The sequence below is a fragment of the Poecile atricapillus genome, chromosome 4 (assembly GCF_030490865.1).
Source record: "Poecile atricapillus isolate bPoeAtr1 chromosome 4, bPoeAtr1.hap1, whole genome shotgun sequence".
Taxonomy (NCBI): domain Eukaryota; kingdom Metazoa; phylum Chordata; class Aves; order Passeriformes; family Paridae; genus Poecile; species Poecile atricapillus.
The window spans coordinates 41,453,056-41,597,234 of NC_081252.1; the positions used below are offsets into that span (position 1 = coordinate 41,453,056).

Genomic DNA, 144,179 nt, shown 5'->3' on the forward strand with positions numbered 1-144,179 from the left:
ATATCTGTCTAATCAGCTTGTACTATAATTGAATATAATTTTAGAATAATCTTGACTCTGGAATACTGTATTGGAACTTGGCAGCTGTCTATGGCTATTGTGACAATTGAATTGTGCTGCTCAATCCCCATTAGGGTGTTAACCAACTTTATCCATAAATAAATTGAGAAATTACAGGTAATGATAAATGCACACTGCTGTCTCTATAGATCTGTAAAACTCCTATAGAGTTTGAAAGTCTATTGTCAAATTATTTTTCTGGGAATTAGAGGGTGGGATGTTTAGTGCTTCAAAAATAAATAAATAAGAAAGGAAATGGGTGTGGTGTTCCTCTGTCAATTGCAAGCCCAGGTTGGTAAACTGAGACTTATCTTCACTTGGATGTTTTCTATGGATTGACTGGATGGGTACAGTTATGGGGAAGTGCTAAATACTTCATGCCTGACTGGAAATTTTCTCCTTGATCTTGCAAGGTGTAATGTACCTTCTAATTAAATAAATGTATATCAGTGGTAATAACATTTTGGACATTCTCTCATTGAATTCTGCATTTAACAATAGAAAGAAGTGACCTTCTGGTCACCTTTTCCCAGCACAGCCACGAGCAGATGTTTACACTTTCAGAAAAGTACACAAATCAAGAAACTCAAGGGTTAAATGGTGCTAAGTGATGCTTTCCATTACTGATGCTTATTACAGCACTGAAGACCCTACTCTACCCTACTCTAGCCTGGAATTCCAATGTTGTTGATATCTCCATGTGGAATGGAGAGATTCTGTTTCGCTTGTTTGGGAGTCTGGTGCTGAAACTCATTTGAAGAAGAGATAAAGCAAATGATGGCTCAGTAGATAAATAGGCAAGGCTGACAAGGAGAAGCTTTGTGGTTAGGCATGGATCAGAAGCTGGGGTATAGTCTAAGCTAAAAATCCAGGAAAATTGTCATTAAGAAAAGAAAAACTATATATAAATTATAAATTTTTATTTTTTTTTAGCATAAAAAGAAAAATCTTTTAAACAAAAACTTTTTCAAATATTGTCTTATGTTTTCATCATGTTACTTCCTTTTGAGTTGCAGAAAAAAGCATTTTTTTGTTACAGCTGAAATATCAGATGCACTTAAGAATGCAAATCTGAGCTTGCATAATAGCTAGCCTGCAATTCATCAAGAAATTGAACTTTGTGGAAAATATCCATTGAATAAAAAGTGATCTGCAAGACTTTCAGAAGTATTCTTCCTACATTTTCAGCAGTAGGAGTATGAATCAAAGATGTATTTCCACTTTTTAAATTTTTTTTTTTCTGATAATTTTTTTAAATGACAGTATGTCTGAGTCTACTTGACAGATAAGCATGCAGGTATCATCTGAAGTAAAAGCAGTGGTAGTTTATCAGGGTAAAAGGAAACAGCAAAAAAATTCCTTGATTGTTGAATGTTCTAGATCCTCTTTGTAAAAATGTGTGTTGCCAAATATTAATCGGCTTTCATCCCTCTTATGTGGCATATGAAAAATCATGAAAAATAGCTAGACCCATTCTTTCCATCAAGTATAGGTATTTTCTTGAGATGAAAATTAAGCAGCAAATGCCCTTAAATAAGTCCAGTCAATTACTGATAAATACCAGATATTGCTTAACAACTAGACTCTGATGGCAGAAATAATTAAATATTTAGAACAGGATTAAATCCATTTAAATTTACAATGGGATTTAATTTGTAGTGGTCATTTTCCTGTCTCCTAATGGCATCTGACAGAAGAACTAGACTCTCTAGTATGTAGAACTGTCTAAAAAGGGTTGTTCTTTAACATTTTATTGGGAGAATTTTAAGCAAATGGTGTGACTGTTTTAAAGAAGGGGAATAAAATACAAAATGAAAATGTTTCTTGTCATTTATTCTTGAGATAAAACGTAGGTTTTTTCATTTTGAAATGTACATTTCCAAATTAGGAGTCAACTAACATTAAAAATAAAGGAAGAAAGGGGAGGGAAACTAAATTAAAACAAAAAATTGCATTGATGTGTTACATTTCAGATTAAGCTAAATATTTCAGGTAGATTAGAATACATTTTTCCTCCTGATCCCACTTCTCCCAGTCAGCATTTTTAGAGCTGGAAGGCACTTCCTTGCTTATGTCAATCTTACTAGCAAGAAACAGCTCTCAATGTGATTTTCACAACAGTTTTGGTACAGAATGGAAGACTGCAATGTAGTTCCATTCCTTCTTCTTTGAGACATTGCAGAAGATGTTGTATAGGCAGTTACTTTTTGCCTTTCAAAAGCCATAACCTCTGAAATACTCAGAACAACAGATGTAATTTGGGGGTTTTTGTTTACATTTTATCTGTTTTTTAAAATGTTTTCAATTACTACAGCAGATCTATGGGTGGATATGGGCTGATATTTCTTTAGCTTGTCATTAGTATTTCTATAGTTTGTTTAGTTGTATTTCTGCTTCAGCTGGAAGTGTTGCCCTCCTTTACGTTTGGCTGATTACAAGCCATGGACTACGGCCATCTGATTTAGTTGCAACACAGATGAGTGTAGCAAGACAGAATATTTTGAGCAAATGTCAAAATCTATAGCTTCTCCCTCAGCTGAGAGTCTTTCCTGCAAGTTGGTCAAACTATTTTACAGTAGTTTAACATTCTCAGAGCCATATTTTCTTCCTATTCCATATAAAGCTTCTCTTTTTTTTCTTTTTTTTTTTTTTTTTTAAGTTCTATGGTGTTTTTTTGACTCCTAATTAATAGGTGGCTGAAAGAGAGATGCCTTAGGTCAGCTCTCTGAAAACATTTTGTGGGCAAGCAACCACTAGAAAAAGACTGAACTTCTTGATATATTTGTTCTAAAGAATAAATCATTTGGTGAATAGCCTCCCTTAGGGAATTCACCTAAGGTCTTGGGAATAAAGCTGTGTTCCTCATATTTATGAGGCTGGTGTTTCATAAGAATCCTCTCGGTTTTGATTCATTATTGTATTGCTGTTTTGATTTAATATTTTGGTTTGGGGTTTTTGCTGCTTCTTTATTTAGTTTTTAATAAGCTTGATTTGAGTGTTTTTCTTGTAATACTTGCTCACAGTAGTACTTTCGAATTTTTTCATATTCTTATTTTCTATGAAACTGTGATAATTCCCTAGGGAAACTTTTCATAGCAGTTCACAGGTCCAGAAAGTCAAGTACACCTACCACGGATACATTTTCAGGCTTTATTTACAAATCAGTATTTAGTTTGTTTTACACAAAGTGACCACAATGTCAGGTCAAAACATGTTTCTGCAGGTACTTAGCACATCTTCACAGATGATCCATCTTTCAGCAATGCAGCTACATAGTTTAAAAAAAGAGGGCTTCAAGTTAAAAATAGGTTGTATTGTAAAGACAATTACATCTTCAGTTGCCAGCATATGTTTATACTGGGTGGGCTACTGGCAATGAACTCTTTTATTAAGTGTGTTTTTCCTGTAAGTTCCCTGTAGAATGTTCCATTTTAGTTGACACTGTACCTCAGCTGTCTCTAAGGCAACCAGGCTTAGAGAGAAAAAGTCATAAGACACACATATGGATATATTAGAAAAAGAGACATCTGTATGGAATTTAAATACTACCCACAGACTTTTCATTCCTGTACTATGGCCTGATTCTCCTTATTTATTCGTGGGGTCCATTCTTGTAGATCTGACCTGGATGAATATGTTAGTCATAAGAGTGAAGGCTTCATCAAATGATTCAATAGAAAGGTATGCAAGAGATGGAAGATGAAATGGAGCAGGCATTTTAAATATTCTATACTGGGTAACTTAAAGCTCTCAGAATTTGGCTGAGATCACTGTGAGGTGACAGCGAGACAGAGCAAGTACTAACTGGAGAAAATGTCATAGTGTTAAATCAGGAAAATCTGAAAGTTCAAAGGCATCAGCAAAAACCTGGTGCTAAGACGGAAAAGGTGTTGGGTGAACAAGTAGTGCATTATAATTTTAAGGCCTCTTTTAGCGGTGGTAAATTTATTATGAGTAAATAATTTTGTGTTATGATTTCATTCAGAATTTAACTTTTTTGCTTGTAGTTACAGTTTGCTGACTTTGCTTTATCACATCCATGCAAAGTAAGGGCAATTGTAGTAGGCATTTACATCAGGGAGCTTCCCCAGAATTTTCTGCTAGAAGAGAAAATGAGGAGGAAGAGCTTCAAGTTTTTATCTATACTAGTGTTTGGAGTTTTATTTTATTCATGTTGCCTTCAAAGAAAAACTATTTTCTGAATTGTTGGGTGCTGGTGAATTGGAGGATGGTAAATTTACAGACTAGGTGAGGTTGTCTTGATGCTTTCCTGCAGAAATCTGTGCCATCAGGAAAATGTGTTAATAAACAACTCTAACAATTTCACATACTGAATTTCCTATGGGAACTGGGAAAGATCTGTTAATAATTATAGCAATTATTAGGGAAATCATTGAATAATGACTGGACAAACAAAGGAGTTTTTGGCAATGAGTGCTGCTGCAATGTAATAATTGCATTTCAGAGCAATTGACTCTATCCTCTTTCTCTTCAAGAAGGTTACATTCCTGATTCTCCTATCTCTAACAAACTGAATAACAGTTTAAGAGAAGAAATTAGATTTTTAATTCAAATATTTTATAGTATACAAGGAAAGATGGTCTCTCTTGAAACTTTATTTGTTCTCCTAGGAAAGTTTAGAGGAAATTTAAAGACTACACACATGTTCTGCTGGAAAAAGGCTCACAGAAAGGGGTTTTTAAATTACATTTCATGGTTAATTTATCTTTAATGAACACAATTGGAAAAAAAAAACCAAAAACGGGGTCTTAGTTGTTCTTAAAATATGCCACTATATTACACTACTGTCAAATATTGCCAAGTTTCTGAATTGTCAAATGGTCTTTGTACTCATGGCTCCATGGAAAAAAATTGATTTCATGCCATATGATGATATATAAATAGGAAGACCTGTTTCCTTGGAGGATATAATTTACTTTTAACTTGAGAGAATATTTTATCATCACAAATTATTCTAAATGTTATCTTGCACTTCACGTCTGTTTCTTTGTTTTTGTCTTCTGTCTTTTTTTGATTAATATGTTCTCCAGGAGGTATTGTCTGCATGCATCTCATTTATGTGTGATAAAAATTGTGGCTAGATTTAATTTTTGATTGTATAATCGTTTTCAGTCTTTACTTCTATTTCCTTTGATTGCTTTTCTTTATTTAGTGCTTTGCCACAAGTCAAATATTAGTGTAACTCAAAAAAATATAAAAGGTATAGTATATGATTAGACTATGGTCTTCTTCCACCCTTTTATATCACTGCATTGTCTCCAGACATGTTAATTTAAATAACTATTTCCAAATGGGTATGACTATTCTTTTTATTGCTCCATTCTTCCTACACCTCAACAAGTCCTACCTCATGTATTCAGTAAAACATATTTTCTTATTATTTATGAATTGTTGCCTATCAGCTTCTAAACAACTGGCCTTCTTCACCTACTTAGTACCTCAGACAATTCCTTTTTTCCAAATTCTAAATTGAAGTAAAACTTGGATATCAATGCAAATAAAATAAAAATTATATATTAAAATATTTAGGATAATTTCTATCTTCCAAGCCATTTTTCCTAAATATCATTATATTTGAAATATTGCTGTTCAGAAAACTTGTATTTGTCAGACTTTAAAATTAGAAAACACATTAGCTCTAAAATTTTTTGGAGACTCAAAGATTCAGTACTGACAGGTTCTTGAAGTGAATTGATCTCTTAACATTTATACATCTATTTTTAAACAAACCTAGGCAGTTTAGTTATCTTTTAATGAGAGCAAGACACTGCTTTTTAATTTGTCCTGTGATCATTTAAATGAATCACGGTAGCACAAAAAAACCATGCCAATAATATTGTCAGCACAGCATGCTGTATAGAGTTTCCAGTCATCCATACCCAGAAAAAAGAAAAAAGAAAAAAGCCTGTAGAAATAATACTGTTACTGGCACTTGCCATGACAAATCCAAACTAGTATTTCTAAGTCACACTAATAATGTATAAGGTAAAATTTATGGTTAAGATATTTTGCTCCCAAGTCACAGATGTGGTCAGGCATATATTCAAGATACAAAAATTAGTATTTCTGCTGTAAGAATGGTGCTATTAGTAAAGACAGTTGGTTTGGGATACAACTGACCAAATATTGACAACCATAATACAAATATCATAGTGAGAATTAGTCATCTAGGTTCAGTAATAGGCAGAAGAGAGAAATAAGCATTCTATGGCACAAGTAATCTCATTCTAAAATGAATAAGACAAAACACATCCCTTCAGTGCTCTCCACTGTCTGTGAGGGGACACAGAGGTAGCTCAGGTAAAGCCAAGCTGTCATGTCACTGTCTACAGAGCTGGGAGACATCTCCCGTCAGCTCCCACATGCACTGTGTGCAATTGAAGCCAGATGTGACTATACACTACTCCTCATGTGCAATACATGCTTCTAGTTTGTTGCTAAGAATAAAATTTAATTAGATTTTGGTTTTGTATTTTATAATATCTCTTTGACCTGTTGGACTTCTAGCCCAATAAAAAACCTCAAGAGCAACTCTTTATGAACTTGTTAGAATCCTTCCATAAATTTGAATTACAAGTGCTATTATAATTCTCATTTTGTGTTCCTGCTAGGTTATGAAGTTCAGGATCATTCTGGTTAGCCAATATAAATTTTGGAAATGTATAGTTGTTTTGCATTAAAGCATCTAACTGTGTGGTGGAACAGTGTTGCTCCAGAAATTTATGACCAGTGATGAAAAATAAGTAATTTAGGTAAAGCTGATTATGATGAATGCAATTACAGTCAGGCTTGCAATTTTCCCCTTATATATTTGGGCTGTCTTTAGTCCTTATTTATTTAAGGTTTATTAAATGACATATATTTATTTTTGAGAAAGTTGAAGATCTTCAGCTTTGTGATGAAATAAATTCCATTGAACAGAGGTGACTGCATTTCTTATTCCTTCATAAGCCATTCTTGGGAGCAATTTACTCAGAGGCATTGAAAATGAGTGCACAAGGGATGCAGTGAACAAAAACAAGACCTCAGAGCTTCCCATGAAATGGGAAGAAATGTCCCAAGAAATGTCTTCCTTGCTAGGTCACACAATCAGGCTGTCACTTGTGCATTAAATATTTGCATCTTTTCAGATATGCATTTACCCGAGAGGGGAAGGAGACTGGTCCCTTTATAGCCCACTCACAGCTTATCAGTTGTGGGGATATGTTGTTTCCTGGAAAGGTGCTCTTATCAGAAGATGATTGCACAAAGATAGGTAGTTCCTACCGTTTGCAACTGGTTTTGTCCTTCTTCAAGCCAAACCCTCTAATCTAGAGACCTGACTACCTTTGTCTTCATTGTTCATTGTTTGAACAATGTCCTGCAGCAGCAAAGCTCTGCATAATGACTCTTTCTTCTTGCAGCCTCTTCTTCAGCAGCAGTCAATTGTGTTCAGCCATAAATTCAGTGTGTGAGAGAGTAGTGCAATGTCTCATGCAGGAATATGCCTACTTCATTTCAGCTATAGATTAGTCTAGACCACTTCATATTTGCATGTTAGATTTTACTGTGTCTTTTCAACTTCCAAATTTTTAAATATGTTTAAATAGTACATAAACAAATATGGAATGATTGAAAAGGATGAGGTTTTCCACTTCTTCTGATCATTCTCATGAAAAGCAGACAAGAACCTCCCCATCAATTTCATTTGAAATTGACCTCACAAATATGTGAAAATTCAGAGGCTCAGTCACTGTGTCTGTTCTTCCTTTTTAATTCTAGCACTGTTTTTCCATCTTGATAAGGATGTAAATAAATAACCTGCTTTCCCTATCCAGACCTTTCACCATTCTGCCTTCTATATGCACAGCAAACAGAGAAAAAGACTATGAGAGGTAATTTCTCACTATCAAGTACAATTATCAAATTGTGTCCAGGGTTAACTAGGAATATTCTGTTCTGCAGGGTAGAAAAAAACCCAACAAGTCATTGCTTGCTGCAGGGTTTATTCCATAGTGTCTCACAAGGCTCAGGAACACTAGAGAGGATGTCCTTGCTCTTGTTGAGAAGGCTGAAAACCCGGAGAGCCCAAGTTTGGCTGTTCATGAGGTACTCAGTCCTATTGCTGGACCACCTTTATTTCTGCAGACGGACTCCTCCTTCCTTGCCTGAAGAACTGTGTTCATTTCCTTAAAAGTAGGGTTAGAGGAAAAGAAGGTCTCATAGATCCTTTCATTAGGAAATGAAGTAAGAACTTTCTTGGCATCTGGAGTGGGAATTGGTTTGATATTATGTAACACTTCCTCTGGTGATGTTTTGATAGAGTCAAAATCCATTAATTGAATGAAACTCTGACTGCAATTTTATAGAACAAATTGCAAGAATTATGAAAAAAAAATGATAATGACTTGATTTCAATTCCAAAAGCAAACATAAATCAAAACAAAAAAGGCACCCCTTAGGTGCATTTCCAGAGCACACTAGGTGGTGCTGTAATTCCAACAGCAATTGCTGAGTGTGCTCTATTCCTTCTGCTTTCCTCTAAAGGTATAACTTGCTGCAGTGAGCTTTTTATAGAGTTCTAATAATTTTGAGATGATAAATGTTTGCAGTACTTTTAAGATGCTCTAACTGATCTTTTATTTGGTAGGAACAACATTGAAACCTCTATTTTTCATATTTTGATTTTTGGTATGGTGAAATGAAGTCCAAAGATTTTTGATCCTTGTACTTAGGACTGAGGTTACAGACATGGGTTTTCCTTCCACTGGATATTTTTGTGAAAATTCTGGATGTCATGCTCAAAAAGCTCTACTGGAGACTGTTATAATCTGTGCCTGCAGTTATAATTGGTGCCACCACTTTACCATCATCTGTAGAAGTGAATCACACTGCACATGGTCTGTCAGAAGCGCAGGAGAACACGTTGGATTTAGATTGCCACTACTATACACTTTACAGTTATGTAGCCTTGTGGCCCCTTATATTGGAGTTGCTGTTGCTCAAAAAATGCCACTGGTCTTTGTATTAAGCTGACAGCAGAGCTTCAGGTTTATCTGGCTCTGCCTGGACCTAGTCTTGATCTTCCTGGAAGTTTGTTTTAGCTTGTTTAGCTGCTACAGCAATTGCCTGATGAGAAGATGACCATGAATGGCTCGTTCTGTCTTTTGCTTAGCTTTGTGCAATTTTGTGGTATTGCTCTTCTTGTTACATAAAGTGCCTAATAATAGGCAATAATATCATAAAGCTATTCTATATAGAATATACTATGTTTGACCCTGGAATAAAATGTAGGGTAGAGGGGACAGGGAATGACAGTAAAGTCTTTTAAATTACACTAGAGGCCTCATTGCTATAAACCACTCCATGTGGTCAGTCACTGGTCACCACAGAAATGCTGCCTTGGGACTGGTCAAAACCAGTGCTAGGGATTGCAAGGAGAACAGGGGAGATGCATCCAATATTTTAAAATATGCTGTGTAAGGGGAAATTGGTTGTACTGTGGAATTGTAAACCAGTGGTACGAGCAATGTGTAGATCATGTTAGAAAGTGCATTAAAATAGTGCTGTAGAGACCTTAGAGGGGAGGAAGAAAACCAACATCGCACTTCTCCTTGAGAAGACAAGAAAGCAGTCATCAACTTACACTCTTAACCAAAGGAAGGGTGTGATAACACCAAAAATAGTGTCAACAGCAGTAACTGGGTGGACTAAATTTTAACTACAACTCTCCTATAACAATATTTTTTCTTTGATTATTCTCTTTTCTTTTTTTTCCTCCCCATAATAAGGAGTTCTGGGCTAAAAATAATTCCTTGATTAGACTGTTATGATTTGAGATTTACAAAAATGAGTTTTTAACCCTTAAGGTTTTTTGTTTGTTTGTTTTTTTCCCATGCAAACTGTCCAAGTTGTAGCTCAACATCCTGATGGGCAGCTTAGATTGTGATCTGGAAGCAACATGTCCAGCATTTTGGCAGCACTGTGTTTTACTTCCCCCTCTTGGAGATCATTGCATGAGCCAGGCAAAGAAAGTAAAGAAAATAATTTTAGGCGGCAGGATGAGTGGTTGAGACTTCATACCTGCTACGTATGTTTACAGATGGTTAGTAACTCTTCCACAGCACTTCCTCACCCTCCTGTACTCCAAGCGTGTGTATTTAAGCAAATACTAGTAAGGTATTATTGGCATAGCTAATGTGACTAATTTCATCGTTAGTAAGAAGAATGGAAATTGAATACAATTTTCAAAGTAAAAAAAAAGTCACTACAGAGCTGGATGAAATTACCTTGGAAATATTACCCATACTTCTTTTGATACATATGGCTTTAAAAAATTATATGCATTCACAGCGGTCCTATTAACATATCAGTAACAGCTGGAAATACTCTCCAGCCTTGATGTGAATTAGGAATCATGTGGGAAGATGTGAGAGCATTCCAGTTCAACATTTAGATTAACAATTTTAGACAGTTTGAACCCATACCCCAGGAACAAATCAAAAGACATATATAATTTTTAGTTCTACACAAGTCATACATTACTTTACTGTATCAGAATTTGTTCAGGTTATTTAAATAGAGCCCTTCTCTTGTCAAGTGCCCTGTATTAAACTGTAGTTACATGTTGACATTCATTAAGAAGGAAAGATTTCATCAGATGTTTCCTATCACATCAGAAGGTCTTTGCTTTGGGTAGACAAATATTGCAGAAAATATCTTGGCTTAATTAAATCTAAAAATAGTGAGGATTTAGGAGAATACTTTTTAAAATACTTTGCATGCTGTCAGCACTGATTATTTTTGACTTTTCTAAATTGTTTAAGACACAAAAATTCCAACTTCCATGTTAGGAAACTTTTTCTTCCTTCTTTTGCCTTTTGGTTTTCTGTCCGAAAATTTCTTTTTTATCCAGTGTTTTACCTATTAACCTTATTTATTGTGGGGCATTTCAATTCACATTTCTAATGGCACTTTCAGCTTGTAAATTATTTAATTTCAGGAGAAAAAATTAGTTTTTTATGTTTGAAATGCAAAATTATACGCAGTTAATTTAAAATAAATATCTACTTTCAAAATTGGACTAAAAATGGAGCAATGTATTCCATTTTATTATTGTTTTCCATTCTAATCAGAAAGTAATCATGCAGCAGCATCTCTTCTATTATCTCAAATGCCACATTAAAAAAAAAATAAAATTTCCAGACAAGCATTCTTTTTCTGAAAAAAATTGAATCAGTTGGCTTACTTTAACTAATTCTGAAAGACAAATAGAAGCCTCGAGGCTATTAAATTCATACCGATTCATGAAAATTAACCTGAAGCTTGGGTATGGGTGATGTTTCCTGAGTAAAATGCTGTGGTGTAAGGTTAGGGAGACCCATGAGTAGATTAAAGCCTCAACTCAGTAGACACATGAACATCTAACCATGACACCCCTAGCCATAAGAATCTAAGTATACTGAGTTTTATGATTTTTTAAAGGTTTCAGCAATGTGTAAAGGCCTATTATTTTCTCCTTCTACAGAAGAAAGGAGAAGATATATGTGTGTATATATATATATATATATATATATATATATGTATATATATTTATAAAATTCTCTATTAATGAATCAATAGAAAGCAAATGTTTTTCCCAGCATGCTCTTTCCTACCTGCAAAGCTGCTTCTGCTTGAAACTAAAACCTTTATGGCAGTATCTCTGAAACAAAATGTTTACTTTCAATATACCACAAAAACCTAACATCATTCTTTTTGCATCAGCCTAAAATCTGGTTCCTTAAAGTATTGTGGTGCTCCATGAGAGCTGAGATCATGTATCTCTTGCTTCCACTGTTTGTCTGCCAGGTTCCTCCTCTAGGCTATGTGACCTCTGTGGCTCACTAAGTAGTACCCAGTAATTATCAAACTTTATTTTTTTTTTAAATCATATTTTCAGGCTAATTTCAGTAGATGAGGAGAATTAGTTAGCTTGTAACAAGTAGAATGAGATGGATTATTACATCATGAAATATAGCATGCCAAGGTAAGGAAATGCCATTTTCCCATAGGAAGTTAAAACAATGAACACCTATTTTGAGATGAGAAAGATGCTATCAGCTTATGTAGACAAAAGCTCATCATATCTCATAATTTTATGATTTCACAATAAATATCATTAAAGATAAGTAGATAGTGTTTTTACTGGTACTCTTCTAACAGCTTAATGAAGCAACGTTTAAAAACCTCGGCAAGCACTTTGGAAAAGTTCATATTGCATCCTTCCTTGTTCCATAACTGTTCCTGCAAATTTTTGCCAAAACCTTTTTAGCTTTAGTTTCACATCCTCTATGTTGTTTTCACTCCTTTGACAAAAGGTTTATTCTCTTGGTTTAAAAAGTAAAACACGTCCATAGTTATGCTCCTTTTAAATACAGACAAGACAAGAGTTCAGCCATTATAGGGTTTTTCTCTTACATTTTGTCTTTAATGCAAAGGCTGGACACAGACTGTCATATGCAGAGATCACTTCAGGTCAAAGGGTCCATCAGACTTCATTCTCTTCTGTGCATTTCCCTTTGCTATCTCTCATGATACTGATATCCTGCTAGAAAAAAAAATCTATGCTAATACACTAAGGTTTGGGAATATCTAATGTTTAGAGCAAATTTCTGAAATTCTTTGTGTGAAAGATGATGATATTAAGTCATTGCCAACCTTCAGTAAAAACCACCATGTGTGCTTTTGTTTATTTCCTTTAGCATACATCAAAGAAACCTAAGGGTGCAAGGAAGCAAAACCAGAGAAATTTGGTGCAGCCTATTTTTCACCTCCTCTGTCTGCCTCCAGGATTATATAAGAAAAAAACAAAGATGACTTTTGTGATTCTAAGACACTAAATGTTTTGAAAATAGTCAGGTAAGGAGAAATTTGGATTAGTTATGTTCTTCTAATGCTGCCTTTTAAAGCAAATAAAAACATTAGAATATTATTATTTATAACTCATAACTTAGCAAAAACTTAACCTTAAAAAATCAGGGGTCTTGCAACCATCAGCTGTACGAAGCTTAAGAAAGACAAGTGCCAAATTCTGCACCTGGGATGGGGCAACCCTGGATGAACCTACAGACTGGGAAATGAGCAATGTGATGTGCAAAGGGCCCGGGGGGGCCTGGTTGATGGCAAGTTGAAGATGAGCCAGCAGTGCCCTGGCAGCCAGGAGAGCCAACCCTGTCCTGGGGGCATCAGGCACAGCATGGCAGCTGGGCAACGGAGGGGATTGTTCCACTCTGCTCTGCGCTGGGGCAGCCCCACCTTGAATATTGTGTGCAATTTTGGGTGCCTCAATACAAAAAATACATCAAGCTATTAGAGAGCATTCAAAGACAGCCTACAAAGACAGTGGAGGCCCTGAGGGGGGGAAGCTACAAAAGAAGCAGCTGAGGTCACTGGGCCTGTTCAGCCTGGAGGAGACTGAGGGGAGACCTCATTGCAGTCTGCAACTTTCTTGTGAGGGGAAGAGGAGGGGCAAGCACTGATGTCTTCTCTGTGGTAACCAGTGACAGGACCTGAAGGAGTGGCCTGAAGCTGCATAGGTTGGATATCAGGGAAAGGTTCTTCACCCAGAGGGTGTTTGGGCACTGGAACAGGCTCCCCAGGGAAGTGGTCACAGCACAAACCTGAGAAAGTTGAAGAAGAGTTTGAACAATGGTGTCAGGCACATGGTTTGACTCTTGGGAATGTCCTGTTTGGAGCCAGGAGCTGGGGCTTCAATGACCTTTGTGGGTCCCTTCCAACTCAACTTATTCTGTGATTCTGTAACAAAGAAGTTATTAGCTTGACAAGTAGCAATCCAGATATGCAAACAATATTATTTCCATTTGAGAATAATTTCTAATTACCTAATCTGATCAGGGATTTTTGTCAAGTTGCCTGGTGACATTACCTCTTTTCAATTTAAACCTATTATAAGATAACAGTAAGACTGCAAAAAAAAGCAGACAACTCTGAGAACAAATCTGCAGCTTTATAGAAATCTGCCAAATTTAGGGCTGGGAAACTGTGTTCAGAATCAATGACATAACAAAATTCCTAACATATTTTGAATGCTAATTGCAGATATCAAGGTGCCCTAAATACATTAGTCAGGCTTATCCTCTAGCTTATAGGTATTTGAAAGTATTAGTTTCCTCCTTTTAAGTCCTTACTTTATTGAAGTTACTTAGACATTTGGGTTAGTAATGCAGGATTGTGGTAATTTTTTATATATATTGTTAAAAGTTTTTTAATTTGTTTACCAGTTCTCAAGTTTTGAAAAACTAGAACCACTTGGAACTCTTAAAAAAAGATAAGAATTTGGGTGATTATTTAAACTCAGGATTGGGCTAGGTTATATGCACTATCAAAAATAGTCATCATTACTACAAAATAACAATGGATAATCAGGCTATGTAATCTTTATTACTCTTACATCTGTTGAGACTAAAAATGAACATTCAAAAGCCCCTAATGTAGAAGCCCTACAAGGCCACTTTTCATTTATATCACTGAGACGGAGAACAGGCCATAGAGAATTTATTTCTGCAGAAAACATACAATGTACAGGAAATATGCAAATATATTCATTCTGTTTACAATTTTCATTTGCCTTTCAACCTAGAAGAGCTTGGAAGTTTTAAAACTTTCACAAAACAGTTTGTAAGAGCAACTTAGATCTGAGTTGTGGTCAATTTGCCAGATCTTCATTGTTGTGACACTTTGAGTGTTTTACAGTAATTTAGTTTATTTTAAGGTGCCATAAAAGAGACAGGATGAAAAGACTGAAGCTGTTAAACCAAATTTTATTTCTGTGAGAATGATGGTTATGCATTCACTTCATAAAGAAAACTAAGAAGCATCACTAAAACTAAGAAGAGAATTTATTTGAATAAAGCATGCAATATTGCTTTGAATAAATACAAATTTTAAATATTTCAAGCTCTGAAGATCAGGAAATAACTCACATGATCAGTTTAATTCCTTCTCAAAATAGGTAAATTGGTGGGTAAGCATAAAGTAGAAAGAAGCAAACAAGGGTGCAATAAATACTTGTATATATGTCTGTTGTACTGGGCTGAAACCTGTAAACTCAAGGTGAACTAAAACTTTTCTGCTTATTCATGAAGATTAAGAATGGACCTTGCATAAACTTGCCTGCCATATTTTAGGAGATCTATTGATTTTCTCTTTGATTTATTTCCTAACAGTATCACCAAAGCAGAACAGGCTGTGGCCCACTTTTTGAAGAGCTTTCTGGTTTGTACACTCGAACTGCAGTGATAATAGCTGTGACTATTAGCTGGTTTGAAATGTAACCCTGTTAAACATCAACCAAAGCCTTCCACAGAAGGCTGCTGTCTTCTGCTGGTGCGTGACTTAGCTGTTTACAGAAAACTGACTGGATGTTTCTGGCTGTTTACAAAGTGGCTCTGAAGGTTTACTTAGCAGTGGTCTGCTTTCGACAGAGCTGTGTGCACTATTTCCTACTGCATTCGTTTTTTGGGTTTTTTTCTTTATTTTGGACTTCCATGAAAAGGGGAAAGAGTTTAACTTTATTTAGGACTCTGCTTCACTTGGTTTTAGAGCTTAGTTTGGAAGAAAGCATGTGCCTTTCTAGAGGAATTATCTTCTGGGCATTTACAAAGGTTTCAGATTTGTTGCCACCTGCCTGAATTTTGGATCCCAAAGATGGACTGAATGTTCCAGGTTTACTTTTTATATTTTACTACTTGCATTTAGTGGGATCTAGTACTGTTAGAAAGTCCTCAATAAACAAGGTGACACCAGCACACACTTTTTAATCACTTTCACCCCACAATCCATAAGAATCAATTGTAGCCATTTGTCTTTTTTTTAGATTGTTCTGAAACATAATCCTACACATCTAATGATACATTTTACTTCTTAAAAACAGTTCTTCACTTGACTGTATTTTTTTTTCTCTTAAGTTTATTCATCAGTTCACAACTCTGTAGCATGATACAAGAGCTGACTTCTCCTGATATGTCATCTCACACATTCCTCCAGCAAAATTGTCTCTCCCAGTGATAAATTTGGGATAAATAAGTCTTCTCCTTTCACAGATTTGACCATAAAAAACCAAAACAAAGTCTGTATTTTCTCCTGCAGGAGAAAGGGCTTAGATTGTGAGGAAAAATACCTCCTTCTGTAAAAAAATCTGCTCAATGACTGCATTGCACTGTAGGAAATACCTAATTCTTATTTCCTCAATAATATGATATTTTTTTTCCTTGTTGTCATTGAACTGAAAGTTAGTCTTTCTATTAATGATAAAGTGAAAAACAAAGTACACATGCATTACTTATTTGTTATTCCATCTCTGATGGAATCTGCTGAGGAAACTAGGCTCTTTGAGGTGGAGAGGACAGGCTGGAGGCCATAAGAAATTTATTTAAAAGAACCTAGCTTGTTGTATTAGATCAGAACTGTAAAATAAAGGTAGATAATTTTATATGTTGTGAGAAAAGTCTTTGAGATTATTCCAGTACTTTAATGTTCTGTACTAAAATTTTAAAATTTCTGAAGGTGTAAAGAGGTTTGGAGCATGTCTGTTCTTGGATAGCTATTTTGAGATACAATTAACTGTGTGACAAAATGTGATAAATCCATAATCTCATTTAAAATTTTTGGTCTTTATTATCCTTTTATTATTACCTTGGATCTGAGCAATGAAAGCAAATTACTTTTACAAGATACAATATAATTATCATAGAATGTCATGAGTTAAAAATGACCCATAAGGATCATAGCCAGTCTTTCAGTGTGTTTGCTGTTACAGGCTGTGTATCTGTGGTGATTCTTCAAATTTCCATAGCCTCTTCTTCCTACAGGACACAGAATATAAATATAAATTATAAAATATAAAGGAGGACAAAAATAAAGAATAATGGCAGACATACACGATTTTAGCTTTTTTTTTCAGAATTGTGGTAGATTGCCTCAGATTTACCACTTGTAATCACTCGGAATCATGAGTATTGTATCAAAAATATGCGGTCAGGAGGAGAAAAAAATGTTAATAATAAAATCAATGTTTGTATTTCCCATCATTATGAGAGGAAATAGATTACTGCTGCAATGCCAATTTATTAAATAGTATTTCTGAATAATCTAACTTAAAACTGGTAATACTTGATATTAATTAATGTCTTGAATAACAGAATAAAAAGAATATGTAGCATATTTTCAGATAACAATGACCTAGAAAGAAGCCATAAAGCATAGAGGGAGATAGATTATAATGTTTTTTTAAAAACCCATGAAAGCACTTCAGAAACATGTGACAGAAGGAAAAGGTTTGTAAAAGCATTGAAGATGAAATACATTTACTTAATTAGAAACTATGGTAAAATAATCCAAATTTGCCAAGATACTAGTCTAGCTCAGTGCAAATATTGAAGAGATGAAGTATTTGTTGTGGAAAATACATATGCATGGACCTGAGAAAGAAATTATCTGAACTCATTAAAATGTTGCTGTCCCTTGGAAAACAGGTGTTCTTCAGTGCTGGCTTATGATTTGTACCCATGTAGCATAGCACTCCATAAAACCTGTTTCAAAGTCATACAAGTGTTGAAATCCCAGTCCTGAGAGTTACGTCTTTGAATAGTTTGGAAGTTAAATGTCACTGAAAATGGAAAATAACGCTGAAATTTAAGCACATATAAAAATCATGCTGTCAGCCCAGTCCATGAAGAACAATGGACAGTTGACATAGCTTTCAAAAGACAATGGAAGGAAATGCCTTTAAGGGAACTGTTCAAGAAAAGCTTTTTAAAATAGCCTTAAAGTCTTTTTTGACTCTGCTTTCAGTTCTGCCATAAGTTGACAATATCTCAGGACATGACTGTAATGGTGGTGTTGAGGAGCTTTGTGTATGAATGTTGAATAAGGCTATGGTGTAACTTTAGAGTGCAAAGGAGCATGAGCTATTTCTTCATGAAGTCATAGACATGAAGGGGGAAATTCTAGTCCATCTTCCTATGGGTCCCAATAGGTGAAATAAAATCAAATATTGCGCCTTCAGTCTTGGTTTCAAAGGAAGTCAGCTATGGGATAAGGAATTTACCTAGAGAAAGCAACACATATAGGAGGCATCTACTCCTGTTAACCCCATACAGCTGTTGGCACCGGTCTGTGTCACCTGCAGATAACTTCTTCACGCTGCTGTCTGATGACACTATCTTGATGTCATCACAATGTATCAGTATGTAACCGAAAACATAACTTAGCTCATAGGCAGGCATAATGATAATTTATGTAAATTTTGAAAAGTATCTTCAATTAAACAAACAAACAAAAAAAGCAGCTTTTATCAGAACTCAATAGCATTTCTCATCAGACTGTGTGCAATCAGTATTGCCACCTACAACCTTTTGACCATAATTTTTGTAACTTCTTCCTCTCTACTTGGAAGCTTTAAATACAACTGTACTTACTATCTTACTCAGTAGAATTTGTACAAGCAAAGATTTGGGAGATTTATTGTATTTAATTTCTCCTCTATGACTAGGTTTTTTGAGTCTTTCTTTGTTTCTCAAAGAACAGATTGCTGCAAGCCAAAGAAGGGAACTTGATGTATTTCTTACAGTTTAGAAAGCATACGAAGTTTCACGTACTGCAAATAAATATGTGTGGTTGGTTGACCCTGGCTGGATGCCAGGTGCCCACCAAAGCCACCTTATCTCTCCCTTTCTCAACTGGACAGGAGAGAGAAAACACAACAAAAATCTTGTGGGTTAAGGGCTGGCAGAGATCTTTCAGCAGGTACCCTCATGAACAAAACAGACTTGGTTTGGGGAAATTAGCTGAATTTGTTACCAATCAAATCAGAATGGGATAATGAGAAATAAAACTTGTAGCACTGGTCATAAGTAGGATTGTTAATTTCTGTGAAACCAGCCTGTTGGTTTGGTTCACATGTGAATATCAGGATTTTGAATAGCTCCATGAGATGAAAATGGGAGAAGAAGTAAGATCTCTGACAGCATATGAAGTGCGTTTAGATTCTGACCTTTAAAACTCACTTCTAAACTTGCTTTTGGATAATAATTGAAAAGAATCCTTTACCTGCAAGAAATGAATGCAGTGTAGAGCTTAGCTTGTGATAGTAGTTCAGGTGCTTAATTTCATTAGCCATATTTTAAACCACTTTCTCTACTTGCTGCTTTATCTGAAAGGACGGTGGATCCTCTGGAAGGATGAACATCTTCTGTTCCTCCTTTGAAATGCATATCACAAATCTCCTTGGCTAAATATACTGCTTCTTTTCTTGCAGTGGCAGCATCCTTTGATGCAATTCTTCCTGCTCTTCCCATTTTACTCACCTTCAAAACAAAACGTCTACTAGTGTGCTTTTATATTCTTTTGGGGGTTTTTCCAACATCTCTCACACAGTATGTATGAGATATATGAAAAGCTAAGACAATATACATTCTGGAGAAGCAGCAGCATAAACATGGCTCCTATTTCCATTAAAAATATATTTTTATTCACTTTAATTATAAATTGAATTTTAAGGGTAACAGATTTTCTCAAAAGAGATTTGCTTAAATACTTACATTAATGACTTGATTCTGTAATTGTCTTCAGAAGTTTAATTAAACAAATGCTTATCCTTAGTTTAAGAACTGTCATAATACGTACTTTTAAAGGTCAGGGCTTAGGTAGTTTCCTTCTTAATGCTGTGGGGAGGGAAAAAGAGGAACAAAGATCACTGCCTGGGTACTTTGCCTTGCTTTGAATGGAAAGAAAAACCCAAACAAACCATAAAGTCTTAACAATCATTTTGCTTTCATCACGTTTTAAAAGGCTTGCGCAAAGCCTTTCTCCTTTGCAAAGCCAAGCAGGATTTGTCCCTTTATGATGATTGCCTTAGAAAATTTAAAATGCAGGGAAACGAGTTTAGCAGCTGTCAAAATTAGTGCAACTCTTGGGACTAATAAAAAGAAAAACTGTAATGTTGACACATCAAATAACATCCTCGGGATGTGGGACAACACCTAATGTGCGTTTTGTCTGACCTACAAGATGTGTGAGTGACAGCCCTTGTGCACAGTCATTAACTTCAAGAGGGACATTATGCTCAGGTCTCAAATTGTATATAGCACTTAAAGGAGAATAAACATTATACTGTAAATATGAGGGAGCAAAACAAACCCTGAATTTGTGGAGAGCTGCATTGCAATGCTGATGTGTGCTTAAATGTCCCTTATAGCATGTGTGCATGTGTTATTTCTTCAGTGTCTAGATGTGGATATGTCTAATTATGCTCATCTTTATAAAATATTTATTTGCTCTAGATACATATCTATTCAATGTATAGTGAAAAACTGTAAGAATTACTAAGCGTGTGTTTTAAAAAAAATACTTCCAGATGCTAAAACAGACAAAAATATCAGTAGAAAATATAAGTATGAAAAAAGCAAAATGACATTTTAAGAGAAATTTATTTCCAGTATACTGATTTAATTACCTTGAACTAAATTGGTCAAGGACTCAAATGCAGAAAATGAATGCAAATCAAAATGTAAAACACCCCAATCCCATGACCCTTCAAAGAAAGGTTTCCAGGCTTATCTGGATGAATCCTGACCTGAGAAAGAACTTCTTCACTCCTGCCCTAAAGACAGCATGAAAGAGAGCTTTATCTTGTAGGTCAGAGAAAGTAGGAAGAGGTTAGAATTGCCAGAAGTCAAGCTGAAGCGACCTTTGCAAGGAAATTAAAACAAATAAACAAAAAGATTCTTTAGATAAAAAAGAGAACAAGATCTGTTTGCACGAGGTAACCTGTATTGCCCCCAAATAAGGGTAGTATTTTGAATCACTTTTAAATAATGATGCTAAAAATCTGCACAATGACAGCTAATGATTATGGACATGTGGCAATGGAAACCACCCCCCTAATGATGGCACAATAAACTCAGTATGTAACATATGCTACATGGATTATGGGTGGGAATTGGATAGGTGCTCTCAAGAGTTTTGCCATTTCAGTCTGGTAGCAGCTGTTTAGGAAAATGGGATGAAAAGTAAAGGGGAAAAAAAAATTAGAATACAGTATAATTTGTGGTTTTCAACTATGTATCTTCCTAAAGTAATATAAGCTTAGATACCTGATCACATTACCAGAAATAGAAGTTATTTTTTTAATATCCCTAACTCAGTTCAAACATAAGTCATATCCCTTCTGTTCCAGCTGTGGAGTTTGTGTTTTGTATTAAACACTCTAAACATGTTGTGGAGCAATACAGTGTTTTATGGCTTGTTTTGTGATGAGAGTTAAAATTTTCATTCCATAGACTCAAAAACTTCTTTTTGCTGGGTCGATTTGATTTCAGGAAGGAAATCTTGTACACACTGCTGCTTAAACTCCTCTGTTTTCTTCCAACCAAAAGACATGTTCTGTATATATTCACAGTCTCTTCTCTGGGGGTGCTTTTGTCGCAGGTAACAACCAATAGCACAAGAGGAAATGACTTCATATTGTGCCAGGGGAGGTTTAGGTACTGAATATTAGGAAAACTTTACTGAAAAGATGGTCAAGCATTGGAACAGGATGCTCAGGGAAGGGGGAGAATCCCTGTCCTTGGAAATGTTCACAACCCTGTGCATTTGGTGCGGGGGATGTGATGTAGTAGTGGACGTGGCAATGCTGTGTTAATGGTTGGACTCAATGACCCCAGAATTGTGTTCCAACCTAAATGATTCTGTATACAAATATACAAACAGCTAGCTTTGCCTTTGCTGCTGTGGCCCAACATTTCCTGAATGTCCTTCTTGGACAGCTCATGGATACAATATAATAGTAAATGGCTTCTTGCTCGCAAGAACCAATCAATGATGCCTGGGAGGGATTTAAAGGCTGTGTTATAACTCATTATGTACACTGGTTATTAGCAGAAGTTACTGCTCTGACTTTAGTAAGAAACTAGTTTTATCCAAAGAGCTTGGAGAAAATCTGCTTTCCAAAGGCAGAATTTAAGACACTGTGGAAAAGAGCCAACAGCTCTAAAAGCTCTAAACTACTACTGCCTTTTCACAAGCAACTGGAGACAAATTTTATTAGACTTTTTTTTTTTTTTTTAAGAGGTATTAGCTACTGCTTTCAGAGAAAGGAGAGGATAGACAACATGACAGCAAAAGCTTTCATGACTTTTTCACCAAGGGCTAGGGTGCTTGCAAATTTTTATTTTATTTGTGACAGCTATTATCTGCCCGTCAGCATGCAAGTGCCACACAAGGGAGAGAAAGAGATCACCTCCTGTATGTGATTAGCAGCCAGCTTGTTCCCTAGACTTAAAATTCTTGCCATGGTGGAGAAATATAGTTCATCCTCCTAGAATAACTTTACAGTTTATACATGTTTTGGTGGGATTGAACCTCCTCCTTGCTAGTGATATATGTCCAAAACCTTTGAACTCCTATGTGTCCTACTGTATACCCTGCCACAGCATTTTAGCACTAGGAAAAGATATTCTGCCTTATCTAAATCTCTGTGCTCTGCTGCTTAAGACATCCCTTTTTTCCCAGATTCTGCAAGAGCCATTTCAGAAGACTGATTGTGGGTGGCAGTGGATGCAGGAGGAGTGTGCCTGGTATGCCATTGCAAGTGTGACTCTGCAAACCTGAAGTGGAGAGAAAAAATTACTCTCATGACTTGTTTAGGGCTGCTTGCTGCATGTCCTTCCTATTCCCTTTTATAGAGGAAGCTGAGCATAGATTAGAAGTAGTTCAACACAGCTCTGTCTAGACAAACATTAAACACTGATTCATGGGGCAGGTGAAGCAGTGAAGAGCTGTTGGTAGTCTTCAAGGAGGATCTGCAAAGATTTGAAAATTTGTAAAGCTGGTTTACAGTGTCCTGAATTCTAGCCATTTTCTACACACGCACAGTAGTTGCATATTGGGTGAAAAGAGCATTATTTTTTCTCTCTGAAGTGAAACATTCCAGAATTATCCCCAATTTTATTAAACAACATGTTTATTAAACAACATTCACTGTATAACCTAAAGCTTGGCATACTCAGAGCCAGTGTTAGTAGAGTGCTGCAGGTGGTCTGTGGAGGGATGTGTGCTGTAAGTATGATGAACCTTTACCTTTGAGAATATTTTACCACAGTCTTTGTCACTTTTATTCATCTACTGATTTATCTGGAAAATACAACTTGCAGGTTTTTAACTGTGGTGTTTAATTTCTGAGATATCTTTATAATTTTCAGCTTCTGAGAACTTATGTTCCAGACTGTCTTCTATTAAGCAGAAACTAGGGCTTAAATGCAAGTTTGACTTGGAGGCAAAGCCTGTTGGTGTGGTAGTTTTGGTCTCTACTGTGATCACACTTGGATTAATAATTTTTGTGGTCTTCTTGTAAATAAGAATTAGCCTCTTATTTTTCTTTTTTTTTTTCTGGTGAATATCTGTTTGCCATTGACAGATTCTTGAAAGGTGGTTAGCTTAAAAGGCTATTTTTGCTCTAAGAATGTTTTAATTTGGGTAATTTGGATTATATCTCTGGAGAAAAACAAACAAACAAAAAAAAAAAACAGAAAAAAAAGTATTTTAGTTCCAGACACAATCTTCATTTCAGAAGAGAAATTGTCTGAAACTTTTGCAAAAGAAAATAATTACTGATATGTGGAACATTTTCTGCGTAAATACACTCCTTGCATGTTTAAGGAAATGAAATTTCATTAATGTTTGGCATATTATATGCATAATCCCATAGAGTTCAAAGTCTTGTTTTACACTTCAGCATAGGGAATCAGGATTTCCCAACACAATGTGGTCAGAAAAAATGAATTAGCACTGACGCAGAGCTCATGACCTCCTTGGCGCCAAGGGGCTACATTTAGCCAGTTTCCTGCAAGGATATAGTTCAAGGAAAGTTTCTCACTGATGCCTAATGTAATTTATATGATCACATTTACCTTTTTGTTTTAACTTTTCCAGGAGTGACTTTAAAAAAAAAATCAATTTTTTAATAGTTACTCGAATACGTTCCCTTGTTGAAAATAAGATTTAATTTCACTGCCTTTGTATATGCCCTGTTTGATGGTTAAGTCCAACGTTTTGTTATTTCAACAGACTTCAAACATGTCATAAATAAATTTCCACTGGGTTGGCACTTCCTTTTTGCTTCCTGATGTAGGGATTGATTGTTCTTTGCAAGTCTCTCGGGATTTTATGAGCTTTCTCAGAATGACTGACTTGACCACAAATTCAACCATCATAATTTTCAGAAACTGTTCACACAGAAAAGCCAATAGAGGCAATTTTTAGAACAATAGCAAGTGCTGCATATTGTATGAGATCAAATGCCTTCTCAGGTGTAACAAGAGGCACAGACAATGATGGAATATATTCAAAATGTTCTTAGTGGGATTAGAGGCAGTAGCAGAGAAGGTTACTAATATGAAATTTGTATGAGATAATATTCCTAAAATAAGCATTTCTCACAAGGGGTGTCTTTGAATATGTATAAAAATACTGACATGGTTAAATAGACTACTTGGCATTTGGGAAATTTATCAAGTACTGTGGAGATGAAACAATATTAAAACTATGTACTGAACCCACTTAGGATAAGAACATAGTAAAACTTTAATAATATCTAAATTAGTTAAGTAATATAATGGAATAATTAAGTATGTCAGACAGAAACAATAAAAAAATTAATGTAATAAAAATAATTAATTGAGAAAATAAAAGTTCAATGTTCAATCCAAATGCTTAGGGAGAGAGATGTCCAGTGGCATCTAAAATATCCAAGTGATTCCTGGTCTTCTCTAGGCCTTGCACTTATACCTGACAGCCTTGAAGTGTCAGCTATGCTTGGTGTCTGAAACAAGACTCTTGCTGTGTTTAGCCTCAGAAATCACCTTTTAATATTCTACTAACTAATCAATAGTATTAGTGTACTCTGGTCAGTAGTTAATAAAACAGCATGAATAAGATCACTTCTTCTGGATAGCTCAACAAAATTGTTAAACATCTGAGATTTAATACCACCCTTCTTTCTTAAGCACTTTTGGCCACAGCTGAGTATAATTTCTCTTCTGTGCCAAAGTCTTCTGTGTGAAATGTTAGGGAAGATGTCTGTGTCCAAGGAATCATAGAATCATTTAGGTTGGAAAAAACCTCTAAAATCATCAAATCCAAACTAAACTCTGCCAAGTTCATCACTAAGCCATGTCCTTGAGCGCCACATCTACGTGTCTTAAATATCTCCAGCAATGGTGACTTAACCATTTCCCTGTGTCAGCCTGTTCCAGTGCTTGAAAACTCTTTTGGTGAAGAAATTTTTCATACTATCCAATCTAAACCTCCTCTGGTGCAATTCGAGGCCATTTCCCCTCAGCCTATTGTTTGTTACTTGGGAGCTCTATTCCCACCTCATTGAAACCCCCTTTCAGGCAGTTGTAGAGAGCCAGATCATCTCCCCTGAGACTCCTTTTCTTCAGGTGAAACATCCCCAGCTCCTTCAGCTGCTCCTCATAAAACTTGTTCTCCAGACCCTTCACCAGCTTTGTTGCCGTTCTCTGGACTCGCTCCAGCCCCTCAATGTCTCACTTGTACTGAGAAGCCCAGATCTGTTTCTGTGATGGCAACAGACGCACAATGACTTCCAGCTCCTCTTGGTTGCTGTCCATGTGGCGTGCACTGGTACAGATGTACTTCAGTTAGACTATGAATCCCATCATCTTTTATGAGTTTTTGGATATCTGATTTAGATTTCCTCTTGACTTTTGAAATGCTTTAACCAATTAGAAGGTTTCTCTGGAGCCAGCTGGGCACATATCTGGGTTGGACTGCTATTGCCCTATTAAGATCTTATAGGCAGCTTTCTTAGGAAATTAATTTTGCCAATACTTTGAGGCTGAAAATGAGATTGTTCAGTTATTTCCTATTCCAAATATTGGGTAAAACTGGATTAAATATTTGAAGACAGTAATTGCTGAAAAATACATTTTGTAATGCTGAATGACACATAATTAGCATTCCTAAACTTACTACTTGAAATATTTCTGGAAAGCATTCTAAGTGACGCAGAGCTAAGTGTTAAATATGCATTTAATTTATGTCCAAAAAATGCTGCTGGCACAGTCATCCACCTAGGAACAAGTGGTTACTTGACTACTGAGAAAACGTGATACTAATGAATGGAGTATAACATCACATAATTTTCCTATGCTCTTACCATAGAAAAAATGTGGAGGGCTTTGATCCAAAGTAATCATTTTTCCTGTTTTCATCCACAAGTTGTACAGTTTCACCATGCTGTGTGGAAAGGCAGCTGGAATTATATACCCACTGTAAGCAACTACTATACAACTTTGTATTCAGGAAGCAAATGAGCTCAAAAATATTTGTGCATGTGCTTAAAAGAACCAAAACTACTTACTAATTTGTCAGTGTATCTATGCCCTATGTAACCATGAGAAACATGCCATTTTAATCAGAATTTATGCCCAGTGGCATAACTCCCTGTTTTCATTCATATTTAGTGTGCAGCTAGCATGTAAAATGGAATTTGAAAGACAAAACTGCATTCAGAAGAGCACTTTTTATTATCCACCTTCCCAAATCTAGAAATTTGCTACATAGACTAGAATTGAGAGTTTGATCTCCATTTCTCAATAACTAATTCAAAGTGGGAGAAGCTGTATGTAGAATACTGGGAAGACTGATATTTTCACTATCACATCAGAGAACGTGAGTCTCATTAGAGGAGATGCCGAATGTCCTGCAGTGTAAATATCTGAAGTTTAAAATCACTGTGCTCGATTTTGGGTCTGAGCTGCTTTACTAGGAGAGAAACTATGTAATGCCACATTCAGTCCTTTCTTATGACAGCCTGCTATCACTATAGGCAGAAAAAATATCCAAGAGGCTGGATGCTCCAGCACTGGTTGTGGTGTGATCCAGGGGCAAACAGCATCTGGCCTCGATTTTGGAAGTGGGGAGATGAATAGGGAATCAACTAACAACTACAGAAACAATACTGGGAGAGAAATCCCTATAGAGTGATTGCATAAGAAATGAAGTAGTGAAGCTAAAAGGTGACAGAAACTCAGCAAGAGTTGATGTACCATTTTACATAAAATTAATTTCAGGTTCTACTACTAAAATATAATTTCTTACAAAAAGCTAAATATATGTTCTCTTACTCATTGGATAATAATAGGTAAAACCTCCCTTTTTGTCTAAGTCAGTCATAATATTTACTGAGGAGATCATGTATCATGGGACACACTTGAATAAGTCTGAAAACTGCTGCAGTATCTGAGGTTATCTGCTCTAAGACCTAGCAGAAGGATAATTTCTTCACTCAGGTTAAAATTCTCATCTCTACTTGTAAGAAAATTATGGTAGTTGGAAAGAGATTTTTTTATTCTTGGCAATCTTATTTTTGTATGTATCTGTAATGGTATTTTATCTAGCAAAATAGGAAGGAGTTCAAAACAACAGTTTTACCTCAGATTTCCCTTCAAAATCAAATCTCTGATTTTTATTTTTTTATTCTAGTTACCTCTATATATACTTCATATTCATTTATTTATTTATGCATATATTCATCTCTGTGGAGACATATAAGCTTTATTGGTTATCTAAATATATCTGTAGGAATTTAGAAAATGCTGGTAATATTTATAAAAAACAGCTATATTCTATATTTTGAAGAGAATATTAAATTTTTATTATTTTTTTTAAACAATAAATAAGAATGTAGTTATTCTCTTGATTTGTCATTAAAAAAAGGACATAACTGTGAGAGGTTAGCAATAGCTAGGCTATAGTTCAAGCATATTTTTGCTTGACTTGGATGTGGATATATAAATTCTGTCTGGGAAGCACTTCCCAATTGAGGCATGTTAGAATTCAAGACCTATTTCTCCACACAAATTGACTGAAATAATTAATTCCAATAGAAAGCAATGGGAAGAAAAGAAATAGCTTTACTGAGCTACAATTCTGGCACCCTTGAGGGAATGGGAAAAGATGGTTTTACTACAGATCCAGGACTGTTATTCATTATTTTCTCTGTGTCTCTCGTCCTGTCTTTCAAAGACAACAACTCCCCTTTTCTGGACCACAGATTTTTTTGGACGCTTCTTAGCAGGATGTGTACAGATGTGGGGTTATGAGATTCCATACAGAAGATTGCATGAACCCAGCTGAGCCAGAAGGGAGATTGTTACTCTGCTCTTGAGAAGATACTGGTGTTTCTCACAGAAACAGTAGCTGCAGAAAAACCTTAGAAATGGATCAGAAAATTTGGCTAGTGGCTATATTGTAAACATTATAGGCGATCAGAATATATATAAACTGTATATTATATATGAATTAGATACTATATAGTGAGATAGCCTATCTCACTAGTGCTGGATACCAGATTTTAGTACCTTTTCAGTATTTTTAATTCTCATCAAAGTTTGCAGTGAAATAGAGGATATGCCTTGTTTGCATCTTGTCATGGGAATTAGTCTGCTGTTTATGGACTGTTTAGAAAACAGCCTAATTCTGGTCTGAAATGGCTTATGCAAGAGAAAGCTATTTCTATTTTGTTTATTTTTTAATTAAACATATTTTTTCATCTGTTGAAAATGTAGGAAATATATGAATAGTACTGGAATTATCTTTTTATGGAGTTATATGAAAACCTTGCAGTGACCTCTGTTTTATTTGTAGTTAAGTATCTCTAAAGAGTATATTTAACATTTTTTTCTGTATTGTGGCATGCGAGGGAGACTAGATCTGTTAGAAATGCATACTGTTTGGTGTAATCTGGAAGTAAAACAGAATGTATCAGAATTCTAACTAAAGAAAGAAATTAGCTTTCATAACATTATTTTTCAGTGCATTAAAGGCATATTGTATTGATACTTTTCTCATCTCAGCAGATGGAATGATCCAGTTGAGCAACTTTCTCTGCTTATAGTTTTCTACTTGGCAGATGACAGGTTAGGTCAATGATTGTTTTATTTGGTGTAAAGACAAAAGAAAATGTAGACAATGCAAATAATAAGGATAAATTAATGTTATCAAAGGGGAAAAACAAACATTCAATGCTTTAGAGGTAGAACAGATCATCTCTCATCCATTCCTGAATGTTGTTTTTGTCTTTGAAAGGCTATTACTTTTGTTTTTTCATTTCCGCTAAGATAAATTTGGACATGTGCGCATTAAGCATCAATTTACACATTTGGGTCTCGAACACAGGCAAGAAGAACATTACCTAATTGCTTCAGTGACATCTAAATGCTTCAATTTTTACTGCAGGAAAATGTAATGTTAAAAGTTTTCTAATTTAGTAGACAGCTTCATCAGAAACAATGCAAATAAGATGTAAAATAGTTTCATGGTTGATGCAAAGATCTCTATCTCACATAAATTCAGATTAAGTATTTTGAAAAACTGAAAAATTTTTGAATTTACTAAGAGAATTGCTGGATTTGTAAATCCAGTCTTTTCCTTGGAGTCTTGCATTTTCTTTCATATTCAAAGTGTGTGATGGGAAGTAAAAAGATGTATTTTCCACCTTTTTTTCTCACATCTGTAAAACAATTTAAACATTCATCACCTGCAATCATCCCACCAGACTGTCATGTGTCAATGACTTCATATTGCTGCTAAGCACTGTGAATATACAAGTGTATTTCATTCTTTCATACCCAGCACTACATTAAAATATGCTCTTGGTATGCATGAGTATCCATAAATCCTTACAGAAGTTATTTGAAGAAAGCATCTTTTGTACCTTGAGTGGAAGATGCAGAGCTCACCGCGTGAATAGGCCAAAATGCCCAGAACATGGCAGCTGCAGCCCTGAGCTCTGCAGCACTCACAAGGAGGTTGTCACAGTCAGCCACAGGGGAATTTGTGTTCCTCTACTCACATCAAATTGGAACTTGCCCTGACTTTAGCCCCAAGCTGTTGCCATGAGATTACTGATAGTCTTGGGGATGAATGTTTGACATATATTCATATATATTCATGTATATAAATCATGTATTATTCTTTGATTTTCCTGAATGGTTTGAAGGAAAAAAAAAAATCAAGCTTTTATTACTAACATAAGTGGAGTTGCTACTGTCTTATTTAACTCTTTAATAGATTTTAAACCATTGAAGTTTAAGTAAAGAGGCTTTTTATTCAAAATGGTTTCCTTCTTTGAATTCTTTTAGTGGTTGTACCTTACTGCACATGAAGATGACAGCTTAGGAAATGGAAATGTATTGCTTTCATCAAGGTATATATAAAGTATTAAATAATCATTAAATGTGCATTGTAAACCAAGAAATTGTCCAAAATAATCAAGGGCACACCTGGTAAGGCAGCTGAAAATTTAAGTAAAAACAAGTTCTAACTGTGTCAATTTACCCTACAAATTAATGAAATCACAGCAGAAATATGAAAAGATGTGGAGTTTCTTTGCACATTGGAGAACCATTGCATCTCACTCAAAGAGAGCAAAGCATGTCATATCCTACAGAAGAGAAGCATGACAAAAGTGAGAAATTAGTCACATGAACTAGATGAAATGGATTTATTCCCATACTTGTAAGAGTTCCAGATCTGCTGGCTTAAAGCAGGTGGTAACATCCAGAACAGTTCAGTCCCTTCTGTAACATCTGGTGTTCTGTTACAAGAACATGATGGCCAAATAAATAGTTCTGGAATCCTGTTCAAGTCAACCACATAGTTTAGAATATTATGCTCTCCATTTCTGACTTGAATCTTACTTACTTATTTCATACGAAGTATAATAAGTTAAACAGAACTAAGTGAGCCTTTCACATGAGTTTTGGGCATACAGCTGTTAGAACTTTATGAATATCTACTGAATTTTACTTCACAGATTAAATAGAGAAGTCATCAGTTCACATTGCCTTGATAGAGTTTAGGTCTATATCCTGCATTCTAGGCATTTGCCAAAGTGAAGTTTCAGGGAGGGAAAATTACCTCAGAAATTGCCTTGTATGAATGGGAGCTAATAAAGAGGAATTATTTTGGTCTGAGTTTAGAATTTAGGTATTGCTCACAGTGATTATATCACATCTGTGAATAATCACAGTGATTATATCACAGTGATTATTCACATCAGCTGTGAATCTAATTCATTGTGTATTTTTCCTTTGTGTATCCTTTTATCTTACTCTTTACAGATTCTTCAGTGAGAAGGAAATTTTAGGCACTGACTGGTGAGTATGCTTAAGGCTTAGCTATGTTTTGGTGTGGCATTTCACTGTGTTGCAAACTCTCATGGCAGGAACAACCACAAGTTGGTTTAAGCTGTTTGTTTCACAACTTCCCAAACCTCAGATGAATGGTTTTGCTGTCAGTGGAAGTTGTTTCAAATGTTCTTAATCTTAATTAGCGCTTCATAAACAGTGAGATTTTCAGTTTTCTCTCTTATTTTCTCAGTCCTTTTTCCATGAGACATGCTTTGAGCTTCACAATGTTTCTGTCACTCTCTGTGAGAGCTAACAAGAAATACCAGTAGATATCTGCTGCTTCATTCTGCATGAAAACAGGAACAAAGCTTATGGGTGATGTCATCTCAAGCTAGGGAGTGGGAACAGCTGTAGTTATTAATCCATGAAACCTGGTGTTTTCAGGTAAAACACTCCTGAGTAAATGTAGCTCCTCCCTTCTTCAGTAATCAATGATGTTAGAACAACCTGTAAAGAAACAAGAGTGCTTGATGACATTTACCAGGTCTTGCTGCTCTGAAGACAGTCTTACAGTGATGCCATTGAAATGAGTAATACCATTCAGATGAGAAGGAGGAATTGGTGATGTCAGCAACAAGCCTCTTCCTGCAGGTGTATGGTACCGACTTGCCTTTAGCTAGACTCTTGATATTCTTCTCAATGGCCAAGATTATTATTTATTTATCTATTTAGTAATTAATTTATTTTTACTTTTTTGAGTATTGATCTTTCTTCCTGGGAGTTTGAGGATCCCCCTAATACAGATGATCTTCATTCCAAGCTGGCCCTAGAAGCTGCCTGATGGGTAAGTCATGGAAGAAGCCAGAATCTGTCAGCACTGGTGGCTGCAGCTGCATTCCCAATTCGAAACCACTCAGAGAGAGAATGCTGGTTTAGGAATCCATATGCACAGTTCTGCAGGACCCTGACTGGAGATAGAGTGAATAACTGAACTGAGACAGTAGCCTGAGATAGGTGAAGTTTTGTTCACCCACTGGTTGTTTATCATTGCTAGAGTTACTAAAATAAAAATAGTTATTTTAGTAACTGCTTTTCAAAGTTACAGTTAAGTTACAGATATTTCTTACATATTTCAAGGAACAATGACATGATAAAAGGAAATGTTAACTCGTAGATCTTTGAAACAAAAACTTATAATTATGAAAGCTGGATGTTTTTTAAGTTAATGCAGTAATGTGCTGAATGAACAGATAAACTTCTACCACTTGGACTCTCTAAAGCGTAACCTACTATTATTAATCTTTCAAAAGAGTACTGATCTTTTATATATAATATATACATATTTTACTTGGAGCAATATCAAGATACCTCATTGCTGCACAGCCTGTTCTGTCAAATAAGTATGAGTCCGCTGTCACACAGCCTTCTAGTTTCCTGACAGATTATACCAATATGTATTTGAAAACTTGTATTTTTGGAAATTACATTTGATAAAAGATTAATCTCTACATAATGCATATATTTGTATTTTGTTCATAGTTTGGAAGTTAAGTTAGCTCTACCTCTAGTGGGTGTAACTTACTTGATTTAACATCAGAAGTATATTTTAGTGTTTGTTTTTTTAACAATTACCTGAATTTTGCTTGAGTTTATTTTAAACTAAGCCTCCAGGCAGTGTGTCTGCTGATATGATTAGGTTTTTTTTGGGTTTTCGTTGTTGTTGGTTATGTTTTGTTTTTGTTGTTGTTGTTGTTTTTCTGAAAGTGTTACAAGTCCAAGGTATTTTTGTGCTTCAGTTAGAAGTTATTTGCTGTACTTTAAAGTAAGTCTCTCTTAAATGGTTTACAAAAACTGATTGGATAACCTGAAACCAATAGTATCTACCCTGATAGTAACCCATGGACTGTATTGACCCAAAAGTGTTCTGCATCCAAATTACTGGACAGGGTTCAGGCTAGTGAAAAGTACATCCATAAGATGTAAGATTTGAGCTTACAAATAGTATTTATCCTTAGAAATGGCATTATCCTTCTGGGAAAAATTCCATAACCCCATTTCATCTGTGTTCACTTCTCCCTGTTACATCACTCACAGTGCTGTAAAGCAGGTGGTGGGTGCATCTGTCCTAAGGGACAGCACAGACCTCAGGGTTTTTGTGGTATATGAGAAGTCTCCTTACCTGCCCTTGAACCCAAGATTTTATTCCCCTCACAGCATGAATGAGATGTGAACATTAAATCAATAACAAGGCTGAATTTAGTTTCAAATGCTGGGCTGGACATGGAGGACTGGGTGAGTGCACTGTTAGACTGCAGGGGTAGCATGCAGAATCCAGCAGAACTAAAGCTCAATTTTTTTATACTGGGAGAGTGATATTATAAATTGTGGTTTTTTATTTGTTTTGTTTGGGTTTTTTTGTTTATAAATTGTCCTTTCTGTTTCAAGTGGTACCTGCTAGGGTGATCAATGCATATGTTGTCATTTTTTGCTGTTTTGCTTTGGAGACCTTTCAACTGTAATTATTTTGATTTTTATTATTTGCTTTGACAGATTGGATTTGCAAACTTGGAATGTGTTTCAGACTTCTTTTTAACACTTGCTTTCACATATGTGTAGTGAAGAGTAACTCTAGGTTTCTAAAACGAGATTAATCCCACTGTTGGCATGATTATTTGAGGGAGAGAGAAGAAAGCGGTGTTAATGATAATAGAGAAGAAAGCAATGCTATTTTTAATGAGAGATTGAATATTAAAGAGAAATAGAAGGGCTAGAGTTAACAGTGATATGTGAAAAAGGCTGATGGGGAAATACAGATATTCTTAGGGGGAGACTGAGATATGGTCCAGAAATCTAAGGGATGTAATTTGAGAAAGACAGCAAAGGGGAAGAGTTCAGTGACCACATAGGGCTGATTATAAATGTAGAAAAGGGATAAAGAGTTTGTTGAAACGTAGTTGAAAAGTCAGTGACTGTCATGAATGGATACAATAGCCTTACCCAGGAAAAATACCTGAATCTACAGGATGGTATTTTCATGATTGGGTTCTGCTGAGAAGAAAATGAAATAAATGGAAATAAACAATTATTAGAGGTTGTGTAGGTTTTTGCCAGAAGTAGAAATGCTTATACAAAAGAGCAAAGGACTGTGTTTTAAGATTTTTATTATTTTTTCTGGAATGTGCTACTTGTAATTCAGAACATTCTCAAGCTGAAATAAGGTCCCCTGATTCACAGATCCAGACTACAGAAAAAATTATAATTATTAATGATAAATTACTGAAATTTTAGAACTTGTAAATGTAAAATTGGTGACCTCCTAATGCTTCTACTGTCCACATTCCATTACAACATTTGGACAAGAAAGTATAGATGAAATAAATCCAGACATGTGTTCTATAAAAACATTTTCATCTCTCCAGAGTTTTTGAGACCTCTAGTGTATTGTGGAGTCTTACACTTGTATTTATGTGGCCTAATTTCATTAGTTCTTACTAACCATTAGTATTAATTAAATTTAAAAAAAATTAAATACCTGGTCCATTTTATCTTATTATTTCATCATTCAGTTAGAAGGTTGTCCTGTGTTCTTTCCCATAGTTTTATCTGAAATGCAAGAGGAAAAGAGAAAGAGAACAAAAAGAAGCTATTAAATAAATTATCAACCATTATTTTTATTTGTTCGCGGAAGCAAAAAACCTATAAAGAATGCCTAAATTTTCTAAGTTAAAACATTCTGAAAATTCAGAATTGGCCACTTTTAAACTTTTCTACCTGACAGCAACCATTTGTACCTCCAAATGATGCAAAATTAAATATAATATATCACTATTTTTTTAGAACATATCCTTAAATTAAATATCAAAATAAATAATATTTAAAAGAACACATTCTATTCTTCAGACTAATTTGTTGACGAGCTTAGTGACTGCATAAATTATTCCATTCCTGTCTTTTGGCATAGATGTGGATAGCTGGTTATGCTTAAAAAAAATGGGATATGCTAAAATTCAAGGGCAGGTGGAATTGTAGCTGAGATCTAAAGACTGAAAATGAGAATACTGAAAGCAATTCCATCACTAAGCCTTTCAAGATTATACAGTACATGTGCAAGATTTCATGCTGGTCTTTCAAATAGAGCTGAGAGACCTGATTTACTATCAACTTGTTCAGCATGAATTAAACAAACATGTCAGCTGACTAACAGCACTCTCACTGTAAATAGCATGTCCTTCTGGTAGTGCAGGTAAAGAGGGCTTACCCTGCTTAATTTATGGTCTCCCTAGAGTTCAGTATTGAAAGACTACAGAAACTGCTGTAAATTCCTGATGAAATGCAAGCGTAAGTCTGTTTACTATTAAATGTGATTTACCGCACCCTCCCTCTCCCAGCCACCTTGTAATTTTTGTACAAGGTAAAGGGATTTTAGATAAATAACAATAAAAGCTTTTTATTTGGAGTTAGTGCAGAATAACTTGCATATAGAATTATCATCTATCTTTTCAAATCTCCTTGTAAGTATAAGCTGTTTTTATATATTTTTAAGACTATCAATGTTTGAAGTGAAGATGAAAATTTCAATGAGATCATAATCATGTATCACTTCAAAACTGAAAATGATGTAGACCTATAAGCTACTTTATGTAATAAATACAAGGAAGATCTGTTCTACAGATTATTTAATGACAGTATGGAGATAAATGGATAATATTTATCACAGGGAATCTGCAGAGTCTATCCAATAGTAATAATAGTAATTCTGATGTTTGTATTACACATAATGCATTTTTATAACACTATGCTCATGGAAAGTAGAACTGGAGATTCTGATTATCAGAAAAATGCTTCCAACTGCTTGTATGTATTATTCTGTGCATCTGCATAATTTTGAGAATGGTTAACTATTCACTTTGCTCAGATGTAAACCTGATTTTATGGTAACTTTTACAATTTGGGAATTTGCTCTCTATAAATCTTTTTTTACTTAGACTGGCATAATTTACACCCAAAAGTCTCAATACTTGGAAATATAAGAACCAGAAAAAACATGCATTCAAGAAAGTAATTCTTTCATTGGTGTTTGTGATAAACTTGAAGCTTCTGGTTCATTGATCTCATTTTTGAACTTCCTGTCTTCCCTTCCCTACTCAGATGGGTTTTACCATTTTGGAGTATGGTATGCTCACTCAGTAAAAATGCAAGTACCTGCTTAGCCACAATGGGTTTATTAGCTGTTTTCATGAAGCCTTTAAAAAATGTAGACGATTGTTGGTCAGTTTAGTAGAGTTTGCTTTTTTTAATTTGCATGGCATTTTAACATGCACTCTTTAAAATCTATGTGGAATTACTTGATGAAATGTAGATTTTGTTCTGCCTTCACTTGTGCCCTTCTTTATAACCACAAGTACATTTTTGATCTGTTAGATACCTGCTTACTTAGGCTCTGTTCCTGGTACCAGATTTTGTTTGTCTTTCTCTTCACTGCCTCTCTTCTGTATTGGGCTGGGATAGAAATTTAAAATCTTCACCTACAGTGCTGGTTTTTTCCCCTCAAGTCTTTATAAAAGTGTAGTGGTTTTAGGTTTGCCAATTGGAGTCACAGCAGTAATTTAATTTATTTAATTATTTTTTAAGGTATTTTAGGCTTCCTTCAAGCAGGTAACCTAAAGAAGTGGATGCTTGGGTTTTTTTGAATACTGAATTAAGTTTGATCGTTAACCTCCAGCTATCATGTCAACATTGCCAATTTAGACACTGATGATTTGCGTGACTAATCCTACTGATGGGAAGTGTGAGTTGTTATAACAGCTAAATTTGTACATCAGTGTTAAATTGTCATCCACATTTCTACCTGCGTTTGATTGCTGAAGCAATATAGCAATAAAGACATTGTTCAGTATTTGCATGCCTAAACTTCACCCAATTATCCTATTTGGATAATGAATAGCTGGCCTCTTAGGAAGAGTACTGAGCATAGCAGGCAGACAGGGGAAAGTATGAAGTCTCAAAGTATCTCTCATCCTCTGCCTCAACCCACGATGGGGACTGAGTAACTAACAGGAACTTCCACTCAGTTTTAAGAGCTATGAAATACAAAGAATCTACAAAAGCAACCCCTCCTGGCCAACGCTCTAGGATGTAATACTACTTCATTAATAACTCTTTTAAGAACAGCTGCTTAGATCTAGCACAATTTTTTTTACAGATCTGACCATTCCTGTCACATAACTCCTGCTTCGCAGCTTTGCTTGATCCACTCTGCACCCAAAAAAGTTTCTGTAAGTAAAGAACTTCCTTCCAACTTCTATTTTAATTCTGAATAGATTGGCCTTCCCATGCAAGTTAAAAATCTTACCTTGTTTTAAAATTGTAGATGTCTGATTTCACATTTTCTGAAAGAGACTTTTTTAATATAGAGACTGTGTCAATCCACAGCAGACTGGTATCACTCCTTTCATGTCCCCATTGGAGTATATTTTTTCCCCTTCAAAATATATTTGCATCTGTTTACACTGATCAAGAGATATGATTGACTACATAAGGGTTAAGCTCATCAAAGCATTCTGAAAGATTTAGCTGTAAAATTTATAATGTAGCCTGTAACACTAAATAAAAAGCCATGTTGATATTTCCACTTTCATGCCAATAACCTTGAACAGACATAATTCTATACTCTTTCTTGGGAATGGAACCAAGATATAAAATAGGAGATGAATATATTGGAATGTGAGTAGTTGCTGCTGTGCTTTAAACATAGTCCTTATACTTAGGCAATGTACAGAATCTCCAATGTTCTCCTTTTATTAATTGTACTTTCTTTGCTACTTTCATTCTAGAGACAGAAATACCACTGGCTCACAAAACCCTGAGTATAACTCTGCTCCAAATGGCAAGCCCAACAGGTACAAGAAAATGTCTGCAGCCTTCCTTCATAAAAGTGCTTTTTCCTTATTGCTTCTTCCCCTGTTAAGAATCCAGAAAACAGAACTGAATCTGATTTCCTTTTTTGGCTGATGATTAAACATTCTCACCATTATATAATATGATTTCCATTTTATTTTAAACATACTTTGCATGATATAAAAATATTGATCACAGTGAGCTTTAACAATTGTTACTGCTATAAACAGAAATGCTGCACGATGGTTTTAGTGGAAATAAATTATATAGTCATTATCTCTTAAAAAAAAAAAAAAATCACAAGAAGGAGAACCTAGGCTGTTTGGTCATTGACAGAAAATAAGTCCTTATTGAGTTCTTTACAAAACGTGAACCCCAGTTGTCTTCTACATTTGCTTTCCACATCTTGAGAAAAGCACGAGTCTGTCTCTGAAAGCCCCACAGGGTCTCTGGTGAACATTTAATTCCAAATATTAGCAAAGTTTCTGCTGTTCTTTTGATCTAATGGAAAAATGTACACCAACGTGGCAAGTAGTGCTCTCTTCGCTAGTTCATAAGTGGTCTTTTCCAATATGTGGGTACACAGCGGCACACTTCTTCACTAAAGTAAAATCCAGCCTCGCAGCGTTTCGTCCGCACTGTACACGGAGGTCTGTAACAACTAAAGAAAAGGGGAAAAAAACAGGCATTAATATAACATGATCATTTATATTTAACTTGAGCAGAAATCTGTGTGCCTTCACATTGCCATTTCTCAATGGAATATTTAATTCCTACAAATTGGAATTTTAGCTTTTTATGTTCTTGCAACAATTTTTGTTGAACAATTCTTCACAAAAGACAATGAAACAATAACTAATGATACTGAAGAGAAATTATTCTATTGCAACAGATACATACCGATCTTTTTTATCACACTGATGGTTGCAGTCGCATTCTAATCTTGAGTAGTATTTTTTAAAGTTTTAGTTTGAAAATAGGATATATTTCTGTACTCAAATTGGTTTTTTATAACCTACTGCATGCTGCAAATTGGAGGTGGCAATCCAGAATCAGGTGATAACCATCCTCCTGCCTAGGACTGTTTCTCATCTTACTGATTACTTCAATAGGTTTGTCTACATATGTTACACTGTGGCTCTGATCTGGAAAACGAGAACACTCTTCCTTTCAGGTTGCAAATTCCCACAGCCAGCCTCTGAGCCAGTGGGAATACATCTACATTCATATTGCATCTGTGTGCATTCTGAAGAAAAAGCCTATTTATCACATTTCTGATAAATCTTAGTGGAAAAACAACAGAATTAGTGTCTACCTGATCAAAATAAGTTTAACAGGAATACAGCATTGAACCACAAATCACATCTCCCTTTGCAGCAGCAGAAGTTTTCCTGACCAATTCCTTGACTGAAAAATAGAACTTATATGAAGATAATATCTCTGGTTGTCCCTGAACCCTTCCTTTTCCTATTTATTTTTTCTATTAAAACAAGAACTTGACCCAAAATAACCTTACAATAACAATGCTAAATACTTTCTGGTGTATAATGGAGACAAAGTACAAGTCTGTGATTTTTTCAGACACTGGCAATGAGTCAAAAGATAAAAGTATATGTCTTGAATTTCAGCATAGTTATATTTAAAACTTGTACTTAAATAATGTGTGCCTGTTTGTGAAACATCAATATTATGATGTATTATGATAACTCTTACTTACATCTACAGAGCAGGCTAAATTGTGCAACATCACTCTCCTCTTCCCTGGGTAATTCTTGTTTCAGGTCTGTGGCTACTCTTACTGTTGTTCCAAGTAAGTTAGTATGTTGTGTGCTTGTTTTGGATAGTAATTTACTGCCCTGAAATAATTTATTTATGATATGAGGTGTGCACTACAGTTAGATTAATTCACACTGTCTAGTTCGACAAATGAATCTGGCAATGAGGAAAACAATAAGGAATGAGGAAGACTGCAAATGGGACATTTATTAACTAGTCACATCATGCTCAGTGTTTTCAATGTCATTTCTCATAGATTAGTTCACCACTGTGGTCTCTGTAACTAAGGGAATAACATTATTTTGTGTCACTTAACAGATATTTGAAATCAGTGTAGCAGCTCATGGGAATCTCTCAAAGCCCTACTGACCTATTCCCCAAAAAGTTTGGAAATAGTGCTAAAAGGCAACAAAAAGGTTTGTGAAAGGATCTAATATTGTGAGTGAATAGGCAACCAGCAGTAGATCTGTTCTGGGGAAAATGTACTCCACAGAGATGCAATGGATGAAACACTCAACTCACCTTTTTGCTGTCTCTGCCATGAAAAGTTCAGACCATTTCATGTACTGAATGACAGTAAAATGAAATAAGATAAGAAGAAAAAGAGGCAAAGCCAAACTCTTCCACACACCTATGACTGTACACAATGAAAAGCAGCCATGCAAAGATTAAGCAGGAGCAGTTCACTTTGTATAGGATCATGCCTCCTTGTGAACTTCAACTTGCAGCTGGGAGTGCTATACAGCACCTCTCCCATGTGAGTTTGTGTCTAGTAGCAGTCAAGGTCAGGTTACTTCAGTCTTATCCTTATTTGGGACATTTCAACAGAGCAAGAAAGTCCCTCTCCTCCTCTAAAGTGCTTAGCAGATGAAGTTCCTAGTTAGCTGGCCCAGCCAAAACTGACCAAAATAAATTTTGGAGGTGGTAGCACAGGGTGAATAGCAGCAAGTCATTGTAACTACAAAAATGTAGTTTCCTTAGGAAACTGCTGAACAATAGACCAGGTCTTTCAAGAGACTGGGTCTGAATGGTGTTTACGGAGTGGTTTCATGTGACAGAGGTCTGTTTCAATGAGGATAATCTGAGCATGCTGGAGCTAAGATAGATCTTGAGTCACTATTCGTAGTGCTGAGCAAAGCAGCAGCAACTTTCTCTTTATGGTCAATAATTGTGATTTTTTGCTGTGCGGAATGCCCAGATTGTCACTGTGGGCAGTCTAACAACTCCACAAAGGAAACACTACTTCGTGGGCTGATAAACAGCATAATCACCTTAAAAAGCAGTATGCTGAGAGCCTTTTTCCCCTTCCCATCCTGTGCTTTGTAGATGATTTTGTATTCCTTTCATCTAAAGCAGGGTGTAACACTAGAGGCAGAGGCATTTTAGGTACAGTGCATAAAAATATGAGTGCTTCAAAACAAGAAGCTACAAGCACAACTTTTAGGACAGGGAGCCATCTAGGACATAAGTACAGGATTATGCTCATGTCTAGGGCTCACACATCTAGCACAATGCTAAACAGAGTGGTACTTCTATTTATTTATAATAAATTTGTATAATTAATATAATTCATATTTTTTATTATATTAATTAAATAGTATAATTGATGCTGTTTTAAATGAGCAAGGGATCTTTCAGAGATAAAAAGGATGTTGCAGGATTTTTATTCTTTTTAGAGACAGTTTGCTCTGGACAGAGCCAAAATGTGAGATAGTTATGCTAACTCTTTTCTCCTCTATTTTCCTCTATTTTCCTTGACATCTACAGGACTATTGATTCTAGAGGTATAGGGTAACAACATATACAAGCCTTTCCTTCTGCACTCAAAGAGAAAAGAAAAACATCTTAGAAAAAGAGTAAAAGCATCCTGTACCATACTGTCCTTGGAAGTGAGAAAGTGATTCAAACTCTTTATCATATTCAACCACAACACAACAGAGAAAGGCTGAACTTAATTTCCTACCTCAAATACTAAGTCTTTAAATCAACAGAGATACTGAAATCAACATCAGATATTTAATATGACATTTCTTAGCTTCTTAAGTGCCTGATTTCTCCAGTTCTGAATGTTTTTTAAATGTTCCAATTTGCTATTTTCCATTTGCAGTGCCTGAATTGTTATTTGTCATCCATATAATAGAAATACTTTCCCTATATTAGAAATAAGTGATCTTTCTTCTCCAAATGGCATTTTGTGTAGGAAATGTAAAAAAAAAAAAAAAAAAAAAATTAACTAAGAAATTTGTTCAAGGAATTTACAAGAGAACTTTACAGGAAAACTTTCATCACGTAATATACAAAGCAAAAATAATACTGTTTGATTCTCATAAACCAAAGTTATTCACATTTTATAAACTGCTAATGGGTGTAGCAGTCATGGAAGGAAAAGGTCTTGGGTTATATAAAGAAATTGCAGAATTTTCTTCCTGACTAAATTTTATTTTAAATGGTGAATGAAGGCAGTCTGTTTTATAGTCATATATGTCTCCTTTTCACAAAAATCACCCAGAGTTAGCCGATTCCAAAATCTAGGAGGTGGAAACGAAAGATGTTATCTCCGGAACTAAGCACTGAAATCTGATTAGGAATATTTGAGTTATCTGAATATTTGAGGTACTTGAATTGCAATATTCAGTTCTTGGAAAAAAACGGAGTGTGATTTTAAATACAATCAGATATAGCAAGCTTGAACTTAAGAGTTCAATTTCATCAGGAAACAAAAAGGAAAAGGAAGAAAAGTTCCAGGAAGCAGTCATAAGAGTACTAGAAACTAAACATGCTTTAGAATGCTTATTATGCCTAGCAGCTTTCTCTTAGAGATTATAGAAATCATAGAAGATGAAACTGAACTGACCTCAGGCTTATTGTTTACTTGACTACCAAGCAAATCAACAAAACAGCTGATGTCACAACCCAAAATTTTAGGCCTTGAACACGATGAAGGAAATAAAAACTGAGGTTTTACCTGCATGTCTGGTGATGGAACCTTTTTCCTTTCAAGAAGCATTTATTGGGAGATTCTATACATTCACAGACGCATTTTGCAGGATTTAGCGGCTGATGTCTAGGACAGGTCTTTTTACATACACACTGGCATTTTTCTTCATCAAATTCCTTGTTGGGCCCGCAGGAAGCAGGGATAAGTTTGTTTTTGCACATGCACTGACACGATGATCTGTCTAACTCTTTGTGAGGTCCACAGCTCGAGGGCCGTACGCCTCCTTTGCAGACACATTGACAGGTTTCTTCATCCAGCTCCTTGTTTGGTCCACAAATATGGAATCCCTCAGATGTGTCTAGAAAAGCAGCAGAGAAGATGCATTAGTACCAGAATTTTGTGTCTACTCTGTCACCTATTTTTATGTGAAGAAATGAGCAAATCCACACCTTTTATGGTGTTTCAAAAACAAGCATATGTCAAAGGACAGGCAACAACTGGTAGTTCCATTGATACAGAAAAAATATACAAATAATTACTATAACTTCTTGTTTTTAGGATGACATTTGATGGTTTAATGGAAAGTGCTTACCAGAATCTCCAAGGTGAGAAGAGAAGCCAAAATCATGCTGTGACAAACATCTGCAAATTTGATTATTCCAAATATGATTTTTCGGACAGGTCTTGTTTGCCACATGACACCTGTCAAATTAAAAATGCTGTTTATTTACTACCATAAGAACTCAAGGAGAAAAAGAAATATCTATTTTAGCTGTTGATTGCTTTAGCTTCTCTCCACTGCAAATATCTTCCTAAGTGTCAGCTCATTCATAATTTTATTTTTATTCCTGTCAAATCTGTTACTAAAGGTTCTCCCCACTATAGAGATTTTCAACCATTTGTTGAAGAAACATTCTCACATTTCAAGTATTAGCTAGAAGCTGATATTTGTACTTTGCTGATGTTGTTTGGAAACAGACCTAACCCTAGAACATAAGCCTAAGATAGAAGAGAATAAAAATTCTTCACATGCCAGATACTGCGTAGTAACAGGCATCATTTTCCATGTCGTTTTTTGTAGTACAGAAATATTTTCAAATTTAAGATGTCAAAAGACAGCAGATAATAGTTTCTGAATTAATGCTGTAGGCAAAACTTTAGAAAATAAAATCAGTTTATCAGAATCCACTTAATGTCTTTATGTGAAAATTATGTGCCATTAGCTGAGATTTTCTCATCAGTTACTCATTCTGGCCAGCCTTCTCAAACATAAAGATTTGTCTTCAGCAGTGATGCCTCTTCACTTTAAAAAGAAAGCCAATAACCAAATTAACACTTCAGTCCTCTTTTCCTGTTTCAGTTTGCAGCCAAGGTAGTGGTACCAGAGAAAGCAAAAAAATCCAAACAGCAGCTGCTGCCTTTTAAAAAAATAATGAGTGAACTGAGTTATCTGGTGAATCAGAGATGGAATATTTATGTGTATTATCTCATCTTCCTTGCTTGCAATTTCTTTATCACCACAGCTGACATTACATCTTTGAACAAGTCAAGCCTAACTTCATCCATCCGGGCTGTGTCATTTATTCATCATTTCTGTAGTATTTCTATAATCTTCCTAATCTTTCAAGACAATACCTATATTATATATTTGATGCACTTTTCATTCCCCCGAGCACCATTACTCACGCGTTCAAAAGTGCAGGTGCTGGGACATTCCTCCACAATCATCATTCAAGTAGACCACTCCCCTTCAACACACTAAATTCTCCACTTGTAAAGACTGCTGTGGTTTAATATCACCCTGCTTCACATCACATTTTATCAAACTGGTGTTTCTTGATTTCATTACAGTAATGATCTCACTCTCACTGCCTCACTTGGCACACATTTCCTTCAGCCTGCCTTCCAATTCCGCCGGAGAAATAGTATGGATAATTTACAGACATATTGAATTCTGCTTTAAAAACCAACTAAATCAAACCAAGCAGTAACAAAAAAACAAACCAGCCTGCCTGTTTTGTTGCACAGAGCCATGGATTCTAAACTAAAATCCAGAAAGTTACTGTATAGAAGACCTACATATATTATATATTTTTCTTATAATCTGTTTATTAAGTAATTAAACAAATTATTAATGGATTTATTTCCAAGCCACTGTTTCTGATTCATATTTTCATGAAAAAATTAAATAAATTAAACCAAAATAAAATGTAATCTATGTTTAGGACAGTATCAGAAAACATCCAGACTTAAACTGAATGAAACCACTGAGGAAAATGCTTAACACCTCTGAGAAATTTGTTCTACTCATTCACCTTATTAAAAATGTTAATTCATTCCAGTTTGGCTTCTAGTTATTGATTCTTCCTCAAAGCAACTGTTAGTCTATTATGTATTTTTGACCTCCTAAATATTTATACATCATAAAATCATCACTCAGACCTCTAAATTAAGGAAGGAGATCTTCAAGTCTTTAAATAATTAAAAAAAAAAAAACAAACTCAAAATCTTAAAATATTTCTCATGCCAGATTGTTCTGCGACATTTTTCATTCAAAATCACACACACAAAAAAATTCATGTGCTACTTCTGTGGAATGCCAATTAACCCTTTATTTTCCCCTTCCATTCTATTTTACATGCATCTCTGGCATATGAAGATGTCAAAAGACATTTTTAAGTTAAATATTCCCTAAAAAACAAGTATTAAAAAAAAAGCATTTAAAATATGAAAATACAGATTGAAAGAGAAATGTTGTCTCCTAATTATTTACAAAGATATTTTTAGCTTTTCTTTAAAAAGAAATTGATTTTTCTGATATTTTCTTTAAGTCTCAATTGGATTGTAGCTCTTTCATCAAGTAAATCCCACACGCACTATTCTTCAGTTTTAAATCATCTTGCTCCAGTTTATCTACTGGGTAAAAAAGGTGATGTTAATTCAGTAAAATTCTCTTTGTGTAAAGTAATAGCAGCTCCCTTGCAGAATGCATTCTGCTACTGCTATGCATAGCTTGCTTATCCTAGCTGTGACAACTCCATGGCAGTATTTTAAATCTGAATTATACAGTCCTGCTCCTAATGTGAAAGGAAAGAGAAGCCTCATACTCACTGAGTTTGTGCTGTTGGCAAGGAACGTCTGATGATGGAGTGGACTTGTCTGTAAACATCCAGCTTGGACATGCACCGGCAGGACGTGTGATTGGCAAAACTGACGGTGACGGGCTTGGGGCCGTGCGACAGAGGCACTGTGATCTCAAACAGCTACAAAAGGCAAAGCAAAACACTCCTTATACAGATCCAGCTAAAACTAATGTAAGGACATACAAAAAACCTATCACAAATTAAAGTTCAGATATTTTTGTTGTCTTCCAGCATTCAATTGTACTGCTAAATAATTACTATGTGCAAAATGAATACAACAGCTATGGTATGACAACTAACATTTTTAGTGTTAAACCCTGTTACGTGCCAGTTTGCTTACTACAACATTTAATATGCAAGAGGAAAATGTTCAAAGTACTCGTTTTTCTATAGGTGTTGACTTCAAATTGGTGGCATTTTAAAAAAATACAAAATGAAACATTTGGAAGGTGCTTTGAAAAGCTGAAGAATAATATAAGACAGTGAGTTACCACCTAATACATCAGTTGCACAATTACAAAAGCTTATGTGAAACAGCAGTATGGTGGACTTTGATCAAACCAGCTCTGGATGAATAACATTTGAGCTAGAGCACACTGCATTTTTCAAATTTTTATTATTTGTAACTGTGCAAGTTATATGCCTATCCTGATGGAATATATCTTGAACTATTCTTTTTTTTTTTTCCCAAAGTATTAAGAAATACCCACTATTGATAAAATAATCTGTATGTGAATTAACAAAACCTTAATTTTAGAGGGAATTATAGCTCAACTTGTGAAAGAGGACAACTTCAGTGATACCTTGTTGTAAAATTGAGAAGTGATAACAGGAAAACAGAGAGACTAATTTCAATTTTCAGTTCAGGACATCTACTATATCAAATTAAGTAGGTTTTGCTGTAAAACTCAAGTCTCAATGATCTCTTGAAAAGCTACAACAGAAACACTAGGTCAAAGTCTTAAAGGCTGTTTTTTGATAGTGTTTAAGAAAGGCAACAGTCCACTGTTTTCTTTTAGGTGTTCAGCCACTCTTCTAAATACATTTAAGAATATTTCTGCATCCTGTGGGGACTTTAATACTTTTAAAAACGGTCATTCATTTTTATTCCTGTTCCAGACAGTAAGATTGTATAAAAATACTAATTTTTAGGTGAGATGTGTTTGCAGTGCTCTTTAAAAATCTGTAACCTTAGAGTATGTCATATAGGCAGCATGCAAATGTAATCAGAACTGGTAATTTTAAACGCTTCAAAATATAAAATACAGCATTATGGGATGTGTTTACCTGCTTAGAAAGCTGACTCTTAGAAGATATGTATGAATTGATGGACAGAAAAAAAGATTATGAACTTAATTACAATAATGCACATTAAGGAGAATCTTGTTTTTTCTGCTCTTTCATGACAGTTATGAACTTGCTTTTCTGAAGCTGAAATAAAAACCTGCTACAGAGAGAACTGCTAAATCTTAGAAAATGAAATACGCGTGAGTCTGAAAGGACCTAACTGCAGCTGGAAAGCAAGTGCATGTTCTTCCTGTATTCTTGCAGTAGATCAATTTGGCATGGTGCAAAGCATAGCAGACTCCAGACCACTGGGGATGGCAGCATAGGACAGCTGCTACATTTCTAAAGCACCTAAAAGAGGTAGGTCCCTGCCCAACTCTCCTATTCAGCTTCAGGAGATCGCTGATAGAAATTTCACACAAACAGCTGAGATGTATCAATCATGGTAATGGAAATAATGGTGAACGTGAATTTATCTTAATTGACATTTATCCTTCCATTAAAGCTGTGAACGGTATCAGTTTGGAGATGAACATTGCTAACAACTATTCCCATCAACACTTCAGTGGTGCAGTGAGAAAAAGGTCTAGTTAAACAATATAAAGGTAGACTAGCCTTCCTTGACCTCCTCAAATTACCTTCAGCTTGTTCAAATAAATTCTCTTAATAGTAATGTATTTTATATAACACAAGAGTTGCTACTGTTTATTCAGTGAAATTATTTAAGTGAATAAACTCTCAACATGCATAAGTTATGTTTGAATCTTCATCTAAGTAAAACATTTCAGGCTATGTAAAACCTGACCATAAACAATACTTTATGCTTTTGATAACATGTACAATTTAATTTTTGCTCTCCTTCCTCATCCACCAGAACAATAAGCTCAACATCTGCTGTCACTACAGGGCATGTCTGGCAACATTTAACAGTCAAATATCAATACCTAGAAAGGATATTTCTATGAAAAATGCCTCATAACATCTACGTATGAGGCTGGTTTTCAATTCTTTCTCTGGCACCATTGTTTGCTGTGGCTACTATTGCTGGCATCCACATGGCCCAAATGGTAATTCTTCTTGGAGACCAAATAGCTTATATTTCTGTTTGATCCCTCATTCTCTAAAAGATTGGATTTACTGCATTCTTAGAAGCCCAAATCTTCTCTTCCTTTCCAACTTTAAATTATAATAAAAACCAGATTAGCTCACTCTAAAGGGAAAAGCTATTTCCTTTAGGTACCAATGCCTAAAGACAGATATTCAGTACCAAAGATTACAACGAATGAGCTTCAGTCCCCAGAGGAACATAAGATCTGATAGCAGTAGGGATTAGAGAAGTCTTCAAAAAGTGGAGAGTTTCTATTGCTCAGAAAAAAGTTAGTAGTTATAATAAATAAAACAGCAATTTAGGAGTATTTCTCCAGTCAGAGGCAAATAAAAAAAGAAAAAAATAGACTCAACTTGTCCATGCTATCCTTTATCTTTTTGCCACCAACACTGTATTATCATGAAACCAGTGGAAAGCAACAACAGAAGCAATAAGTGATTGTATAACTAAAGAGTAATAAATATTACAAAAAAAACCCAACCAATCAAAAAAACCAAAAAAAAAACCACACCCACATAATCAAAAAACTCTGTCCTCCTCCAGAGAAGCTGCTAACTGTAAACATAAATCACTAATACATTGTTAATCTCAGATTACAGCACATAATAACAGAAGCTCTGTGTAACTGAAGAACAATTGAGAGCCATAAATAATTAACACACTTAATAAGAATTCAACACCTGCCATTCAGCCAGTCTAAGGCTGTTTTATCACAGAGAGCCAGATGGCAGGTCTTCCAGTCTTTCACATCATTTCTGGGGTTTATCTTCCAAGTGCTAGTCCAGAACCTAGAACTTAATATGATTTTGAATTTAGGAAAAAAAAAACTTAGAAAAAAAGAAAAAAATCCAATAGATGATGGAAATCTCTGAATGTGTTGACAAAAAGTGTTATCAGAACTCCTGAAAAAACCAATTTTCCAAGTATTCCTTCTCACTGATCCTTAGAATCACAGAATGGTTTGGTAAGGACCTTAGAGATCAACTAATTAGAGCCCTTCTGTCATGGGCAGAGACACCTTTCATTGGACCTGGTTACTAAAAGCCCCGAAATTTTGATCCATGGCCTTGAAGGCTTCTTCTTTACACTGGATTTCATAGCATACTTACCAGAAAAACTGAGGCTTTTTATACAAAGTATTTCTTTGCTTCAGTGGCTAAATTAATTTATTCAGCACTGTCATCGCATGTGCCAATAACCATTGTATCAGTGCACATAAAATTATTATGCTCACTGCCTTCTGAAATATATCAAAACTGGTATTATGTGGGAATGCCATCATTCTAGACACTTTTCAAATACAGGATTTATGTATGTTTTTTTCCCAAAAATTTACATTAATTACCCCGTATTCTTCTTATGGCTTGTGGTTTATTTTGGCAAGTTTCTCTTAAATTGATTGAGTCTAAGCTTCCATCACTTGTGATTTTTGCACTTTCCAAAGTGTCAGTAAGGCCAGCCAAATATAACCAGTGTAACACAGTACAATGTGTCCAGAGAGTTTTTTAAACTAAGGACATAAGACTGATTTCAAAACTAAACATCTCCATATTGAAAAGAATAAAAATAAACTATTTGAGAAATGGCACGTTATCATTATTTTACTGTTGAACTTTCTTATAAAACTATTTCAAGGTTTATGTGGGATATAACAATAGGTACTTAATACAATAAATCCATATTTATTTAATGTGCTTGGGTTCCTTATTCTATCTTTTTTATTTTAATCCCTTTTTTTCCCAGAAATATTAACAAAAAACATTTGGAACTTATATATCTCCCACTATTAAAAGTATGTACTATATCACTGCAATTAACAGAAAAGTGCATGGGAAAAAGTAGAAATGGTAATGTTGAAAACAGCGGAATATTCTTGTGGTGTATCTCTGAATTGTGAAAAAGATCACCACATACATCCCAAACTGGGCAAAAAATTTCAAGCTATTAACTTGTTTCCTGTGAGAAAATCTCCTCTAAATCTAATTTTGATCTGCTTGGATAGATGTTTTCCCTTGAGGGACTATAACTGTAACCGTGAAACAAGATGATTTAGGACCTTTATACAAAGTGATCATAAAGAAGCCAAAAAAATGTCCCTCCTGACAGCCAAGAAGGAGAATGGGATGAAACAGCTCTTTGACATCTGCTCTCTGCTTCCCTTCAACCTATTAGCAAGTGCCTATAACTGGGCATAAAAAAGTGCTGCTGAGGGACAGGCTGTAGCTGCACCAGGTAGCTCCACAATCTTTGTTAGCACTTTGAATTATTTGTGCCCTGGAAAGAGAGAACAGCTGTTTGATAACAAATTAGAGAAAAAACCCAAACAACCATACCACATTTCCCACATATCCTCACTAGAAAAGCCATCACTTACAAACTGGGCTACTGCAGTCAGGAGAGGATCTACTGCAGTTTGCAAATTAGCCTAGAGAGTCTTCAAATACTGTCATAGATCTTGTACTGTATCTTAAGAAGTAGTCTCTTATCTCAATTCTGGTTGTATAAACACCCCATAGTAACTACAAAAAAAGGTTTGGGGAAAAATTGTATTAAAAACAAAGCAGAATACTTTTGTACTTTTCTCCCAATAAAGTAGATAGAAAGGAGGAATGCGGTCTGAACTAGAAAACAATTGACCCTGCTCTGGACCACCACTGTGTTCCACAATCAGGGAACATCTGACCTGGTCCATTCTCCTGGAAATCAATTATTTTCCCTCTATAAAAATAATTTCTGTGCTTAGTTCTTTTATTTTTAATTAATTTTGATGAAAGCTGATATAATCTTGCTTTATATTTTAATGTCTGGAACCAATGTTAGAGCTTGCCCTCACAGTAAGAACTCCAGCTGAAAAATTAATTTCCCATTAAGCACTTTTTCTGCAGGGCGAACAGTATGAAGTTATCTTACGGAGTTTATGCACAAAAAAAAAAGCTAAAAATTGTTGAATTATGAGAAAACTCTTTGTTATCATTTTTCAGGAAGTAAGAGAAACTGTGGTGAAAATAGATGTGTACGGTACCTTAATTCCACAGAAGGCCTTGAATCCAATATTTTTTCCTTCCTAACTCTCATGTGATATGGAGTAAACTGTGGTCACATAATTTTAAAAAATCTGAGATGGTGACAGATATAGCTATAGGTCTGTACCTTTAATAAGAGCTTTTTAAAACTGCATTCTGTCAAGGATCAGATAAAACTGGAAATCAGATGCAAGACAAAAAACTCATAGATACAATTGCTTCCTTTTACAGAATAAGAAAACAAAGCATTGTTATTGCCTATTCTTTCTAATAAGACCTTTAAGATTTTCCTTTTCAGAGTCTCTCAAATCTTTAACTACTCCTGTCATATCATCACCAATAACATCAAAAATTTCAAAAGGAAACTCATTGTTAAACTTGTTCTACTTGGTAAAAAGTTACTTCACTTGATAGATGTGAACAGTAAAATGAAGAGAAAGACACAATTTAGCCTAAACTGACATAGTGCTCAAAAACTAGGAAATCTGTGTTATGTAGAACAGCTCTCTCTGTGATGAGAATTATTTTCTTTGGCAAACTAAACTTTACAGATATGTGGAAAAAAAAAATAGTCCCATTTCTTGGGTTTTAAAATGAAAAATATATTTGCACCTTTCAAGCAAGTGGAATTGAGACAATGGTTTCTCCTAATGAGAAAAACAGTAAGGCTCGAACAAAGTCAAAGTAGTAGTTGTCCTTATTTAAGCTATCTGAGTTACATTACTCCTGTGCTGCATGGTTGTCTCTCAGTAGGCTAAATTTAGGATAGAAAATTCTTCAAAGGATGTACCATTTCAGATAGACAGATTTGGTGAGAATAATGGCAGAAAATGCACTCTACAAAATTAGTGGGTTTTGCTGTTTTCTTTACATTCCCTTTTCTTAATTCACCCTGAAAAAGACTCAGAGCATACCATACCACTAAGTTTTATGGTAAGGGAGTGACATTTCTAAGGGCTTCAGTTTTATAACTGGCTATACAGTTTTTGGTCTTCATTATAAATACATACTGCATCTTCAGCTGCATGAATCCTCTTGAAAAAGAAACCAAGATTTACACTAAAAAGTGAAAAAGCCCACAGCCAACAAAAACCCTACCAGCTACTATAATAACAGGAAAATACCCTAGGAAATGGTTTTAAGTATGACTATTTTTACATGATTTTTGAGGGAAATATTGAAAGATAATTGTGATAATTCCTGTATCTACTTAGAATAATGTAGTATGTGCTGCTTTAAAGTCAGCTCACAGTCTCAGTGCATGATCTCTGCACATTCCTACCTGATCACTAACCCTGAACTTAAGAACACAACCTGCACATACACCTGGAAGAAGATGCATTGCAACAAAACAAATAGGTGCATAATGCTAATATATCTTAATATGGTATAACACCCTTCCTAAAAGGCTTTATTTGAAAAATGTATCCTGTCTGCACATGTCCTGTAGCAGTCTATGCTAATAAAATTACAGGCTAGCTCTCCACTGAGCGCATGCCCCATTACAGCCATAAGGCAGAAGAAAAAAAAAGAGAGAGAGAGAATTAAGTCTGATGGATAATCTCAAAATTAAGAATGGAAGAATAGGACATCATAATTTATTTTGTCCCCTGAAAAATTAAAATATTTTGGGGAAAAGAACATAAAACACATTTTTTCCAGGCAGTAGTGTCTTCAGCTGTTTTTCCTGTATATTTTGGAATCAACTATTTCCTTTGTCATAGTAGAAATGAGAAGGTTTAAAATATGCATGGCCATAAATGCATTTGCAAGGAGTACATGAACGGTAATAAAAGAGTGAGAACTTACTGTCTTGCTGATGTAATTTGTGCTGATATTCATACACTGAAGTCCTTCACTATTGCAGCAACCTCCACATCTGTAGGTGGATACACATGGGGGTTTAAAGAAGGTGTTTGTAGTTGCTCCAAACTCTTTTCCCACATCCACACACACTTCACGTGGCATGCACTGAGTTTTTCTCCATTCAGTATCAATACCTGCCAAGTTACAGGGAATTTCATATGTTATAAAGTAACTGTTTAAAGTCAAAACTATCCTGCAGTAAATTAGGATTCCTTTTTAAACTTCAAAACCAGAATATGAATTTCTAGAGTCACACCCTTTAGTCAGTGAAACACACATCTCTCTATGTTACCTTCTAGCTGATTTTTCTTCTTCACAGGGACATGATATATCATCATGGAGCAGATGAAAAGTCATAGTGGAGCTAAAAGGGAACCTAACAGGCAGGGGAGACCTCAAAGCACAGAATCATAGCCTGGCTTGTGTTGGGAAGGACCTTTAAAGTTCACATAGTCCAACCCCCTTGTAAGGAGCAAGGACATCTTCAAGCAGATCAGGTTACTCAGCGCCCCATCCAAACCTGAATGACCTTGAACGCTTCAAGGGATGCAGCATCTTCCACCTCACTGGGAAACCTGCCACAGTAAATCACCAGCCTTACCATAAAGTTTCTCCCCTTTATCAAGTATGAATCTACTTTCTTTAGTTTAAAATTATTACCCTTGTCCTAAAACAACAGGACCTGCTAAAACATCTCTCCTCATCTTTCTTACAGACCTTCTTTAGGTTCTGGAAGGCTGCTATAAGAAGTCCTGGGACTCTTCTCCAGGCTGAGCAGGGCCAGCTCTCTCCGCCCATCTTCACAGGAGTGCTCTGGCCCTCAGAACATCCTCACAGCTCTCTTCTGGACCTGCTCCAACAATTCCACATCCTTCTGGTGTTGGGGACCCCTGAACTGGACACTGTACTGCAGATGGGGTCTCACTAGAGCAAAGGGAGGGACACAGTCACCTCCCTCAAACTGTTGGCCAGAAGCTGAAGCTCCACATGTCCTTTCTTCACCTGGGGCAAGCCTCATCTTCAGTAAAGTCTGAACTTTAGTACTACACACTTCTGCAAAGTAATTTTAACCAGCCCCACACAGCACTTCACTTGGATATAATACATTAGAATGTTAAATTTTATATACTTAATGTATACACTTTAAATTAATTTAAATACATGTTTACTTTGTTAACTAGAAGGGTATAATTTAAAGCAAAAGCTTACTCTTTAGCAATTATGTGCAGCATGTGATTTAATCTGATGGATGATTTTTGTGCCCAGATTATCCACACAAATTTGGGCAAAAACTCATGTTATACAGCATTTTACTAAATATAATCTTACATTAAACAGCCCTGAGACTTGCAGCTGTACGTGTCCCTTTATTCCTTTTTTGGCACTAGATTTTGGTAAACTATTCAACAAAAATGGAAATTTTGCCTTATGTGTATTTTAGACTCTCCATTAAGGTATATGACTTTCAGTATTATGTAAAAAAAATACACCTGCTATAAATCCTGCACTTCTCTGCCTACAAGCACTTGCTTAAACTGCAAGTTAATATATTTTCATCCATGCTGAAACACTGAAAGGTATTCAAACATTGGTTTGAAAACTGTTTTGCTTGCTTTAGCACAACATCATTACAACTATCCTCTGTGACATGAAAACGTTACAGGTGGATTATTTGGCGCTCCACAGCCATAATCCATAAGAGAAGAAAGCATTACCAGCCGTGATGCAATTGCAGAAAATGAGAAGAAATAGTTCAATGAATCCAACTATTAGAATCCTCTTTGCTTTCTACAAAATTGTTACAGCCTCTACAAAGCAGGATTCCTTATACTTTAAGACAAGCACTTCACTTTCTCTACTGAGCTGAGAAAGAACTTTCTTACAATGGACATACCTAAAATATGCCTGTAGAGTGATTTGTTTCATTATGAAAGGCTGACTATCAAAGATTTTATATTATAGACAACACATCCTCTCAAACTGCTGAGCTGGTTTACTGACACTGCTTAGCTTTTAAAATATTTTTGACACAACTGAAAAACCTTCAGATTTTCATTTATGGTGTGCTGGAACACAGATTGTGTCCTGTACTTACTTTTCAGGATCTCTGCATTATAGTGTGCTGCAGCAAATTTAATGGAATCATCTGATCTCGTGTCAAAGCTGGAGTGGTCCCTGTTGTGTTGCCAACCTCCTCTCCTCAACTGACATTTGAACATTTTCCAGTATTCTGGGTAAAGTACTGTCATGAGTTCATCCACACTGGACACGGACCGCAACTGCTCTTCCAGGTCTTTGCTTCCATGAGCCTGTCAAAGTAACATGCAAGATTAATTACTTTCTCTAGTACACAAGGTTTGCTGGAAACTAGCCTGAAAAACAACTCATACGTTGTAAAATAAAGGGATCCTCATTATAAAAACTGCATCTGTCAGTCATTGCCAACATTACTATATTGACAAATAATAAAATGTTTTGCTTCCTCCACCACTTCTTTATCACCCTTGTAGTTAAAAATATCGGTGTAAGAAAAGAGCTATAGAATTAAGCCTATACAAACACAGTTTGAAGATTATAAACCATGCATTTTTATCCTGGAAAGATAAGTTTTTGTGATAAAATTTTGAATGCTTAAAACCCAAAATATTTAAATAATATGCATGTTATTTAATACCATATACTCCTAAAGTAACACCCATTTTTTCCTATTTTCCCTTAGTCCCAGAAAATCAAAACACCCAGAAATGCAAAACCAGTTTAAAAAAACCCAACCAAACAAAACACCAAACCAAGAAACTAATTCATGTTATTTAGTACATTTCTAGGGAAAATCTTAATAAGCAAATTCTATTATAAAACATTAATCCTTAAATCAGGAGGAAACGAGGACTTTGGTACCTTGAAGTAACTAAACCTCACACTCCCTTTCTGTTTCAGGAGTAGACTTAAATTCTGTAATCTTGCTTTCTTATTCTCTCGCCTTTACACAAACTCTTTGCAAGTACAATTTTCTAAAGGACTGAGATTTACATTCCAGTTTATCACTTATCAGGAAGATTCTTGTTTCTCTTAGATGAAACATACTGCATCAAAAGCCTGGTGTTTATCCCCTGCCCACCCTTCTCATTGATGAATTGCTGAATTCCCAAAGGGAAGGGCAGAATGGAGAAGGAAAAACATTGAAGAACCTTTAGCCACCTTCTCAGCCTAGATGACCCTTAGATGGCAGCATGAGACACAAAATATAGAGGCAAATGCATCAACTGGCTGGAAACTCTCTAAAGTGTACTACAAAACTGTTGCTCTACTCAAAAAACAACTGGGCTGTAAGAGTGTAAAACATGTCTCAATGCAGAAATACAAAACTATATGAACTGAAATTTACAGTTTCTTATCCAACTCTGCTACTAACAAAAAATAAACTCTCAGTTCAATGATTTTAAACATTACTAGAGTAAAACAGGTAGTTTAGAACTATGCCACCTGAATCAAAACTGCTCCATGTCTCACAAACAACTATGAGGGTATAAAATGGCATGTATGGTTGCATCTACTCCCTTATCTGGTGTCAAATACAGCAGAAACACCTCAGGATAGGGCAAATTCACAGAATTCATTTCTGTAAATACAATCATATACAGAACTACAGGGGGAACTGAAGGGGATGAGGCATGGGAATAGGTCACCCAGAGAAGCTGTGGATGTCTGATCCCTGGAATTGTTTAAGGGCAGGCTGGATATAGCTCTGAGCAGCCTGGTGTAATGAAAGACGTACGTCTACATGGCAGGGGACCTGGAGCTAGATGATCCTTAAGGTCCCTTCCAAATCAGGCTATTCAGTGATTCTATTATTCTAATACCAATTTAAAATCCATTTTATTTGACAAGGCGTTATGAAGTTAAAAAAATGTTGACACTGAAGCCTTGCTAACCACAGTGTCCTTGCAGATGACTTCGTCCTGGGAGGTTTCACCAACCAAGCTATTGTCTCAGAAATGTGCCCATGCAGATCTTCATCTCATTCCTTGCCACCATAGGAAGGGCTATCCCAGACCCAAGCCATGCATCAAGCAGTTTCCAAGAGCTTTGCCTTCAAATTTAATGCTAACACAGAATTTCACTCCTCATCACTTCTGCTCTCCTTGCAGGATGCCACTCAGGGTCTCAATCATTGGGTCACAGACAAAAATCCCAGCTTAACAAAAATTAATTTGGCTACTCACTGCTTGCACTTCTTGAGAGTTGAGAGTACAGGGTTTGAGCAGCCTCACTCCTGCCAAACTGTTTCCTGAGGGTGCTGCAGCGCTTGGCCCTTGAGTAATGGGAAGCAATTTGCTGCACCAGCACAATGCCAGCATTGCGGAAGCACGTCTGCCATGTGATGGGAACGTGCATGGCACAGCGTGTTTATCCTGTCACAAGGCTGGAAGCCAGTCTATTATATAAAAGGCACAGGAATAAAACCTGTGCCATCCAGTGCCATCAGCCATCCAGTAGCTGATCCTAGGAAGTCCTAGCAAGCAGATCATTGGGTAACATGGAAGGAGAATTCAACCAAAGCTTTGCCAACTTTGATGAATCCTTGAAAGCCTGTGCAGCCCACAGTAGACAAAACATGGGCTATTGCTGTTGCAGATATTCAAAATACAGGCTTAGAGCATCAGGAAAATAAGTAATGAAACTCAATATTATTTTGTTGGTAAAAAATCAGGCATGAAGTAGGAAAGTGAAATTGTTGAAAACAACGCATGCTGATTAATTCCTCTTTGGTCATGCAATCAAATCATGTCTTTTCAACTGGACACAAAAAATTTTATACATATATTAAATATGTATGAACAAAATTCAAAATATGAAGAAATTAATGGCTTAAATTAAGCATTGTATCAAATGTAATAAAGTATTGTTTTACCCTAGATATTCCATGGGCTATAGCACCATGTGCCTACAATCTGAGACAAGGCAGCCTTCATTGTGTGTGTAGATTAAGGAAGGAGAGGCTTGAGAGCAGCAGTGTAGAAAAGGACCTGCGGGTCCTGGTTGATGGCAAGTTGAACATGAGTCAGCAGTGCCCTGGCTGCAGGGGGATCACCCATGTCCTGGGGTACATCAGGCACAGCATCACCAGCTGGGAAAGAGAGGGGATTGTCCCTCTCTGCTCTGAGGGGCGGCCTCACCTTGAGTGCTGGGGGCAGTTTTGGGTGCCCCAATTAAAAAGAAAAAAAGAATCAAGCTATTAAAGAGCATCCAAAGGAGGACCACAAGGTTGGTGAAGGGTCTGAAGTGACTGAGAACACTTGGTGAGGGGAGACCTCATTGTGGTCTCCAACATCCTCATGAGGAGATGCAGCAGGGCAGACATTGATCTTATAACAAGATCAGACCAGTTCCTCAAATCCTGTCACTGAAGCTGAGTTGGGGGAGGTTTAATTTGGATCCCAGTAAAAGGTTCTTCACTCAGAGGGTGGTTGGGCACTGGAACAGGCTCCCCAGGGCAGTGGTCACAGCACCAAGCCTGCCTGAGTTCAAGGAGTGTTTGGACAATGCTCTCAGGACATTGTGTGACTCTCAAGGCGGTTCTGCGCAGAGCCAGGAGTTCGACTTGACTGATCATGATGGATCCCTTCCAACTCAGCTTATTCTATGATTCTCTGAGTACTCAATATAAACAAAAGGAAAACAATTTCTGGAGCAGATATATAAAGTTACTTTAAAGAAAAAAAATCATCATTATTGCATCTGAAGTATTTTCTGATTAGCTTAATAAAGCCATTTGGTTGTAAAGATGGCTTCAATTCAAATTTACACCATGGAAAAAATTTGATCACTAGAGGACTTTTGTTCTCTCCCCTCTTCCAATTCACAAAGAAAAGGAGAAGGAAATTAATATATCTGTACTTAATACACTACACCTAGGGTCCAGACTTAGGGAACAAAAAAAAATAGAAAATATATGTTGACTTTTCAATATGCTTATAGTATTACCTTGAGATACAGATCAACAATTTCTTCCTGTTCATCTATATATTTTCTAACTGCAGCAAATGACTGTCATCTGTGAAAAAAACTGTTTATAGGAACATTTATTTAAGGAACTTGTGATTTAATTTTGTAGAATAGCCAGATGTCTTGTTGACACAAACATCAAATGAAATCTTAAGTTTTGGATGATTATAAGAGTGTGTCCTGCATACAGGATAAGCATCAGATCATTAAGAATTGTCAGAAAGAGTTTCCTATTTTTTAAGAGAAGAATGTATCTGCTTCTGTAAATATAATAGTAGTCTGGCAACATTTTTGCTGTTGTGCAAATTTTTGTAATTTCACAAAAATAGACTGTCTTGGTCCATATCTTTTATTCTTTGCTCTTTCTTAAGTATGCATTGGCTTGTAGTTTAGGACACTGGATTTCCAATGCAAAACAATTTTGAGATTTAAGCACATATTTAAAAATATATGAGAACACAAAGAAAGTAACATCGACAAAAATGCACGAGAGATCAGAGGGGTTCTCATTTTTCATTCTTCTTTTGCAAGTGCAGATTAGTGAAGTTCAGAAAAAAATATGGCTTGTAGCTGCAATTACTGTCACCAAGCTAGTTATTCCCAAATGTTAAGTTCAAAGGGAGGAAGGAAAAAAAAAAAGGTAATAGAACATTAGCACAGGTTGTAATAAGAGCAATTCCATGATTTTTAGGACTGAAGAAAGTCTTTTGATAAATTTAAACAGACTGTTGATTTTCATATAATTACAGAGCGCTCTTGATGAAATTGTGGACCAACTGCTTAATGTTTTACTGGTAATGCATCCTGGGATCTACGTTTAACATTTAGAAAGAAGCAGGAAATAGTGCCAAGAGTGATCTCACAGGAAGGAGTTTTCTCTCTCCCATGGCTTTCTATATTCTTGGCATTTTCAAGTCAATTAAGGGACTGAGGTTTGAACTTTTTTGTAATCATCACCACTCCCTTCATAAGTGTTTATCTACATCCTCTGGGTGACCATTCTACTATTTTTTGGTCATTTTTATCTATTATCAATGTTGTCCTGCATGAACACCTGAAAATGCTAGAAGGTATATTCTAGAGAAAGACACTGATTAAACCTTTGACTAACCAAACTGTACAAGATGATAGGTGATATTATGCAAAATGAAAACCTAAAAATACAAGTATGAATGGAGAATACAATAAAGATGTAATTGTCCATTTCATTAATTTCATATTTTTCATGAGGAACAGGGAAAATGTCAAATACATATAAATAAAGGTGTAAAGCTTGATGACAAGTGCTCTCTTGCTATTATTTATTTAACCTCAGAATATTTTGTTCTATCAAAGTATGTTTTCCACAATGTGGCTTTCCATTACATGGTATGTTCAGTTTTTCATAAAATTATGGCTTGCAAGGGAAAGGGCATGATACCACATAGGCTTTATATCCATTAACAAAGTATAATAGATTTTCCATGCATTACATTACTTATCTTTCATATGTCCCTAGTGTTTGCCTCTATTATTAATAACAAAGGTCAGAACACTTAATATTTGGCAGCAGGCTTGACAGATAATTGATGGTGCAATATGCTATAATGGTACCTTATGTATCTGTTCTGACTACAGTTGTCAGCTCATTTTCAAGGATTTTGTGGACAATTCTTAATAGGAAAATGCTATCTATAAACCCCTCCATTTTAAGATGCTTATATCATGTATTTATTCATTGACTGAAATGGATTAAAATCATGTATTTAAATCTGAATGCTGAAATTACTTGCAAGCAAATGGAAATATTGCATGAGAAAAGTATTTATAAACACTTCACTTGCATAATAATTTATTGCAATTTTCATGTATTTCAATGCTAGTTTTTTTAGAAGTTGATGCCAGTAAAAAGAAAAGAAAATATTCTAATTAAAAATTGTAGCTACAGTTAAGAATTAAATTCATCTTTTATGCACACTTCTATGACCTTACTAGAAAAGCCCTGATTTCAATCTCCCATGCAGTTGTTTGTCACCAGCAAACTTAGATGACTGTAGTTGCAAACTTTTAAGTTACCATTCAATACAGTAACAAAACAGTGCCTTACAGAAGCCAAAGAGTAACAGTGAACATAAATTTTATTTCACATCACTCCAAATAAGTAGAAAGACCACTGCAGTTGATATGAACTAAATCAAAACATCATGACAACAGAAGAGAGATTAGAATCAGTCTCTTCTCCAAAGAGTTTACAAAGCACATCAGACAAACTTAAAAAGTAAGAATCAAAGTACAAAATAAATAAATAAAATAGTCTGAACTGTATTATGCTTTAAGTGACTTCTATTCACTATGGCATTTCAAATACTAAGAATAACATCAGGGAAAGAAAACAAATGGGAGGAGTGGGGGGAGAGAATGTACAAAGCAGATAGGCAAGGAAAAATAAATGAGTTTGGGAAGAAATTCAAAAGAGATTTTGCTAAGAAAGAAAAAGACATTGGCTATAAGGATGAACTTAGGACTACAGAAGTTTCACTTCTATACTATAAATCATGTCTTTTTTTCTCTTGTTTTGACCATTTTTTGAAAGGAAGATGCATAAACTGCTAGAAAATCATCCTAGACTTATACTACTTAACTCCTCCTGTTTATAAGTATTTAAGGTGAGGTAGTAGGCAATGTAAAATTTCCATGTTAAGGGAAATTCAATTTCATGCATGTCAGCATTTTTAGGGAATATTTTATTTAGATATTCTTAGAAAATGCTGCAATATATATCGAAGTTTATAGATTTGCACAAAGGTACTTACATTAAGTCCTTCAGTCAAACATTTAGCTGCTGCTGAGGTTCTGAAAAATGCTTCTTGGCTGGTACTTACTCTTCAAGTACCTGCATTCCTCAGTAGTTCTCAACCCTCACTAAAAAAATGCCAGGACTTTCATATATTCAATGGGAATTACTTATGAAAGTACCCTTTTTTTAATCTGAGTTTGAGTTCCCTGGGAAGAGGAGAGAAAAGAAAAACCTAGTTGCTTTCTAGAGCATCTCTGTAGGCTGTTGTCTGATTGCTTTAGAAACTCATTTTGGACAGCCAGTTCTCACAGGTTTCTACAAACTTGGGCAATTAATACCATTCCTAACTAACAGAGAGTAGTTTTCAGAACAGGATTTGTGGCACCTTAGCTAGACTCTTTTTTGGAAGCAATTTCGCAACTAGATTATAGTATCAGAAAAGGTTTTGTTCTCACACACTTCAGCCGGATCTTTAAAATCTGCGTTTTCCAAAGCAGCAGTCTTCAGTGTTCCTAAATCTCTGCAGACTATTTCTAGGAGGATAGCAAATTGTAATTGAAAAACAAAATACAAAAATCAAACCCATTATCAATAGACTTAATTCACTATTCAGGAGCTTTCACTAGATAAGCCTACAAAAAGGTCAAAGGCTGCAGATATGTGGGATAACCATTTGCTGTCTAAGTGAAGCTGCATCTGGATTGTTTAATTGATTCAAGGGCTTGTACTGAAGCTTCCAGCTAGAATTACAGATAGATTTGGAATCAATAAGGATTTGGATTATTGCTGCTGAAAGGCTTACATCTGATTAAATCTTGGAGACATCAGGCAGTGCAATCTGTACAAGATGAGATTTGTCTGTTTTCTTGGTCATCGGCTGCTCCACCGGCCAATGGTGACAAACGTGTGGATCGCCATGCATGACCAGATGCACGACTAGAAGAAAGAGGAAGCCCTTTGTAAGTAAAAAACACTTGTAAAGTGAAAATAAAGGACAGCACTGTGATGATTGCTGGGATATGAAGGTGATTAACAGACACGGAACCCTGCCAGAAAGGAGACAGCTAACACAATGAGAATGCCAGTGCCCTCTGCAGCACAGCCATTGCAGCCAGCAAGGCTCTGGTGCTGACTGTGTGTGCTCTGTCTACAAGACTTCTGGGATGCTGTCACATGGCAGTTCTGAACGGCAGTAGAATTTGACACATTATAAAACAATATGTTCATTTTGAATGCTTTTAAGCAACTTTTAACTAACATTGACAAAAACAAAGCACACAAGTCTGTAAAGAAAAACTTGTACTACTACTAGAAATCCTCCTTATTATAAGATCTTTCTCAGAGAAAGATAAAATGCCAGTTAAAATAAAATGCCAGAAACCTCTTGTTTTCCTTTCAGCAGCCACGTGTATCCCATCAAAATATATACAAAAGAATAAACTATCATGCCTTTCAAAGAAGGTTGCTTATTCTCAGTCTTTGCTTAGCTTCCACTGGCATTGCTTTTATTAACAACTACCATTAGCTTTGTCAAAAAATATCAAATATAGCATCCTTTTTTGAAGAAAATTATTATCATGGTAGCACTGCAATGAGCTGCCATCATTGAGCAAGTCTAACGCCAGCAGTGAGAATTAAAAACTTCCTCAGTATCAAGTTCCTAAGTGGGGAGGTAAGGGGCAGCACCTTCATTTTAATTTCAATGCCAGAACAATGAGACACTGCTTGAGCACAGTACCTGTGCTACATGAATTCATCCCAGATCTTAATTAGTCAGTGAGTAGGAGTTCTGGCTACGTATCAAGGGACTGGCTTCAAGAAAACAGTAGGTAGTTTTTACATCATGTTTTCTATTCTACAGATCAATCATTCATAAAAGAAGGTTTCACTAAGGGCAAGAATAACAAATTGCATATCTATAAGAATTTTTCTGAGTTATGCTGAACACATAGGTCCTCACTGTGATGAGACTAGTTTTTAAATCAACACCTTTATTATTCTTGAGTTTTTGAAAATGTAGTCACTTATAGGAGGGAAAAATTGCATGAACACATCATGTCTTATCATTGTTGAATAATTTCTCTCACTATTAAGTAACTTACCTTTTTACTAAGTTTTTAAAATCACTATTTGAAACACTGAGCAAATATAATTAATCCATGGTCTAAATTTTAGCAACAGGTCACAGAAATTTCTTGAATTAGTTATACTTTCAAAATGGTTCATAAAACAAATCATTTCATAAGCCATGAAACTAGATCATTGAATTTCAAAGACAAACTTGAACTTTATTCCTAAACAAATGTCTTAATCTAAAAGGACGTGATTTGTTTTGTTAAACAAATCTTGCACAGTTTACAGATCTGTACAAAATTATTAATTACAAGACCACCTACTTTGTCACTATTTAAAAATATATTCCAGCCATAAACACAACACACTACTTAAAATTCAACAAAAAGCTAAAGAAAAATGAGTAAGTTATAACACAGTAATTCTATTTTTTAAAAAGAAATCTTAGTTTTAAATTACTGCAAACAGGTTTTGTATATATGAAAGAGGAAAGACAAAGTGCCTCAGAAACCTGTGCATTTTATTATGTTTTAAGGTTTCTAAGTATATGCCATTAAAATTAAGTTATTATTGGTTTACGCTATTGAGCATCATGTTTTTTCAGTTAATTTGACACAAGTCTATTTAATAAACCAAAGTAACACACCAGATTAACATATCAGACAGGTTTGGAAACTAAGGTATTAAATTGTGAGATTTCATTAATAAAAAAAGTACCAGAAGAAGATTTTATTTTTGTTATCAAGCTATTACTTAAATATTTTATGTAAAGGATCTTTGCTAATCCAGGCAAAAGGAAGAGTTCATCTGAATTTTTTAGCCTGAGTAGGTATACAATTCAGAGGACCTGCTACCCACAACCCACTTGTGCCTAACCTGGCAATTTGTGTGGGAAATTTGTTCTACTCTGAATTCTGCATGAAACATACTTTGGACCACAATGTTACAGATAAGTTATGCAGAGACAAACCCATTTATTTAGGCATTCAGCCTGTAATACTTCTTTTCCCTGACTGGCTAACTTCATTCCAAACTACAGTATAAAAGTCAGTAGTTCTGTGGAGCTGTCACATCTGTTCTGAACGATGGGGAGGAAAAAATTTATAAAAAAACAAAACCAAAGGTCTTTGATCACAAAAAGAGAAAGCACACTTGTGTATCACTAAAGGAGAAAGCTTATTGCACCATGTAAAACCTGACAGGTATTAAGAGATTTGCCAGCAAGGCATGAGAGATAGAGTAAGGCAAATGAAACCTTGAGAATGGCAAATCCAAGAACTAAATTGAGACTTGGTGACAATTCCCTTTCATGCAACTAAATCAGGAGAATGTATGTTGCCCATTATTTTTGGCTTAAATTATTCTGAATAGCGTATTGTACAGCAATGTTACTTAAAAAGGATCAGGGAACATCAGCAGTATTAAAACAGATCCTAATTTACACTGACAGGACATAGAGTAATCCAATGCTGAACACAGTGTGCTATCAGAAGAGTTTTTGAATGAGGCTTGATTGCCGAATGAAGTTATTGCAAGTATGCCCTGGTCTATCAACTTCCATTGAATGGCAGGAAGACATGTATTCCCTGATGGACGATACAACACTGCATCTTGAAATCCATGATAATTGACATTAGTTGAAATAAGTTGAAACTTATCCTCTACCACCTTGCTGAGCTGCCTCCATTCTTATCCAGGCCCAAAAACTATGAAAAATAAAACAGACTTATATGGATTATATATATTAAAATGAGGCATACAGAGAGCAGGAGAAAGGGGCTCTGGTTATTCCAAGTCTGTACAAAGACATAACAAAAATATTTAAAATTAAGCTAAGCATAGGCATAAACCTTAATGTTATATTGAAATATTTACTCAAGTTAAGCTTTTTATCTACTAGTAGAAGCAAACAAATTTTTTAATTTAAAAAATGGATTTGTATCATTGCATTTTGTAGCCACTTGGTCACAGAGTCTTGAACAGAAGATCTTTGGGTAAAGAAACCAGTCAGATTTGTGACATGAAAACAGGAATGGGAGAAGACATAAGAGAGTAAAAGTGGGTTAGTACTATGACTGTGCAACACCAAGAGATTTTATTCTTCAGCAGTAAAGGTACACATCTTGAGATGACAGATTCTGATACAAAAATTGGGAAAAAAAATCCAACTAAAGGCCCACAACATTGTGAAAAAATAGATCCTATCATTTTCATCAACTTCAAAATCAAAGGTTCTAGAGGTTTTCTTGGATTTTAGCAGGAGAAAGTGTCAAAGCAGGGGAATTTATGAAGATAGAAATTTAAAATTCTTCAGCACTACTGGAAATCCTTCAGGAAGTACTTTTCCAAGCATATGAAACTACTTCCTAAAGACAATCTGAAGAGATTATGTATAATGGTTTTCATATAAAACCATCGTGGAATTATGTGCACACAAAAATAACACAGTAGAAGGATTCCTTTGATTTTTTTTTCTCTAGTAGCTTATTGCACGTACCACAAAGTGCACACATGTATTTACACGATTGCAGTCCTGGACACTGGAATTTTGGACACACACTTAGTAATACCAAGAGCCCATTGTAGTCACTGAGGTCACCATTTACAGGACCAGACCATGAAACAACTTCTGTTTGTTCTTGCGTGTTTCTAACATTTCTTTTACTGAGAACTGCAATTTCCTCAATGCTTGAACAGCAGCTCTTTTTAAACAAAGTAGATTCAGACACAAGGAACACATGTCTCATTAGAGTAACTGGCAGTGAGAATGACATTTCTGGTATGCTGAATTAAAGTTTGCTTCAAAAGAAAGTGTTTTGTTTATTTTCAAATTTATTTGAACTAGTATCGCAAAAGAAGGAAAAACGTAAATGGATGAATTTTAAGGACATTTTGTTTCATACTGAAATAGTTCTAAAACAATTTGGAGAGCAATTATTAATTTAGCTTTATAAACATGTATGGAAGATGCTATTAGATATTTTTATTAATTTAACTAGAGGCTATTTCTGACACTTCACACAATAATCTCCCATGGTCTCTTACATTTAAGAGAAGTCAAATAGCTGCCACTCTCAATTATAAGTGGCGAAACTTGAGCAGTATCTATTAAATTCCTGTTTTTCCTGAGAAGTAAAGGACAAAGAACACAGAATTTGCTGTTTCAAAAGGCTAAGATTATAGAAGTGTTGCTTAATACGTCTCTTTACAGTTATTTGCATTTGTCATTTGGATCCATTAGAACTTAAAGTATGGCATAATTGTATTTCTGTTTTGAGCTGTCATTAAAATTGACTGTGCCTTTAAACAAATGTGCCCAGATGCTCTGGGTACAGCTAATCACAGGCACAAAGGCCCACTCAAGGTCAGGCTGCAACTTTGTCTCTAATTGCCTGGTTATACATTCCTTGTTCACGCAAATCTTCTACCGACTTCAATGGGATTTTTGTTTAGTGAGGATTACAGGATTCAGCCTCCTAGCTTAACTACTGCATCTATACATCACTTTGTGTAATGTGCTTCAGTCCCTACGGTTACTATATCTGTAGTTTCACTAGCCCTAAATATCATGTTGAACTTTCTAAGACTTTTACCATTCCAAAGCCCTAAAATGCAGTTTCTGGTTTTCATCCTCTCTTTTTTTGGCTCTTCCATGGTCAACACTATTGGACTTTAAAAAATAGTTACCTGGAAACCCATCTTTGTCTTGCTGCTGGTATAATTTTCGTTTCAAACATTCTAATTTGCTTTCTAAACCTTTACTGACCTAATTACTATATCAGCCATTCTGTTAAAACCCAAAGACAGTTTCCTACTCCAAAGTCTCTTAAATTCTTGGTTACATTTCGGGTCCTTATCAAAGCAATCTGGCGATTTTTACATGATCTTACCAATGCCCATAATAACTTTTGTTGACTTCTCTAAACATTTTTGCTTGCCACGGCATGTTTGTATGATTAATTCTCAATTCTACTTTTTTTAACATGTTTACATCAGGTTGCCTGCAGTCTTCCTAGCTTACCCCACACAACATATGTTCATGAAACATTTTTTCATCACTATGCAAACATTACAATCTAGACAAAGTGAATGCCATAATTTTTTATCAGACTAGCTGTACAACTGAAAGACAAGGGTGTTTCTGTGTTGTCAGTTCAGCCCTGTTGGTCTCTTCCTCATCCAAACTGAACACATGAGGAAACCCAGACACAGTTGACAAGACAGTTCACTCAAGTGCCTGATACTAATAGCACAAAACAAAACACCATGAGCTTGTCTCCAGCACATCCCAGCTACTCTAGCAAGAAAAAACCCTTTTGTCACCTCCCAGGATATGCAACCTGTAGTATGACACTACACAAAAACCTTTCCAAGGGGCTGAAGCACATACCTTGACAATTCAAAATCCAAACTATACTCAAAGACCCCAACCAAACCAAGTTTCTCTGAACTGACAGACCCTCCAAATTGACAAAAACAGTAATTATGCCTCAGAGACATTAAACAGGAGCTGAGGGTACTGAAAAAATGCTCTGACAAGTGCATGTGCTCATCCTGCTCTCAGCAGCATTTGACATTAGGTAGACCAATGAGGCTCGAGGGATTGAGTTTGCTCTCCATTACAACCCACAAAGCCCACCTAAATGGAGCCTTTCCTTCCTTAAGAGACGCCATGAACATGAGATACATTTGGTGCAACCTTTGTCAAAATCTTGTTTAACTCCTAACACCTCCCAAAGTAAAGCCTGGCTTTAATTGGACTCCCTGACTTCCTCATGCAAGTCCTATCACAAGGAAACCAAGCAGCTTCAGGGAGCTACAGTTTTGTCTAATCAACTTTATCAATACATGATAAATCTCTGTTGCATTTGTGTATTAATCAGATACATTTTTTGGAAATGGGCTTTTCTCCATAGTCCCTCCCCATGCAAGATCTTTGTGGAAATGTAGCTACCTCAAGTTCTCTGACCCCTGTATTCTAAATGGTCTGCTGAATTAAAGAAAAAAACATTAATGCTGCAAGACTTTTTACATCACAAACTTAACCTCCATCACTGCAAACATTTCAAGCAAAATACAAAAACAACATAATCAAAGATGTCCAGGTAGAAAGCCAAGCACTTACTGGTCTTACCATAGGAAACCATTACATGACTGTCTCACACCTTCTGAACTCCCTCAGACTTGTAATCCTACCTTGGGTCATCCTATCTACACTCATGTTATCAGTGATATCATCTCCATCTTTGTAGGACAATACTTTTAATAGAGATATAGAAAAATAAAATATTATGTTAGAGAAATCCATGCCTCCTTAATATGTTGTCAAGAAAAAGGTAATTTTTTTCTATTGATTAGAAAGATGCATTAGTGAGCACTCAATATTATTATTATGTTAAGCATTTAGATTTTTAAATCTATAGATTTAGTTTCTATGCAGGCCCACAGTCTTTAGCTCAGACGGGTCTTTGGGTAACTTCAAATGTTTCTGTTAGCCTCAATTATAAATATTAGTTTCTGACTTGTGAGCAGTATGTCAACTGTAAGCCACAGACTGAGAAACTGAGTTCACCAACTGATTTTTGTCTTACAAGAGGCCAACACTCCAACATGCTTTTAATAGCATTTTACTGTAATTTGAATGAAATTTCTTGAGCAGCAGACAAAAAATGAAGAATTGCTTACATGAGGATCAGAAGCATAAAGCAACACACTGGGTAAAGCTTAAACACACTGAGCATTCATTTAGTTAAAAAGTCTCTAGTGAGTTGCAAGCAGCAGCAAATGTATAATTGCTGCTCAAGGTTTGCAGTTTCTGTGACATCACTATGTGAGTGATAAGAGTACTATTTAATGGGGTCCACTTTCAAGGTTACCTTATGTTCCAACAGAGTTTGAAACAGTCACTGCCAAATGACATACAAACTGGTATTTTTCATGCTTGAAAGGCACATGCTAGTCAGAAGATTTTATCAGCTATTTACTTTAAATGCAAAAGAGCACTTAACTCCCACTGACAAAAAGGGATGCAAACTCCTTAAGTTTGGGACACTGCTACAGTCAGCAGGTGCTAGACTCATATACTCAGAAACAGTGGTTAACTTCTGGGGCTCAAGCACCACCTTGACCACTCTTTTCACCCTGGCACATACAGTCACAGTAAAGAGCACAGCTAATTGCTAGATGAGGTACAGATCAGTACAGATCAGCTTGTGGGCTTTGCAGAAGAACTTCTTAGTTTTCTTCAGTATCATGGGACAAAGTGCCACAATATCTAATATATAATAAGGGATACACAATATAGTATAATTATTATACAATATAATATACAATAAGGGAGGCTGGATAACCCAGCAGAGTGATGCAGTTCAAAGTCTAGACTGCTGTAACTTAAATGAAAGAGGTGTTACCTCACTAGCCTCACTGTAAGCAACACGAAGCACACATGTGGAGAATATGAATTAGAACTGGACAATTCAAATTTTAGAAGGTAACAAAGTGCATGGTACCCAACCAGTAAATGCATGCAATAGTGCATGTTTTTAAACTGAACTCCAAATAATGTCTTTTCTGTGAACTGAAATTCTTGTGTGTCTTATCTTGACCTTCTTTCAGTGAAGCCTGCACTAAGTCAAGGTGCTTTGCAGCCTGCACTCAGAACAGAAAATAATTCTCTGACATGTCCAGATACATTCTCTTTCTCAGCCTTTTTCAGATTTTCAACAAATAGTCAGCATTTAAGGATGGATCCCTGTTCTCTGCAACCACATGAGGCTGGCATGCTGAGCTCAATGCTAACATTTCCTTAAAGCATTCCTTAATGAGTCGCCTAAGACTTCTCACCACCATCTTTAAGACTAAATGACACACGCATTAAAGTCTCTCAGCTCCAACTGCCAAAGCTATTTGTGCTTACTGATTCTGCCCACAGGTAGACTTCAGTCCTGTCAGACTCAGCACCCTTCCTAGGGTAAGGCAAAGTGATCTTTCTTAGGGCTTAACACATTTGAAGGTAGTTTTGAAGAGCATATGGACATTACTTATATGAACAACAACATTTCATGACACTCTCCCTGTACAAAATTAGTAGAAAAATCACACAGTAATCACATTAGTAGAAAATCACACAGAAACTGCAGGAAACACATGGAAAAGGAAGCAATAAGTCTTCAGCTCCTAGAGCTCTGCCCAGTGCCAGTACACACTAAAGCCCCATATGAATACATTGAGACAGCCATGTTACGCAAACATCACTAGCGGGCAGAATTATACTTGTTTAGCAGTACCTCCAAATTTAAAGCCACAAAACTTTAACTTTGAACTCTTTCTGGGAAAAACAAACAGGACTGACTGTTTGATTTAACTGACTATACCAATATTCCTGACAAAAGGCCTGGATCTGCTAATAAAGGTAGAAGTTACACTTGGTATCATATCCTGAATCAGAAGGTATAGTATATCAAAAATATGTTGATTTGTCATTATATGTGAAGTGATGGCCTCTAGATTTATACTTAACCTGGTTTTCAGAAAGCATGAACTATTCTAGATAGAAACAGATGTCAGAAAATGCATTGTCAGACAGAAAATATGGCACATTATTCTAAAAAAAACCCATTATTTTTTTCTGAAGAAAAATTAAAAAGACAAAGAAAATTTAAAAATGCAAAGGTATAAATGGCCTAAATGAATATATAGTTATATATGTGTTCTTTCATTACTTCAGATTTATCACAGGTATACTAATGACTCCCATTTTAATGATTTCAGTATATTACTGGGTCACATGGTAGTATTTTTGGTAATTAAGGGAAGAATTAAAAACTTGGAAATATAATTCCCACTTAAAAATCTCCTAAGTGAAGATTTATGAGCCTGTTTCGGAGGGGAAAATGTGTGTGGGTTTGGTTTTCTTTGTTTTTCCAGAGGGGGTATCTTTTTTTCTCTTGTTTTGTTTGCTTGCCTATGGCCAACTAGTACTGGTTACTTTCTAATCCTCATAGAGTAACAGATCGGAAAGGTCCCCAACAGCCATCTAGTCCAACATCACAAATTTTCCAAGGACAAAAAAATTCAGTCTCTCTACAAAACTAGTTCTATTGCTTAATCATCCCCATAGAAAATATATTTTCCCCCTAATATCCTTTGGAAGCCTCTCCTATTTCAACATATGATCATTGCCTCTTGTTCTAAGCCTGTGCACCTCAGTGAAAAGCCTGGTTCCATATCTGAAGTAACCTCTAAGTGGAAGACCACTATTTGGTCCAGTTCTCTCAGATCCTTCTCATTGGGCAGATGTTTCAGCCCATCTTGGTGGCCCACTTCTAGGCTCAGTCAAGTTTATTAATATCTTTCCTGTTTTGTTGTTTTTTTTCTTTTTCCTGAAAACCAAGCACAGTATTCCCCGTGTGGTTTGACGGTCAAACAGAGGGAACCACTTTGCTCAATTTACTGGCCATACTCCTTTTGGGGGAGCCCAGGACACTGTCAGTCTGCATGGCTGGCAGGCCATAATACCGGCTGATGTTCAGCTTAACCATCCACCAGGAACCCTAAGTCCTTTCCCACAGAACTGCTTTCAACCACTGAGCCTCAGCCTCCATCACTGCAAGGAGCTCTTCCATCCCAGGTTAAAGATTTGCATTTGTCTTTACTGAATCTCATCAGATTCCAGTCAGTCCATTTTTCCAGTGTACCCGAGTCCTTCTCAATGACAAACCTGTCAGCTTCACTGCCTCCACACCTCCAGTTTGTTGCTATACAAAAACCTTATGGGGGTGTGCTCTGGCTCACCATCATGTACCCTCTTCCCCTGTAACTTTCAAAGATACAAAATGGTGGTTAAAGCACAGTAACACCAAGGTTGTGGGTTTGATCCCTGTATGGGTCATTCACTTATGAATTGGACTCAACAATCCTTGTGGGTCCATTCAAACTCAGAATAACATGTGGATCTGTGACTGTGGTAAAACAGGACAAATCCCAGGAGAGGACTGTCATCCACAAACCTAGTAATTTCATCAGAGACTCTGATCAGATTAGTCAAGCATGATTTACCCTTAGCATTCACAGTCTGACTCCAAAAATACCTCATTTACCAGTTCTCTAATTAAACCTAAAGTTGGTTCTTTTCATGGGAAGGATGATACCTTGTAACTCAAATTCCTCACATGAGCTTCAGTAATTCCTGGTTGCTACAAGCCAAGGCTGTCTTTGATTATTGCCTTCTTGGCCAGCTCTTTATTTGTGAGGACTCTCACTCAGATATATTGCACCCTCATTAGCATCCTTTTGACAGTCTCCAGAAACATCCTGGGCTGCCTTTCTGCACTGCCCCTCCAGCAGGCAGGAGGGAGACTAAAGTCCATCCCAAGAACAAGGGTCTCGGAACTGCTTAAATATGACATTTTCTTACTCTCGTACTAAGCAAGTGATCCCTACGCTCACCATTATGTCACCCATACCTGCCCCTCCTCTGATCCTAATCAAGAAACCCACCCACTCAAACTGCTTCTACTTGCAAAGGAAAACCCCCACTCCTTTCTTCCCTGCCAGTCTTCCTAGATCCATCCATCACAGCTGTTCCAACAATGCCTTTATTGATAGGTCTGCATGCAGAGGTCTGTCTCTTCCTGATTGATTCCTAGGCTGTGTGCATCTCTCTGCAGGCAATTCTTCCCTGACAGTCTATAAACCAGAAGATTTATGTTTTGCTTTGGAGTTGTTCTTCCTCAGATTTGACCATCTGCTGATAGTACTTTTCTGTCTGTCATCCAAATTTTGATTGTTTTCTTCCAAAAAATTCTTTTCCTTCTCTAAAATCTGTGTCCAACCCTCTCAACTCCAGTAACAAAACATTAATTAAAAAGTGTATACAGACAATCTCACGAAGTTTGTCTGTCAGCTATCACACTTTCAAATTAGCACTGCTATTTTGGGAGAAGCTGTACTGCTGTAAATTAACATTTTGAAAAACTTGTAGAAGTCTATGCAATAACATGTCCAATCAGTATCACGTTTGTAGGCAATGGGAAGAAATGTTTTATCCTAGCCAAACAAGGATAAAATCTCAGCTATCTAACACTTTGGGTTAAAAAGCCAGAACTGAATACTAAAAATATTATCTGGAATTGAGCAAACAGCCACATAAGTACAGCTATCCTGCACTGGTACTCCATCCACTTCTGTTAAAAGTTACCCTAGGAATATCTACAGCTTGCAGTTCTGAGACTGCCTAACTCCATCTCACTTGGCACAGGATACACACTGGATCAGAATACAGGCACCCTAGCTGGGAGGTGCAGCTGACTCTCTTGATAGACAAGAGGCCTTGACAGAAAACATTTCCTAAGACAAAAAAATCAGCAGGGCTTCTGCTGAGGATATTGACCAGCAAGACACTGAAACATTAATCAACAGTGAGGATCACCGGCCTTGCATCTTGACCTACAATTCCACTTCCTTGGATAAGCCTGCAGAAGAGCTTTAGAGAACATATAAGAAGTGTATGCAGCTTCTCTTCCAGCAAGTCACTGACTGAGGGTAACAATATTTGTTTAGCAAATGGAGGTCACATAAAAAAAACAAGATGTTATTGAACTACAGTTAGTTCAAAAAACCTCTAAGAGGAGGAATAGAGACACAATACAATGTGCTGAAAAAAAAAGTGTTAATGTTAACTACTGAATGAAAACTCTATCAAACAACTCCCATTGATAGGTTATTGCTATAATATTGTAAAAAAATGTAGAACACTTGCAGTTCATCCCAAACCAAATACTCACAATTCAACTTTCCAGCTGATAACCTTCTTTCACCCAGACTTAATTCTGAGCCCATATTTTTTTAATTAAACCAAGGAGATAATCCCAAAGTGAAAATAAAGTGACATCTGTAGGACTGGAGTACAGATTAGCCTTTATTTTAAATTTATTTTTGAAAAAAGCTTTATATTACTAGGTGACTATTCCTATATTTATACAGACTCTTAAGCAACACCATGGAACTGTTAAGTATAACTTCCTATACATTGCTTGGTTAGAGAAACTTTTTTTAGATGCTAGATCATAGAGCAGAAAATGGCACAGAAAAACCAAAGATGCAGGACAAAAAGAGGTTGTGTTCATCACCATTCCACGAAGGCTTTTTTTCAAAATGCAGAAAAAAGAAGGTTGTATAAATTATAAAATTACTAGACTAAAATCAATTTTTTTCTATAGCTAAATTCTGCTCATTTTTAAATCTGTAATGAAAAGGCAGTCCAATCCCTTTGCTAGAAGTGCCTGCAAATCAAAAAGCATAATTGAAGGAGTCATTCTGTCTTTCTGGCTGTTGTGACCAGAGCTACACTGATTTTAGTGGAGTTGAGACTATTAACAGCAGCTGAAGATCTGGTCTTCCAATTTAAATTCTGTCTTGACTTTGAGTAATTCTGTTGAGGTCACTAGAACAGGGTTACTCGGGACATAAATTTGCCCCAAGGGCTTTTGTTGCCTGAGATATATTTATATTACATTAATGTATAAACAGAAAATGCCTAGCAAGTTCCAGTAAAGCAATTAATGTAATTAGTTTGGAACTTGCGCTTAAGACTCTCAAGGGTTACTGAGGGTCAAATTAGGGGAACATATTTCTGAAAAGCACAGGTCCTAAAATAACAAAGCTTCAGCTTACATCTCTAAGTGGTAGCACCTCTGTATTTTGACTTCTAATAATCTTTTTTGAGAGTAAACAGATGCGAATGACAGAATAAAATACATCCAAAATATGTATATTTAAAAACAAAACATATACATATTATACATACATATTTAAAAGCAAATGACAATTTTGTGTGTTTCCAGAAATAAAAATGCTTTAGTTAATTTCTATTTAAACTTCAGAACATTATACAGACACAAATAACTACAAAAGTAATAATTTTTTTCATATATTCTAAAGCAGAAAAACTCAGGTGCAAACCAAAAGTAAGTATTGGCTTCTTTTTACAATCTGTAACCTTCCTTATCTGGAATTTAAGGTTCAGTAAAACTCACACACACTAGTTAGCAGGATTGGGCCTAAACATTAAGCATCAGTGGACCACAGCAAGCTGTTTAAGGAAACTGATGCCACTTGTCATACACAAACTGAGCAGCAGTGTCTTTTACAAGCAGCAGCATGATTTCAATTAAAAAGGCAAAAGTTATGTAATTTGAAGGCTGAGAACCACTGTAAGACACTCATTATCTATAAGAATGTCAGCAAGACTGTTTTTTTTTTTTTATTAACTAAACCTGTCTGAGAACCCTAAACAGCCACTAAAATATAATTAAAATAAACTATCAAAGGTCACCATGGACCATTTGTTCATTCGGACAACACAGGCAGATACCAGCCGTTGATAACTCTCATTTATTGAATTTATTAACAAGCTGCAGGAATGTGCTTGTTGCATTACATGACTATGCATATTGAACAATTGTTTTATTTCAGCTTTACTTTCTTCCATTTTACATAGTTACACTATGCAAACACAACATTTTATTTTTAGGTCCTGTTATACCACACATGCCATTTCTCAACATGTCAGTTAGTTACAGAAAACTGAAAAGAAAGACTATGAAAATGCAGTTTCCTTAAGGGCTAGAGACCAGATAAATCATGAGTTTATGACAACTACTTGCAGCATGTAGTTCACTAGATTTATCTGACAGTACATCAAAACTCTGATTTTTTTCATGCCAAATATGTAAATCTGTTATTTAACAGTTGCTAACAAAGAATGAACTTTCAAAGTGGAGATAAAAAGGAACAGAATAGTTAAGTCTGTTTGAATTCCATTAACAAAAACACTATGCTTCCATATACAGCTAGAGTACCAAGTGATGTGACCAGCCAAAACCACAGCTTTAATGGAGAAAGTACGTATTTCTAAAGCATGGGCAGAAATGGAAAAATGCTTTTGATCTAGCTCATGAAGGATAACAAACCATGACAATACACATTTGGGATGCTGCTCTCAGGTTCCATCATAGTATTATAGTGCAATGTTTCTAATTTGTTTGTGTAGACATTTCTAATTTGTAACTGCAAATATAAAGTTCTTTGAATTAAAAAGGAATTCAAGCAAGTCAGATAGTTCACACTGAAATAAAAGGAAATATTATTGTTTCTGATTTTCAGAGGAGTAACAGCTGGCACTTATTATGGCTATGTACTACATCAATCACCAAAAACACAAACTCTAATAAATCTACCTTATGTCCTTGTAAATATAAAGCTGTTTTTCCTTTCCTAGACCAGATTGATAGCTTATGTAAAGTGGTACAGCTCTAAATCCAGCCCTCTAGCTTCTAATCAGTTCAAATTATATACCAGACACAAATTTATCTAGTTTAGCTTTTACAGATGGGGGTGGATTTTGGTCTTGTTGTTGTTGTTGTTGTTTTATAGGGTTTTCGTTATTTTTTTATTTTTTTTTTTAAACAAGTGATTGACTTGCACAGAGAACATGAGACCTGGTAAATCAGAGTATCACCAAGTACTGATGGGTGTTTATTTCAAAGCTCTATCTGCAATAGATGCCAATTTGTGCATCATTATCTCTACTACAGCATGTGTTGTTTTTAAACAGACAATCCACTGCAACTGGATAGTAACCAGAATAAAAAGAATAAAGGCAGTGGAAAGAACGTTAACCACAGAAAGATGAGTAGGACTTGGCCTCTCATGATCCGACCACCCAATGTATGGGACATGAGTACCGAGAAACAAACGTTCTTTAACTCTCGCATCTGATGAAGAAAGAATGAAGCAGAACAGATTGTCCAGCAAGCTTCTGTTAAGTGCTTATCACAATTTCCAGTACAGAGGATAGAGCAAATCATTAGAGAGCAACTATTGCTAAAGCCTACTCACACTACATGGGAGGACTTAATCCAGAGTGTGAAGAAGGAAATAGTTTTCTATTAAATAGAGCATTAACCTTCAAAGGAAAGTTGATCTTCTACCTAATCAGAAGAGGAGCAACTTACAGACAGATGGTGATGAGAAGACGTATTTATGCCTTTCAGTCTTTATATTTGGGTTTAAAAAAGGACAGTTGTAACCAGGCAGCTGACATGGGTAACAGTAACAAAGGGCTTCAACTGAAATAGGGAAAGCATTCTCCTATGCATTAATCTGGATACTTTAAAAATCAAATTACTTTGTCTGGTTTTCTATAAGATACTTTCAATTTTTTCAGAAGGAACAACAGGCTATTACTTGCCATCTTTGGGAACAACCAATCTGGGGGCTGGTGGTTTCAGGAGACTAGAAAAGAAAACCAGAGTTCCTACCCCAGGCTCAATTCCAATTGCACAAACACTAGAGCAAACGATAAACAAACAAGTTATTTGCAAGTTCTTAGCGAGGAAAATGAAGAATTGTCCTTATCCCTCATCCCCCAAGAGATTGTAAACATCTGTTACAGCTATGTGTAACACACCAATCACATCAAATTAGTATCGTTATCTTTTCCTGTTATGGCAGGGAAATGGTTTCCTGATCAGGACAGAGCAATATGGATTAGATGAGTTAGGAGAAACCTTCTACATGGCAATAAGCAGCACTGTCACATTGTCACATGAGGAATACTTTCCCTCTGCTTGCCTGCAACTCAGCCTTGCACACTCTCTGCATGCATATGTGGCCACAAGTCAGATCCAGACAGCCTCTGCTGCAAGACAGGTCACACATAATTTTAAACTCACTATTTCTGCAGCCTAAATAAAGTCAGAAACCAAAGCCTGATACGGCTGCACAATACCTGTATAACAGCTTCCCTAACCCCTGTCCCCATGATTCTGCCCCATGAATGATATTGAGAGGTTCTGTGGTCAAAGGAACCCACTAAAAGATACTGATTAGCAAACTCAGCCTTTTCTCCAATGTGTTGCACTGGCTAAGGAGTACAAGAAATACAAACAGTTGTCATGGAGCTGCACTTCCCTCTTATGATTATTCTTGAGAAAAAAAATCTGTGTAATTTTTTCTGTCAGCTCAGTTTTCTTGGAAAGCTTGTGACCTCAGTAAGAATTACAAGCCTCATCTTGTCCACTCTGTAATTTATTTTGACTTTAGTAAGGCTTTTTCCTTGATATTCTAAGACGCAGGAAATATGGTCTAGAGGAAGTTACAACAAAGAGGGAAGCAAAACTGCTGGAAAACTGTACCCTACATTGTTTGTCAATGTTTCACTGTCAAAGCGAACACAGCTGTGTTCACTGTCAAAGTTAACACACTTGCTGCTGTGCAGTTGAACGTACTCATTCTGGATTTGGCTAGCTGAAGAGGAGAGATGTTTACCAAAATATGTTTCTGACTGCTTAGCGATAGGCTGTAAAAAGTTTGGATGACAGGATCAGAATTCAAAAGAAACTTTGTCAATAAAGAAAAAAAAGACAATGAGATTTTGTTAGGACACTTCTACTCTTCAGAATCTCTTAAGTTCAGTCCTTCAAGCAGGAATACTCAAAAGGACAAACACAACTGAAGAAGTTCTAACTTTGTAGCAGCTCTTCAGTAAAGCCACCTATAAGTCACAAGCTGAACATGAGTTAAAAAACTAAAAACACACTGAAGAGACAGGTGTTTAGTCTAAAGAAGAGGAGATTGAGGGAAGTTAAGGATATAAGGAAAGAGGAAATAAGTAATGTTCCATATCCATCTTATCTTGGACAAAGAGTACCAGATTTCTACTTACAGCACATGTTATTTACACTGGATAGTAGGAAAAACAATTCTGCTGAATAAACGTCTTTTCTTGAGATCTATAGGTGAAGCTATATTAAACAAATTCCCCTTTTGTCTGTTAATAGTCTCCCTTTGCTGTGTCACACAAAAACTTTTTTTGAGGCTTTTTTGTTGGCTTTGAATCTAACAAGTGTCTTGCTTTCTGCCCGTCTTGTCGTAAAACAGTACAGATAAAACTGGGAAAGCAATCAAGACACTTCTCTAATGAAACTAGATGAGCATATCTCATTAGCAATTTTTGCACATATTTCCAGGCATATGCAACAAAATAAGGATATGTTAATTCAAAATTTCTTTTACTGTGAAGCTTCAGCTAGATTGAGTGGCCCAAGTTACTCCTTCAAAATTCATGCAGACGCCTCTACATGAAAATCTGATTCCAATAAAATCTTTCCCTCTAATATATTTAATTACATAAAAGGTCAACACAGTTGGTTAAAAATGCCCAAGAAATAATCCAATAGATGTATTTTTCCTTAAAGGTGCTGGATATAACCAGCCAACAAAATTGCCTTGTGAAAATACATAAAGTACTTCTAAACTATAACTTTTTGTTGCAGTTACAAAACAGCCTAACAAATGTCATTTGGACACCTGTTCCAAAATCAGGATTGCCACCCAGTAGTTTTAGAGGATGGGGGAGAGGAAAGGAGTAAAAGGGATACAAATTTTTTTCTGACTAATGGATCAATTCCAAACACTTTGAAACGCAGGAGCGCTTTCTTTTTTGTTTTCTTAGTAGTTGTGCAAAATTTACAATGACTTTTAGACAAAATACACCTCAATCTTGTAATGCCACATATATAAGCGTGCATAAAAGCAAAAATAAAAAAAGGTGGAAATCGAATTAGGCTTTAAGAAGACAAAACACAAGGGCAGCCACAACAGCGAAACGTAATCTTTCAGTGAGCAGAACACACATTGCTGACTACCTTTCCCATTCATGAATTCAGATATAAGCCATCCATCCCTGCACTGGGTCCACATAAAAATGGATCTCTGGTTTAGGGACAAAATGACCCTCCTTTGCAGGTCGTGTCATGCAGACATTCACCAGAAGCCAATCCTTTATGTAAGAGACACTTGATTTACTTGACATGGTTGATTTTAAACCACAATTTTCTAATCAGAAAAACTGTTTTAAAGTTCTAACAATTAAGAGTATGAATTAATCCCATCAAAACCTACTCAGTACCATATTATGGCTTTAATCTAAAGGAGGACTATGGAAATCAAATCATCAGTTTATTTGAATTGCGTGACAATTTACAGTAAGAATAATTTATATCATGAAGTCATAAAAAGCTGCAACATTTGGCTTTTCAGAAAGAATTTCCCCTTATAATAAAGACATCAGCATTTCAGCTTTGATTGAGGTTACATTTATGTAACTGAGATCAAATGTGTTTCTGTTTTAAACTGCATAGTTTTAGGGAGAATAAAAAAAGGAAATTACTATTGGTCCCACTTTAAATACAATTCAATTTTAATTTAAAGCAATTGGTAAAAATTTTAAACCCTCCCAAACTCTTCAAGACACAATTTTAAATTATCTCTGAAACAGGTCCATACTGAATCTTAACTCTAGCTAGTTTCTAAAGAAATTAAATTATGAAATTCCAAGGACTAATCTCATTTTCTGCATGTGAAAAATTCCACCACAAAAAGTATCAAACTCTTATTCTTTCAAGGTGCATACTCCAATACTGAGCAACAGCTATTTTCCTTTCTATTAATTCCACTCATAAAAACCCACTAGGTTTTGACTAAGCAGAAAAGAAATCTTTGTTAGAAAGAAAATAAAATTGGGTCAATTAAAATGTGTGATGCATATCAGTTGTTTGTGGATGTTTACTTGGCATATGTACTAATTTTTAAGCTAATTCCTGATACTATTGTTTTGACTTTGGAGCAGCTGGAATTTGTTACATAACTCACAATATGGTGTGATTGAGTTTCTAGTGGTAATGAGCTCTCAGAAGATTTAAGCTTATAAAGTTTTTTCAAAAAAAAAGTAGAGATATGACAATTTTAAAGAACATAAAATGCAGTTGGATCAGTTAGCTATCTGCAAAAAGAAATCTCAAAAGAATAGTGATCAAAATCTCAGAAACAAATATATATGGACAAAAATCTGATTAAATACATTAACTAAAGCTTGTTTCATTAAATATTAAGGTTAAATGAATAGTTGCATTACGTATGGCATTATAAGTTCATATTGCAGCCTGGTTTACCCACTTTTCAGGATGTCATCACAGAGCAGAGAAGAATGAAGGAACATACTTCCGTAGCATATTGGTTTTTATATTTGACTACTACAGCTCCACCTAAGGAAGAAGGAACTTCCATCTCAGCAGCCACCTGGAAGCAGAGAAAACTTGGCTGCTCTCTAGAGCTTATGTAGAAGACAAGAACTGAAGCAGAAAAGAACATGGTGAGGGCTATCTAATAGTGCCTCAACTTATTTTTGGGGGTTTTTTTGGAACCCAAAGTTCTTAGAAATCTCTGTAAAGCCCCAAGCTGTTCATTGACTCATCCATCTCAGCAGAAATGAAGAAATACCTGTGAAAGCAGAAGTTTAAGCTACTGGATGCCCAGGGTGTCTCAAAATCCTGCTTTAAGAGATTAGAGGTAGACCAAGGCAAGATAAAATGCTTCTTCAACCTACCTTGATTAACAGAAACCTGTGCAGATGCATCCTATGAGATCTAGGCACAGAAAACCCATGAATAAGGGATCCTTAAACAAAAACTCAAAAACCTCCAAACCTCTCCAAATCCAAACAAATAAAAAATGGATCCAAGTCATGAGCCAAAAAGGTCACTATTTTCAAATCTGCCTCAATAGAAGCAATGTAGGAAATGAACTTGACCTTTATTATCAAAAAAGAGAACATTTTGTAACAAGCTAAAAAAAAAAAAAAAAAAAAAAATCCAACATTACCATACATTCCACTTCAGGCACTAGGTAATCTCAGGTTTCCCAATGCCTTAGTCCATGCAGAGATAACTTCCAGGGGCTAATTTAGAATTTGCATGGGTTAATCCTTTGAAGCTGTTCCCTCTCCCTGATCTCTCACAACAGCTTTGGGTGACCAAGTTTCTAATACAGCACATGGCTAAATGCCCACAGATGCTGGACTGTGTTCAAAATGCAATTCAGTTAACAAGCACACTAAAGTTCTCCAATGGTAATAACTACTCCTTTGCCCACAAACTTGCAAATCCCTCATTTTCTGAAGATTACTGGTTTTTTTAGACTGTGGAAAAAAAGTTGACACCACTCACTTGAAATTATTCTATGCTGCCTTTTAAAGAAAGGATACTAAAAAGAAAACAAATAGCTTAACACACTTTCACATATCCCTATGTAGTTGTCTAATAACATAAATGTACTTCAATCTTTAATTTGATCTTATAAGTAATGGCAAAAAAACTTCTTGGCAGTATTTTTTATTTTTTATAAGATATTTAAGTACATGCTTTATTCCCATTAAAATAACTATTTATGTGCACTAGGACTAATTCACAGCCTACTAAATTCCATTGTCTTCTGCTAACTTCAGAAACTGAATCAAACCCTGAACCTCATAACTATTAGAGAGCTCCTAATCTTCAAGTACAGGGACATCAGTTCAAAAGTATTCAACCCAGAAATGTAGCCAGTAATCTCAGCATGAGGTTACAGATATTAAAATTATGACTGCTATCAGGAAAAAACCTGATATTGCCAATTTACAGTTTGCATAGCCAACACTTCATATACAGAGATAAGAAGTACACTTCCACATTTATGTTTGTTTTTTTTTTAACTAGAATTCCAAGCATATATTACAGCTATAATTCACCACCTGAATATCCAAACTAGGTCTCCGGACCAGTAGTGACACACCTGAATTAAGAAAGCCTGTCACTGTCTTTATGGTACCTACCATATATTCAATCACAGCACTTACTTCAAGTTCTAACATAAAATGAAGGTAGTTTGTGATGATGCACAAGTTAACAGCAAATTAGTTACCCAGTAAAGGCACTAACAGGTGAAGCACTAATAATGAAGTGGCTGTTGCAACACAGAACTAAGCATGGATAAAATTCTTCCAAGAAACTTCATTCAGGCTCTCCCAGAGATGCACCCTGCCTCAGCTACCTGCCTAGAAATACCCCATTAGTTATCCTAAACAGGGGTTCAAGAACAGGTATCCTCTGATAAATTCAAGATACTGCTTTCTAAACTTCCCTTCCCACTGTAAACCTTAACTAAAAGGTTGTTGGAAATTACAGAAGCAAAACAAAAGGAGTTTTTTTGGGTCTCCACTTTCTGTAGCAATTATTATGGCTTTATATATACACATTGAGCAATGCAGCAGTTTTGGGGTTTGTGGTTTTTCGTTTGTTTTCCATAAATAAGAAGAGAATTACACCAACTCTCACTACCATGTCCATGACTTCTCCAAAACTAGCTTCTTGCATATTTCAAGTCTCTGGCTGGTGCCCATGCTTCCCAAAGAGGGAATTAGTCTGACCTGGTCTGCCCTCTGTACATGACACTGCAGCTGCATTCACAGGCTGAGAAGGGGACTCAGTGGCTCTATGGAGCATTTTCTAGCGCAGAAGTGTTTTGTGTTTTGTATGAAGTGCTACAGGTTTTTTAAGTAGAGCCTCTTAGGGAATGAAAGAAGGAGGACAAATGCCCATGGAAGAACTTCCACACCACAGCTACTCTGGCCTGAAATTTTGAAGCAGCTCTAATTCGCTCAGCAGGCTGCTGCACAGCCTGGTAGAGTGAATTAGAGGTAGAGGACCTTAAGGTTGGCCATTACCCTCCACCCACCTACACCATCTCTGTGCTTCTCAGAAGGCAAAAACCAAAAATCCCTCCTAAAAGTTTTCTTCTGGCCAATGATAGAAAATTATGTACACCAAAGATGCACCTAACACACTTCTATAACATGCCACACAAAACAGCATTCCATCTGGCTATATTTACAGGGACAAGAAAAGAAACTGAAGTTGCAAGTTCTGTCTAACCACGCTCAATACCCAAAGGTGTTTCACCACACTTACCCACACCTGCTTACCAGTTTGAAACAACAGCATGTCCTAGCACCATTTGCACACGTGAAGTTATTTGGGACTCACAAGGAGAATCTCTCACAAGGAGCTTGAGGAAGCTGATCCCCTTGGCACACTCTGAAAGCTTGAGTTTTGTGCAAAGTGCAGCAGGTGCTTCTGTCTAAAAATTGCACTTAGTAGAGGGGGTCAGTGACCACTCTTTATATATGGCCTGCTATCTGAATGTTTTCCTCAGAAATGGGCATCTGTTATCTCAGAGAAGTTTCTATCACAAGTTCAAAATCACCCAGTGAGTCTCAGCAGCTACCCAATCATCAGAGTGTCTTGCTTCACACCAGGCAGCTACCCAGTGTCCCGGTGCCAAGAGACCAGCCATGAGTGCAGATCACTGGATCTGGCCCTTAGAAGCTTGTTGCCCTTTTCCCCCACTTGGTTGCCACAAAGATCAAACCGTTGATCTTTTACCCAAAAGTATAGCCACAAGTAAAGACCTGACACTTGTACTGCGGATGTTGGCTCCACATATTGTTTCTTTCTACGTATGGATCTGACATATGTCTGCAGAATGGGACAAAAACATGGATTGCATTCTGTTTCCACGTAAGTGCAAGCCCAGAGTAACTACTGACCTAATACACTTATTTGGGATATAAAACCGAGTAAATAAGAGAACATAAGCCAAAATAACTCTTAGATTTATAGATTTAACTTCTTTAGTTTATGACTTTTATAATCCTTAACAGATCAGAAAAGTCACGTATTTTTGAAATTCAAAGTGTATTTCAGGTTTAGCGTGCTCAGTTGAGGAAATGTGCATTTATATTTAATTATAAAATAAATTATCTTTGTTCCTAAATACGCTGCTTGAAAGCTTTTCTTTTCCTGTTAGCAATATTGCCAAATCTTATTTCCATCTTCAAACAGAGCTTTTACTGTTTTATTTAAACTTTTGGAGGCACAATTCAAACTTCCACATATGTTTCTATACAAAACCCAGCAACGACAAAAACTCTAAAAAATTAAATATTTCTTCCAGAGCCAGAAAGGTCATTTGGACTGAGATGCCCAAAATTACTGCCTAGATTTGGCTCACTAGAATAATTCCTTCTGCACGTAGCTACAGCTTCCTCCATCCAGTGCTCTTCTTCAGATACTTCAAGATGTAAATAAGGGCAAGCTGGGGCTGCATTAATTACTCACATGGCTTTCTCCCTGTCATAACATTTATGGAAAGATCACAGCTCCTCTCTCTCTTAACTAGAAACAGGCAAGCCAGGATGATACCTGCTCTGGTTTACTGATCTATGACAGATGAACATACACTCACATAAAAGCAGCATGTGTGCTTGTACAAGGACAATTAAGGACAAGAAGGACATGTAAGAGGCATTACACACCCTCCAATCATGTGATGAGATACATAATCATTAAAATCAGGAGAGAACTGTGTTACTCGCTGATTAGCATAATAGGGCTAAAATAATGTTTGGATGCACCACTTGAAAGAAACTGAATGCTATTACCAGCTGTCTCAACAAGAAATAACTACATTTTGGTCTTGTATGATCATACCTCATTAATAGCCCACTTTCTCTTCACAAATTGCACTAATCAGATCACCCCACTTCAAAATGCAAAGATGATCTGACAAGTGAACAGTAAAAGACAAGAAAAACAAGCCACAGCCCCACTGTTTCTATATGAGAGCTGTAAAACAAAAACATGAATAGCAGCACAAAAATAATTATACACTATTTATTACAAAATCAGAACTGTTTAAGATCTAGAAAAGCAATTGAATAACAGAGTAAAGGGGGTGGAGAGGAGATTTCCACCTCCCTTCCAAAGTTGAATTACATGATGCAACAAACTAATTTCTGTGGAGGCAACAGCTACAAGCAGCCACAACAAAGGAATTCAACAAACTTGGGAGGGTGTATATATACCTGGATAATAAACTTGGTGGGCTAGTTACCCTGGCTCGGGCCTTATCTGCTGCCTGACAGAAACCAAAGGATAAAACTGGAAAAAAAAATCATCTCCACTTCAGATGCCATCTTTCAATATTATCAGCACAAGCAGATGAAATATTAACCCAAACTTCATCAGGGTATTTCCAAGGTATTTTTGTACTTGTCATCATACCAGAGAGGATTTTGGCATGCTATACTATACATGTTGGTACAAAGGTCTTCTGCTTGGAGAGCCAGAGACACCAAAGGAAGTTACTCCAACCTCTTGCTTGCAAAGGCCATTTTCACCTACATTATCTCAGCACTGGATCAAACATCTTGAAACATAAGGGCTCCTGTCTTAGAGCATCTAAACTTAAGGACCAGAATAGATATTAAAGTCATCATTTCCCTTGACAGTTTTTTTACAAAGATTAGTCATTCTCACAGTTCAGAACAAAAAAAAGCCCACACCAAAGTCTTTGACTTCAGTTTTATGCCTTCTATCATATTACATTTTCTCTTTTCCAAAGATTTCCACGTGGTTTCCCAGTCATCTTTTGTTTAGAAACTCTTTAAGCTCTTACTAGAAGTTATTTCCCTCTATTATGCATCTCTTTCCCCCAATCCAGTTTTTCAATACAAGTTCATCTGTAGAAACTGAAATTGGAGACAGTAGCTCAGTCCCTGCCTTACTAAGTGCCACATGCAGAAGAGGGAAGGGGGGTACAACTCAATGTTGTTCCCTTTTTTATTCATGAGATTCTTATGATCCTGTCTCATTGACAACACTGGAATGTAGAAATTACTTCTTACTGAGGGTTTTACATCAATCTTCTAGAACTATTACATACTTAGTCTTCTATGCAACAAGTGTATTCAATCTTAAATACTAGAAGTTAAATCACAGTTTTACTTGAACTATCATGAGTTTAAAGTTTCATTATTTTACTTTGCTGGAGTCATGAATTTTCACACTTGGGAGTGCTGGCATTTTACTGCAGCAGGTAAAGAAAGGTTCTGAATGTGACATAGCAGATAACAACCACATAGGAAGCTCTTCTGCAGCAGTAATGTACGTTTATTTATTGTTCTCCCTATCTTTATAGGTTGCTATTTTACAGACCACTTTACAAAACACTTAAAATTTATTAGAAAGGATATTTTACACTAGCATGGTAGGACAGTTGAACCATTCTTCAAATTACAGTTTCCAGGCATTCAAGAATACATTTTCTACAATGCTTTGTTTCTGTCAATGCACATTAGCAATCATAAACATGAGACCAACAGGGTCAGGATTACCAAGCTGAATAAAATCAAGGTACTGCAATGGATCTGAGATAAGAGTTTCAGTTGATTCATTTTTGCTTTCCTTTCTAATGAAATTTAACAGCCTTTTGCCATAAAAACATGAATGGGAAGTATCAGGAGCTGCATTCATTTTTTCTCATTTTTCACATTTTCTATGAAACTATCACTTGGAGTGCTGAGGCAAGAACTGCACTTCACTGCACTACTACTCAGCTGGGTTTTATTGCAATTGCGGTCTAGTGAAAGCAACATTTTTTCTGTTTAAAGCAGAGAGACGCATTATACTACATAGTTTGGGGCAAATATGACAAAAAAATGAAGTAATATGACAAAAAAATGAAGTAGATGAAACATTTCTGACTCAGATGCAATGAGTGTGAGAGAGGTGACTCGGGTCTCACAGCTTATTGATCTGCAATTTGAGTCTCTCCTCACCATTTAACAGAGTCAGTATCCTGCTGTCACTGGGGACAGAGTTCACTTCTTAGCAGCTGGTACAGGTTGTGTTTTGGATTTGGTATGAGATTGACACGGAAAACACACTATGTTGCTGGGCAGTGCTTAGCCTAAGCCAAGGACTTTCTAGCTTCCCTTGCTCTCCCAGCAAACAGGTGCACAAGAGGCTAGGAGGAAGTACAGCCACAACAGCTGACCCAAAGTGGCCAAAGGGATATTCCATACCAGAAAACATCACAAATGGTGTAGAAACTGAGAGGAGCCAATCACTGCTCGAGGATGGGCTGGGCAGCAGGGGGGAAGTAATTTGTGTTGTGCATCACCTGTCTCTCTTTGGTTTCAGTCCTCTCTTTCTTTCTCCTTTCCATTAGAATTATTGTTGTTATTATAATTCAAGAGTTCAATTATTCAACTGTTCTTGGGTTCTCAACCCATGAGTTTCACATTTCTTTTTCCAGATTCTCCTCCCCATCCCACTAGGAGCTGGGGGCAGTGGGGAGTGAGTAGCTGTGTGGTACTTAGTTGGCAGCTGGGGTTAATCTATGACACAATATGAAAGTTTTAGGCATAGCGTAAAAATAGGCAGCTAAGTAAATACCAGCTTTTCAGACTATTTTAATTTTAAAACTGTTTTTGGACTCTGTATTTTCTAAATTGCAACTACCTATTGGAATGAAAACCATAAAATTAGAAGAGATTAATTCATAGGAAAAAAATAGAGTAATTTTAATTCAGCTATAGCAGAATTGTTAGCTTACAGTTTTAAATAAACATTTAAATATGTATTCTTATTTTCAAGTTATTTAAAGAATCAATGTGTATATATAGATACAGACACATATTGTGAATGTGCATGTGTATGTTTGTGTGTCTATACATAAAAGGGTGGGAACAGCATGATTATATTCTATAGCTAGATCTAAACTAAGCAACAGCATCCGGATACAGAACAATACCTTAAAATAAAACTATATGATCTCAGGAAATTCCATACTAAAATTATCTCTCCTTTAATTCCACTGTATTAGCAGTGAATGGGAATCAAGGCAACAGCTGGTGCTATGATTCAAATTCATTGATCTATATACAGATTTATTTTTTAAAAAATTCTAACATGCTAGACTCTCTCAGCATAGAAAGTGTTATACAGTGTTCCTATTAACCTTAGTTTCTGCATACATGTTACTGGAGCAGTAGGAATAAATTGGATAGCAGTTTCCATCTCTCCATTGCTGCTTTACTTTATCCCTCTCACCTTCTCCTTGAGTTACTTGTTACATATAACTCAGCACCAACAAAAAACACCAAGCAAATGTTCAATACTGCAGAAACTTGAGCTTGATCTGTGGACAAAAGCTTCCAATACTTCAGAAAAATTCCTCAGCAATTTTACCAAAGAGACTATGGAAAACATGAAATGCAACTGAAGAGTTGCTCTAGTTACACAGGATAAATGTGCAAGTACACAGTTATATTCCCCCTCAATCAGCCTGCCCATTTAATCAAGGTAACTTTTGAAAACTGAAATTTGTGAATATACTTTGAAACTGCAGTTACCAAGGCCATGCCATGTCTTCTTCATAGCTGCCAGCCTCTGTCTTGTAGCTACAGCACAAGAACAGACAGTATGACTCAGCTGCTTAAACTTTGAGCAGCTAAGGCACAATAATCACAGATGTTTTTCAAAGAATTACTGCCTCCTTCAAGGCATTTTCTGCTCTAGGACTATTTTTTCATAGGACTTTGCAAAGTGAAAAGAAAACAGGCCCTCACAGCTGGGTTAACAGCACCACTGTGATCTAAGTTATTGATCAACTAATGTCCTAGACTATCACAAAAAACCCCCACATTCACTCTTTCTATTCCCAACTGCTTATTCATGCCCTCCCACAAATTCTTGTCTCCTGGGTAGACACAGGCACACATGAAGCCAAGAAGTAAACCAGATTGAAAAAAAAAAATAAAAAAAAATAAATAAAATCAGTTCAACCAAGTACTCTTTACCTCTTACCCCTTCCCCCCAGGCAAGCTGTCTCTGGGATCAGGTTCCCAACTCAGTTCCCCACATACTCCCACTGGCACTCAGGAAGGGACAGTGCAGGTGACAAAAAGGCAAGTGAGCTATGAGAATACCATTTGGGCTATCAGCATCAAACCATGCTGGTTCTGGCAGTTAACTTCAGCTGGAACACCTCCAGTTTTTCCACTCTCAAGACCTTGTTTCTACCTGTTTATTCAAAGGTTTTGACAGACTTTAACCTGAAGCTTGATTTCCCACTGAGGAGCTGTCCTAATGTCTGTTTCTTGTCCACATTAATATAGTGCAGCCTCCCCACTGAAGATCTGCAGCACCTTAAACTGACAGGGAAGTATGATATGGAAAGATGAGAAAAGAAATAAAAAATGGAGGTTGTCTCAGGGGCACACTTTTAAAATCTCCAGCAAAATTTAGCCAACAAATAAGCATCACAGCTTATGAATTTCCAGTAGACTTTGGCAGACTGCACTGCTAAAACACAAAAAGGTTTAAGGAACAATCAGTGTTTATTCCCTGCTGAACAAGACCTGCTGAGCAGGTACAGCTTTGGTCTGCAGCAGGTCATGAAGCACCAGCAGTGAGAAGCATGAACTTCAGTGTAAAGAAACACAAAACAGAAAAGGCTCAGTCTGTCCTGATAATAAAATGAGAAAAAGAAAGGACACAAGGAAGAGATCTGAACTTTGCAACTGAAACCTGGATCTCAAAGAAGAGAGTGGGAGAAACAGGAAAAGAAAGCTGTGAACTGAAGCTAGTGAGGGAGATGGGGGAGAGATACACTCCATAAGGGACACGGGTTGGCACTAATTTCCTATGCAGAGAAAAAGTAGAAAAGGAATCAAAGAGCTGTGGCAGGCTGGTGTAACCTCATTGCCATTTATTCACATGAGAAAGGGCAATTAAAAGTTATAACGGGTACAAAGAGGAGAAGGGAGACATCAGATTATTTCATAGTCTGATGAAGATGAGAAGCAAGATGTGGAGAAAACAGTGAGAAACTAGAGACAGATTTAAAACACAGGAACTGCTCAAGAACACAGGTCAAAGAAGATTAAAGGACAGAAGTCTGCTGTCCCCTCAACTATTTTACTATTTACAGCAAATAGTAAAGCAGCCTTGAATGAGCAAAAATCACCCAAAGGTCTTAAGACACACAGGCTTCTATCTCTTCAGCTGGAACAGCTTATGTACCAACTCAGAGTCCTCAAATTAGGTTCAGCATGTAATTCACAGGCTGAAGTGAGGGTGGTAAGTGGAAGCACTTAGGCTGGTGCTTCTTCCCAGCCCAGTTCTTCTACAGTAGAAGGCTGTAGGCCATCCTCTAGATTTGGACAATACAGCTTCAGGCATTTTTATTTATCTTTTCAAAGTCCCTAAACATCAGGTAACTCCAACGAGTATCAGAAGTATATCAGAATAAACATTAAACACTACAAAAATCCATTTAACATTAGCACTGTCCAAATTCTGAATGCTTTATTTTTACTGAAGTAGCAAGCTGTAGTGTTTATATTCATATACTTTATACATTTGTGACTGTAATGCCTGTCAGCACTACCAGATTTATCTTGGCTCTAGTCTAACATATTATTTATGTAGAGTGACAGCAAGGCATTGATAATAAATCTTCATATCATAGCAAGAGAAAGATTCCCAGACACCAAACTTGTGTCACTGGAAGTCCAAGTACAAAGTAAAAGACAAATAATATTTATATGTCCTTCTAGTAATTTAGTTATTTCTACAGAAATAATTCGCTCAACATAAACAACCCACCAATGGACAGTCTGCAAATTGTCAATGCAAGTTTAGCTGCTAATGAACTACATGGAATTTGTTGCAAAAATTAACCTGTTTACAATTATATCATTAGCCAGATCACTTTCTTGCTACACAGAACACAACCACAGTACTATCCAATCACAAAGAAACCTGAGTTGGTGCTTCATAGTTGTTTCTGAGCCATGTTCTGCAGGAAGCACAGCTGACTAATTAAATTAGCAATCAGTCCAGTATTACCAGCCCTTCACTTCAATATTGCTGAATCTTATATGTATGTAAGGAGGGGGAAAAAAAAAATAAAGCTAAACCAGCAAAGTTAGTTTGGCTAATAAGAACCTTATTACGTACACAGATTAAATGAAGAAGACAATTTTATTAGAATAATCTGTTCACATTGGTAGTCATGGTTCATGAGGATAAGTTTGTGAAACACTGCATCCAGGTACACAACTACTCTTACTTAATTTTGCTACACAGTAAAGCAAGATCAGCCACTAGAAGTAATTTACCTGAAGTGCTCAACAGTGAACTGTTGCACAGTTACTGTAAATCCAGTATAAATCCATGCTGCTACCAAAACGAGTACTTCCCTCCCCACTACAAGCTTTCCAATGCATGTAGGGAGAGGAGAAAACTAGGAGAACAGGGACAGGCTTCTGGCTGGAGCACCTTTTCTGCCAAAGTACAGTTACTTTCCATAACTCACATGCAACACAGTTCCTTGTTACTCACAGATACTACCTTCTTCAACACCTAGGGCTGGACCCAGGCAGGAATAGTCAATTACACCTTTGTATCAGTTTTGTTTATAGAGCATAATTATACTAGAAAACTAATGTATTTTAGACAACTTGAGTAAAAACACTGCAAACTCATTAAGAAAAAATAATTGAATAAAAAAATTTGTCCTTCCAAGGTACAGCTTTGTATATTATAGTGACCTTAAAGAGGGTAGTAGAAACTTGTCAAACTGTTGTGATCTTCACTGGCTACAGTCAGAGAGGTTGTGGGGTTTTCTTCTTTGTTTTCTTTCAATCTTCTACAAGACTTTGAAACCATTGCTGCAGCCCAGCTAAAGCACTTACATATCAGAGTATCAGGATGCTGGTGGCAAAACTAATTCTGATTTTATGAAAGCAGATGTGAAAATTGGTAAGCAATGGATTAGAGCAGTTCTGCATGAAATTCAGTTACTTTACTTGAAACATGAATTTCAGTTACTTTAAGAATTATCAAAGTCACTAATTCCATTTTTCTTTCATTTCTTAATTCAGTTTTTCTTTTAAGATTGCTACTGAGGTATCAGTGCAAGTTTTGTAAGATAAGCAATTAATTTTGCATCTTAGTAAAACTTTGCACTTTAAAGTTTTCACTACTGCACTAACTCAAAGTGAAAAGGAAATTCCCATTCTGATTAAATTAATTATCTAATGAACACAATCTACTGTGGTTCAGAAAAAGCTTTTTTAATAGCTTTCTCATTAGGCAGTTTAAAGATAAAAAAATATATGTATAGTGATAATGAAAATTTAAGTCTTTACAAGAATACATGTTAGTCTAAATTAGGGGCTTTATGACCCCTAATACACATACCAATGTTTTTGAGGAAGAACAAAATCAAAACTAAATACAATTGTAATTGTTTTCACAATTGTAATAAAATATGCGGAACAAAACCAGAAATCAGTAGGTTGGCACAAATATGAAAAAATATTTTAAATTTAAAAATGTTATTGTCCAGAAGAACTTCAATTTTATTCAACATATCACTTGTTAGATAATATCTCTATTATAACAAAAAGGGTTTAAACAAATACGCCTCAATGGGACCTTCGGCAAGATGCATAAATTTCTCAAATACAGCAGAACATGGTACTTTTCTAGTGAAGAAGGAGAAAGTGTCCCAATACCATAAAACAGAAGGAACAGCCAATGCAAGGTTAAAAAAACAAAAAAAAAAAAAAATCTAACCCCAGTTGACTTAATCTTCAGAAGAGTACCAATATTTCTAAAGGGGTAACACTCAATGTCTGCTAAAGCTCACAATATAAAATCTTTATCTGAAGGGCTTCTCTTAATTCCCTTATCTTCTCCCTCCTCCTAGAAGATGAGAACAGGGAATTAAGGGAAATTTGTGACCCAACTCCACCACCTTCCTCTAAATACCCTTTCAACTGTTCCTGTACTTTTCTATGGAGTAGGGCATTGAGAGAAAGGCTCTCCTGGATTGCCCCTGTACTCAGCACCACACTACTATTCATCAAATGGCATTTGGAAGATGAAATGTCCTACAAATAAATCCCTAATAAGGGTTTCAGGCACCATAAACACCTCTAAAGAGCTATATATTTTAATTCTAACCTAGAGGGAAAATATTTCCCCAAGATAGCAAAAGTCACAGGCAGACAGCGACTAAAGAGACATCGCACATGTAATAAGGGTCCAAAGATGAAAATAAAATCAGTTTCTTAAGCAAGAGGGTGAGAGAAATCTGCTAATGCACTCAGTCATTCTGACTGGCCAAAATATAAGAACAAATGAAATTTTTATTTGATTGAAATACAGAATTAAATAATTAAATGACCCATTTTTGTTGTTTTTTTTTTTAGTTTGGTCTTCAAAAATTTAAGGACATATATCCCAGAATCTCAAATTAAATCCCATTTTTTTCCTCAAGTGCTGAAAATAACTTCTGTGCTTATGTAACACACAAGGTTCAAATTAAAAATCTTAATAATATTAATCAATATTAACTGTAGAATAAGTCTTTACACACATTGCAAGTCAACAAAATCAAAGACATTCCACCACCCCCAAACCAGCACCATCCTGGCCTGATGTAGCTCAGAATCTACTAACTGCTCATAGCATCTTCAGTATGAAAACAGACCACACTCATCACAAGACATCCTTAAAGAGACACTGAAGAGGCAGAGGCATGTCTTCTAATATCTTCAATCCAACAACTGTGCATGTTAGGTGAGTAGGAAGGGAGGGAACTGCAGAAACTGATTAAGTCCAAATATTCTCCTTAAACAAAACAGCACATGCTGCTGACATGACAAAGACCACTTTGCCTAGGCAAACCATTGCTTTGCCCCAGTGGGGTATTTCCTATATTCTTATGCTTAAGGCTAGGCTTGACATTTATCTAAAAATTTGCAAGCATGGGCAGGTTTTAAAATTTGCTTGGTCATATGCACCTAATTAGTGCACATAACCAAGCCCTCACAAATCTTTCCTGACAGTAACATCTTATTGTTAGCAGGCATAAACAGCCTTTGCAAGACTGCTGACATATCTCACATATCACACTGAGACCACATCCCATTTTTAATGAAAAATCATTAAGGACATTAAATATACAGCTTATGGTTTATAACTCAAAAGATAGCTAGTTCCATTAAATCTCTTACTGTGCACATGTGGCAGGCAGAAAAACACATTAAAAGCATAATGAACACAAAAGTTTAAATAATCATACATCATCTTGAAACAGGCCCCTAAGAACAGCTTTTATGTGAATTTTGAGGAAGTAGTAATAACTATGAAATGCCTTCCCCCATCCTGTTCTTCAGTATAAATATGGGTAGTTCTTTAAAGGAGGCATTTTAATCATACTCATGTCTGACATGTTACAAAATACTGGCATATCAAGACACACTTTTTAAAACAAATACACAAGTGGAATTACTAGGAAAGAGAACAAAACATCATTGTGTCCCTACACACATATGTTGTGTACCACATATGGAATCCTGTGTGCACTCCTGGCTCTCCCCTCTCCTTGCTCTGCAGTCTTAAGAGATTTAAGAAGGTATGAATTCAGGTGATCAAAGGTAAAGAACAGTTTTATTTCAAAAAGCAGGTTACATAGGTAAAAGATCTTTAGTCTGAAAAAGAACAGTGAAGAGGGGGACTCAATAAAACCAAAAGTGGTATGGACAGAATTGCTCCCTGCCTTGTCCAGAGGAGGGACTCTGGAAGTTTCATATTTAATAAGCAGGTGCCAGAACCAATCCTTTGAATTGTCTTGAGCCTTTGCTTGTTTGTTGTTTTTTTTAATTTACTATTATGTATAGCAAACAGAACATCCACTTAAAGGCATACTTGTTGATACAGAAAAGTGTTGATGTGAAAAGCTTCTGTGGGCTCAACGAGCACCTGGAGAAAAGTCAACTGAAAGCTATTAAAGAAAACGAAGTAACACACACACACACACACCCCATCATTTAAGGCAAGGAAGTCCAGAAGCTGCTGCCAACAGCCTGTCAGCATGTAGTGACACTTTTCCATTTCTCTGCTCAGAAGGAGGTTGTCAAGCAGATCCTGTAATTTGGCAGGGCCTTGGATGGTAAGGGCATAAATAAAAAGAAAAGAAGGCCAGCCAAAAAATACTAAGATGTACTGGAAGACCAGAAGAGTGCTTGTAGCCAGGTGCATGTTGCCATGGCTGCTGCCCTTTCACGAACATGATGAGTGTGGGGATCCTGCAAATGCCTGCTGCTGAGTTTTCTAACGAAAGTCCCCAGCTGGCCAAGGAGTGAGCAGCAGGTACATGCTGACACACCAGGTATATCTCCTGAACGTGGTGTGTGGGATGCAAGGGTGAAGGAACAACGTGGAATAGAAATCTCCCAAAACATTTTCATGAGGTGGTTTGAGGACAAATCAGCTGGATGTTGTACAAGCTCCCTACAGGTGAATCAGTCAGGGCAGCTCACATGGTTGAGGATAAAAAAAAACTTTTTGGGGCAGGACTCATGGAGTGCTGTCTTCTTACAGGAAAAGACATGGCTGTGGCTAAAGGGCAGCCTTCACCTGGAAGGAGCTGGGGAGAAGGGTGTGTCAGGGGGAAGATGGGACAGATCATTTCTCATCATGCACTATGTGTGAGGCTTCCAACATCACTCTGCAATCATCCTCTGCTACATCAGTGGGGCACAGGGTGTAAGTTCAGTGGCTGTGCAGCATGGGCTCTCCAGCAAGGTTCTTCAGAACGGCATATAGGGCTAATCAGGCATTTTGTCTGACCAGCTAGACATATTCTTCTACTCTTGCATGACTTCAATGCTCTATATATATATGGAATAAGCCAACTAATCATGGAGTAAAGCAGCAACTTACAGGCTCAAAGTGAAAACAGAGATCATTCACCTGTCATACGAGATGAGGATTTGAAAATTTCATTAATTTTCTGAAACTGCTAGCTAAGATATTCAAAGAGTTTCATTACTACAAAGAGTCTTTTTATGCTGTTAATCCAGATTAGTAGTGACTGTTCAATTTAGAGTTTGCCTAAATCTTTAGTTCTACCTGATGCAATAGAACAGCCTAATTCTTCCTTCCTTTGAAGCATGGCCCTGCCCTCTGAAAATTCTTCTCTGCTCCTTCCCCTACTTCCTGTTCCAAATTCCAAATGGTTCATTGTGCTTTTACTGCTTTACAGCCCATCCACAGACATTTCAAAAACGAAAGTACTTCAGAGCTCCTCTACAGATTTTTACTCCTTTATTTGTTTTTAGTGATTTGATCACCTGCTGGTCCAGCCACAAGGAGAAAAAAAAAAAAATCATTAATCTTAAAAATCTTCATAATTTTCATAACTGATAATCAGAGAGAAATCAGCAGCTCTTCTTGGATAAAAAAAACGTTTTATCACAAAAGACTTTACAACTTTTAGTTGTACAGGCTGCCTTTCATCTGACTTGAGCACCACAATCTTGGAGAGAGCCATAACTAGGCAGCCCTTTATCAACCAATTTGCCACTCTAAGGTGGTCTGATCTCAGCCTGAGTCCAGCTGTTAATTTAAACTACCTCCCACGGCACACAAACATTGAACCCCTCTCAAGAGGGGACATTCTCACGTGCCCAGTACTATTAACATGGCATTCCTGGCAGCTGGAACAAATTGCACTGAGGTAGTCAGGAGCTGCTCACCTGCTGGGCTCTGCTGAGCCACAAAAGCAGCCCAGACCACTCCAAACCAAGTGTTCAAAAAAGTTCTCATCTCTCAAAGTGTGCCTGGGAACACAAGGCAGAAGGCACAAACTCAGCATCACTGACACTCCAGCAAGGAAACCCTTGGAGAATTGGATTCTGAGCCTCCTGCTTCTGTTGGCTGGCAGTTTAGACAAAGCTAAACTTTACAAAGGATACATGCCAATATGCACCGTATTGGGCCTCATGTCAGTGGGACTTTTAGCAGCTATTAATGTTCTCCTGAAAGCTGTGCCCTGCGGGTTGCACAATAAGATTCTTGGTATTTTTAAATGAACCAACATTTTGCCCTTCTCTAACCAGCCAGAAAAACATCCAACTGGAAAGTCAAAGTAATTGTCCTTTCTGGAAAAAAAATATTCTCTGTATTTACTAAATCTACTGCGCAAGCCTGCTTATTAACAAGATCATCTCATTTCCTCCAAATCACAAATATTTCAGTACTAATGAATTAAAGGAGGTAAAACTAAAAACATCCTTGTGGCAGAGATACTGAATGCTTAAGGTGAACATTTAAACATTTATAAGTCAAATGAAACAAAGTAAATTGTTGTATTCGTACTGCAGCAGCACTCTGCCCATTATGCAAGATGTGCTGGAGAGAGGGTGGGGTGAAGAGGAAGTCCCAAGGCTCTGTTTTAATTTGGAAACATCTGTCCCTAGGGAAGGGACCAACGTCAATTAGGCATCACCTCAAAAGTTTATTTTGTATTTTCCTTTCACAGTTAACTGCACTGCTGATCTAACCATAAGTAATAATTCTATAAAAATAATACTAATATCTCCACCAAGACTCTTGATATTATTACTTTTACAGGCAAATCATGTTTCTGTCAAGTGCATCTGTGGGTAGTTAAAAATATGTAGAACTGGAATGATTTAAGTTCCTTATTTCTAAGAAGAAATAGGGGTGGTATATTCTAAGTAATAGTGAGTGTGCGATTAAGCAGAGATTCTCTCCTTAGCAGCACACCAAATAAAGAATTATCCTTTTAGGAGTACAAAACACAAGCACTGTCCTTGACTTCCAGTGAAACTTATTATAGTATCACCATAGCCTCCAACTCACAGCAGTCACAAAGCTGTCACATAGTGTGCAACACCTCGCAGTTATTAGTCAAGAAGAATGACAGGTCAAGACTGGTAAATTCTCAGGGCTCCAAAGGCAACATTTTAAAAGAAAATAGACTATTTAAAAAATAAATTTAAAAAATAAATAAAACCCCACAAAATCAAACAACAAAACAAAAAAATCACCAGAAAAACCCACCAAAACCCTCTCAGAATTACTTCCAACACCTGAGGCAAGAAATGCTCTCCATTTTTTTTTTTTTCTTAGAGAACAAAGAAAACCAAAGAGACTTTTCCTTAAGCAGATTGGAGAGCTTACCCACCAGTTTAACTTTCTTCCTCTGAAACAAATACACCCATGAAACAAACTAACTAGCCCTCCAAACATTTCATTGTCTACACAAACATGAGTAAGTCGAGCAGATAAGGTGTAAAGCCTCACTTGGCCAGTTTTTCTCTTGGCTCTAAATATTGTAACCGATGCCACAAGTACATTCTAGACAGCTGGAGCAGTTCACCACAAATATATTTGGCCAGCTGAATTTGGCAGTTGAAGGACAACAACAGTAGTTTTGCTTCTTTTAAACAATCTCAAATAGAATATAATATTTCAGTTGGAAGACACCTACACCAATCATCTAGGCCAGCTGCCTGACCACTTCAGGGCTGACCAAAAGATAGAGCATGTCGTTACAGGCATTGTCCAAATGCCTCCAAAACACTGACAGGCTCAGGGCATCAACCACTTCTCTGAGAAGATTGTTCCAGTGTTTAAACATCCTCTCAGTAAAAAATGCTTCCTAATGTCCAGTCTAGACTTCCACTGGTGCAATTTTAACCACTCCCATGCATCCAACCACTGCACCTGAGGGAGAAGAGATCAGCACCTCTCTCTCAACTTCTCCCCAGAAAGCTGAGAGAGCAGTGAAGTCACCCCTCAGATTCCTCTCCAAGCTAGACAGAGTCCTCAGCTGCTCTCCATCCCTTCCAGCTCCATCACCAGCCCTACTGCCCTCTGGCTGCATCCAAGGGGATGCATTCATTCTGGGGCTCAGAAGTGCACACAGAACTCAGGGTGAGGCCACAACAACGCTAAATACAGCATGACAGCAGGGTATCTACTGTTTCTAAAAATCTTAGAAATGTTAGAAGTTTCCACAAATGCTTGTGTTGGGGGAGTTACTATGGGTCATCTTTGGGGAAAAATATTAGTAAATAGCCAATTGTTGCATCTGTTCTCAGAAGCTAACTCTCCTGCTTAATTCCTCTCTTCTTTCTTTCTCAACAGAACACAACTATTGAGTAAGGAAAATCAAAGAATTTAAGCATAAAATGGTGTAAAGGACTTTGTTCTCATGATTCCCTAAATGACTTATTTCTCAGTGCTGCCACAAGAAGGTAGGAGAAGCAACACAGGTGATGTCACACTTTACATCAGACAGAAATACATGTGTCATTTGCTTCCCAACAAATGATATCTTCTGGCATGTCCTTCCAAAAACTCTCATATTATTTGCCAGAATTTTCCCTTGTCCAGTATAAAAAAATCCTGCTCAGTTCAGTAAGGAACAAGTTATAAAATGCCTTCAACAGTCTTTAAGCTGTGTTCTCAAGGTCAAGGTATCAGAACTGAGTAGGTAAAGTCATTATGTTAACAGTATGAAGTAATACAGGGTTTAGGGTGACAGCAGTGTCAGGTAACTAATGTCATTAACTCCCCCAAGCAATCATTTGTCATTGAAGTTAACCATAATCAAGACCCCAAAAGTTAGCTGCAGATGATATATGGCCTTAGTAACTAAATGAAGAATGATAACATACTCGTCTACACTCAGTAAAGACTACAATATAAAGACTCAAAATACACCAAGTGCTATTATTTTTTTCCTTCTCCTAATCAGAAGTTTTCCACCATGTTTTCTTCTCCTCCCCCAAACACCATTTCTCTTGGTTACTTTGCTAAAAAGGAACTTCTTACTAGAATATCTATTCCTTCCATTGGCAACTACAGTCTCTAAATACTTACAAGGAGTTATAGGTACCTTAGACAAGTCAGGAAATGTCAAAAGGAAAAACCCAACAAACTGCTACTGAGCTAAAAGGATTAATTTATGATGATTACAATGGAAGAATAGAAGAATACATGACTTACAGTGTAGCTATTTCCTAACTAAAATCTGAAATCCTTCAAAGAGGGAGAGCAACACAATTATTGTCACCAAAAGAACTTCTGGAGACAGATAAACACAAAACAAGACAAACAAGTTGAAAAATTCAATAAACAATTGTCCACGCTCCTGTAAGTTATCAATGCTTTAAATTAAAATGCTGGTGCAATTTATGCGGCCAGTAGTGTCTTTGAAGTTTACATGGAGGGGAATTTGGTATTAAATTATCACTCTAAACAGAACTAAGGGGAAATTTAAAAAGTAATAAACATTTATAATAGATTACAAAAACAATCATACCTATCCTACTCACTAAGCAAAGTTCAGTACTTTACCAAACAAAACTCCTAAGATGCAACTTAGTCTTTGAAAGAGCTTGCAGCTTTCTAGGGACAATCTTGCTCAGAATTTCTTATAACTCATTCTACAAACAGTTGTAACATATATATTTTTTTTACATTAAACAGGATATTACATTTGATAGGAAACCAGCGTGACACTAGTTGGATTCTCTTTTTCCAATAAATTTTTTTAGTGAATCACTGACCACATCCAAAAAAGAGAAGCTGAACACAAGGCTCCCGACAGACTTTCTATCCTGGATACAGGGTATGAATGAGAGAATATTATTACCATCATCCTCAGCTACAACAGTCTGAAGCCAAAGTCCTGGTTTGTTTTTACTAAAATAAGTCAATACAAACCCTTAAAAAACAGGCAAGACTTTGAATACACACAACCTAAGTGAGCATAAAAATAATACTTTTGATGAGATTTATGCCTTCTGTATGCCTCTAACACTGCAGTTACAATGACCTCCACAGTTTTTTATAACCTTCATAAATGCATGGGATTGCTGCTGACAAACAGCTGAAGTCCCTCCCAGGCACACCAGCATGCCTACACTAGACACCCAGGAATGCACTCCAAGAACTAGAAAGTGCAGTGAGCTCTTTGAGCTTAGTCCTGTGCTTTACTCACACAAAAGGCTAGACCAAAGTTTAATATCTATGTTTGCAGAAGCATTGCTTAGTCTTTAAAATAATTACCACTGCCAATGTTCATCCTGTTGCATCTGCTACAAATAATGTTTCTAAAAAAAACAGCATCTTTTTGCTGTTCACGTGTCTGAGAAGAGAGTGGTTACACACATACACACAAGAAAATCTGCATCAGACTAAACAGCAGCAGCAGGAAAAAAATAACTTTCTCCCTACATGCTCAATTTAGCACTGCTCAAGTACAGGGAGCGAGGCGTGCTCTGGTTTTCAGAACAGACAAGGCAGCCCCATCTCTCACCTGTGCATGGGACAGAGTAAGGCACTTGATAAACTTACTGGTGACCATAAAACTGATGGGTTTGAGATTATGCCATGGAGGTACAGTGACAGCAGGAAACCTGGGAAACTGACATTCTGCTTTTCCTCACACTCCCACTAACTAACAGTATAGAACTCTCTTAGCCATCATTGAGCAGCACTGTATCATTAGGTCAGATTCCAAATAATTTTATAATAATAAAATTAAAAAGGTGTATCTCAGGTAGCATCCAAGAAAAATGCAGCTCAAGTAAGCGCATGTATTTACATTGCAAAAAACCCCAAATCACACAATCTCAGCACAAACTGTTCTGTACTTTATTGCTGTCTGTGTAAAAAGGCCCCAGCAAAATTTTTAGGGATTTAGAACAGGCAAATACATTTTCATTTGCTGTTCCCATTCTAATACAAAACTAAGAATCTTTGCACATAGTTTTAAACCCTTTTGAACTACATGGGACAATTGACCAATACTGCTTTTGCATAGCCACATAATTCTAAAGACTTTGTAACAAAACGATGGTGCAGCTATGGCAAATCCCGCCAGCTGTGTAGTTTTGTTCCAGGTATTGTTACCATAATATTCCTGCTATTGTTATCCCATTGCCATTAATAAAGTCTAGGTACGTGCTACTACCACATCTTCATTTCAATAACTTAAGAAGTTTAATTCCCGCATAGAATGCCCACGTAGTCCCTTCAGTTCATTTTTAAACTTTCTGCAAACAAACAATAAGAAATTGTTTATTCCTTTTAAATAATACTCTCCCAGGTAGACAGTGTATACTCACCCAACGTCCCCTATTCAAAATTACCTAAAGAACAAAAGCCAGAGACCAAACATAAGAATTATTAAAACACTCAAAGACAGTACAATCAGCTAAAGTTTCAAGCCACCGGTGTGGCAAAACAGCTCACCCTTCCCTTGCTGCAGCTGCTCCGAGCATCCCTGCGGGGCGGCGGGTCCCTGGCAAAGGGTGTGAAATGTGGGCCAGGAGGGCCGATTCCCCCGGGCCCGCCTTGAGCAGAGAGCCATGTGCAGCACCGGCCTGCCTTCCGCAACAAGCCAGCCAGCCAGGCGGAGAGAGGGGGCCAGGCCTGCGCTCCTGCCCCGCCGCCAGGGCCGGGCTGTGCCTGCCAGGGGGTCAGCTCGTCGGGACAGCCCCCTGCGCTGCAGGAAATCCGCAAGAGGTGATTTACGGGCAGGGTTCATTCCCATCCCACTGAGCTGACAGTTCAGCTGAAAAGTATTAATCTGGGCCCTGAAAGCTTGTTAAATAACGAACTTTAGCCTTAGGCTGAAAAAAAAAAAAAAAGTAGGGGCGGGGGGGTAGGGGTGGAGAGGGATGAGGCAGTGTTGCACAAGCTTATCAGTGCCCACTTGCTGCAGAACATGCCCTTGCAAGAGCTGTGTATGAAGAACTACTACTATTTATATCTGTAACACTTCCAAGTCGCTGCAAATCACTAGACAAGTTTAATACGTGACAATTACCTGCTTAAAAACAAAATACCCCTATTTTCTGGACAGCTTTTCCTCCTATGTTGGAGGAGCCTCAACTTCATTCACACTTTTTAAAGTGTTTTCTAAAGCTCTTAAAATAGGAGTGGAGAGAAATAAATACATTGTATTAAGAGCTGACCCAAAGGCCAGCATGACTTGCGCTTAGGCATCAGTTTAACATGCAGCAGCATGGCATCTTGATGGGAAGTAAAAACATAACATCTATGAACTTCTTTGAAGTTAACAAAGTTCAAGCAGATGACTTTATACTGACAATACAATCATATTTTCCTTGAAACAATTATTTGCAGTTTACTTATTTAATCCTTTCATAATTACTTAAGATATTCATCTCAACATTCACAGAAACAAATATGTGCAGTACTCACTCAAACAGTTCCAACAAAAGCAACAAACCCACAGCTAAAGACTTCCAACATGACTAAGTGTGCTTGGATCCAGAATCTTTCTCCACTTACTACTCAGCAGTAGTCAGGCACAGAAACGTTTTCCTATTAACGTAATTGCTTAACACATGCTATCCCACTGCCTGGTCTCTTGACCTTTCCTTCCTTTGCTTTGCTGACAGTTCCTCTTTTTGCAGGGAGCACTTGCACTTATACACAATGCGCTACAGTGGCAACTCCCAAAGACTTCGAGGTTTCTTCAAGAAACAGAGTAACTTTCCACACCCTATGCATGGGAACACAAAGCATAGTTGACGAGGGTACCTTCCCTATCAGCTGTTCTACCTCAGCAGTCTAAGTACACAAAATATGTGCTGTGCTCCAGTTTGGATTCTTTCTACTTTTCCAGCATAAGCTATTCTGAGGCTTTACAACTCAAACACCAGTTTCACCCAGTAAATAACTGACTTACAGTCATGGGTTGGAAGGAGTTGAGGTATTTTTACCCTCCACTAAGTTTTGACTTTCTTTTTTTTTTTTTTTTTTTTAATTTTTTTTTTAATTTTTATTAATAGTCTAAGTGGTAAGAGTGGCTAGCTGAATTGATTTTGTGTTCCTACTTTTAAGTGTGAAAAACACTTTGTAGACTTTTAAGCAATATGATCACTGACAGCGTATTAGCACTAAGAATATTGCAATGTAAGCATTCAGCTGTAGTTAAAACATTTTAAGTGAGACTACAGTATAATCAGTCAACTTTTCCATGCAGATTACTTTTTGAAAAGTATGAAAGTCTGACTTCTGTGTACAATCTATGGTGTACAACAGTGTGCATACCTGAAGTGCAGCTAATGTGTACTATCAAAATTTGACTTCCCACGTAGTTACAGTAAAATCTCCCAAACTTTTAATCAGTAAAGCAAACAGCATAGGGGGAGAAAAAAAATCAGAATATTAGTTTAAATTTAATCCACACAACTCCCTCCCTGACCCACAGTGAAATGAATAATGAATGAGCTAGGTCATGATTGCTTTCAATAAGTATGTCAGAAATCTTCAAAACAATGAGATGAGGGTAAGACAGACATCAAAGGTCTTCCTAACAATGCCACATGCTTATACAACCACACACTAGGCATCTTTTTTACGCATCAGCATACCAGGAACTGCATAACCACAAGTACCAAAGGTACTTGAGTTTTATGTTACGAAACTTAATATGCAAACAAAAATTAACCGAGAATTTTAAGTATTTGTGTCTGGAATCCGAGAATTTAAGCCCAACCTTCGCCATGCGTCTGGGCAGAACTAAGGTTTTCAGACTGGAGTGTCACCTTACACCTCCCGTCAACTCTGTCACGCAGCAGCAGCTCACCCAAAGCGTCAGTAACTCCAAGAGGCTTTTCAACAAATGGAAAGTCTAGGGTTTTGTTGTCATCGTCCTCCCACGCCTCCCTGGCCGCTTCGTTCTTGTGCCCAGCTGCTCCCCTGAGCGTTTCTCAGCCCGCCCTCCCTCGGCGCTCCCCAGCTCCGGACCCCGCTCGGAGGCGCCCGCGGGGCGCGCCCCAGCTGCCAGGGCCGGCAGCAGCCGCAGCCCCAGGGCCGCTGCCCCCGGCCGAGCCGGGAGCGCTCCGGGCAGTCCCCGCTGCACGGCGGGAGCGCAGCCCGCGGGCTGCCGCTGCTCATCAGGTGTTTCGCGTGTCGCTGTAAACGCGGTTGTTCCTCGTGCAGCCCACCCACCCTCCAGCAACCCCAAAAACTCAAGACGCTTCTAAAAAAATTCCTTCCCCGCTTTTAAGCAATCCTCCACTTCAAAAGGCTTCTCCCAGATCTTTTCCTTGGTGGATTTCCCAAGCAGTCCGTTCAAAGGGAGTCGCAGCCACATGCCCAGAGGAGCGAGCTGGCATCAACAGCGGGGGCACGGGCTTACCTTTGCCTCCCCCGCGTCGGGCTCCTCCTCGTAGTAGCCCTGGCCGGACTCGTAGGCGGCGGCAGCGGCCGGCTGCCGGGGTCCCAGGAGCACGGCACCGGCAGCCAGGCAGCAGCTCAGGGAGAGCACCTCCAGCAAGTGCATGGTGCAGGGATGGCAGAGCGGGCGCGGAGCGGGGCAGTCGGACGAATGCAGCCGAAATTATGAGGCTCCTTTTTTTTCTCTCCCCCCTTCTTTCGCTGTCCTTTCCCCCCTCCCTCCCCTCGCAATATCCAAGGCAGTAAAATCCGTGGGATGGAGAAGATGCGGTAGCAGCAGCTCCTATGCGCCGGCAGGGGAGCTCCCAACTTTCCCAGCCGCTTTGCAAATTCTCACCAAAGTTATCCAGAGTTTGCCAGGTAAAAAACCCACCAGGAAACCGGACATCCGAGGCTGCGCTCACTCAGGAGCAGGGGAGGTGGAAAGCGCAGAGAGGAGAGGGAGGAGGAGGGAAGGGAAGGAGGGAGAGAGCCAGGGAGCAGCAGAGCGGGACCGAGCGTCCAGCAGCACCCGGGGAGATCCCTTCGCGCGGGCCGGGCCGGGCCGGGGGCTCGGTGCCGAGGGGGCTCGGTGCCGAGGGGTCCGGCCGCGCTCCGCCCGCCGCTCTGTGCGGACGCCTGTCAGCGGCGGCGCGGCCGGGGGGTGCGCGGCGCCTGGGGCTGCGCGGCGGCGGCGGCGGCCGCGCATGGCGAAAGCGCCCTCTGCCTGCGCCTCTGCGCGCCGAGAGGGGCCGGCGGCCGCCTTCCTCCTCCTCCTCCGCCACCTCTGCCTCCTCCTCCAGCCGCTGCTGCTGCCGCGGCGGCGCCGCCGGCCGCTGGCGCCCCGGGCAGCGATCGCCCCGCACCGCGGGCAAGAGGCCGCCCGGGGCGAGCCGCGGCTCTGCCGGGAAGGGGAGGCGAACGCGCCCCGTCCCGCAGAGCTGGCCTCCTCCAGCCCCGAGCTCCGGCTCCGCGAAGATGAAGCCCGCGGCAGGTCCTAGCCCCGAGGAAAAAGCAAAGTGCCCGGCTCGTTTAATTTGGCTCGGAAGCCGAGAGGTGGAAGTTCGGTAAAACTCACGCAGACAAATCATGCAAGAAAATTTCTGTGACTCCTAATCAGTTACTTGTTGAGCAGTGTTGGCAGCTTCACTTAAGACACTATGCAGCTATTTTTGGCTGCAGAAAAAAAGATTTTGCCATGTTAGAAACAGTAATCCAAAGAACACCAAATTATTTGTAGGCTTCCTATCAATAACATTTTGGAGCTGTTTTCAAAGAGAAGTAACACCCCATTCAGAGCCCTAAATGAAACTGAGCACAGATCCTGCATTCCAGTTACACTGTGATTAAGTTTAAAAAGAATGTACATTGCTTTCAAAGTAACACTCTACATCCTGCTCAAATCTCAGCTATGCAAAAGGAAAATGTTATATTCCCTACACTCTTACCTTTTGCTTGATTATTGAACCATGTGTAAATATTTAAAAAGCTTCTAATTTGTTTTCTGCATAACTTGTGTACATCCTTTGGTAACTAGACTGTATGGGAACCAAGTGAGGGGGCAGATCCCTAACTGCCTTGATTAAATGCTGGCAGTCTGCTCATGTTACACTGCTCTTATTCTTTGGGAATCCCATTATGTTGCTATTCTGGGAGTGACATCCTGGAAGTTATACATAAAGGTGTCTCTAGCAGGATCACAGGTACTTCCTTGTTTTTTTGATTTATTTGTTATAATTTCCAAGATGGTATTTCAGCATGGTGCTACACAAATAGTTTGATGCTAGAAAGCAATCACTTCATTTGCAATCAGAATGAAATCTATAGTTTAAGTAGAGCTGTATTTTAAGAGGGTTGTATAGTCATTAGAAAATTATTGAAGCACTAATGTTTTTCTAAATACTTTCAAGACAGAGTAAAGCAATGAAATAAAGACAGGGGTAGAAGTTAAACAGAACAGCTATGAAGATACAAAATAGCATACATAAATTAAAAAGACCATTGTTCTTCACTGGACCCTTACAGCGCTTCAGATCAAAGCATAGGATTAAAGCCTAAAGAGAGCATAGTCCAGGATGCAAAATCCATCTAAATAGAAATACAGCACTACTGATTTGAGTTTAAACATATTAAAAACCTCTCAAAAGTACCACAGACTGATATAGAGACGAAGTTCTTTTGCAGCACTTTATTAAAACCTGCCTGACAAATCATGCACAGATAATATTATTTCAATAAGCGAGTGCTATGCAAGGAGAAGCCGCGTAACTAAATCACAAAACAGGATGAAACATACCACTCCTGCTGTGCCATCATAATATCAGCTGGCTTCATTATTTATTTCCCCAGTTCTCCAGCACTTTCATTCTTCCCCCACAATTCATAGAACATCCATCATGGGATCAAAGGCTTTTATGCAATAGAGCACTTCTACCAACTGCCCTGTATAGCAAGTGTAAAGTGTCATAATTGAAAGCTAGTAATCATAGTCATGGTGGCTCAAGTCTCAGTCTAATCAAAGTTTTAACAAGAAAGTGGTTGAAATCTATGGTAGTTTATATGTTCTGTGTACAGACATATAAATATTCCATTGGCTCTGGCACAACAAGGTTTTCCTTAATCTATACTGTATTTTTCTCCATCCCATTAAAGATGGTTAATTTAAGGTAAACAAATTAAAATATATTTTGTACTTTCTCCACCACCTAATGGTTAATATGTCCCTTCTTGTTTTCAAATAAAGTAGAAATCAGCTTACAGGACAAATAATTTAAAATTCTAAGTGACACTGCGTATACTAACAATGACCTTATAAACACAGATGACTAAAGAGATATCCTAATAGTGATAGGTCTGGATCTTATTGTCCTATATGCTTCCATGACAACAGTAGCTACTGTTGAAAATTAAAATCACAACTTTTATGTCAGAAGTGAGATTCTTTCAAATTAATTCTTTAATATTGTTTTAACAATCCAGGCCCCAATCCCTTTTTCAAGTTGGTGTAATGTACATCTGCCAAGAACACTCCTGTCCTGTACCTAGAAATACCTGAAGTGTTACTTTCAAGTACATTCTGTTTCTGAAACATGGCATTTCAATACCTATTTCCTATCCATTTGTTAGCAGTGTGAAAACTCACTGCAAGAAATGTGAGCTGAGTTGGAAATAGAAGAGAGTTAAGAGCAGCAAGAAAAATCAGTAGTATGCTTTCATAATGAGATTTACTTTCCTAATGTAGAATTAAATGCTAACAAATGGTTTCTTTTTACAGAATGTAATTTCCATCATTTTTATATTTAAATTAATGTGTTTGGTTTAAAGCAGTCCCCTTTTCATGCTCCTATTAAACAGACAGAGGCATACCGAAGAGTTAAAATCATATACCATGGTTTTTGTTTTAATACACCCAATCTTACTGGTAAGTTTCAGTGGAATTTATGTTTAATGTAAATCTCAAAAGTAGAAAACATTGCTCCTTGTGTGCAGCAACTCAAAAGGCTGTAGAAGTGCCATTCTGGAATCATCCCAAAAGATGAAGGCACTAAGTAAGCTTCCTTACTTCCTTTACAGATGTGACTCCACCGTATTTGCTGTCATGCTTAAAAAAAAAAAAAAAAAGGTGTTGATCAATGTCTAAAATACCAGTGTCTGGTGCAGATATGGTAAACTAGCTATAAATGTTTAAGGAAAAAAAAAAAAAAAAAAAAAAAAGGTAATTCAGATTCAGTGCCAAACTGAACACAACTGCTCACTGATCCATTTTCTCCCATTGAATCATTCAACCCAAAGTTTTATTACACATTTCTTTTCATATTACTCATCTACTCAGAATAACCAGCCTTACAGTAGACTTAGCTACTGAAAAAGGAGGGTACAGTGGATTTGAGGCTGTAGTCCACTTCTTTACCTTTCTTATTTGTATAAAACATAATTTCATGGAAATATTTAGGAGTACTGCCAGTTTTACTGATTTTGAGAGTAATGTCCTTCCTCACTCATCAAGAGCACATCTTTTTCTTGGTACAGGTCCTCATTTACTATTTCCTTACATAATCCTAGGAAAGGATCTAAGCATGGTGGCTTGGAGATCATCAATAGCTACTGAAGTATTTTCCTTGGCTTTGATCAGACATTCTCACTTCTAAAACCCCATGGGAAACTGTTCTGCACCAAACTTCCAGCTAGGACTCCTGAAATGTAGTTTTATCCATTCATTCACATTATTGCCAGGACAAATAACTTTGCTTCAATGAGAAAGACATCATTGCTGCAAGATCAGTTTCTGCAATGCTTGACCTAGCAGCCTGCACTTTGTTATCTAGAAATTTCTCTTTTGTTTTGTATAAAAGTTGGTCCCTTTTGAAAATTAATTAACAAGACAAGAATCCTTAGTATTCAGCTTTTTGACACCAGTTGATATTCAAGGATTACAGGATTATTGGGATTTCTTTGTTCTCAGGGATTCCCTTTTTAAACTGTTAAAATCAAAACCATTGGCATCTAACAGAATTTCTCTGTGTTACAGACTAAATGACCGCAGTAGTGTAAAACCCATCCAACCCTTGCTATAATAAGAGGTTAGTATAATGCAAAAATGAATGACACTGGGCTGCATCTCAAGAAAAGTGTTTGAATTAACCAAAGCAAATTACATATCTCTAAAGCTTAGAATGGGGAAAGCCCTAGCATAAATTTTATCCAACTGACTTACATTATGATTTTTCTCCTTACCATAGTTTTTCTTCCCTCTTGTAATGTAAGGTCTCACACAACAGCAGTTTGAATATTAATTTAGCATCCTGTAAGCTGATGATGTTCATTGTTACAACCTCTGACTATGAACAAAAAAATGACTGATGGCAAATTTATGCTGCCTCTTAACTGAAAGCTGTGTACAATCTAAACTGTATATAGCTGAAGATATGTCACTAAATAAACAGTCTTAGGTTCAACAAAAATATTAGGAGCTAACAACACATGACCACTAAACATACAAACACTTAGAATGATACATACCTTCCTGTGGTAGTTTTCTAAGTGACAAGCTATGAGATAACATATTCAAAATCCTTTTCTTCTCAGTTATACTTACAAGATTTGGTAGTATAATAGCAGGGGAAGACAGTCCCAAATCAATTCAAGACACATTTCTATATAGTTTCTAAAACAGTGGCAGAACTAATTGTTTCTTTAAAGAGATGCAGTTTCCCCTGATTTTGCCAAAGATTTGTGGTTTGGGTTGGATATTAGTTTGGGTTTGTTGGTTTGTTGGGTTTTTCTTTTGTTTTCCTTGATAGACCAGGTAGTGAACCTCTAGAATTTGTTGTTATGAGAGGTTTAAACTGTGAGGTTTAAAAATACATCAGACATAGTTCTGGACATCAGGACCAGAAAATGATTTTTAAGTAAAAGTGAGCTGGAGGGGTGAAAGGTAGGAGTAGTCCAATGTTGGATACTTTATTCAATGAATACAGATGTTGGAAAAGCATGAAGGAAATGGGCTGCAGTAGCAGACACTCACTGTGCTCTCCTTAAAAAGCATATTCAATTGTAACTGTTGGAGACAAAAAAATAGACAAACATTCAAGACAGATAGTTTGTCTGAGCCAATAGGACATATCATATATTTTGAGGGAAACTGAATCAATTTCTCATTGATTCAGGTCCAAACCACAGAGTAAATTTGTTCTTGTCTTGCAGTCTCATGTTCAGACCACTATACTTAGTCATAACAAAAATATTTATTTTTACACATCATTATTACACCAAAAGTCAGTCCAACAGATATGGTTGAAAGGAAGTACACAGGAAATCAAATCTGTAAAATAGTCCTCATGATTTTCAATGAAATGAATAAAGAGTGCTATTTCCTTCCTTATTGAAACTAGATTTAATCATTCAGTCAAAAAGAGAAAAAACCTAAACCAAACTCCATGTATCAGCTTTTTGGATACATCTCACAGGAAAACAATAAAGCAGTAGTTTCAGATATTTTATTTCCTTTTTTTTTTTTTTTTTTTATAACAAATAAGACAAAGAAAAATGAGAAAGCTGCACACCAAGTTTCAGTCAGGAAGTTATCATTACTAGGTTTGAATTTACAGCATGCATAATTTGGTTACTAAGAAGGTTTTGTTCTCTGCTAAACAATTGCATAATAAAAACCATGACATGTTCTCTTCAAAAAGCTGTATGTTTTCTGCTGGATCAAGAGCGTTATTGCTACTATCAGACCTCAGGATACATCCTGGGCACAAGCCTAGAAGGAAGAGGAACCAACATCTCTAAGAATTCAAAATTCAACCCGGAACCTTTTCACTTTTCAAAAGCTGCTAAGAAAAAACAAATAAAAAGGACAAGGAAAATCAATGACAACAAATGAAAGAGCAAGGGTGCACTGATACGGAGATTGCATCAGAGGCCCCAAATAATTCCTCCCTTCACTGTCTAGCCAGAAAATTTCATTTTCCTACACACTTAACACTGGGTGACAGAGGTCTTAGTTCCCTGTAATAGAGTGAAAGCCATGCTAATTCCCCCCATTATCATTAATGAATTTATGCAATAAGAGACATGCTTAGACCAGTTCTTGACTACTTCCTACTTTCAGCACAACCTGTTAATCTGTCTCTGACTGGAGTCTTTATGTTCAACACTTCAGGCTGAACTAGGCAACTGATGCAACTGGTATGAGACCGTCACTGGGCAAAGCAGGCTGCATAGAGCACATCCATCGTCCTTCTGGTTGCTTATCTCTTTCTAACTTGAATTCAAGCAGCTACTGCTGGCCTAAAAAGCAGGTAGCATGCTGGGCCTAATCTATTTTTTGAATTCCTATCCCATCACGAACCTACAACCATACTCCACAGGGACACTTCCAGTAATCTGTCCCAGCATAAAATTCTTAAGTGCAAAGGGTAGATCAACAGACCACTTTCAGGAGCAGGTTCCAGCTGTGGAACTCAACCTAATCTTCTCTATTGATAATGAACATAAGCCTGAGTGTATTCAGAACTACAACTAACCCCAGCTTCTTAGTAAGACTCCCTGCAGTGATGGCATCTTCCCAGGGCAACCAGCTGATCTGGAGAGAGGAGGAGGAAGTAGAGAGACAAGCATGTATATTAAAAAAGCTAGAAATTGCAAATATTTTATTAAAAAAATAAAAATTATAGGTTCCAAACTGTGGATTATTACATTAAAATAATTTTCAGAGATGCAAAGACCCTTGTTTGCGTTTTCTGCCTTATAATTCAGAGTAGTCAAAAATTACCTTTTATGTAATTGTATGGCCACTCACAGATATCTTGCTTAAGCAGGATCGAGCAAAGTCCAAGTCATCCTTCCATCATATTTTTCTGTTCCCTTGAGATGCAACTGGTCAGGAGCAGCTCCTGTGCTATGGAAGGACTCTGGGATGAGGGAATATGCCAGTGTGGGTGCTGGGCTCTGAGTTACCCCAGCTGAGGAGCTACAGAGGAGGTGGGACTGTCAGACCACCTGCTGTTAACTTACTTTGATCTGTTCTATGGACTAGGATACAGTCAAGGACAAGCTCTGCAAGCCCATGAGCTCAGCTGTATGCAAACAGAAGAAACAAGAGACAGGATGGTTTTTCTGGAATCTGGCCATATTAGGTAAGTAACCTGGTGAAGCTCAGGGAACCCTAACTACATGGTGCTGCTGCTGAGACTACAAAGACAGCAGCAAGAGAGATGAGACAAGTTATGCCATAGTTTTAAAAGCATTTTTCTGTTTCCAAGACATTTCAGATAGCAGATGGTGTCACCACACACTTTTTGCTCTTGGGTTACTCCTATTAAGTTTTTAATACTTTAGAATGAAAATAGGTGTTTATTAGTGGATCTATAGAGTTCTAATATTCTAGCCGAATAAACTAAATTAAAATCAAAATAGTCCAAAGAAATATTTGTTTCCATAAAATTATGAAACTATTCACCTGACAGGCTAATGTTTATAGCCTGCAGTTTTGCACTGAACTCTTTAGACAACTGGAGGTAGTTAGGAGCCATACTTAATTGAAATAATATCCTTTTACTTGGTAATAGCCTTCCTTCAAATCACATCTGATTTTCTAAATCCCTATTCCTTTTCTTGCCCTTATCCATATATGTTGATCACTTAAGCCAAAAGGGTTAAGATTCAAATGAGAAAGATGTATTCATGTAGAGATATTCACAGCAAGGCTGCTGTTAATATTCATAGCAGATCTTGAAAAGTCATTTGCTTTGAGTCCCTTTTTTTTTTAAAACAGAACTTCAAAGTCTAGATGTACAGCAGATTCAAAGGATTTTCTGCACATTGTGTGACCTATTGTTTAGTTAAACTGTGTAACAGATCCCTTGTTAAATAATAATGCTGAGTGCCAGTAGGAATAAAACAACTTTTTGAGTTCAATCTACTCTCAGTCAAGGTCAAAAAGAGCTGGGATCAAACTTCGTGAGTTTTCAAAAGCTTACCCGAAATATACAATATCAAAGTTCATAATTAAGAAGACTCATTTCATCAGTCAACTTCATGTTTCCACAGCAGTGGGAGTAATTATAACACAACTCGTTTTTTCAGGTTGGCTTGAACACTTGACCTTATAAGCAAACTCCTTTTTTTGCCCTTCCTAAGATGCAAAGCCAACCATTTGCTTTTAACAAAACAGAGCTGTCAGTTTGACATTTCAAAGCATGTTTAAATGCTTTCTTTCATTAAAAAGATAGTTTATCTTTAAAATAGACATTTACAGGCTATTTCTACTAATTTTTACCATGCAAAGATTAAAAAAAAATAAATAAATGTTTCTGCTTTCTTGACATTTTCTTAAGGTCATCAGTTGAACTATATTTGTTTTAGTCTTTAGAATACATAGAAATCTTCAAATCCAAGCAAATGCCAGGATGCCTCAAGGGCATTGTTGCCTTGATATTCCTCTTGCATCATGCCAACATTTACTGACCAAAGAATGTGAAATCCAAAAGGAGAACTAAAATTGTTTTCAACAATAGTCATGTGTGGGCAGATATTCATCAAAACTAGCTGTACACAGAAAGAGAAAAACAAATAGGAGAGGATCTCATCTCCCTTCTGTCATCCCAGAATTAAGGCTCCAGTCTAAAGCCAAGTGTCTGATGGCTCATTACAGTCAATGAAAAACAAAAAAGGCTCTTTCCAAGGAGGAAGTAGTTTTCCATTTCTTTGGCACTTTCTTTAGGACATGTGCTAAAATATGTTTTCTCTCAGTTAGTGACAGAAGGACACTAACTTTGAGATCCCTCAAGTTACAGAAATGAAGTCTCATGTCTAGGATCTGCATTAGAATGTCTGTCCCTGGGGAGATCTAATGCCATAAGGGGACACCAAATAAATACAGGTGGAAAGAGGGACAGGAACTTAGCATGGCCATTTGATTACCAAAATACAGAAAACATTATAGTGGCATAATTGATAAAATAAGGGGAGTATTTGGTTGCTGACTGATAATGCTTTCATATTAAACTTGTTGTATTGCTCATCTTTTTAGCTCTTGATTGAACAAAAATTAAAAGTTGTGACAAAAGGTGATTAGACATGTCAGTGGGTTTTACTGGAGAATTATCAAATGAGTGAATGAAAAAAATTCACATTGCAATTGATTAAGTCAGACGAAAAAGTTGTTATGTCCTTAATATTCTCATCTTGCTCATGGTGTGATTTCTACTGAAGTACTTTGATTTCTATCTGAGGCATTTGACTGTCAAAATCAAGCCATATAGAAATAAGATATTGCTAGATGGTCTGACATTTTGATTTAATTTTGGGATGCAGTCATCTGTTGACTACATACGCCACTAAAAAAGCTACATGATCTACAAAGTATGAAAGTAGATTACAGATTAAATGAAGGAAATTGCAATTCAGACACAGCAGGTGTGGAAAAAGCTTAAAAAATTGAGGTAGACCAAAAAAAAGATTAAGAAGATTCCAGGTCAAAAAAGAGAAAGAAACTACATTTAAACTGATCATTATGAAGTCTTTTTAAAGTAACCCTAACTAGAGTAATAGACTGAGTCAAAAATTTCTCATATAATACCCCTAGACCCAGAAAACCCACACATTTTTTTTCCTGCCAATCTTTTAAACTCTGGAAACTAAAAACCAATTTATCTCTTTCTAGTTAAAAAACCTCTCTTATGGCAATCTACGTTGTGACACACACTTGCTAACAATTTCAGTGATCTCATTGTCTATTATATATAGGTGGAACTGACTCATGGTTCCTTTGGTATTTCAGCAGTAATAAATAATGAAATTCAAAGTATTCTGGTTACCAAAGTGAACAGATACTTCTCAACAAGTAAAGGTTACAATTTTATAGAGGAAAAACAACATCTAGAGGTTGATTGTTTTTTGCCATTAGAGAGAGCATGCCATTTTTCTACCTTTTTTCTTTGCACTGCAGCTTCAAGTTTTTACAACATGCATTTTTGATTATCATAACTTTATGAGGATTTTAATGTAACACAGTGAAGTGCCTTTCTGGACTCCATTTGATTTTTTTATTTTTTATTTTTAGTGAACGAGATTTCTATTGAACTGTTATGTTTTTATGGAGTATGTTAATTCCTGGAATAGCTGTCTATCACATTATACATACAAAACATACTCTGCCATGAAAAAAAGTGGGAAGCTGGGTATTTTAAAGGTCCAATTTTATTGTAGATAAAAAAAAAATAATAAAATCTCACACGGTCTCTTAGATGTTATTATGGATGACTAACATACCTATTTGGCATTAAAATCCAACATCACTTAATCTCCTCTCTTCCAGACTAGATTTAGAATTCTGCTCCCAACAGAAATGAGAAAGGTTAAAAAAAAACCCAAAACTGGAAAAAACCCCAACCCTGCTTGAGGAGGGGTGAAACACGAAGCATTTTACCTACAATTATGAAATCTTCTGAATTAGAAATATAGATACCTGAGACAAAGTGCACACCTATGTCTATCTCATTGTAAAAAAAAAAACCACCTCTGATTCAAAACATAGCTCTGATCATATGAGATCCTCTTCCAGTTATGCAGGACTGATTATATGTCCAGATCAGGTTTTTGAAGACTGTGGTGGAATGGTGATTTCCATAAGAGTCTCAGGTTTTCACAAACTAGTGGAGAAGCACGCAGAGTTCCCTTACTAACGGATCACTGTGGTAGTCCTTAAATGTATGATGAGATGGTGTTTTTAGCAAATCAGATGTGACAACTCCCCACAAGTGGATCCATTTCTTCTGTTGGAACCATTGTTATAATTTAATCAGCACTATTTTTCCTTTGTGAATGTCACAAGAATTAAATGGAAATGAGACAACTGTGTTCCAGGTATTCAGGTATTCTTTCATTTATAGCTAAACATCAATCATTCCATAGAAGTGGTCTGATTTTCATAAGTCTCATGTTTTATGGACTAAATTTAGTTTATCTGAATGCAACACTTGATTTCTCTAGTATTTGAGACTCAGAAAATTGTGCCTAATTTCTCTATAGGTATTCTCATTGCAAATGGTAAATCCTTCCTGGGAATGAGGAAATTCCAGACTTATTTACCATAAGTTTCTTGTGCAGTAAACCCAATCTGCTCAACTGAATTAACAGTGGGCTAGAAAGAGAGCACCAACCAAGATATGATTTCCACATGAGAGATCTCTTCTTCAGAAGCCCTGTACTTTTTATCTCGTATATAGAGTGCTGACTGTCTTTTACAGAATTATGAACAGATAATAGTTCCACTGCAGTTTTTTCTCCTGAATCTTGCTGGTCTGCCACATAGCATTTTCTTTTTTTTAATGGTACCATGTATGTGGCCTTCAGCATAACATTATTAGGAAAAAAAAATAGCACCTAACCTTCTCGTTTATTAACTACAGAGGCTTCTGCTTCACTTTTTATTAAAACAAGGAAGAAGTAGTTGTCTTTACCTTTTTTGCCACCTATTTGAGAAAGCAATTCTAGGAAGCTGCAAAAATTATAATTACATTATAACATTCATTATGTATTCCTACTTCAAAGAAGAAGAAATATTGCATGAAGTTACATATCCTATTAATCACAGAGATTTGAATCCATCTAATCTTTTTCTATAATTTTGGCTACACATCTATTATAATGTCAAATACTATTAGTGAAGCTTTAGCTACTCAGTACATGCAACACAAGTTCTTGCATGAGAATTGACACAACAGAGCTAAAAGACAATAAAAGGGCAGCAGGGCCTGTGGCCTCTGCTCTCCAATTCTGTAATGTGAAGAAAAAGTGAATTCACTAGGAGCTGTCAACTCTAAAACATCTCAGTTCAACATGATTTCACCAAAGATCAAATGGAAAAGGCTAATCTTGTTTTCTAGACACTTAAATCCCATTTTCCCAGGCAGATTTACCCCAGGTTCATCCAAATGTGTCTTAAGCAGAATATCTTATTCTGAAGTGTCTTTTTTTTTCTAATATAACAGGCACAATAGCACTGAATATATCAGTGTCACAGTTATTGTTTCCAAAGATCAGGCAGAAGGCCACAAGACATCTGTGGAAAATAGAAAGCATGTCACTAAAATTCTTACAGTATATTTATATTTTATTAAAATATTTATACTTACACATCAGAAATTTTCAACTTGATATTTTCCCACACTTGTAATCATCCTGTATTGGTAGAAAGCAGCACAAATTTTTAGCAGTTTTTCCTAGGGCCTTTAAGTTCTTTTTGCTTTTATTTAAATAATGGGTTGACAGGAATGCAATTTACCAATACTTGGTGTTTTGTACATGAAAGATATCCTGCTGCTCAGTCAAATGCATGCGACCATAATAGTTAAAATGAGATAATAAACCATGTTTCCAAAATTTTGCTTAAGATTGGTTACCTCCAGAAAAACTGTAAAGATCCTGCAAATATGGGATTTTAAAAGTTCTTTTCCCCTTTTGGCATCCAATATTTAACTCTTAGAATTCTAAGAATCGCTTAGTCCTATAGATTTTCTGTGTCCATTTCTGTGATTTTTCCCATTTCCCCTCAGTAAGATTTTATTTTTAATTCAAAAACCAAAGTGTTAAAATGAAATAACACCTATGGTGTACTTAATTTGCCGAAAAAATTACCAAGTATTTACCTGAAAATCTGACTCAAGTCATACTGTTTATAAGTTACACTTTGGATATAATTCAGTGTCTTCTGCTCATTTGCCTCGGAGATGGGGATGAGGGGGAAGACAATATTGCAATAGTAATAAAATACAAAATTTACAAAAAATCAATAAAAAAGTTTTCCACAATCTTCAGTGAGAAAGCTTCATGCCTAGTGTTTTGCTTTTTAGGCAGAACAGTATATGGTGAAGAAATCTAGACACATTTTGGTTTCACAAATGCATTGGTCTTGGCAAAACTGATAGCAAACACACAGTACCAGTGTTTTGTGTTGCAAAACCAATTGCTAATTCTCCATCAAGTTCGGTCCTGTATTGAAAGCAAGGGAAGTGTTCCTTTTCCAACTTGGCATACTCAGCAACATATCTTTCTATTTCTTCATTCTATAGGAATGAAAATGTAATGTGGGGACAAGATGAGGCTTACACTGAGCTGATTCTGTCATTACAAAAGGGCTTTGTTTTCCTTTTAAAAATTAGTGTTTATTCTAAATAGAAGAAAACAAGCCAAGAATCATGACAGTTTGTACTGTTTTAACAAACAGCTTCCACAAGAATATTTCTTTTTAAACTGTGGAAACTTACAGGTGTGTACGTTCAGAAGTGGAGGGCAAGGCTCCACTGTTTGTTTTCCCTCTGTTAAAAAAGGACTTTTTTTTCTATATTTTCCCCCCTCTAATCACAGCTGATGAAGCAGGGAAAACCTCATATACCACTGTATGCCTCTTGAAATACTTATACATAGTTCTGAAAGCAAAGCCAGAAAACCACCAAAATATTCCTCCTCCCTTAAACAAAACATGTAAATTAATGTTTTGCAGCTTTGAAGAAGAGGAAGAGTAAAATCAAATACTATACAATATGGGAAATTTGCTAAAACCCTAGGATTTTTCACTTCAGATGCCGAGCATCACATTTTTTTTTCTGTTAAAAGAAAGGTAATAATTCCTTCTTGAACTTTGTATGAATAAACATTTGTAAAGGTGATTTAGCAGGGTTTGAAAAGCCATAAAAATCCATCAGAGGCAGAGAATTCTTGCCAGCCTCTGTAAAACTCCAACAATACTGTTAAAGATGACTACTGGGAACCCACAGCAAACCACCATAGAGCATGAGCCAAAAACCAAAACCACATATTACCAAGTTTCTTTTCCTTGGTATCACATAAAATGTAATAAGTACAAATTGAGAAAGATGGGAGTCTATTATTTTCAGGGACAGTGCACTACCTCAGGCCATAAACTGAAGGTACAGGAATTTATAAGAATGAATATTTAGTTTTAAGGTTTCATATTAAATAATTTTAATGACACTGCTTTGACCAGGCAGAGAAAAATTGTGAAATGTATAATTTAGTGTTGTAAAGAAAATGCAATCCTAGTGAAGGACTTTTTTGTGTGACTCTGAAATTGAATTATTTGAAAGGAATTTGTATTGGGGACAAAAATCCCAAACTTTCTGACTGTGAAAAACAGGGAAAATGCCAGAAACTAACCAACAACAAACAAAAGCATTTGTCAGAATAAAGAGACCTAATAAACTAGTAAATTAATGAGTGATCTCAGTTAAGACAAAAAAAAAAAAAAAGTAGAAAGGAAAACCCAAGCAGTTAACAGATGAAAATATCTTTATTTTCTCCATTAAAATTAAATAAAGCAGCTATTTTACCTCAATTATTACTAAAGCATTTTAACTTTAAAAAAAACCTATAGAATAAGAAATAAGTAATCAAGAGAAGAGAAAAATAATAACACTACGAGATTAGGCAGTATGTATCAAACTAGATGAGTTATTTTCCTCATATGTAACACAGTACTACAATTTTGTTTTTTATTTTCTAATTTAAAAAAGTGAATATGAATATATTGTTGTCCAATCAGAATAACCATGAAAACTATGTAAAATGTCCATAAAGGAAACCAGTAAGAACATGAAAGTATCTGAACATATATTTTTGAGAAAATGCAAAATTCTCTCTGATGAATATATCAGTCATTTTAAAAGTGATCAAATCAACATATCATTTTCTTCATAGGTGATATTGCTTATATAGGTTAAGTGAGAAATAATAACTTATTTGAACCAAAAGTGACTGAGAAGCAATAAACATGAAAATCATGCAGCTTTTTTCAGGCAGCTGTATCCTCACAGAAATGTTTCTTTTTCAGGTAAGTAAGACATTATTTTTCTAGATGTAACTAACTCTGACATATTATAAAAAATGCTTTTCTGCTTTCTGTTTTCTTGTTAAGTACCCTCAAATATTTCTGGAATAGACGCAGCTTGTATGTTGAGTGAAAATACTGGGGGAAAGGGGTCTCTCTAGCCTGCTATCTTGACCCTTACAGTGACCAACAGCAGGAACCTGAGGAAGTTGAAAGCAAGGACATAGCTATACTTTCTCAGAATATTATCTAGACCTCAGCAAGATGCAGCTTAAAAACTTCTTTAGCAGAAACATTATCTATTTTCCTATGTAACTGTTCTTATTTTTCTTCCAGGAATCAGAACCGTCATACTTTGAGATCCTGTAGATTTTCACTATCCATAATGCCATGTGGCAGCTCAGTAAGTTGTGTGAAGAAATATCTTCCTTGGTTTGCTCTGAATACTACTAGGTTTATTTTATTATTTTATGCCTCTCATTCTTATGACAGAACTGAAATAAATCCCTATCCACCTTCTTCTCCACACTTCATTTTGTAAACTTTCTTCCATATATTCTTCAGTCTTCTCTTTTGTGAAGGGTCCTAGTCAGTATGCTTTTTGCTCATCCAGATGATAGCTTTATATATTTGATTCTCTCTGTCATCCTTCTCTAAATCTTTTTTCATGAATAACTGAAATGAGTAAAAAAGAATTGTATACGGTTCTTGTATGTCACTTGAGATAAAAATAATCACAGTGGTGTTTACTACTTAATTTCTTTATTACATTCTTAATAATTTTTAACATTGATTTCTTACTTTATTACTAACTGTTAAGTCAATAAATATTCCCTATATAGTTACAAAAATTTGCTCTTGGAGAGAAATCTAAACAAACAAAAGTTTGCTCTCATATTGCGAGTCATACAGCTTTTTGTGCCAAGCCTATGACTCAATTTTAAAGTTACAGATGCTTTACTAAAGATCTAAAGTAGAAATCAAGCAATGTTTGAACAAAAGTGCTCAGTTTGGTAATATCACAAAACCTGTCCTCGCTAAGAAGTAGTGTTAGTGTTTCCAGGACAGCATACAAATGCTGCAATAATGTATTCTTCCTAAAGTTTTATCTGATTCATACAGATCATCCTGAATCCTAAGAAATAAAGGCACACTAATACTTTAGGCCTTCATTCTGTGGACAAGAAGCGGCTCAACAGTGCACTGTAGCTCCTGAAGGGGACTACCAGTGCTATTGCTGCTAGAATAAGATCAGGCGCTCTGCTACTGTCACTGCACAGAAACCCCATAGCATTTTTCTGTGTAACGGAGAGTAATTTGTATTAGTGCCCTGTGTGAACCAAGGCTTGCAGCAGCAGAGGGATCTTCTGCAAGAGCTGCTGATGTATCAGTCAGTGTATCAGAGGCCGTTTTGCCCAATGAGCAGCTGGCAGTGACACCCGTCACAGTCATTCAACTGACGGTCATTTCTGGAAAATTACATTCATAGGAAAAGATGTGTATATAGGAGATAAAACATTCAGTTGGGCTGTGGTCAAGATGTTTCCTGCTTCCAGCTCTCAAAAGATTTACGGTTTTCAGTTTGAGTTTCCTATTATACAATAAAAGATAATTTTAAGTGATCTTCCCTTTGAACTTAGGGTTAGTTAAAGAGCAGAAAATCTTAACAGACCAAATAAAATGGAGTCTTGTTGCAATCCCTATGTTGCCTTTACTTCAGACATTTGGCTCCTGAAAGCTTAAAACAAATGAAAAATCAATGGTAGAAATGAGAACATTAAATGTAGCAGAAATATATGACAACCAACAAACTAAAGCAAGTACTAATAAAAAGAAGAGAACAATTTGTAATCTGTGAATGCAGAGCTCATTGAAAAAAACTGTTACTACAAGTTCCCTAGTTAGATCTAGATGTTTTTGAAGATGTGTTCTAGGTTACAAAACTCAAAAAATAAATTCTAACATAACAAATTAACACAACGATAAATTCTAACTAACAAATTCTTACATATGGTGTTATGCTGATCTGATCAGCTTTAAATCTGGAAAAACAAAAAATGTATTTTATTATTTTCCATCTTCTAACTCCTTATAATGTTTCCTAGTAAAACAGAGTATTTACACATCAGTGCTATGTGCTTTTTTTAATCGGATGACTTTGCTCTCCTATGCCAAAAAAGACAGAATGCATGGGAAGGATCTTAAAGGCATATTACCCTTTTCTCAGAAGGTATAGGTAAGAACATGTCATATTTATTAATATTTTTGACATCAAAAATACTTGGAAAGAAAGGCTATAAAGCAGAAAACATTTGTTACTCTTCAAGGTCACAGCACCAAAATTTGTAAGTAATATGGACTCTGAAATATCAGTACAATTTTAGCTGTGTTCATCTTATAAGTCCTGTGCATTTCATGTAAGAGCTCTTGTATGTCTTGTCATGTAAGAGCTCTTGAATTATCAAACTGCCAGTTGTGGCTTCCTGTACTTCCACTTCTCTGCCTCTCCTTTTCAGTTGCTCAGCATGGAACATCCATACAAATGCAGTTCAAATGAAATAAATGGATCCACATGCACTGGTGAACTCACAAGCCAATTTGTCTAAGTGAATAGCAAGCAAAAAGTAGGTCATAAGCCTCATTTTTGCAGTTTTTTACTTCTTGGTTATTATTTGAAGTGTCTCTGAAGTACTACGTAACAAGAAGGGTTCTGAAATAAATACTACAACTGTGAACTTTAGAGAAGTGAAATATAATTAAAAAGAAGAGTCAAGGGGCTCTGTTAGCTTTTTGGAATACTCTGACAAGTTGCTAATATGTGTAAACTAATGCTAATATATGTTGAACTGTATATTTTGCTACGTTGACCACTATGTAAAATGTTTTATGATAGAAATTATATCTGTGGTCATGGCTGAAATTCATTAAGCTTTTTTCCCACACATTTATTCTAATATAGCCATTTAAGAGTAGCTAACAGCTGCTATAGAATGAAAATGCTCGAGTAGTGTGGTCTTCCAAAAATTCATGTCACAACCAATTCCCAGATTACTATGTAGTGCATTCTGCTTGCACACTTTAAGTTCCAGGGAAATGCCTGTATCTCAGAGACATGATTGCTGGTGCAACGTGGTGCTCAAGGGGTGCCTGGGGTGCAGATAAACAGGAGGTATTCACTCCTACTAAAAATCAGGAAACATTACAAAATTATATTCAGGATATCATCTACCTAGAGATCTATCTCTGCTAGAGCAGGATGGGAAATTACAGTACTGTTTTGTAATGGATGAAGCACAGGTCTAATACAAAAGACAATACAGCAATTGTAAGAGAGGAAAGGAATTCTCATGGTTGATTCTGTGGTGAAAAGAATGCTTTTGTTTGATAAACATTACAAGAGCTGGATAGTGTGTGGTGTGCAGTAAACAGAATAGAAGAGAGGACAGACTACAAGAGCAGACAAGACTCTAAGACACCGAAGCTGCCTGCTACAACTCTGCAGGCAGTAATACGTGCTGCTGGAACACATCACACACATCAGCTAGAGGGACTTCACAGATGAAGACACCTCCAGAACTTAGTGTAAGAAGGAAGTCCTAAAATTCACCTTGAAAGTTCTCTTTCTGCAAATGCCAAAAAAACCCACTCTAAATCAACCTAAAAAATTCCAGTCAAATAGAAATTTGTTTCTCCCAAGTGCCTGATCATTTTTCCAAGTTCTAATGGAAAATAAAGTGTAAGATGAAGGCTCCATTATGCTAAGATTGATAATTTGTCATTTTCTAATGTTAGGAGTCTCAGATAAGAACTTGAAATGGGAAGAAATATTTTTGCAAATCATTATAGTGAATCTATATGAATCATTAATAAATATTTTAAAAAATGATGGTAACACGTTATGGAGAAGGCGTTTAGTGCAATACTGTTAAACCATGAGTTAATGAACTTCAGTTTGCTTGCTGTAGCCTCCAAAAGACAAAGGAAAGATGTTGTAGGGGTCAAACCCAAGAATTAGAATGATTTATTGCTCAAGCATGTATGCTATATAGTGTAAAGGAGTTATCAGGGCATTCAAATTAGGTTATATATGCTAGAATAATGTACAGTAAATCATTAGAATTTCTACAAATCCTAGATAATTTTCTAATACAAACAGAGCCAGGCTCAACACACAATCTTTCTAGGAGACTGCAGCTTAAACACTGAGCCAGAAACTGGTCACCTAGGGACCAGTAAGGATGGCCTGTTTATATTATGGACGAACAGAGGACATTTGCAAGCAACACCCACTCACTCATTCTCATGTATCACCATGCACAGTACACTGAAAGGGCTAAATGTTCAGCAAACTCAGTATAATGAGCCAAAGTTAGTAGTGGAGTGGTAGAGCTGCTCCCAAGAGACATGGAGTGTTTATTTGCTATGTGGGCCTGGGATCTTAGGTCATATTCCTAGTCTTAAAATGACAAATAGCATTACAATTATGGGTATCTTCCGAAGTGAAAAGCAGCCCATGTGGTCTGCTGACTACTTGAGTTTCTTTCAAAATAAATGGTAATTTAAAGTCAGCACTGACCTGTAAGTCCCCGTCCCTTCAAGGAAAATTAATAGTTGGATCTAATCTATGGGAGACTGAGATCCATGTACAAAGGAGATAAAACATTGTCAGCTATAAAATTTAGCTAAGCTGTGACAATCAGTAAAGGCAGGAATCTTGTGTCTGTCTCAGAATTACAATAAACCTGCTTATCCTAAGTAACTTACAATTTCCATGTAAGACTACACTAGTATTTGCTGCCAAAATGTGATAGGCTATGCAAAAAAGATGTAGTTAGAAAAACATATTATGTTCTTATTTTCAGCAGTTTTCTTAAAGATATCATGAGAACAAATGAAATGGCAATGTGAATAATTTATAAACTGCATATAGAACTGTATCTACTTTTTCTGTCTGTCTAGTTTTCTGTTGCCATCCTGTCTTAAACCAGCTCAGATATAAAAAAAAATTCAAGGGGACAGAGAGCTTTTAAAACACCATGAAAAAATACATTCAACCCCACTGTTTGAATTCGTTTAACCTCATAAACATCTATCCAATAACAGGACTTTACACAATAAAATAATTCAAATAATTAAATTAATTGGAATATTTTTTCTAATTTCTATTGAGGTAACTAGAGCAAAAATGAATGGAACCACTAATAACTAATTTATAACAAGATGAAGTCAATAATTCAACAAATTTGCTTTACATAGACTACTGTTAATTGCTTACAGTCAAATTTAATAGTGTTTTCTCTCTAGTTTTGTTCCAGCCCTTGAGAAAAAAAATTTAAAAGCTTAAATAGGCAAAATATGTTTTCCTCTAGTCACTCCTTCCATAAGAAAAGATTGTATAAAAAGAGAAGCTTGGGAAAATTTGAGAAGGCAGTAGCTCAGAGATTTAACCTACATAAAATCTTAAGTCAAATTGAATAATTTAATTGACTTATGCCTTAAATCAGCTAAATAAGCATGTAACTGGAGCAATATGGACACCTTATCCCAGCAAAATATCCATTAAACACCAAATCTGGGTGACTTTAATCTAGAATTGCTACCAGCTCTCGGGTGTAAACTCTTATCCTAATTGCACTCCACCCACACTTGCCTACTGCATGTCCTGATGTTTCACCTGTACCCAGCTGGAGAGACCAGCACAGCTGAGTAAGAGATGCTCTTTGCTGGGGTAATATCAGGGAGAATATTTCTACTCAACATTGAAAGTAAATTTTATCTTGAACAGTTGGTGAATAAAGAGCTTCCCTCTTCCCATTAACGCACAATTTGCTGCTCTACATATTAATCAGGTTTTTGCTCTTAAACCTCTATTTTGTTACTAGCCTCCACTCATTAGTGAAAAGATCTACAAATTAACCTATGGATATTTGATTGACAATCTTTAGAACTTTCCTGCCTCAAAATGGATTTAGGATACTTCTAACAGGCCTCTTAGTGGCATAACAGTACTCTACCAAAAAAAAAAAAAAAAAAAAAAAAAAAAAAAAGAATGTTTTGAAAATACTAAGCCCAACACAGGACATTCAACTCAGTATAAAAATTTCACTGTCAAGAACCTTGAGAGATAATCACACTATGGTTAGCTAATTTTAAATAAAAAAATTTAAAATGTTGCTGAGATCACACTCAAGACTGGGAAAGAGACTGCACTAAAATCCTGGGTTTTGTTCAAATTTTTGTCATATTTTTGGATTATATTCCCTTGCTGCCTGATCCAGCAGCTGCAGGGATAAATTCCAGATCATTTGGCAAAATCATTTCTTCATCTGAGAGATACCTGAAATTGACCTAAGTAAGTTCTTTTCTTAAGGCAAGATGCGTTATTTATACATAATGCATTATTGTAAACTGAGATTTTATTGAAAAATTAAAAAAAAAAAAACAAGGCTAATTGCCATACTCAAAGCTGCACAGGTAATTAAAACCATGGAGATAAATACTGTCTTTGAAATCACAATTTAAGCTACTGTTTTCACAGTAACCTAAGGCAATAAATATTTAGGTAAGTGTATCATTCACTCCCAAGAGCTCAAATGTGACAGCGAACGTATTTTTTATTCAAAGTCTGGAAGGCCAAGCAGTTCCTGCAAGGAAATATTTTTAAAGGAATTTTTGAAACAATTACTGTTGAGAGAAGAGCCACATAAAGCTGCAGGGGCACGGCACAGCACAGGCACATTCAAAAGGTTTTGAAGTGGCCAAACTTTATGTACACAGAAAGGCTAAACATTTCTTGTTTCTGGGTCACAGGCAATCAAGACCTTTGACCTTCAAGCTATAGATTCCTTACGCAGGCAAATTACTTACACTGCAATACTTCATAAACAACAGGAGCCCTACGTGTCCCACCAGGCATTACAAATAAGGTGAGGTTACACTCCCGTTAGATTTGATTTGGATGGAAATGAGCCTCCCTGGGAAGTCTGCTTAAGCCTTTTAAATAATGCCTGATCAATGGCATGGCAATTTAGTTCTAGAATTGCTGATAATGAAGCTGATTTGTTATTTTAGGGACTTATCTGGTATGAGTCAGCATATATATTTGATTCAGATTTTTTTTTTAATTAAAAATATTACACAGTAGATGAAAAGGAAAATACATCCCTTATCAATCTCTAATTTGCTTGAGTGTTTCTTTTACATGTACATAAATAAATACTTAAAATGTGATGAAAAAGGAGAAAAATGCAAATTAGACTGGCAGGTTGTCTAGATATGCCCAATTCTTGGTGACAGTAAGTTCCATACCTTCTCTCAATTTTATGTATTCAGAGCCTAAAACAAACAAACACAAAAAAATGTTTGAAGGGGCAACTAGAAGCTCACACTTCCACCAGAAGAAAAGAACAGAAGCTCTAATTATTTTGCTTTTCTCCAATAACATGCAAATATAACCCTGTTCTGTTTCAATAGACATTAGAGTGAGAAACGGGCTGTTCCTGCTGGAATTATGACTTTCACCCTTTAAATTGCATTATCTCTTATTAGTGTCTCCTTCACTTCAGTATCTTTAGGAAACACCTTAAAGCACTAAGAATTAAGAGATATGTCAACATCCAATACTCTATATTCCAAGGGATACACAGAACGAAGTCACAGGACACAAGCCCATGATTCAGTAGCACTTTGCTCAAAATAGAAAGAGTGAGCGAGGGTAAAAATTTTCCTTTTTTTTCCTTGCTGTTTTAATGTTTGGTATGTGACTTACGCTGTTAAAACACTAGCAATAAACAAACATTTAGGTATGCTCCAGCCATAGCTGTGGTCATTTACTCAAGATGCAAAAGTCACAAGATTTGTCCTTCCCCTCAGGAGACTATTAACCAAATTCAGACTGTATTTTTAACTGTTTTTCTAGATCTGAGAGAGTTCCTGAAAGAGTAACTAAAGCTTTATTGGATCAAAAACAGGGAATAAAATTTAAAAATAGATTTAAGATCTACTGAATGGAAAACTCATTTAGGAGGTGGGAAACTGACATAATTTCCTTATTTTCAAGGTTTAGGCAACAGAAATCATGCCTTCTCCTTTGACAGTTAATACAAAATTAGACACTTAAGAGTTACCATTGACACTGGTTTGGAGTTTTTTTTAGAATATCAGAGTTGTTTAATGATATAATAAGATTTTAAGATTAAGAAACAAGCTCCCGCTTTATTATATTTAATACAAATTCCCTCTCTCCTTACTGCAAGTGCAAATACACTTGGACCAACAGTTTTGGTAACTTTTTTCTGGTTTATATTTTTGGCCAAAATTTTGCCTGCACATAAACATCCTGGACTGTTGGGTTGTACAGGATCCAATAAAAAACAGCCCAAAACCTGACAAAGTAAGACGTAACATTTTGCTTTGTTGTGATCTCTTCCATTGAACTTTTCCAGGAATCAGGAGTAGTTACTTATGAGAAATCTGATTGCATCGAAGAAAATTCAATATAAAATTGCACATCAAAATAGGTTAAAAAAAAAGTTTAACAACACCAGTGGTTTGTTAATTAGGCGCTAACCAGACAGTTGTGCTGAAGGGGTGAGGAGGAAAATCAAAGTACTATTTTCTGTGTATTCTTTTTCTATGTTTAAACTTTACTCACAAGAAAAGAGAGGAAAGTCAAATTACAGGTTATAAATTAGTATGTTTTGGACATTTAAAATTGTCTTTTTGTAGTGTGCTTTGTATTAATTGTCCAAATCCACTGAATAGGGCACAAAACAGTAATTACTTAGACACTCAGGTCACAAATTTTTAGTAAGAGTAGAAAACATGACAACAACCTAAAATGAATTATCAATGCTACAATCTCAAACGAGAAAAACACCTTTCTAATGACCATATTTCCACTCTGAGAAGAAAAAAAGAACACTTTTCACAGGAAGATCTCATTTCATTTAATTTTTTCTCTTCACTTACTCCATTCGTTTTCCTTCAGTTACAGATTGTCAGCTGAGGTATAGTTTCTTTCATTTGCCCATCCAACTCCTTTCACTTTAAAAAAAGCAACCCACTAGCTAAAATTAATTGGGGCACTCAAATTGCATTAGAAAACATCTGCTACACCTATTGAAAATTCTTTAAAAGAAAAAGTGTATCAAAGTAGTATGATTGCCTGCATTTTGACCCAATCACCAAATCCCAAAGGATTACCATAACCATTCACTATTCCAGAAATTACCCTGGATCTTATTCCATCTCCCTCCTAATTCCACAAATACATTCACCAATTAAAAATCCATCAAAAAGCAACAAAAAAATTACTTTCACAGTCTCTGTATGGCACCAATTTAAAACTGGGTTCCATATGCAAAATCCTATTTCTTTAAGAACAATCTCCATTAGTAAACTATATAGGGTTAGACATAAGAAAATAGGAAAAATAAGAAAATCGGAAAAAAATTCACTGAGGTGAAGTGGTGTCAGTAGCTGCTGTCTGGCTAAGAAGCTAGACAAGGTAATAAGCTTGAGTGACTTAGGAAGAGAAAACATAAGCCAGACTTTAAAACAGCACTTGTCATAATAGAGCTGTACTGATTTTGTTTGCAATTTGTGGTATATAAATAAGAACATATTTACTCCTATTGATCTGTTTAATGTTACTGAAACATTATTTCTTCAGAAACAGTGAATTAGATTTCTAACATAAAAGTATTTCTTGTTTGTGATCTTACCGCTATTCTTCCTTGATTTTTGTATTTCATGCTGCTCCATTTCTTCTCTACCTAAAGGTTCTATGAAGTCAACAAAGCATGTAAATGAGAAACAAGTATTCAATAAGGTTATTATACATCATAAGATTTACTCCTTGTCAAATAAGAACTTTACCAAAGTAGATAATAAAAATCAGGTGCTAAATGCACGTGTATGTCTGAGGAAGTACTTCCTTAGCAACCTATGAATTAATTCCTTGTAAGTTTTTCTAAACTCTTTTACCACTCATTACAGCAGAAATTTTGTCAGCAAAAGAAATATTATCCACATTTATTTATAACATTAAGTAATATTACATTAGTGATTAAAAGTCACCTGATTTAGAGCAATCTAATATAGATTAACTACAATCTGATATTCTTCCAGGGACCAAAATAAGCTTCTTTTGGAAACAAGAAAATACTTCCCAATTTTTTTTTTTTTTTGTCCCAAGAGTTTAGTCCACGTTTTCTGGCCATGTTTTCATTTAAAATTAGTACAAATGTCACCCATTTCTGGCACCATAATTTCTCTCACAGAGAGTGTTGACTTGTTACCTTTAATCTCACTCTTTTGCTAGAGTACTGAAACATTAGACTACTATAATAACAGAGATTCTGTAATTCCAATTCCTTTACTATAGAGAAATGAGAATGCCAATGCTGAAGCACATTTAAAGTGAAACAGCTATTAAAATTCTTTACCTCACTTTTACTTACTCCCTACAGCCCCTATGCTATATAGCACTGCAGTTCTAAAGGAACTGAATTTTAGTTAAGTGCAGTGACAAAAGGCCCTGCCAAATTAAGCTGGTTTTCAGGAAATATAAATTCACCTATGTGACTACTATGCTTGAGTTCAAACAACAAGATTTTATACAAAGAAATAATCCTTCAATCTAGCCTTAAGTGGATATTAATCTGTCCCTACATAGGCATAGACTGTCAGAAACAAATAAAAACCAGACAAAAAGTTTGTTGCATTAATCAAGAAACTAACCAATGGATATGATACCCAAGTGGAAAGCTCAGGCCTGGAGAAGCACGCTACTTGCACCTCATCTGGGCAGCTGTGCTTCATCAGCACAAAGAAATCAGAAGCACGTGTCAACACCTGAATCTTCCTTTCCCTGCTACTCAGGAGAACAGTGATTGACTAGAACAGCAAAGAAAATTAAAGACAGCTGCTTCTTAATTCCTTCCAGAATGGAATGAAGGTAATAACTTTGCATTGAAACAAGGTTGAACAACACAGATCATCAAAGCTACTACGTTCTTTTCATTAACCTGAAGGAGTACGTGGACTTCTTACATAGTTTGATGATACTGCAGAATTCCCTAACAGAAAAATTTATGCCAAAATAGAGAAGATAAAGAGAATTCAGATATTACCTTTTAACAATTGCTTTGATTGTTTTATACCATTTGTATTAATTTTGTTATGATAGCAATACTGATTCATTTTGTTTATTTCGAGCATATGAAGGATGTTACAGCTCTAATAAGGACCTACTTGACAACAGTGAAATAAAGGTAGAATATTTACATATGTATGAAGGTTGCCATTTTTACAGACTGGTATAGCTCTGGGAGAGATGAGCCCTCTTTGTTTACTGAGGCCACACAGACTCTGCTGGGATGAAATACCCCATATGGACATTTATGTGATTTCCCAGTGTCCTCTATTTCTCACATTATAGAAATGGCTTTGAGCAGACCCCAAATACTTACGATGTTCTTCACAGCCTCCATCTAAGTACACTCTTCCCTCTGCTGAGGTGAGCTATCTCTTAACTGACAATTTCATTTTCAGTATCAGTTCCAAATAATTGCACTTAGCTTAAAAGAAAAGATCCAATTTCCATGATGTGGTAACAATTCTTCCCACACTACATTAGAACTTCTCTGTAATGCATTTATTTTCATTATGAGAGTAGCTGTATCCCCCAGGAAGCCACAAGCCTTATTGCACTGGATTTTGATTCAAAGGACATGTAAAGACATATATAACTTTATCAGTTATCTAGTGTTATTTGCCTTACTAGATATATTCTAGTAAATTGCAGTCATACCTAGGAACCAGGCTGGACTGGAGTCTGGCTTGCTGCTGAATATGTTTGTCAAACAATGAAACTTGAATATTTTTAGCTCACAACTATAAGCTTTCAGAAGCTTGACTTCTAGCTTTTATATGGTTATATAAAAATAATGTACTTGGCAATGTACTTTTACCCTTCCTGTTCAAACAGGGACCTGTCACTTTAGAGAAAAAAAAAAAAACAAAACAGCTTTTTGTAAGTGATTAGTACTTATTAAATACAGAAAAAGTCAACTTGCAGTTAGATGACTTACAAGAGGGCTACAGAATTGTATTCCATCAGTTTTGCAATAAAGCCAGGTAAATCTTACATAAACCTTCAGGCTAAGTCTGTATGAATCTACATGGTTCAAATCGGAGATAGGAGATCAAGTCATGAAGGAACAGTCACTGTCCTTGCCCCAGTCATGCTAATTAGCTTCTCAGTTTTGGGTTAGCTCAGTTTTTGGTAGCAGAATTTCTGCACAGCTTTCCCTTCTTCAAAGTTAATGTGAGACTTGCAACACAGGACAATTAATAGCTCGATCAATACCTGTTACAGTGGTCTTCTGCAAACCAACTATATATTTTTATGTGGTACTTCAGCAGAATTATTATGGCATACATATTTACTGTTTTCTTACTAAGGTTTTTCCAACTGTTTTGTTAGGTTTTTTTCTTGTAACTATTGGTCATCATCTAATGGTGATTTCCTACATTTAATTAACTGGAAAAAAAAAATACACAGAGTGCAAAACCTTCCTTCTTCCGTGGAAAGACTTCAGCCTTGGTTTCATGCTCTTGGGATACTTCACACGGACTTAACAATTTTAAGCCCCTGAGCAACTTGCACACAAGATTTTGTGCAATCAATAAGGAAACTGGAAGCTTTTCAATGAGTCAAGACAAAAAGAGAGCTGACCTAAACCCATTAGTAAGATCTAAATATTTTGAGGTATCTTTCTAGGGTAGTGACCTTGTACTGTTATGCATCTGTTATTAATGAATATAACAAGTTGGTATTTTCTTTTAATCTTTTACATATCTAAGATATAAACATTGATACTTTTTTTTTTTTATCTGCTTCCTTATCTGACCACAGTAATTGCAGTTTAGTTTCTAATGAGAAACATTCATTTGACTTTTTCTGCTGGAGAGTCAGGAGGTGATAAAGAAGATCTAAGTAATCATATTTTTGTGGAGATAGGTCCAAACTATTTAAGTAAAAAATACTCCCAATTGCCCCTACCACTAAAACACCATAGTCTTGCTTTTTGGGTTTTTTTCTCTTTTTATTACTTTTAGTAACATTTTACCAAGGACTTAAGACCAGTCTACAAAAAGGTTAAATTCATATTTATGTAGGCATCAGTAAAAACATCCATCATTGCTTTTTAATTTATCAAATTCTTTTGCTTGATTGGACTTCAATCTTTAGCATGGATGGCAAGAAGCAGTAGTTTCTTCAGTGTCACTCTTTATTTAAGATCACTAAGTGCATGCTTTTTCAGTTCTTAATAATCTTCCTGTATAAGGTTAAATGCATATTTCAACATGTTCCTGAGATTTTTTGATAAATCACATAATAAAAATTGTCCCTTCTTCATTTGAGAAAGGACCTTGGTAGTACTTCTATTTTTCAGGTCTTTCTTTTTGAATTAGTGACTTTGTATTATTATATATCTGTTAGCACTATAGAAGTCATATTAGATTCCAAAAGGGAGAGTATGCTGACAGTTCTTGTACCAACAACCTTTCTTAATTTCTCTGTGGTTTCAGGTTTTGCAATGCAGCTGAATATCAATTCTGATTTGGAAAAGTTTCTTAGTAAGTAAATTGGTATGTGTCTATGTTTGGATATCTCTTTATTTTATTGCATGGAGTGAGTGTAAAATCACCACCTACTTCATTCAGTTTGAAAATGATCCTGTTACAGAAGTAAACCAAAATACCAACACCACCACCAAAAAAACACCCAAAACCAAAAAATTAAGTCCCCACAAAAAACCCCAACTCCCTGCAAAAACAAACCAAACAAGAAACTCCAAAATCAAAAACTCAGCAAAAAAACCCCAAACAACCCAAACAAAAACTATCAAATCCAACCCCCCACCCCCCCCCCAAAAAAAAAAAAAAAATAAAACAAAAACCCATACAAATAACAAGAGAAGAATCCTAATCTCATAAATATTTGCCAATTCCTTTTGGGAAACATGAGATTTATCTAAATTTACTTAGAAAAAAAGCACATTTTTCTTGAGATCTGTAGAAAAACTCTCAAATATCTCATTATAAAATCTTAGAATTGTAGCTTCAGCTACTGCTGAGCACCTAAAAATCAATTTCTCTATGGGTATTTGATGTTTAAGTATTTTTGAAATCTCTTTCTTGTCTGCTGAAGCAGACATACTGGCAATGGCATACACCATACAGTAATTTATTTTCTGTATTGGCACACATAGGAAAAGAGCTGTCTCAATTGTAGCAGACTGGCATTCATCTCCTCCCCTTTTGAGCATTAGCCCATGGCTCTTTCCTAAGCTATTCAGTTTTCCCTGTCAAACATTGCTGTGTTCTGCAAAATCATATATCTATGCTATTTTTATCCCTGTGAAGCACATTACGTGCTGAAAGCAACCCCGTGTGACAGTGTGAGGCAAGAGTGCCTGCAGAGGGGTGTTGAATGTGCATAAACACATACTTTGTTTTTCCAATAGCACCTGCCCAAATCCTGTTGCTGACATGTCAAGTGGTGAAAAAACATTTGACAACATAACTCTCCAGTACATCTCTCTTCTTAACTCTCAGTTAAAAAAATTTTTGATTGCTTCAAAAATGTTTCTGGGCCCATACAACAGAAATATTTTTCATGTTTCTTTAAAGCAATCAGCAAGTGTATCTGTTCTTTATGATCTTCTAGCCAATCTATAATTCAAAGGGTAATAAAATTGTTCTGCCTCTGCCATAGGTCAAAAGCAGCTTTCCTGGGGGCAGTCCTTCAGCTTTCTTTAGAGTCTCATTATAAATGTTTCCTGTCTTCTATCTGAGGAGCACATGCAATTCCTAATGAATTCATGAAATGGACAAGGTTTTAACGTAAAAATGGGTACTTCTGACTACTTTTCATACCCCCCCCCCAACATAACAGAACTAGCATTTTACAAGGATAGAGTGTAGTAGCTTCATTTAGAAAAAGCTTAATTTCTTAATTATTTTCTTCTTCTTGTGGTACCTATTTGACCATGTGATTGCTTGCCTACTTTATTTATATGGGGAGTAATGCACAGTGCAGATTTCTGTGCATAACTCTTGGTGCAGCAGGAGTCTATCAGATGCTTTGGAAATATGACTTCAAATTAAAAAAACTGCAAAAATGTGATTGTTTAGGCTGAGGAGGAGAAAAACAATGGTGGGCATGGAAAAAGTATTCAGACACATAAAAGAGGGAGTAATATATTCTCTGTATATGCAGAAAATAAGGAAGAAACACGGGATTTTCATTTGTCATTAGAAGAATCCAATGGTATGTCATAATTAAGGACTGAAACAGGTTGGAATGTGAAGATATATGGTGTATCTGTCTGGCGATGTTTAAGGCTAGACAAGCACCTTCTAGGAATTACATGGGATTAGCTGACCCTGTTTATGTAGACTTGTTGAGCCTGATGAGTTTCTGAGGTCCATTGATTCCATCCTTGCTCTAACAGTTTTCACTAAATTGGATAAACACCTTAAGTTATGCAGCTTAGTCAGATGCCATGAAAAACAAAGGCAATTTTTGAATACTCTCCATATTCCCTAAAATGTTTCAGCTTTTTGCTTTCATATTTGCATTCAGTAATTTTATGTTTAGATTGGTTTCTCCCTGTATCAAATGTTGTTCACATTGCATGTGATCAGAAGTAGCTAATCTTTCAGGGAAGAAGGATGATTAGAAAGATAAGCATTGAATATTCAGTGAAAACTTCTACTCAATCAGTGCCAGCTATCAGACCAAAACTATTCAACAGAGCATTTTATTATTCCATGTACTTTGAGTCAGATAACTGTAATCTCTGCTGATCCTCCTTGGAGGTGGGCTTTGCCTGCATTTACAAAATCTTAGCTTTAGACTGACCTAACCACATGACAGAGGGATCATCTGAAAGCATTTCTGAAGCTATACCTATTGTAAGATTGCTTTCCATTCAGTGAAAGAGATTTGCCAAGAGAAATTACTGTTGTTCCAATATGCCAACCTCAACAACCTCAATAAATTGCTTTCGTATTAGCAACATGTTAGAGATTATGTATCAACTTCGTTCTGGAGTAAGGGTACACAACAGGACCTGACTGGTCTGCTGCTTACTAAAATAAAGTCTCACTCATTCAAATTAAAAACAATAAAATCACAGCACATAGTCATAGCCCAAGAGAATGACTAGGAGCATGACGAAACCTTTGTGTCAGAAGTTCTCAACATAGAATGTAACTGTCTATTAAAGAGAAGATAGGAGGAGGCATGATATTTATATTAAAGATAAGGGATTTTCTTCCCATTGTCCTTTTGAAATACAATTTTCTCAGGTTATGAAGCTGTGAAACAAATATTCAAGCCAATAGCAAAAGGCTAGAAGTCCTTATTTCTCAGTCATGTCTCAGAAAGAGAAATAATAAATACAAATGTAAGGTAGTACAAGGGATGTGAATTTAATCACACTAAAATAATTAACTTAAAACTGTAGCTTTCAATCAATAAAAATGTATTTGATAATGCTGATAAGAAAAAGCTTTTCATTATGTATTAATTAAGAACACTTCTTGTTAAAATGAGAGTAAAAAATCACCCCCAAATCTCCTATGTGCAGACTGCCTTGGGCATTTTTTGAACTTTCACTTGCAAAGGTCTTATAATGCTATGTACACCAGTAATGAAGCACATTTGTTATAACATTATTTAGAAATGTGAACTTAGTGGCTAAATATATGTTACAATTCTGCCAAGAATGCTGGCAACATTAATCATCATTCCTTCTACTTTCCCTATGGAAGAAGAAAAGCATTATGCTGAGGGTTCACAAGAGCCATTTGGGCAAATTCCCATCCTTTTTTTTTTTTTTTTTCAGGGGAAAATTTCGTTTCACTATGAAGATAGATTTTGCCTAGAACTTTTGCTTTAAGTATCATAAAACTATTTTCACCTACAAGACTATATTTGCAAAGATTACAGATTTTTTATTTCAATGAGCCAATCTTTGCCTACAAATTTTAATTCAGGTGTTTAGGTGGATATTTTTCTTTCCTCTGTTGTGAACAATAGTTCCATTAATACCAGAAAAAATCTTTTTTTTTTTTTTTTTTTTTTTTTCCACTTGGAATAGGTGAATAACTTACATTTAAAGTGAACATTTTGGCATGTTGTGATATTCCTTAGGGTATCTGAGGGAGAAAGTAATTCATCTGGGACTTCGGAGCCTGTAGGAATGCTTGCCTCCTAGACAGTGCTTTGCCTTTCAAAAGTAAAAGGCAAAAATCTGCTTTGGGAGTTTTTCTCAATTTCTTCTGTTGACATTCTTCCGATCTGAGAAAACAACTAAGCAAGTTGTAATAAAATGTCCCACTAATGTGTTTAGAGTAGGTTTTAGAACTGTAAATTACTGATTTATCTTAGGAATTTCCCACATCCATTTCACCTCCACCAGCTCATTTTCTCCTTTACTCTGTTCGCTTCTACCCTCATTAAATGGTGATGTCCCTGCTTGGAGAGTCATGCTGTAAACTAGATCACTGAAAAAGCTCTGATTAACAACAACAAAGATAACTACTAAAAAGGAGCTTTAATTCAGTAATAAAAACCCCTCCTTTATGTATATTTTTAGTTATTCTGCACTAACTTTGGGGGGAAAAAATACTTTACCCAACCTATATTATTTCCATAATATATTTTTATATTATTTTTATATTGAGCTGATACTTCTTAAAAATGGGCAGGCTAGAGAGCTGGAATGGCAATAGCACTACTTCTACAAGCTTCTGATCAGCCATGCAAGGAATTCATATAGTATGGAGATTTCCCTGTAAACCATGGATTATTTTTTAAGGCAGAAACCAGGTAGAAGCATGATTCAAAATTTGCTTTTGGATGACTTTTAAAGCTAGAAAAATTGATGTCAGGGAAAACAATAGGAAGCAAACATGCAGAATTATAGTCCTCTTCAGTCTTGTTCTCTGGCTAGCTTCACAGGGATAAAGACCCTGAGAATAGAGTATTGCAACAGACAAGAGAGAACACAGATTTATGACTTTTCTTATTTGAGTGTCCCACAGTTTTCAATACTGCTGCAGATTTATTTTAGGTCTTCTGTGGTACAGTGATGTTTCTTCATGATGGCTTGCCTAACTGCAGAGGTCGACTGCTTTCTGTGGGACTGCATGGCTCAGAAGGTCATGGGTGTTTTGTGCTTGGCTAAATCTTAAATTGCTAATGTCAGTGAGGATGAAGGGAATAGCTGCAGCTGGTATGCCTTCCTTGTATATGTTTTCAGACAGGATCCCTCTATACATTCCATAAATGCTTTCAAAATCGGTTCCCATTAAACAAACCAGCATGTGCTTAGGGATTTCAGTAGCTGGCTAAAAGTAATTTTCTTCCAATCAAGTCAGTTTTTAAAGGGTATGTGCTTCCTCTATTATAAACATGCTGTTATGCTTTGGAAGACAAAGCCCTAGTTTCCCTCTCCCTACTGCTCCCCCCTTCTTAAGTATACTCCCTTGCTCTGGAATGCAAGACTTTTTATTCACATTTTCTTTCATTCCCAAGTTGCCAGAGTTATGCCATATTGGAGGGAACAGTGAAATCAGGCAGCATATCGTAACTTTCACTTAACCATAGCTCAAAGGAGACAGAGTGCAGTATTGTTTTTTGGAACTAGGGAGTGCTCAAAAATATAGTCTGTCTTGCCTCTTGCTACATTAAGTTCATACTGTAAAATTTTTAAAAAGTTACAAGATAATAAGTAGAATGATTAATAAATAATGAAGTGAATAAAAACATTTCTTAATGTATGCTATGTAAAAAGTTACATTTTGGTGAAAATTAAATTACTGTAATTTTTAAAATTAGAATTATTTTTTCCTCAACAAAACAATTTAAATGTTGTAGAATTGCTATTTCTGAAAGTACCTAAGTGAAAAAAAAAATAAAAGATAAGAGAATTAAGGAACTGGGATGCCTATGAGTTACTGCAGCCATAGTGTTTGAAGAAACACCTAAGAAAATTGATCTGATTTTTTTCTTTTTTTTTTTTTTCCCTCATGACCTGGTTTTTATTCTTCACAGACTTCTGATTTGGATGAGAACGATGACACTCTTTGAACACATGTCTGTCTAATTTGGACTGTAGTGCATGCCATAATAAGTCCCAGCAGGAAGATGTAAACACTGCCATAGAGAGTAGTTGAATAGAGGATATGAAGTAACAGTTTATTTATATTCCAGATCATGGTAACTTAAATACTCTTCTTTTCACATTTAGTAGCCCTAATGATACCTCTTGCTAATATTAATGTGGTCCACTGCCAACAGCTGGAGGCCAATGCAACACTTGAGAGTTCAAGGACAAACTACACAGTACAGTGCATTTAGGGACCAAGCTTAATTGCCCATTAAATGGCTATAAAGCAGCATCAGAAAAGTGAAGACTTTTCATCTCTGTGTGTACTGCTTGAGGTTAAATTTCAGTTTGAAAAGGAACGTCTTTTTACTTCAGATCGACTGTACATATAATCCTTCTAACTGAAAATCTAGAGCTCATTCTGATTGGATATGCATACTGGGAAAGATGTTCATACCTATTTCAGATTTATGATCCTATTGTACATTTTTTGCAAGGCAGAATTTTTAAATTTTCACGTATGTCTTTGAGGCTGATTTTGAATTTAGCAGATCAGTTTTATTTTGTTTAGAATAAAAAGTCTAAGCAAGGATCAATGACAAAACCTAAGTTACAAAACAGATATTGACAACTACAACTAAAATTCATAATTCCTCAGGCATATTTTAGGAAAAAAGCAGTCTCCTTTTCTGTTCCATATATTTTACAGAATGCTGTCCTGAATTGTTGAAATTGGTGGAGTTATGAAATAATAGTACTTAACTTCTTTTTCTATCATGCACTTTCAACTGGTGAAGGATTCTTTTCATCCTGTTCTAAAGGACTTCGCTGCTATTAAGTTTAAGAGCCACTAAATCCCTGGGGACAAAGGTAGCTATTCAAGTGCAAGGTCATTAGGAAAACCTGTAGTTTCCCAGTTAGTTGTTATGTCTCCTGTTAGGAAAGATGTCTTCAAAAATGTCTTTTAAGAGCCATGAAATCTTGGGGGCAGCAGTCAAAAACCAAAATTGAGTGTGTTAATACTGATTTAATGGCAGAATGGAATCTCAATTCCAGAGAGAAAAGCAATACGGTAAGAGTACAAAGAATATGTTTTTTTTAAATTCAGAATTAATAATTCAATTACTCAAATTCATTAATTCCTCTGAGAACTCTGTAACAGGTCACAATTCCCTTCTTACCAAATTTGGTTTGGTACACAAGTGGCACTTAACTCCATCCTTAACCACAGTTGCAGAAAATGTCTGATTTCATTGAGCAGTTGATTGCCGATGGTAACAGCTCATTTAGCTCTCAGGAGACATCGAGGCTAAAATAAATACTCATGAACAGTCCTTAGTAAGCAGGCTGTCCTAATTCTCACCTTGCCTGTTACTAGTTTTAAGGGTTACCTTCTTCTTCCTTTTAGTAACCAGATTCCTCTTCCCAAACCCCCTGAGTAAACACTCAGGGAGCTATTGTGCTTTCTCCTTTCTGCAAACTAAATGTCTTTATCTCACTCTACTCTAATGAACTCATCAATACAAGCGACTAACATAAATATTCGCCTTGCTGATAAATACAAAATGGTGAGAGAAAAAAAATACTACAAAAAATTTATTCCAAAGTAAAAGTTGTTTTTTTTTCTTTAGATCTTATGAGTAGAAATAGCAGCAGTCTGAATAAACTGAATATTATTTGACTTTGGAAATTCAGTATCAGATCTTATTTTTACAAATTCTTGATTCTTTTCTGGATCAGTGAGCTCTTTGTCAGAACACATGCTGTTTATACAAACAGATTTATACAGAAAAAGGTTTTCAGGAAGGTTTATAGAACTAATTAATTTAGCAGTTGAGTGAAAATACAGAATTAAAGCCTTGACTTATAGTATATAAAAATCCAAATTGCACACAAATCGCCAAATTTTACTATTAGCCTTTGCCAGTAAATAACACATTAGAAGTTACACAAACATCTCACAACTGGTCAGCTGAAAGCCATATTATACTGTTAATGTAAGAAGCCTAGAAATAGCAAAATATCTGTTACATTTATAATATGATAATGAGATATGAGTTTATTATTTGGAATAAATAGATATGAAAGAAGCTATTGCTCAAGCTTAGTGATTCTCTTTGTGTAACATTCACCTCAGATCTTCAGTATTGACTTAAACTGAACAGACTCCTTTGGGTTGTATCAATCGGACGTGTTTGATCTAACCATCCTTCACTTGTAGGGAATGAGAAGAATCATGATGGACAAGGACCATTTGTTTTGTTTTTAGTCCTGATAACCAAAACTGGATCCAACTAGCAAAATGTTCCTTCTGTTATGTTGTATGAAATCTGGACTGCTCTCTGCATGGCTGTAAGATGGAGTTTATTGGGATTTGCTTGACAACACAGAAAGCAGACATAGTTTCTGTCTTGAAGATCTTACAGATATCTCCAAGATACTGAGAAACAAAGTTCCTCTTCTCCAAAGAAACTTTTTATTGAAAATGACCGCCTACAAAACCCTAGGAGAAAGCAATAAAGTAATAATAGGCCTATATGAAATGGAATCCCATTAATATTCAGTGTTAAACCTATACAGAGAATAATCCTACTACTGCTCATTATTTGTATTTACAGGACTCAGAAAAAAATCAAAATGTGAGAATTC

General features: G+C 36.3%; 1 protein-coding gene and 1 long non-coding RNA gene across 2 annotated transcripts; both read right to left on the reverse strand.

The window, feature by feature from the left end:
- Positions 1-31,656: 31,656 nt before the first annotated feature.
- Positions 31,657-37,749, reverse strand: LOC131579301 (uncharacterized). Its single transcript, XR_009277668.1, has 3 exons — positions 37,630-37,749; positions 34,810-34,880; positions 31,657-31,784 (listed from the first exon to the last, which is right to left on the reverse strand). It is a non-coding gene; the product is annotated as an uncharacterized LOC131579301 (long non-coding RNA).
- Positions 37,750-38,056: 307 nt separating this feature from the next.
- On the reverse strand, positions 38,057-107,706 carry VEGFC (vascular endothelial growth factor C). Its single transcript, XM_058839002.1, is given in 9 exon segments — positions 38,057-38,835; positions 42,916-43,246; positions 43,481-43,590; positions 46,000-46,151; positions 53,259-53,449; positions 55,411-55,624; positions 106,969-107,140; positions 107,142-107,301; positions 107,304-107,706. Coding segments are annotated over 9 exon segments (1,836 nt in total). The 5' UTR covers positions 107,695-107,706; the 3' UTR covers positions 38,057-38,720.
- Between the last annotated feature and the right edge of the window lie 36,473 nt (positions 107,707-144,179).